General features: G+C 51.4%; 1 protein-coding gene across 1 annotated transcript; it reads right to left on the bottom strand.

The window, feature by feature from the left end:
• Positions 1-32,333: 32,333 nt before the first annotated feature.
• RBM19 (RNA binding motif protein 19) lies at positions 32,334-104,736 on the bottom strand. Its single transcript, XM_074887387.1, has 25 exons — positions 104,602-104,736; positions 103,573-103,755; positions 102,935-103,066; positions 102,662-102,700; positions 101,094-101,310; positions 99,760-100,028; positions 99,190-99,264; positions 98,842-98,920; positions 98,019-98,090; positions 97,095-97,295; positions 96,110-96,240; positions 95,614-95,735; positions 94,735-94,831; positions 94,173-94,283; positions 93,475-93,675; positions 92,852-92,969; positions 90,226-90,371; positions 88,874-88,934; positions 87,040-87,119; positions 85,701-85,756; positions 84,132-84,248; positions 57,169-57,274; positions 49,877-49,997; positions 42,311-42,424; positions 32,334-32,753 (listed from the first exon to the last, which is right to left on the bottom strand). The coding sequence occupies exons 1-24, from the start codon at positions 104,635-104,637 to the stop codon at positions 42,333-42,335; spliced, it is 2,862 nt and encodes a 953-aa protein (XP_074743488.1). The 5' UTR covers positions 104,638-104,736; the 3' UTR covers positions 32,334-32,753; positions 42,311-42,332.
• Between the last annotated feature and the right edge of the window lie 38,075 nt (positions 104,737-142,811).

The raw sequence follows: 142,811 nt of genomic DNA, 5'->3' as shown, positions 1-142,811 counted from the left end.
TGAACTCCACCCTGGGGAAGCCACCTGGGCCCCTGTGGGGGCCACATGTCAGTGCCGGGCCAGCTTTTCCCGGTGAGGGGTGGCATCACTACCACTGCATCCCATGGTGCTGGTGCCCTCTGTGTTCCTTGGCTGCATCCCAGCCCAGGGCAGACCCAGGGGCCTGTGCCCCCCCTCCACGGCCTGGCAGCCCTGAGTCGCTCCACGCCTGTCCCCTCCTGTGTCCCCCTGCGATGTCCCTGCCGTGTCCCCATCCTCCTGACCTGCAGCCCCCTCTGCCGTTTGCCGCTCCCACCTCACCCCAGCAGGATGCATCCCGCCGGGACCACATGCCCCCACCCTGCGCTGCACCTCTCCAGCAGCCCTGGGTGCTCCTGGGCACTGTGTTCCTTCTGTCCCCACTGTGTCCCCTCCATCCCTGCTGTCTTCTCTCTGTTCCCACTTTTTCTCGGGGCATGGAGGTGTGCCACAGAGCACCAGTGCTCCCTCCCTGAGGGATCTCTCACAGAGCCGGCAGCATTGACACAACACAGAGTTGCTCCTTTCTTGGGCCCACCATGTGAGGAGGGGAATCGAAAGAGCCAAACTCTAAAGAAGTCAACCCAAAAAAGCCACCTCCCTCTCTCCATTGTCCTCTTTGCGGAGGTGAGCTCAGGCAGTGGGGACCAGACGGGGCAGCCATAAGCCCCTGCCCGGCTGTGGGGATGCTGGGGACACAAATGGGGCTCTTTGGAGAGGCTGTGCCCCCTCTGCACCCCTGTCCCCAGGGCAGACCCCAGCCTGGCTCAGGACATAAACCCCAGTCCCTGGCATGAAGCCCCTGAGCCCCTCGGCCACAGAGGGGTTGGGGTTCCAACCTCTAAGGACACCAGGAAGGGCATTTGCTGGTTGGGTGAAGAGCTGTGACATTTCTCTGCCACTAAATTTTATATCAGGCACTAAGGTCTCATTAACAGCTGCAGGATAATTGCGTGTGCTCCGGGGGGCAGGTGGAGACCCCTGCTGCAGGTGCCCAGCCATGCCGGGCAGCACGGAGCCATTCCCAGGACCACTCTGCTTCCCTCCCTGGATTTTCAGTTGTTGTCTTAGACACCAAGTTTTGTCCTAAATTAGAGATCAAGCACCTTCCAGGCTGATTGCTGAGCCCGGTTTCAGAAGGGGTGAAGCTGATGGTGGGTGCATCACCCCTTCCAGCTCCATTTACCAAGGTGGTGATGGGCTCAAAGGCAAGATGCTCTTGCAGGGCTGGTGGACACTGGGAGCCAGGCAGAGAGCCGGCAGAAGCATGGCATAACGCCCTACTAGCCACCAGAGAATCCAAATATAGCAGCAGCAGCCTGGTCCCCCAGAAGCTGGGAGCTCCCCACCAGCAGCCTGGCCTGGCTCCATGTACCACAGCCGCCTTCGCAGGGCGAGAAGCCCCCACCAGCACCAGGGCACAGCCGCAGCCGTTGGCGTTGGCGCTAAGAGGAACCGTTCCACCACCAACCCACCCGCCCGAGCCCTCCCACTGCCGCCGGCCGGGCCTGCTCCGCGGCAGATGGACGGAGGAGGTGGCAGGAGCCGGGGGCCACTGCAAGCCTGGACATCGCCTGCCCAGCTGGGCTGCAGCTTATTGCCCTTCTTCTATTTTTTTCTTTCTTGTTTTTTTCTTTTCCCCCTCCTTCTTTTTTTTTTCCCCTTCTTGTTTATTCTTCTTTTCCCTTTTTTCCTTCTTTTACCCCTTCTTATTTTTCTTTTTTCTTATTTTTTCCTTCTTTTTTCCCTTGTCTTTTCCCTTTCCCCCGTCTTTTCCCCTTCTTTTTCTCCTTTTTACTTCTTCTTTTCCTTTTTGTTTTCCTTCTTTTTTTCTTCCTTTCTCCTTCTTTTTCCCTTCTTTTTTCTTTTTCCCTTTTTTCCCTTCTTTTTTCCTTCTTCTTTTCTTCCTTTTTCTTTCTTTTCTTCCTCTTTTTTCCTTCTTCTTTTTTTTTTTCCTCCTCCTCCTCCTTTTTTTTTTTTTTTTTTTTCCTTTCCCATCCCTTTCCCCATTCCCCCTTCCACGCTGCTCTCCCCTGGTGTCAATGCGGCACGGGTGATAGGACACGGTGATAGATCTGCCTCGGCCACACTCTACAATAGCTCTCAGACAGTCTATTAGTCAGCAATTGTCTGCCAGGCAGCCTGGCCCGGCCCGTGTGCCGCAGCTGATAATGGCAAAGAACAAAGATGGCAGCTGCTTTGTAGAGGAACAGATTTGTGGCAAATCGAGATAAATAAAGAGGAAGGAGAAAGGAGTGCAAGGGGAAAAAAAAATACATATAAAAAGGGGGAAAGAAGGGAAGAGGAGAAAGCGCCAGGGGCCGGGGAGGGAGGAGGAAGGATGCTGTGTGCGAGCTGTCAGGCTGCAGGAGCATCACTGTGCTCTGATCTGGTGCGGTTACAGGGAGGGGGGACGGAAAAACACCACGGGAGAAATAGAAAGGCTGGTGTACATGAAAAAAAAAAATCATTTTCAGACTTCTGGTGTCAGAAGTGCAGATAAGCACAGACACAGAGGCTATCAGGCGGCAGGGCTGAGGGATAATGTCTCCAGCTGTGTATCTCTGTCTGTATCTTGGTGTGTGTGTGTGTGCGTGTCTTCACGAGGAGCGGGGTGATGCCTGGGCAGCAAAGGCCATGGCATGGGGCATGCCAGTGCTGCCTTTGCTTTCCAAGCTGTGCACCCCCAGGGCAGTGGGGCAGCTCCAGCAGTACCTGGCTCCTTTTGGGTATGGAGAGCAGGGACTTTGCCCAGCTGGGGGGTCACCATCCCACCAAGCATCCTCTTGTGGGATGGGATGCAGGAGGGTCACCCAGCACTGACATGGGGGCAAAGGGAGAGGGGGATTCCTAGGGGCTGCTTTATACCACTCCACCCGGGGGAAAAGAGAGATGGGGCTCAGAAGGATTCGTGTGGCTCCTTTCCTGGCTCCTCAGGGTTTTCACACAGGGGTGTGCATGCAAGGGTTTGCGTGCAGGAGTTCGCATGCAGGAATTGCATGCAAAGGGCTGTGTGCAGGAGTTTGCATGCCCGCAAGGATTTGCATGCATGAGTTTGCATGCAGGAGTTTGCACGCAGCGATTTGCATGTAAAGGTTTACGTGCAGGAGTTTGCATGCAGGCAGAGTTTGCACGCAGGCATCTGCCAATCCAACTGTGCTGAGACACTTGAACTCCTTAAGCCATCGCAATGGCCCTCAGCAACTCCAGGAGCTGGCAACTGCTGCTCTCCCCCTTAAATCTGGCCCATGGGTGTGGGACTAAGGGAAAGGCAGCGCTGGTGGAGGTGATGGACCATGGCTTGAGGCTGACCTGGCTCTGCCACCAGCTGACCCCAGTGACCACAGCCACACCTGCGATGCTCAAGGACTGTTACTTATCATTCTGAGCAAAGGGTGGATCAAAATCAATTATAAAAAAGAAATTAAAAGGTGGGTGTTATAATTAAAATCTGATTTTTCGCTGAAGCTGGATTTTTTAATTTAAATGAATCACATTTTTCCTTAAAAACCTAATCGAATTAGAATTAAAGTTAACATTATGGTAAACCTATGTTAGAGCTTAAATTTAGTATAATCTATTCACATTTAAATTAAATATATATATACAATTTTAAACACATAACAAAAAGATAGATGTACATATTTGCTGTTGAAGTTTTAAAGAAAGTTACATTACTGAACTACCAAAAGTCAGCTGCCAAGTACTTAAACCCTGAATTGCTGGAGTGGTTCTTGCTAATAACATCCTATATGCAAAGATACTTTTTATTTCCTTTTGATTTTCTCAAGTGTTACGGCTCAAATACTAGTTTCTCCAAGTTGGGAGATTATTTAGAAGGTTGAAGGCAGGAAAATGTGGTTTTGTCTTCCCACTTCTGCAGGATGAACCCACATGAGAGGTGAAGTTAGCTGGGGGGCAATTGGTTCAGGTGGCTCAGTGCAGACAGCACCTCCAGTCTTCCAAGTGTCTATTTAAAAGGGAAAACTAATGTTTAGGAAAATGCAAACCCGTTTTTCTTACATATTCAGCTTGTTTAAGTTTTTATTAACATATTAAAAAAACCTGTAAAGTCCTGTTTTCATACATGTTTAATTGAATTCCAGTTCCCATCTAACTAGTGCTCAATATGATGGAAAAATTAATAACCACCCATGTCATCCCTTCTGCTGTCCATGTTTGGGGAGGAAATCCTGGCGCTCCCCCAGTCACCTGGCACCGAGCGTGTGGGGTGGCCAGAGCCGGGCGCAGCCATCGTGGTGCTGGTGGGACCCCAGGGGAGCAATGCCGTGGGTGGGGTGAACCCAGCGGGGCAATGCAGGGGTGTGCATGGACAGGAAACCGTAGTGACCCATCCCATTGCCAACCGATGCTGGATTTCCTCACCTCCCTGGCTTTCCCAGCATCCCAGCCTAGTGATGAAGGCTCCCTCCATGCCTTAGACATCATCCCCGGAGCATCCTGAGCTGCCATTTCGGATGGAGCCTGGTCATTCCCACGTTAGCTGGAGGGAATAGCCAGGCCACTGCTGCTGGGGATGCCCACGCTGGGCATGGACTGGGTGATGTGAAAGTCCCTGCTAATGGCAGCATCGCTCTCGCCAGTCTCCCTCCCTCCCGCCTTGTCCCCGCTTTGTCCCGGGAGCCTCCCCCAGGGCCCGGCTCTGGGTTAGTTCAAGTCTAGCCTATTTAGATAACCTTCTGGTGGGTCTATAGAGAGCCGAATATCCCTGCTGGAGGATCTCACTACAAATGAGCCAATCCGCCTAATCTCCTTATCGTTGTAGGCCTCAGCCTCGGGGCCTGGTTATCTATATGGATAAAAGAAAAGGGACACTGCACAGCACCTATCCCAGCAGAGACCCCTCCCCTTTAATCCTGCCAGGGTTGTTTCTCCCTTTATCCCCCTATTGCAAATCCCCAGCGAGAACCCCCCGGCCCCCCCACACCCCTCTCCCCTCCCTTCACGCCTGAGCAGGGAGGCAGAAAGGATGCGAGAGGGCTGAGCAGCGCCGGGATGCTCTTATCACCAACACCTGGAGTGGGAAAGCGGGGCTGGGGGGCACAAATCCCCCCCGGCCCTGGCCGGGAGGGAGGCTTAGAGGGGCTGGGGGCTGCTCCCGTGCCCCTCCGGAGCTCCCCGCCTGATAAGTACCTTAATCATTCAGGGCCAGGAGTCCCCCGGGGCGCAGGCTAAGCCCTGCACATTCCTGCCGCACACAATTAGGGCTCTTTCTCCTTCCCTCTTTACATTTTTCCCTCGCTTTCATTCCTGCCCTCCACCCTTTCACCTTTGCATTAGCCCCCTCTCCCCTGCTTGGCTTCCAGTGCATCGCCCCCATCCCAATCCCCATCCCCATTTCTTTCCAAGCCCCCTTTCTCCCCTTCTCAGATTTCTATCTTTCTGCATTTTTTTGTTCCCTTCCACCCTTTCGTCTCTCCTTCACCCATCCCGTCTTCTCTCCTACCCTGTTTACAGCCCTTCTCCCTCCAGCCCTTGCTCCACTTTCCCCCTTTTCCCTCTCTGTTTGCTCTTTGTCAGTCTGTTCTCCATCCCTCAGTCTGCCTCTAATTTCTGATTAATATGTTCTTAGCCAAGGAAAAGGGAGAGCGAGAGAGAGAAAGAGAGCGGGAGAGAAAAGAAGGAATCTTCTAAATAAATCATTTAGTCATGTGAGGAGCTAATCTCCAAGTGACGGCCTGTGTTTATCTAGTTTTTAGCAGTGCATGTTAAATAGTGATATGGGACTAATTTTTTTTTCCGCTGGAGCTGCTGTGAAGGGATTTTTAACTTCATTTCCCAGAAAGAAAAATGGTGAAAGCAGAGATAAGGCCCCCGAGCAGCTCTTCCCCTGAACCGTTAGCCAGTGCAATTAAACAAGATGCCGCAGAAAGGGCAGCCGAGCCCAGGTTGCCAATTATTGACGCCTTCCCCCCACAGCAGGCACTGGTGTGCTGGGCTCAGCATCCCTGGGACCCCCCCTGGACACCCTCTCCCCACTCCAGCATTCCCCCCTTGCAGAGGTCCTGCTGCCCTCTGCCACCCGCCTGCTGCCTGGCCTTGGTCCTGTCACTCAGCACATGGTTCTGCTTCCCCAGGGCTTCTGCAGGACCTGGTGGCATCTCCAACAGGGTTTGGGGCCAGCTGGGGTTGGGTTGGGGTAAGGTAAGAGGCCAGTCTGGTAAAGGAAACCTCTTGTTCTGCAATGAAGTGGTCAAGTATTTCCCTTGGAAAATGGCCAATCCCAAACATTTTCACTTTTCTAGGGAAAAATATTTTTTTCCCTCTGCACTGGACCCTTTGACAAAGCTGACCTGAATTTTGAGCTCTTTCTGGATCCTCCCTCTCAAGAGATGAGCATACATAGCTTTTTTTTAACATATGTATTATTCCCTGAATATTTTTTCACCTTTTCTCATTACTTTACCTCCAGGTTTGCTGAACACTTGCACCCTCCCAGGGCCACAACATCTTGCTGCAATCACTTGCAAACCCCTCATCCTCTGGCTCATTTTCCAGAGGCAAAATTGTTCCAGTTTGGCCCCATCTCCCTCACTCCAGCAAGTGGTCCCACTCCCACTCCCACCCTGGTGCTTCCCAAACTCTTCCCATTTTCCTACCTCTTTTTGAGGGAAAAAGATGGGAATGCTTGGGTGACTATTTCTCTCTCTTGTAGATAATGGAGGGAGGTGACAGTGAACACCCACAGGGCAGAGAGTGGGGGATGACTAGGAAGGTAAATGGTGGGGAACAGAGGGTGGAAGCCATCGCTGTAGCTCAACTTCTGGAAGAAGACCTCTCCTCGCAACATCTTCTCCAGATGTTCTCCAGCCCCTGAAACCCAGCCGCTCCCCGGGCAGCTGGAGGAATGTATTAAAAAAAAAATCATTATTTTTAATGCTTCAGGCAGCTCCCATCATAAGGGGCTTTTCCCTGAAGGCCGGGAAAACCCCCAGGAGCCACCCAGACCTTCTCCCCGGACCACACTGGAGCCTCCCAGGTTGGGTGGATAATGAGTGGGCAGGAGAGGCAGCTAATTTCCACTGAGAGCTTGGAGGGGAAGCCCGCAAGCAATTGCAATTAAGCCCTGAGCATTAAAAACACAGTAATAAGGGGCTACGTTGAGGGGAGGCAGAGCGGTAATTTAAATGATAGCCAGCTCAAATATGGAACATCTAAATGTTCTCTCAGAGAGATTTATATGTGCGCGGGCCTACCTCACTCATTTATTTCGTTAACTAGCTCCTTATTGGTGTATCTGCCTGCTCTGCCTGTGGGAAGATGGGCATAAGGAGGGATGCTCGTGCAGGATGTGTGGTGGGCTGGGAGCTTCCTTTTGGGTGGGATGCATCCCTGTGGGTGCATCCTGCTGAGCCCTGAAAACTGAGGAAGGGGGCTGCTGAGTCTCCTGGTGACCCTGCAGCTCATTGATGCAACCAGAGCCTGAAATATTTGATTGGTGATAGGGGGGTTTGAGTCTGGGCGGGTCCTGGCACAGAGAGGGTCTGTAGGCAGCTGCCCTTAGATGTGGCCTCGCTGGTGAGATGGGCTGCACTCCTTTGTCCACAGGCAACAGCTTCCCACCCTTGGGGGGGGAATCAATGGAAAAAACAGTCAGATTTGTCCAAGAGGTAGGAAAATGGGAAAGGTTTGTAATGCATCAGGGTGGGAGTGGGACCACTTGCTGGAAGGAGGGAGATAGGACCAAACCGGAACAATTCTGCCTCTCTGGAAAATGAGCCAAAGGATGAGGGGTTTGCAAGTGATTGCAGCAAGATATTGCGACCCTGTTCAGCCAGCCAGGAGGTAAAGTAATGAGAAAAGGTGAAAATCCTTGGGACAGCAAAACCTCTTCATCCTTCTGTGGCAGGGATTGAGGGCTAGCAGGAAAGATGGATCCTCAAAACACTGGAATGGGAATATTTTGCAGGAAAAGAAAAGTGCCAGTACCAAAATTCTCCCTGCCCTCACTGGCTCATCCACCCTTCAGGAGGGTGGTGGCATGGGGACCCCTTCCCTCCCAGCCCCCTGCTACCTCCCGGCTGCTCCCCCTCCGGAGCATCCCTCGGGCAGGCGGCTGGGAACAGCTGTCGGAGAGCTGAGATCTAATGGCTGCCTGGAGAGCAGTTAGTGGATAATTAATATTTGCAGCACAGAGCTGTGATTGCTCTACATCTTCCTCCTGACAGCAGTGCGGAGAGGGAGCCCGCGCCGGCCGGGCTGGGAGAGATCCCAAGCCTGGGGCTCGGTGCCCAGCAAGCAAGCAGGGAGCTCAACCAATCCCATCACCCAAAATATTTGGAAATCCTTAGCTGTGCATGGGAGAGGGATCGTAAAAATCCCCTGGATGCAGAAAAAGGGCATCAAGACATGGGTGTGTTGGCAAGGCCACTTGGGCTCCGTCCCTCCATCCCACAGCAGCACCAGCTCCCAGGCAACCCTCAGCCTTGCCCTGGAAAACCCCCTCAGTGAGCTTTGTGGGTGTGAAAACTCTCCTCCTCTTCACTCACATATTTTTTGTCTTTGCAGTAAGGGCAAAAAATATAAGTAGAAAAGTGCCTCCGAGCTTCCTTGCAAAAAAAATCAGCTGGTTCTCTTCCCTACCCTGTGGGTAGGCAGGACAGGGATGCTCTCTGCACCCAAAAACCTTGGGGCAGGGGTGAATAGGAGAAACGGGGACACCTTCCCCCCCCCACCACCCAGGCCTCTGCACAACACTCCTGTTGCAATGCCACACCAGAAGTTGCCTGAGCAGCTGCTAGAGAAGATGAAAATACCCTCAGAGCAGCTCCTGGTTTTTACAAAGTGAGAGGCCAGCTGGTACTGGGCAAGCCCGGTCCCCAGGGAGGGGACAGGACCGCTTGTGCTTGGGGAGCGCACCCCACAAACAGCAAAGCCCCATTACCCAGCCAAACCGTGGTGGGAAGCAGAGGCTGGAAATGCCGGGGGCTCTGCTGGGCTCTCCTGCCTGGCACGGGGAGACCGAGGTCAACAAACTCAGGAGCAATGAGGGAGGGGGTCCCTGAGCAGGGGGGGATGAGCAGATGTTGCCTGAAGCTATCGGGGAGATGATCCGAAGCAACGGGGCACATTTGGGAAGAAATACCCCCCTGAGCCACAGTGAGCTGAGCTCTGTCTGCCTTTGGGCAGACCCAGCCGGGCTTTGACCTTGGGCCCAGCTCATGGCTGAGCCCAGAGTGCTCCTGCTTGCCAGCTGGCTCGCAAATCCCCTGCCAGGCTCTGAGGATCAGGGAGGCACCAGCCCATGGCCTGGTCAAACTGTGGCTCTGGGCAGCCCCATCCCAGCCACCAACCCGCCCTGAGGGAGAAGCATCCTGACCACAGAGCCCTCAAACCTGAAAAAATAAGGAAGAAAGGCAAAAGAAGAAATAAAAGCCTCCATGCAGTGGGCAGGGACTCTGTTATCCTTCTTTATTAGCGTTGTTTTCCTAGGTTTTTTTGGCGAGGAGCAAATCCAGCCGTCTCTGGCTGCGAGCAGGTTTGCTGCAGCTCGCGGCATGCAGTTAATTCCCTGAACTGTTTAATTTAACAGCCTCTGAGCGTGCAGACATAACACTGTCACTTGGCTCTTCCAAGAGCAGCCTCGGGACTCAGCCAATAAAGGAAAAGCTCAAATACTGTACTTGGGAGAGGCTCAAATCCTGCTCATTCCCACTCCCTCTGCCGGCAGCGACTCCCAGGGCTCCAAAACCCCACCGGGGGTGGTGAAGCAAGACAAAGCGTGCCAGGAGCGAACCAGAGCGAGCCCACTGCCCTTGGCGGGTGCTTGGTGAGGAGCATCCCCCTCAGCTGGGCCTTTCACTGGTTGTTTTCAGAAGCTGGGAGGGTAAAGGCAGCCAGTGCAGTATGTTCCATCCCTATCCTCCTCCTGTGCCTGCATCCCTACTGAAATCATAGAATATCTCAAGTTGGAAGGGACCCTTAAAGATCACAGAATGCCAGTGGAGGGTCCATTCCGAGCATCACCTTCAGCAGCTTTGCATGGGTGTCTCTGTGCCTCAGTTTCCCCATTGTCATGGCACAATAGCATTGTTTCTCAGCCATGCTGTGAGATGGATAAAACTATTAATATTCAGCTGCTGCAGGGATGAACACCAAGGAAAAACCCGTCACTGTGATCTCCCCCTGGAATATGAGTTGCCTTTTCTCTAGGGGCAGTGCTGCTGGCAAGGGACTGCCCAAGGAGTGGGCACAGCGGTCATTAGCCGTGGCTAATTACAGACTCACGGGCTCGCTGCATCATTAGTGGAGGGAAGCAAACCCACCAAGCAGAGGGTGTGACGTGCTGAGGAAGAGGAGCCAAAGAGCCCAGAAAGAGGAGCCTTAGTCTCTGCTCTGCCACTGCCTGCCTGCATGGCCTTGGCCATGTCCTTTCATCCAGTCCCTCTGGGTTTCTAGCCCTGAGCCCTCAGTATGGGGATGGGTTGGACTGGAGGTCACAGGCACCGCTCCGCATATCACTGCCCCTTTGGGAGTTATTATGAAAAATCACCACCCCAAAAAAACCCACTTTGTAAGTGGCTCTTGGACCCCCTGTGTCAAGATAACAAAATTAAACCATCCGCATTTAACAGCCCCCCCCCGCCCCTATCACCACATGGGAAAAAAGGGCCTTTCCCAATATTATTATTTCCCAGCAAAATCCCCAAAGTCTAGAAAATTCCTGTCAACATTCCCTATTGATTAAAAAACAAAAGAGCAGGAACTTGGCTGATAAGAAAAATCCCCAGGTTTAGTGTGAGCACTGAAATGCCCCCAAAATGCCACACAGGGGCTGTCCCCAAGGACACGTGGGGCTGTCCCCAAGGACACGTGGCAGCCACCTCAGAGGATGCTCCACATCTGATTTCTTGGCTGGGGGGTTTGTGTGTGTGTGTGTGTGTTGCAGGGGGGGTCAAACAGAGGGATGCTGCTCTCCCTGTACCCTCCCCACTCACCGGCTTTTGACGTTGTGGATGGCAGACCTGTCACAAGTTGGGCGGGTCTCAACATTGCCCAGAAGCTGCTGTACCATTAAGTAGGAGAATGAATCACAAAAAATGGAGGAGGATGAACCTGGAGGGGCCAGAAGGGACAGCACAGCAGCCCCTCAAATGAGCAACCCCCTCTTGCATGAGGATTTGGGGATTTTGTCTCCTTGTTGGCAGCAGGTGATGCAGGGCACAAAGAGCTGCATTGCGCTCCAAGGTTTGGAAAGATGCAGGAAGATGGGGGAAGCCTTTCAAAACCTGATTCCAGCCCTGGGAGAGGGAAAAGGGAGAGAAAATCCTCACACTGGCACTCTGGGGTGGGGGTAGCACCTTGCGTTATGCTAACACAGTACTGGCACATTGGCGCCCGGGGATGCAGCAGGACAACGTGATGCTCCAGGACAACATCTAAGACACTCTTGACTCTGGACTCATCCCCAGCCTTTCCTTTCGGCTCGCCCGGGAGGCAGGATGGAAGTGGAGGGCTGCCGGTGCCCCCCAGCCCAGCACCCAGGGACCCCCAGCCCCATGCCTTCCCATGGCCCGCACTGGGGCCGAAAAAGTGAAAAATCAGGCTGCTTCTGCCATCGCCCCCTGGATTAAAAAATCCTATAAATAGCGGGGCTGTGAGCGGCACTACCCCACCCCACCGCCTGCGAGGGGGCCGTTTCGGCTCCAGCTTGATCCCCCCGCCTCTGGTATTATCCTTCCAATTTCTGCTGCAAACCCCGGAGTGCCTGGGCTTGCACACGCGGGAATTCACACCTAGAGAACAGAGCCTTATCTCGGCGCTGTGTGCAGGACAAGGCTGTTTTACTCCTCCCTCCATAACCCTCTTAGACTTAATCCCGTCTTTAATGCCGCTTGGAAGGGGGCTTTGAACGGCTGTGCAGCCTAACTGGCTCTGACCTCTCCGGCTGCTCTCTCATGCCCATTTGGAGAACTCCGACTTTCAAAGAGATAACAGAAGCCCGGTAAATCCTCGCTGGGAAGCTAAAGCGATTGTCACACTTAGGGGAAGTTTACTCGGAAAGCAAACTTAGAGCAGCTTCCCGGCCCTGGCGGAGCAGTGGCGGGGGGGTCCCTGCGGTGTGAGGGTGCGGGTGGACGTGCTGAGCAGCTTTCGGTGATGACGGTCCCTGTTTTAGTTTTGTTAATAAGGACTTGGGATGAAGCAGTTAAGGGGTGCTATCTGGTGGTCTTCATCCGCCTTAGCGGGGAGCTGTTGGGGGGATGTTTGTGTGGGGTGCAGGATGGGTGCTCCCAGCTCTCTGAACCAGGCTGTGATGCTCTCCCCCCTCCACACAGCACATTGCAGCTTCCCCCCACCCCAGCCCTAAAATCACGCAGCTGCGGGCTCCGCAGCACCCCGCTGTTGTCCACCCCACTAATTGCACCCCATCCTTGGCTGTTCTCCTCTGTACCGTGGTATCCCAGGGTGAACCCCCTCCCCGCAGCCCCATGAGGTCCCCGGCAGCCCCAGGAATCGACACCTTTCTGTTCCGCTTTAAATTAATCAAACCCAGAGTCCCTATATTAATACTGTGGTGGGAATTAAAATCATGCAACGCATTAAAGATGTAATTTAAAATTAATAACTCATAATTATTTATCATGGCGTATCAGCGGGGCTATGAATTTTCTCTTCTCACCCGGCGTTCATTTCCTTCCTTTCCCTCCTTCTTGAGCCTCTAATAGCTGCCGGACCATTATGAATATCTGCGAGTGATTTTTTGGAGATGCTGAGCTTAAGATATAACATGCTTAATTTTTTATATTCCCCCCCCCCCCACAGTGTTTCTTGGGGTGAATGGGAGGAGTAAGGCTTTGCTGTGCTGAAGAGAAGGTGGATGCTGAGCCTGGGGGGTGCTGCTAAATGCCTAAATGAGGGTGCAGGTTTTGCCACGTGCTGACGGCTTCGGAGGAGCCGGCCAGTCCCTCCCTTTGCACACAGCTGTGCTCAGCCACGGCAGCTGCAGAAAGCCTGGGAAAGGCCTCGGGAATGGTGAGGGTTTTCCATCTTCACCCTGCTTTGGACAAGCGTGGGACTACTGGGAACTTCCTGCTGCCCTTCCCCACCAGCGTTTCGAGGGGGAAACATCACCATGCAAGATGGATGCATTCCTGATGGCCATCCTTCACCAGGCTCTGGTTCCCCCAGCAGCCAAGGGGGGCAACTCAGCCATTTTATAGGGAAAACATGGAGAAAGTGGCGGTGAAATCGAGGTGGGAGGAAGAGAGCGAAGGCCAGCATCCCTCCCAACACCACGCAGGTCCTGCACTCCCCTGCCTCTGTCAGTGAGCTGTGCCAATGAGGGAATAAAATCCCAAATAGCGGCTGGTGAAAGCTCGCAGGAGGGAAAAAAAGAGACAAGAGCAGCTCTGTCTCTTTAAAAATAAATAAATAGATAAAGACTAAAAAAAATGCAATAAGTATATGCAAATGTGTTGAGCCGAACATCGCTGTCTGTGAAACAGATGAGGGAGAAAGTGCTTGAAGCTAGAGAGGAATGAGGCAGCCAGTGCTGACCTCAGGGTTAATAATTTTTACTTCTCCATCTCATTCCCTCCATAAAAAAAATACGAGGGGGGAGGGAGGGAAGAGGCGGCGCAGGAGGGAAGGGCTGGGGCTGGGAAGCTGCGCCAGCAAGGGGAGCCGACAGTGCCTGGAGCTGGTCCCACCCATGACAGCACCCATGGGTGGGAGCTGGAGGGGCTGGGGTGTGGGTGGAGGTGGTGCAGTGTGGGGCTGAGCCCCGGTGCTGAGTGAGTGCTTTGCAGGAGGCATTACCGAGGAGGCATGAAAAACATCAATCCAGCTCCCCTCCAGGTGAGGGTGGCCATCGGGACTGAAACATCCCATTAAATACTCCAAATATTGTGACTTTATCAAAGCTGCTGAGCCCCACGTGAGCTAGTTCAGCCTTGCGAAGATGACTGCAGACGGTGGGCGACGATGGAGGGGAAACGCCGCAGCATCACCCAACACAACACTTTAATGAGCTGGCAAAATCTCTGCTGGGAAATGTTTCTTTTCTCTCAAATCAATTCTTGATGGAAAATTCAGCTGGTGCCAAATTTCCATCAGCTTCAGCATCCTGCAGCCCACTGGCACCTGCCAGACTCTCACATGCTGCACCCAAAGGTGAACTCAAAAGTGGATACACCAAAGAGGATAAAGCCTCGACGTCTTTACATGTGTAAATATTTCTTAGCTCCCCTGGTATTGTCAAAACAGCAGGTTTTGGTGTTTTCTAGATGAAGTCTTACATTTTGCTGCAATACCTGGAACGATAAGGCTGTAGTGCAGTGCTACCATCGTAGCTGCCACGTTTGTTGAGCTGCAACCTGCTGAACACGTTAACCAAACCAACATTTCTGGTTTCTTTCCAACCCAGGCGTGTTTTTAGCTACAAAACCCCTAAAATTCCTCCCTGGGTGTGGGTGGATTCCCCATATTATTATTTCTAAGCTTGGCGGGTGTGCCAAGGTGTCCAGTAATCATCACGTCTCCAGGTGTTTGGGAGCACGCACTACTTCTTTTGTTTTTCCCCTATTACATACTACCCTGCTCCTCATATAATGAATTAAAGAAAAGTCCCTTTCATAGCCCAGATAACCCCAAAACCTCACCTGCTGCTGCAGATGGGAGTGGGAGACCTGGCACCAGAGCAAACCCTGCTGCCCTCCACCTGCAGCCCCCCCCAGTAAATCTCTCCCCCTTGGCACCGCAGGTCAGACCCCATGGGAAGGCTGAGCCCCATGGGGCTGTGGGGTGCCCAGGATCTCACTGTTTTTTGTGGGTCTTCCCAAAGCTTGAGCCATTGCGATGGTGAAACCCAGACTTTCTTCTCTGCAGTGCTCCTAACACCCTGTGTCCTTGTTAATCCCCCCAGGACAGGATAATGGGAGTGAGGGGAGGTCCCACGGTGTGCTGGTGGCCAGGGCAGCCTTCATCCACCTCCTTCCCTGTGAGAGCTGGCACTGCCCATGGAGGATTGCAAGGCCTCAGTGGATGTTAAGGAGCTGTGGAGAGGAAACACAGCTCTGCTCAGCCCTTCCTCCAGATGGCCTCGTGGGCAAGCCCCAGGAGCTGCCATTTGTCAAGGGGGCATTTCAGTGGAAGGGTAGACCCCAAACCCTCCCGAGCTGGGCTGTCTGCACAGCCAAAATCAGCAGCAGGGATGGAGCCTTGGCAGGAAAAATGATGCTTGGCTCTCCCCTGGCTGTCCCTCACCTCTGCAGCCCCCTTACCAGCCTTGTCACTCCCAGCCCTCCTCACCTGCCTACCAAGGGCAGCATCTTCTCTGCAACCCAGCTGCTTGTGCAAGCCTGCATCCCACCCTACATCCCACCCTGCATCCTTCACCACATCACTCCTCGTGCAAACCTGCATCCCACCCTGCATCCTTCCCCACATCCCTCCCTGCATCCCTCCCCATGTAAGCTAAACATCCTCTCCCCAGGCACCCACACACCCCACCATTTCACATTCTCCCAAATCTCACCCTGCTCCAGACCAGCACCCTCACGGCCCACTCCCTGCCACCCCACCCCACCATCCCCATCCCGCTTGGCTGAGCCCGTGACCCTGTGACTGTCACCGACTTGTCGCACCAGCCAAGCTTGGGGCTGCGCTGAGGAAGCGCCTCCTCCACCCCCGCGCTCGGGTGCTAAATGGAAGCGGCAGATCGATCCCGAGTGTGCCAAACTGACACGGAGGCTCATTAGGGGTTAGTTTTCATCCTCCTGCTCTCTGGCAGCCTTCGCATTATCCCATAAAATTTATTTACTATTTCATGAATACATAAGCAGCAGGCAAACGCTGGCTTTTTATATATTTACACTGTATATATTTCACGGGAGAGTTATGTATGTCTCTGAGGCAGAGTGGAGGGAGCGAGAGGGGAGCAGGAGCAGAAGGAGAAAGCAGCTGTGAGGGAAGGAGGAAAGCAAGCTGTGGGGGAGGACGGGGATGGAGCATGCTCAGCCACCGCCAGCACGGGCGGGAGAGGTGGCACGAGGTGGGGAGCAGCTCATAGCAACCTTTGCCCCAGCCCCTGTACCTGTCTGGAAGCCTCTCTGCAGCCAGGGAGACCCACGATTTGGAGATGGCTGCAGGAGTTGAGGTGCAGGGTCTGGGCTGGGGAGGAGAGGACAGGGACTGTGGGGATTTGGGGAGCACGAGCTGAGAGAATGGCGAGGACTGTGCGCTGTGGTTGTGTGATGTCAGGGCACCTTTGGGGATGCCCCCAGCCTCAAAAGCCCATTAAGCCCAGCCATTGTTGGGACGTGGGGAGTGGGACTTGTGCCTGTTGAGCAACAGGGCTGGGGCACCACCCTACAGCGATTCCCAAACCAACACTGTCGCCGTGGTGAGGGGCTGACACTTGCTCTGGGATCCATCACACAAAGGCCCTGGAGCTGCCCGAGTGCCCAGTGGGCAGCTGCCACCCCAGGCACAGTCCCCGAGCCTGCAGGCGCTGGGGATGGGCACAGCTTCTGCCCCACACCCTGAGCTGCAGCAAGGCATCGCTCGATTGATGGGCTGGAGTTTACTTCAGCAGCTGGCTCCTGCCTACTGCTCTCTCCTTTGTCAAACATGACCTAAACACACTCCAAATTCGGGAATCACTTGATTTTGAGTGTATTAAAGTCTCGTGGCTGTGAAGTCTATCATGGTTTTTGTTTTAGGGCAAGGGGGAGAAGGAAGAAACAGCACACAGAGGACTTAATTCATAAAGCTTTGGCTTGGCAATGCTATATATTTCTATAAAATCCAGCTGTGATGTTTCTATTAAGCCCACAAATTACAAGAGGATTGATTGTTATCTCATTTGTTTTGCCCTCATTTGCTCTATGTTCAGCCTGGCCAGAGGAGGAATCTCCGTCACCCTCCCGGTGTCGTTCAGGGTGGGCTGGCTCCTCCTGTTGGGATGCTCAGGTTACCATCACCACAGAAAAATAGTTCAGAGAGGGGAAATAACCTTTTTTTTTTTTTTTCCCTGAAGTTGGTCAATTTAACTTCTGAGGAATAAACTTGGAGGAGCCAGGCTGTGCTAATCGCTATTCCTAAACCAGCTGTAATGCACGAGTATGGATTTATATGGTGCAGGGAAAGCTCAGGGCCACAGCAGTGTGTGTGTCAGCACCCATCACACCCCGAGGATGGTTTCAAGGTGCAAACCCTGTCCTGTCTCCCCTGAAGCACATATGGTCACCCCTACAGCCCAGCCAGGAGCTGCATTTCAGGGCCCCTCTGAGCTCCCAGGACTGGTACAGATCTTGTCCCAGTTCCCACCACAGACATGACCAGGAGACCACAGCCTCCTGCAGAAGGCAAGAGCACAACTCAGCCACCTCCATCCCAGCAGGCTGGGATGCAGGGGATTTAAAGCCAAAGCAAGGAAAGCACTAGGAGCACAATGCAATAGGTGGGATTCATACAAACCCTGTCCTGGTGGCACAGAATTCAGTTTGGTTCCTCCTTCTGCATGAGCAGAAGAGCCAGGTCCTCCATCCGCAGGAGTGATGGCCACCCACCCCCAGCACGGCTCCCCCAGCGGCAGGGATCACTTAGCTTAGCCTACAGCTTTATTTGGTGAAGACATCAAGGGATCTATTCTCTCCACACACCTGCTTGCCACCTCCAAAGGTATGGGAGCACCACATTAAGATCTCTCTGTGTTCACCAAATTTGATTCAAGTTGGTCAATGGACTCAGAGGGGACAGAGGGAAGGGGACAGGCCCCGTCTGTTTGGAACCCAGCTAGAGAAGAGCAAAGATTCCCCATTTCCAGAATGAATGTAAGGAGGAAAAAAAAGAAAAAAAGCTTGATGGTGTTCATTTTAACTGTTCAGCCACTTGTAGCCTGATGCCATTAGAGAAAATAAATAGACAAGAGCCACTCGAATGGTACGTGCAAAGAGGAGACGGGAACAGAGACAAAACAAGTGCTGGAAGACAGAAGGAGGCACTATGGCTTTGAAGGAAAGCAAAGAGCTGGAGCGATGCTGCTGCTGCCTCAGCTGCCTGCCAGCCCCGAGCCCCCCACTCCCACGGGGCTCTGCAAAGTTGGTGGCAGCTGCCGTAAAACTCCCTTTAAAAGGCTGCGTGCGATGAAGCTCCTCGCCATGCTGCCTCTGCCCAACCTCCATCCACCCGTGCCCCGCGTGGACGTGTCACCCTTGTCACCTTCTGGCTGCTGTGCCAGGGAGGGAGCGAGGGAAGGAAAGCTTGGGGCCAGATCCTGCTGCTACCAAAGCACCCCTGAGCTCTTCCCACTTGCTGCCGCTGCCCTCCCCGGCTGCGTGATGGACGAGGGGAGGCTGACACAGCCGGCACCATCTCTGCAAACGCCGCTCGATACCTCCTAGAGCGCAGCCATTTATACACCGTGATAGATGTGGCTATCAAGGGGGAGCGGCCGCCGCTCCAGCAAGGCTCCTGCCACCCCCTCCCTTCACTGGGAAGGGGTGTAAATTTGGCAAAACAGCTTCACTAACCCTCAGTTGTTTATTATACCTCCCTGGAGCCTCTGCAAACCACACCAGCGGCTGCAGCCCTGCACTGGGCACGCTGGCCACTGCATGACCTCAAGCCCCCCTGTGCATGGGGAAAACTGGGGGGGAGATGCTAAGGGGTCTTCCCCACCTGAAGGAGTGCTGAGAAGCCTAGAGCAGTAGCAAAGTGTGGCTCTCCAAACACACCTTGCCACAGATGGGGTTTTTTTGGAGGTCTCCTGTTTCCTTGGCATAACCGAGCAGCCAGAACCCCCTGTGCCACCCTTCCAGGTCCCCATCACCTACAGCAGAGGATCAGAGCCTGGCAGATAGCTGGGCTCCACGTTATCTTCCTGCAGACCCTGCTTACGAAATCAGTGTTTGGTCCCACCTCCTTATGCTACTACCAGGTGCAGGGCCTCATGCACCCCAAGTCCCCAAAGTACCCCAATCTTACACCTCCTCATGCACACAACTGTCTCAGCAGGAGCCAACAGCAACACAAAGCCATCTCCTGGCTTCCCACAGAGAAATGAAGGTATTTCTTCTCTTGAGCTGCAACACAATTGCATAAAGAGGTTTTCTTTGCAAGACACCCACTTTCTTCCTCCTGTCCACCCTGTATCACCTCTCGCCCCAGCCCACTGCATCCCCACGTCAGTCACCATTACACTCTGATATTGCATGATGCTCTTCAAGCACCAACTAGCCCAAACCTGGGCTCCCACAGTAAATATTCATGAGCAAGGGGGAGATGAAGCAAAAGGCACACAGCTGGGCCAGCAAACAGCCCAGCCAGGGCTGCAGCTGTGCGAGAAGGGAAGATGTTACAGGAGAAAAGGGGAAAATGGAGAGGAATTGCAGAGAGGACACAGTGCCGGAGGGTCAGAGCAAGCAGCACAAGGCGAGGGTGGGGGAAAGGCCTGTCTGAACTGGGAGGCACCAACCAGCCGAGGTTGCTGCTGGCAAGGGGTGATGGAAGAGGACTGGCCCCATCTGCTCCCCGTGTCACGCTGTCCCTCCTCCCGGTGCTCTCTGGCAGGCATGTGCTCCTGACAGGCTGCAGAGCTATTGATGCCATTTGCCTCTGCCCTGGAGGGTTTTTGGTGATGGAAGATGCCTCCATTAATACAGGGGAAAGCAGCAAATGTCTGGAGATAAAAAAAAAAATAAAAGAAATCAGAAGGCTTCAGGAGATTGATTCAACAGCCACTGTACCTTTGCTGCTGGGGGTGCAGAAAGGGTTAACCACAGGTTTGCTTTGGGAAATGGGCATCCGATGAAAGCAAGACACCTGGAACAGAAGAGCTTCAGTCAAGCAGCCGGTGAGAGAAGCAATGCTGCAAAGCCCCTCCACTCGGTCCCCGACCATCCCGGGCACCCTGGTGTCCAGCATCACCTCTCTCCCTGCCATCAGTCATTTCCGCACCGCCGCTCGCCGGAGCCATGGCTGCGAGGAGCCAAACAAAGGGGGAAGATGGCTGTTCCTCCTCCCGGAGACATCACGGGTGAGAAGGAGCAAAGTCTTGGCAGGAGGTCACCAGCTTTGGCATTTTGGAAGCCCAAGTGGAGATGGTCCAGGGAGATGCAGATGCTGCCAGCCACTGGCTCCAGCGGCAGCATCGGCTCCGGGCTCTCTGCGCTTTGATCAAAGCAGAGCTGGGACCTCTCATCTCTGCAAAGGTGGTTTGCAGATTTGGGGAGCACAGAGCTTCTTCCCCCAGCTGTGGTAGGACCATGTGTTATAACTGAACAAACCCTTCCCAGCAACATCCCCCTCAGTCTCCAACACTGCTCCCTCCACCAAAGCCAGCTCCCTGCTGCAAGCCAAGCCAGGGGCTGCCCCTTTGCTAACCCCCAGGGTCCTCTCCCCAGTACTCGTGCTGGATTTTCCCCCCCACTGTGTCTAAGCAGAGGGGGTTCCCCAAGATACAAACTTCAAAAAAGCAGTGATGGCAGGAAAGCCATAGTGTAACAGCATCATCTCTCAGCCATCTGTGACAGTTGCCAAGGATCAGGTTTTCCCAAGGCCAGACCACCACACCCTGCAACTCCCCCTCCCAAAGACAAGACGTTTGTGTTAAAATCCAAGCTGCTGACCTCTCCAGTTCCCTGCACGCTTATTTTCCCCTTGGGAAAACCTTCTCCACAGCCAGCCCAGCCTTAGTGGACGCTTCAAACATTAGCTGAGCTGCAAACACAGGTTTTCCCCCTCCCCATGCCCATGTTACAGGTGAGGAAAGAGTGGAATGGCTGGTGCCACAGGGCAGAGGGAGGTGACAAGGGCTGCCTCCGTCCCCCAGCCCCAGGTGACCTTTCCCATGGAGGGGTGCACCAGACTGGGTGAGTGTTTTAAATATCAAACTGAAGGCCTAAAAGGAAATTTAAAAATATTCCCAGGAGTGCTAAAGTGAGTGCTCCTGTGATGCTCCTGCTGGAACAGTAACGTTTGCCAAAAATAATTTGTCTTTAATCAGACACAGCAATATATTTAGTTTTATGTCCGTTCTGTATCTATCTTTATTACCTTGGGCCACTTCAGCTCAGGAACCTGCTCCTCGATGCTCTGCCAGGGACCAGCACCCCAGGAGGGTGCAGGGGCTGGTGCAGGTGGTACCCCAGGGAAGCGTCCCCAGGGACCCCATGCTGCAGGGACAGGGTGAGCCCTGAAAGCAAGGTGCTGCAAGAGAACAACAAAAAATAACAAGTTTTGCATTTTTGTCAAGTGACTCAAAGCTTGGCGGTGGATCCATCGGAGATGTTTAATTCACTTTTGGTCTGAACCAAAACCAGCTACTTTTTCCTCCCATCCTCATCTAAAAGGAACCATTTCTGCAAGGGGAGCTCCCAGGGAGAGCTGGTGGCTTGCCAGGCCAGTGGTGGGGACCAGAAAGCATGTTTCCCTGGAGGAGGCAGATTGCTGCATTTTGGGCAATATCTCACTTGGGGAAAACACAACAGAGCTTTATCTAGCTACCAAAGCCACTTCTGACACACTTGTCATGCCATCCCTCAGGGACTCAGGTTGAAGTCCTCCTCATCAGCACATGGACCTGCTCCACTCCAGGATGCCCTACAGCAGCGGGGCTGCAAACTCTGGAGGAGGGTCCTGGGCTCCACCAGCATATGGGAGAACTGGTGAAGAGAAAAACACCTTCCCCCACTGAGGGTTCTCACGTCCTGTGAGGAGAATGAGAAGGGTTTCTCCAGGGAGGCCCAGGCCCACCAACCTGCACAAGCTCCCACCCATCATGCCCACACTATCAGGCAGGCTGAGGGATGGGGGAAGCCCTGGACATGCCATTTGTAATGTGCTACCACAGCCTGAGATGAGGCCTTCAAAGGAAATGGGGCAGGACTTAGGCTAGAAGTTTTTCATTTCAAGTATTTTGATGAAGGAGGCTGAATGCTGCAGGAGGAACTGTCTAAAGCATCCTGGAGATGCTCTACCAGGGCAGAGCATGACACAAGACCGTGTGCATGTCGGTGACTCTCTTCTGTCTCTCCCACCCACCAGGTTTCACAGCCCTCTGCATAGGATGGAGAGCAGGAGATGTGCATGAAATCAGGGAGACACCATGGTTTGTGTCCCTTGACTGGGGTCACAGGCCTGTCCAGCAAGCCTGTCCAATTCAGTCATACAAGGCAGGAGGACTTGCAGGAGATGGAGGGTGCAGAAGAGCATCCCTGACCCATGCTGGCCACCACATCCACTGCAGGATCTCTGGCACCATGGCAGGAGCTTGCCTGTCCCCCAGCACCGGGCTGGGACTTGTCCTCCCCACCCAGCCTGGCTCCAGGCAAAAGGCAGAAAGCAAAATGTCCCCTGTGTTATTTGGGGAGAGCTAGCAGGGGTCAAAGAAACCTGCACCAGCACTAACAAAAGGGTCAGGAAAAATTACTATAATGAGGAGCTCCTGTGGCATGATTGAAATACCACGATTAACTGAGTCCCATCCAGCTGCAGGGCAAGCTGCCCGTGATTAACCCTCATTCAGTGCCCAGCCAAGTGGTTTGATTTGGAGGGAGGGGAGAGGGGGGTGCTTTCCAAACACCATTAAGGGGAATTTCAAGATTTACGTGTCAGGCTGTTTCCCTGAAAGGACTGATGAGCAACTCTTGCCCCCCCATAGAGGAGGGAACAGCTCTATACAGCACATCAGCAGCCAGCTCAGCACAAGAGGGGCAGACCTGCCCAGGACACGGTGCCAGAGGACTTTAGGGTACAGAGCGTTTAGGGCTGCCATGCCACCATGCCAGCTGAGCACTAACAGCTCAGGACACAGATGAGAGGCAACAGGGTAAGCGATATCAGCAGCCATAGGAGAGCACTGAGAGGGGAAACCTGCTGTGGTTTGAGTTATCTCTGCACCCTTCACCAAGCTGCAAGTCTGCTAAGATGGGTCATCATCTCTCCTAGGTCCCTTATGCCTGGTCCTGCTCCTGATGAGGGAGCACCCAGATTGCTGAACTAGCACTGGGCTGCACAGCTGGCTGTGGCAGGGAACAGGGGTGCCCGAGGCATTTCTGAGCCTACAGAGCACCCTGAGAGTCCCCAGGAGGAGAGGCAGGTCCTGAGCATCCTTCCCCTACACCATTGTGGCCCAAACCCTTGGACTGAGCACTCAGACAAGAGGCAGGTTACCTGCCTGTCCCAGCGCTCCTGCTCTGGATGGAGGCACGGACTGTAAAGGGAGCCGCAGATCCCATTTTGCAGCCAGTTGCTATTAAAACACCCTCTCTGTGCATCCCCAGGCCCTCCAAGCCTCCCAGGGCTGGACATCAGCAAAGTCCATTCCAGAGCCCTGCACGTCTCCTGGGTGATGCAAGAGGACAGCCAGCCTGCTGTTTGCCTACTGCCAGTTAGCACCACCCTATCACAAACCCAATCAATCCAGTGTTAAGGTAAAAAGCAACACATTTGTGCAACCTCCATCCTCAGCCTGAACAAGCCAGTAAAGCCCCAGCAAGTGAAGGGCAGGTTCTGGGCTCCTGCACACAACATTGACTTTTCTGCTGACCACCTCCACTGTAGGGTTTGGAGACCTGCAGCAGCTCTAACCCAGCGTGAAGAGGGTGACAGAGACGTGCAGAGTTGCAGGACACCTTCCCCGTGCGGCACGGCAGGCGTGGACCTGCCGGCGACAAGCCCGTTCCTGTAACGGGTTTGCACTTTCAGCATGTGCCAATTAAAGGGGTCTCACTGCCAGCGCTGCAGCTGGGGCCCAGAGCTGGCCCTGCACAGCATCTCCTGCCCACATGCCTCCCAACACCACGCGTCACCAGCTCAAAGCCAAACCAGTCCCTTTCCCCGAGCAGGGGGTGCACAGATTCCAGAGGAGGGGCTGGAGGAAGAAAGTCCAGCCCTATGAGCTCCTCAGTGCCAGCCCTCTGGACCCCTGCCCGAGCCTTGGCAGGCCCCTGGGCAGCTCTGCTGCCATCCACCCAGGCTTTCTCCCAGAAGATACACTCCAAAGCTGAGCAAAGCACCTATTAATTAAAATAATGCTCCAACGCAGTGAGGAACAGCACCGCTCTGCCCCTTGGGTGCTCAAGGAAGCAAGCAGGGATCTTGCCCAGGAAGTCTCTAACTTCCAAACCCCATTTCATTTGCAGAGGCAGAGCTATGAAAGGGGGAGGACTCCAGCTGACCACGTTTCTGTACTCCTGGTCCGACCCACTCAAGCCCACCTAGCCACGCTGGCTCCGCAGCTGTACACAAGCACAGGACCCGTGATTTGGCTGCTGGCAAAGCTCCCAGCTTGCTCATGTAGTTTGGGGAGCAGCCCGGATGAGAGCTGTGCTGCTCGTTTAAGGAATACCTCAACACCACTCTGACTGTAATATAAGGCAGCGAACCCCAACAACTCAGTGCAACGCCACAGACTTTGCTGGAGACACCACAGATGCTCATCAGTGATTTTATAATCATGGTGAGGCCCACCAAAGCCACCCATCAAGGAGCATCTTCCAGCCACTAGGCCAAGCCCTGCACATCCCTCATCCCAGCAAACACCACCAAGAAACCTGCAGATCCAAAATCTGATTAATTCTGCAACATTCTCCATCCTACCTCATTCATCCTGCAGAAATTCAGGGAGTCCATCTGAGATGAAAGACCATCAGAAGACAGAAAGCCTACCTCAAAGCTCAGAACTTGCATGCGAGACCCACGCTGCCCTCGGTTGAATCGTTTGCCCAAACAGATGGGCAACTGTAGTTAAATTTGTAGGGTGATCACAACTGAGAAACAAACCTTGGAGTTAGAATATTCATGACCAAGCCAAACGCTTAAAGCAGTTAGGAAAGGTTTGTTGAATACATTCAAATAATTAATACGTATGAGAACATTGAAATTCCCTCTTTGCTGGTCCACAAACAGAAAGAAGCTAAATTCATTAGATTAATATTTGTTGAGACTTATTAGTTTAGCTCTAATTTCATGATCAGATGGCATTTTCAGGAAGTTGAAAAGCAAGCTCTAAAGATTCATTGAACCTAAACCATGGCATTAAAGAGCAAGCAATTTAAAAATTTTCCGAGAAGAAAGTGTGTGCCCAGTTGGTGGTTTGCTTTTAACACCATTCTCCCACTAGCTGAGAAATCAGCCACTTTTCTTCACCAATCTCAGGCCAGGGCTCAGGCTTGTTAATATTAAAGCAAATAAACAGCTTCTCCAGCTGACTTGATGGCAGGATGCTCGGTGGAAGGAGTCAATACTGGATCCCTCCCTGAGGAAGGCTGGTGAAGCACCTTGGCCAGGCTCAGGGTGATGGAGGTCCCACGCTCAGCTGATGGAGCATTTCCCAGCCTCTGTCAGTCTACAACACCTGAACTTGCAGCGGTCATTCAAGAAGTCCCTGCCCACCCAATGCAACCAAGCCATCTCCTGTGGGTAGATAACGAGAGCAAGGCAGTGCAGGAGCCTTCTCCAAAGGAGTCAGCCTTCCTGAAATGAGGTTGCCTCCTGGCTGTCTCTGCACACCACTCATGAGACCTCAGAAGAAGGTCCAGATGCCTTTAATTCACCTTCTAACTGAACTGGATGAACAAGACTGGGCTAATCCAAGCGGTGTGCTCAGTGGCTGAGAACAAGAGTGAACCACAACCCCTTTGCACCCAGAGGCTGCAGCAAAGCAAAGACCTTGCACCTGAGTTGACACTTCCCTGCATTTCATTACCACCATCTGAAGACCTCATTCAATAAACCCAGTAACTGCAGTTTTGGCACGACAGGAACATAAACCATGGCTGCCAACACCATCTCAATCTCCGTTGCTCCATGCGTGAAGTCCTCCAAGTCCCCAGTGCCAGAAAAAATATTTCATCACAAGGAAGACTTTGTACAGCAAAGAGGACTTCACTGCATGCATCAAGGAGCTGGAAAGAGCAAGAAATGCCCAGTGTACAGTTGTCCAGCGAGATTCCTGCCCCAAACAGCTCCTCTACACAGGGCTGGATGCTGGAGAGCTTACCTGGGCCATGGTCTGCAGGTGGTAGGGAGAACCCGGACCCATCCCCGAAGGCAACCCGGGCCCATCTCACCTGGGAAGGGCACTCCACTTGGAGGTAGTAACATGCTTCATTCCTTGCTCCTTAAGGAAAATTTTAGGGAGGCAGAATTGATTCTGAAGTGTTATTATCTTAATTAGAGCACTGAAAAAGCCAAGGGCCAGGTTCTCAGCTGGTGGAAGCCATGGAAGGATCTCAGTGGCTTTGCACCAGCTGGGAAAAAACACAAAACTCAAGTGATGCTGTCGAGATGCCAGCTACCTTCTCAGGGCTCGGATGCAGCATCTTCCTCCCCTGTCGTGTTTGCTTTGGCCTCAAGCTCCCTCTTCTCCCGGCTGGAAAGGTCAGTACCCCCCCAGTGGAGGGGAGGGCAGGAGCAATCACCCCCCCGGGCGACCCCTCGCCCCGGTCCCCGCGCTGCCCGGGGCCGACGCGCGCCCAGCCAGCTGCTGGGTGGCTGACCCCTGCGGGTCCCCGCGCTGACAAAAGGCCTATCTTCTCTCCGCCTAAATGATTTAAATTCTAATCAAACATCATTTATAGCACATCTCAGAGCCGTCTCCCGGGAGCTGGTCCCACGTGAGCCGTTGCCAGGGCAACCGGGGGGTCTCATTTCAGAAATGTCAGATTGCATTATTGTCTTCACACTTCTCTGATAACCCGGTGTCTCTCCCTCTCCTGCCACCCCCCCCCTCCCAACCAGCCACCCCCCCCTCCCTGGAGGAAATCGCCGTCTCCGTTTCATTCCTTGCCCTGCCAGCACTACCCTCCCAGCGCAGGGTCCCCTTTGGGCTCTGCTGCCTGGTCGGTGTTGTGTTATTTTTGATGGAGAGGAGGAAAAGGAGGGTTTTGGTTTGTGTTGACCATGCTAAGGTGGAGGGGGAGATGGTCCCATCATCCCACTCCCACTGCTTCCCTGCCTTGGCATGGTGGTACCTGGCATGACAGGGTGACATGGGGCTGCACAGGGCTACTTGCTGTCTTCCAAAAATAAGGGCACAAGGGTGGACAGAGTTCAGAACAAGCTTTTGTGTCTGTCTGGGTGAGCTCCACTCTCCTGTAGCTTTCACAGGAGACCTTCCCTCCCCAGGGCATCTCCCAGCACATCTAAACCGGGTTGTCCTGCAGGATCCTGCATTGCAAGAGGACACTGCAGCTTGTACTGCCAGGGCCTGCCCCAGGGCAGGGGTGAGCACTGGGGCCTGCCCAGGGAAGGGGCCATAGACACCTTCTGGAGCATGGCTGACCCCCGCTCCGTGGTGTTCCCCTTGGAGAGGCTCACCTTGATGGTGGCAGCTCAAAGCCATCGCTCTGTGCTGCAAATGCTGCCTGTGGGTCTACTGGAGGAAAACAAGCAGCACATGGAGGAAGACCACCTTTGTGCAGAGAAGCTTCTAGCCTACGATACCTTCCAACTCACCGCCTCTCCATTTAGGCTGGTCTGTGAGTGGTGCTCCTGAGCCAGCTCCAGACCCACAGCTACATGGCCAAGTTCTCTCAATCAGCCCTGCTTCCAGCAAAATTATGAAGCCCAGGTCAACTCTCTTGCTTCACTGCTGCCTTGTGAAACTACATACAAGAGCCACTTGATAATGATCTGCAAACTACCCAACCAAGCAGGGCAACTACTTACACAGAAACAAGGAGAAGTAGGTTGAAGCAGTTAGACATCATCAAATCATCAGGCAGTTTTCACTAAGGTCCCAGCCATGTTGAGCCAAGCACCCGTCTGACACAGCGGGGTAAAATAACCACAAGGAGAACACTCACCAGCAAAGAGCACAGGTACCTCACACAGCATGAGCTGAATCATGGCCACCACCTACACACAAAGTCTTCAGCCCCATCTCTCCCCAGCTCAGCACCTTCTCCTTGACATGGTGGTCACTCCACTCACTCTTGTTGCTGCCCTCGTGGCCAGGAGATGCTGCTTCTCCTTGTAGCACCAACAACTCAACCCCAGGAGCCACATCTCATCCCCTCCCCTCGAGAGGAGCATATATAAGCTTAAGGTTCCCCTCATTCCCGCACCTTCTGAAGGTGTTGCCAACTCATTGCAGTCAGCTGTGCTGCTTTGGCCCTCCTCCAAGCTGTGTCTACCGGTAAGGTCCATCTCCACCCCCACGGAAATCCTTGCCTCCAGCTTCCAAATGCCAGGTTGGTGCATCAACACCATGGCTGGCTGATGAACCTTCAGTGAGGTCCTGCACAGCTGGGAGCTGACAAAACCCAGCCAAGCTGGGTCCAGCACAGCCGTGGTTGTCACACACCAGCAAGGATTTCCCGCTGAGATGCTGGCAATAATGTCCCTGGGGAGAACAGTCCTGTTTCCACAGCCCTGGGAAGGGTTTGACCAGGAGCCAGTGATAGTCCCATGATCCCACAGCAAAATTGGGGTGTTTTTATGATTATTCTTCCGCAATTTAGGCGTGCTGGGGGGATAAGCTGTGCCTGGCAGTTGGATTTCAGGCTGCTTCCTACAGGAGCTGATATGACATCACACGCTGTGCTTGCCAATCTCTCACACCATCCCAACAGTCCCAATTCCCCTATTTTTAACCCCATTTCCCTGCACCCTGCCAGAAGGTGATGGGGGATGGCCCCAAAGAGCCGGGCTGGTGGCAGTGTCATCCCTGCAGTCCCTGGGCACCGGCACAAGCCCACGTGTGCTGTCCCACATCCCTCCATCCACCCATCTGCTGGGCGCCTCGGCTGCCTGATAAACCCCTAATGAACCTCCCAACACTGCCTCTTCCCAAAGAATAAACCAGCCCTGGCCCAGGCGGTTAATATTTAACTGAATAAAGGCCATAAATATGGAAAATGGGACTTTTAATTAAATAAGCAGCTTTTAAAAGGGCCCTTGGGCCGAAGAGGCTTTTGTTTAAATATGATTGATTTGACATGTCCTTTCCCTCCCGCTTTCCCTCGCTCTCTCCCTCTCTTGCTTGGTGCAGGGACGGGAAGCAGGCTGGTGCATCGTGGTCCTGCTGCGGGACCCACTGCCCTGCCTGCACCCAGCCAAGCTGCCTGCTCCCCTGCCTGCTCCCCAAAAACCTGGATGTGACATCAAGATGCAGGTTTTGGGAGCACTCATGGGGGTACCCAGGCAGGGACAGCCCTTCAGCTCATTACAGCTCACGTGATTTTTAAGATCTAAACTGGAGCAGAAGGTTCCCCCCAGCTGCTGAGCTGTCCTTACCCACCCTGCCTTGTGCCCCCCGGGGCGGGATCTGGGCTCTCCCATCTACACAACTACGTGGTTTTCCCCATGTGGGGCCTGGCAGGTCCCTTACAGAGGGGACGGAGGGGAAACTGAGGCAAGGAGCAGGGAATGACCTGTGAGGTCAGCAGCACAGCCAGGGAAAGGGACTTTGCCCAGTGCTTCGGGGCCAGATCCATCCCCCCAGATTTCAGCACACACACACACACACAGAGTTTGGCTGCAAGCGTGCAGTAAAAACAGGTCTTAATAGCTTTGCTGTTCTTTGACATTTGGGTTTTACTCGCTGTAGCAAGCGGCACTAATTACTTCTTAGTTATCCAGGCATTACAGTGCGACCGGAGCAGGCGGTTTATGGAGTGCCATGGGCTGCCTGTGGGCACCAGGACGTTTCCAGCCCTGTGAAGACCCTGCAGAGGCACTGGGGTGTGGGTGGCTCTGCCCGGACCGGCAGCATCACCCCACACAGCAGGCAGCTGCCCTGGGCTGAACCACTGGCAGTGACCCGCCGTGTGCCCCATGACCGCTGGGAGCAGCTCCAGGCCATCAGACTTGGCTCTGTAAGAAACAGGAGTGGGGTGAAACAACAGGAGGCTGAAGGCCAGAAGTTATCGGGAAAAAATGGGTAAGACTGGGAAAAGGACCAAGCAGAATCATCGCTACGTCACGGTATAAACCAGAGCTATGCCCGCATCTGCAGGAGAGGATGCAGTGTCCGTCCCCGGTTCAACCGGGGCACAGAGAAGCTGGAAAAGGCACTGAGAGCAAAAAGGATGTCCCCACAACTGAAAGGCCTTGGGGTGAGGGACAATTACAGACCAGGAGAAGAGGCAGCCCAGGCTGGTGGCTGACCCCAACCTGCGCTAACGCCGCAGCAAAGGTTGGTCTCAGCTTGTTCCTTCTGTGTATTTTCCACTCGTGGCTCTCCCCCATCCATTCCCATCGATGCTGTGGGCCTCAGGCTCCCTTTGCTCAGAGCAGCCACGGTGGGTTTCAGCCAAGAGAGCACACAGCTAATTATCTCCACAGACCACTCAGGGGAAGCGAAGTATTCCCTGGTCCTGGACCTGTTGCTTTGTTGGGATTTCACAGGTGAAGAGGTGGAGATGGGGAAAAATAAGAGAGAGCACTAACTTGGAGAAGAGCAGGTCAGGCTCCACATGACTTCTGGGTGATCTCGGGCATGAAAATGCCCATCCACAAGGTGCCCAGGACGGTGTCCTCAGTCTGGAGTCAGACTGTACTGCTGGTGGGTCCTTCTCCCCCAGAAACCACAGTGAAAGCTCCTGACTTGAGGCAACAGCTTCTCTCTGGATCTAAGCAGCCCTGGAGGTGACACAACTCGTGGATGGTGCCCAGGTTCAGTATGCTGAGTGCTGGGGTCACCAGAACTCTTTGGGAGCAGGCAGTTCCTCAGCGGTGGTGCAGGGAGATCTGCTCGCCCCCCCGGATCCCTGCCAGGCACCCTGCTGTGACTACGGGTCCTCTGCGACACAAAACTCAGTGCAAAAGGACGGGTTTCTGGTTTCAGTTTGCTTGGAGACAAATTGAACTCTGCATCTTAACCTCACGCTTTCAGCAGGTCACGCTTCTCCATGGCATCTCGTATGGGTTCCCCGTCTCAGATGTCATCCCCCAGCTAATATCCCTTGTGGAGGACAGCTTTCTCCTGAGCTGCCTTCCATCGAGAGTGACGTACCCTAATTCTTCATTCACATCGCTAAACATCTTGTATTTTCCCTTTAAAGCATGCAAGACACCGCCTAGATCAGTTAGTGCTGAGCACACGCGCTGCACAGAACAGCTCCTCTCCTCCAAGGCATCCTCAGGCACCTCCAGCTCTGGGTGCCCTCTCTAAGATATGGCAGAGAGTCCTTATTTTTCTCCCTCTGAAATCTGGGCACGTCTCGGCCCTAGTGTGCAGCTTTTGAACAGTGAAACATCAGTGAACCCTGGTGTTCCCTTGTTCCTTGGTGCCTAAAATCACCTTCTCCGAGCCCTTCCCCTCTGGGAAAGGCTTCCTTGCTGGGAAGACAAGGGACATTTCTGGAAGGGGCAGCTCAGGAGATGGATCCAGGGGCCGGACCCCCTTCCTGGGCAGGCGTTTTGTCTGCTCCTCTCCTGCTAGACTCAGCCAAGGATTTTAAGGTTTTTAATGCCTGAACAACCTCTTTGAAAAGCAGATCCCACACCTTTCCCAGCTGGCTCCCAGTTAAGAGAAGATGGGAGAAATCTATGGCCCACATTTGGGTTGGAAAGGGGTGTCCTGCATGTCCCTGAGTCACCAAGTCTATCACACGTGGTTCCCTGCTGCAGCTGCCAGCGTGAAACTCAGCAGTTGGTCCTCAGCAGTACGAGGGCATCGTTCCTCCAAGTCCCACTGACCTCCGTGGATGCTGCAGATGCTGATGCCAAGGGGTCGCTAGAAATCCCGCCCCAAACCACAGCCGAGATCCCAGGCCAGACCAACTGAAATGCTCAGCCCTGACAGAATCAGCAGCATTTTTGAGAATTCAGGCTCAAATTAAGCTCACGTGAGAAAACCAATCTGGACACACAACCCAGAGAGATGCATCACCCCGGGAGGTCTGATGCCACAAGGAAATCTGAACATGGGGCTGCTCCTGGGGACACGAGGCAAAAGGCAGAGTTCGCCATGGCAGTGCAGAGATAGAGATTTTTTTTTTAAAGGTATGCGGTTCTCAAAAAGAAAAAAAAAATGAAAAAAAAAGGCCCTGTGTTTGCAGCCAACACGTGTAATCTGTTGCAGCCCTTGTCAGACAAAACAGTTTTGCCGTAAGACAGCGATTCCCAGAGGGGAAAGGGGCGAAGTGAAAATACTTTATCAGCTGCGTACATATGTAAAGCGGTACCCTGGTTGAAAAGCAAAGCCTCTTTCCCTTTGAAAGCCGGGAAGGGAGAGACGGGAGGCGATTGCCTGAGAGCGGGGACAGAAATGACACAGGCACAAAGCCGAACGCAACAAACCCCAGGCCTTCCTCCTAAAATATGCTTATCTCCCTATCAGACCAAAATAACTACCTAGCTGTGGTGAATATGTATTAAACAAACAAATCCAAACAAACCTGAGATGTGACTCAGTTTGGAAAACTCTTAAAATACACGCGTGGTTTTTAATGTACAGAAATTATCATTTAATTCGGACATTAAGAGCAGGTTCTGCCGGAGTCCCTGGGGTCAGCAGGGGAAGTGCCCATCTTCCCAAGTTTCTGTGCCACCAGGCTGGGCGGTGGCTGAGATGAGGGGAATCACATCCCTGCCCGGATTTAAGAAGCGATTCTCAGGCAGAAGCCACCGTCAGACAAGGGCTCTTCTTCCCACTCCGAATGCAAGGTCTGTTTAAGAGGCTGGGAATACTGAGACCTGGATGCACGGCATAAATCAGCCCTCAGGTGCACAGGACGAGTGGACTCCTCTGGCAACAAGTGTGCTGGCTGCAGAGTCCCCGGCGGAGGCTTCTCCCTCTCCATCCATTAGCGAGAGACCTGAGAAGATGGAAAAAAAAAATTAATGCCACGTAGCAGCTCCCTGCCACTGCTGGCGAGACAGTGAGGGGGACTCGAGCACTCTGCTGCCAGGCAGGGGGGACACAAAGTGCCCAGCTCCATCCCGGGCATGGCCGGCTACTCCAGCGGGATGAGAGCCCGGGGAGAGGATGAGATGCTGGGGCACTTCCCATGAATACGGATGCACACAGGCAGGAGGGAGGTAAGAAATGGGATGGGGGGAGGAACCGGAGAAAAGAAAGGAGAGAAGGAGAAGAAAGGGAAGGAGAAGAGGCGGCGGGGGGAGAGGGAAGGAGCACGCGCGCGTGCCCATCTGGGCGATGCATCACATTGAAATTGTCCCGCATTAAAAATTCACCAGCCAGTGAATTTTCAAGGGATTTGTAGTAATTAGATGACAAAATGCTGGCAAATCTCAGGCTTGCCAAAGATGTTACTCAGGGGTCAAAGACTCGACACTTTTGGCTGGGTAATTTGTAAGTGTCAATCACACTCAGCCATCAGAGAGAAAGGAGAGATCTAACGGCTGAATCCTAACGAAGTCCAAGGCTCCTGCCTGCCATCGCCCTGCCTGCCGCTGCCCCCGCCACCCCCCTCCCGCCTCACGCAGCCGCACTCGCTGCCGGGCCCGGGGCTCCAGGCGCAGCAGCTGAAACACAGAGTGGGGTGGGATTTTTTTAAATTTAAACCCCCCCAACTTCCAGTTTTAATTTTTCAGCCCCAGTTTCAGGTGGGAGGAGTGCCTGCTCTAGTTCGCAGCTGCCCGTGGGCGATGAGCCTGTCCCGTTTACCCTGCCAGGGGTAGGGGGTAGGATGGCGAGCTGTGACCCCCTGGGGCGAGCCCTCCACAGCCCTGCAGCGGGCGACAGGTGGGTGGTTTTCATCGCTTCTCCTGACATGTGCTTAAAATTGCTCCTGGGACAGTCCATCCTCCTGTTTCCCGGGGCTCGCTTAGCCCAGGCTGACACACTGGGCTGAGTTCAACTGAAAATGAAATTAAAACAGCTCCTGCCTGCAATCTGCCTGTTTCTGCCTCCCCATCAGGTGTTACGGAGCCTTTGGAGCCACCAGCACCACTGCACAGTTGTCTCTGCCTGCCTTGGCTCTGTCGAAATAACTTGGGTTAGTTCAGACGCCGGTGGGACACTCCCAGCCCCGGTGGCAGCCGAGGGGGTGGCCGTGCCAGCGGAGCAGCTGGAGGGGGGTCCCGCTTTGGGCACACCTGCCTGGAGGAGAAAACAAATTAAAATACTCTAAGTCTCCAACGTGGGGCTCAGGCAGGGCTCAGCTTTGCCTAGGCTCAGCAGGAGGGATGAGGCTGGGGTTAAGCCTGGGCTTTGCTGCTGGGTTTCTCGGGGCAGGGTGGACCCCACAAAGGCAGGGCCCCATGAGGATGGCTGCCTGGAGACTTAGTGTATGGCCGGGACAGAGATCTCTCGTGGTGCTTTGGGTACAGCTTTATTTTGCATTTTGTGGTCTGATTTCTAAGTCAATGAAGTAGAAAACCTTTGGACTGATCAGAGGGCAGCACCCAAGCACTTCTCCAGCCCCATCAGCATCAGTGGGACGGCTGCTAACACGGGCTACACTTAACTCTGAAAAGATTTTAGGTCACCAAATGCGAGAAGAGGCAGGAGCATGATTTCCTCTCCATCTCTCGTGGCTTATAAAGCTGTCCTCATTACACCTGCTAAATCCCACCTCTGGTTTTGGGCCGTGAGGGATGGTTTAAGCTATAGGAAAGGGACGGAGGGATGTGGGGGGGCTCTGGCCACCAGCTCTGCAGTGCTGCAGCTGCTGGGGCATTGAGTGCATCCGTCACACCCCAAGGAAAAACACTCTACACACCCCAAAACCACCTTCCAACACACTTAAATAAGCCAAGACACATGGGGAAAAAAAAAAAAAAAGGTTTGTTTGCTATGTGCCGCTCAGAGTGCTAAATTTTGCGAGCGTCCTCAATCCAGCGGCATGGGGAGGGGAGGGGTGGGGAGGGGGAGTGGAAGGGCAGGAGGAAAATCGCCTTTGGCCAGAGTTGCTGCGGTTTATTTCGAATCCATTGCGATTCCTTGCTGTAGGACAACGGGACTGTAATATCTGGTAACTCAGCCAAGCGGCAGCATGGTGCTCTCCAGCCATTGCACTGCCCTATATAAGGGAGCTAAGGGGACTGTAAAAGTGGCTGTAGGTTTCTCCTCAATTTAAAAAGTCATTTAGCAGCTGCAAAACACCGCCTGGCAACAGCCAGCCCTCGGAGGGGCATCCTTTCTCCAGCTACTCATCAGCTGCATTTTGAGCTTCTATTCTGCGTATTTAAATAGCCCGAATCACAGACCGAGATCCACAGAGGTGTTTTTCCATTTTTTTCTTTATCTTAACTTTATCTAACATCATCTTAAGATGCTGCTAGAGGACCATTTGTTGGGAAGCAGCAGCTGATCTGCTCTAGGGAAGGACTGTGACCTCCCGAGCGCCCGTCGCTGCTGCTCCATCCCGCATCCAGCACTTGGGAGCCGTTTCCCATGAGCAGGGGGTGCCCGTGGGGCAGCAACTCCTCCCTGTCAGAGCCTGCTGCCAGCAGATGAAGACCAACAGCCACCTCACAGCACCTGAACACAGCTCCTGCCACTGCCTCGCTCGCTCTCGCAGGAGAAAATTAACCAGCAGACAAAGCAAAATCTGAATTTTAGCTGAGTGAACACAAAGAAAACCTTTTTTCCCCCCAGCTCACCTCCCCTGACACATGCTGCCAACCTCCCTCTTACTTTCCTACTTTCACTCCCCTTGACAGGTAGCACCGCGTGCGATCGCTGTCCCAGCAGCTTTGCTAAGCCCCGAGCTGGGGATGTCACGCGTGGGGACGTGATGACACCGGCTCTGTTCCCTCTGCTCCACGTGGGCTGCAGGGCAGAAGCGCTGGCAGGACGCACAGGCCTGGCACGCTCCTGCCCCTCAGCCCAGCATGGTCCTGGGGCTGGAGGAGAGAGCTGAGCCTAATGACGTGGCACTAATTACGGACTGTGGAACGTAGGGTTCCATGCCCCTGTGGGTCCGAGCGTGGCCGCCGGTGCCCCACAGCAGGGGATGTTGGCCACCGTCCCTTCTCCGGGGTCCTCCCCCATCGCTGCTCTCCGCTCTCCCCACTCTCGCTCTGGCATCACTTTCCGTTTTTCACTGATTCAGGTCACACTGTGCACACACCCGCCTCAGCCAACGTCTGTTCATATTCTCTCTGCCTCTCTTCCTAGCTCCAGTTTGGGGTGAAAGCCTTCCTTATTAGCCAATTTGGATACCTATTTACTGTGAATTACTGAGCCTGATTATTATTCATGAATGGCTAAGTCTGAAATCTCAAGCTCCTGCCATGCGATTTCTCTCCCTCTCCAATGCATATATTTAGGGAAAACAGGAGGCAGCGTGTCTCAGTCACACGCAGCCGCTCACCAGAGAAAGGAAAGCTGCACGCTGCCTCCTCGCTCTCCTGTTTTATTTCCCGGTGAGAAAGGTGGTGGTGGAAGCTGGAAGTGGTGGTGCCGAACGCTGGTCATGGGGCAACCCCGTGTAAGGTCCAGACATGCCGTAATATTAAGGAGAAGCTTGTGCTCCCCAAATCTCCAGACACCATCCCATCCAACCGTTCCCGTGGGTGGCCACAGCTCGGGTGATGCCAGGTTGCTGCTGTCCCCTTCCACGACAGGGTCCACCTGCTGGGAGTCACCTCGGCTGTGGCTGAGCCCGGCTGTTCCGTGGCAATCGGTTACTCAGGGGTGACTCGTGCGATCCCTTAGACACAGTCAGAATATTTTAACGCAGGCTGCAGGGAAGGTAAAGGAGGTCTCCATGTGAGGTGGGGAAAGGATGGGGCAGCAGCATCCCTTGGCTAATCCTCCAGCAGGGGAGAAGCAAACAGGGTTTGCAATTGCAAAGGGCTGGTGGAAGGAGGAAGGGAGACAATTAGGAGCTGAAGAAAAGCAAGCCCCGACTGCCAGCTAAAACAGGAGTTAGCAGCACACCTGCACGCCCGGCAGGGAGCCGGGCTGCTCCCGGCAGGGATGCGGGAACGGGCACGGCGCACAGCTGCTCCCACCTGTAGGTCTGCGCCGTGCTTTGCAAATGGGGAAACCGAGGCAGGGAGGGAAGGTCTCCGTGGGGGAGCATTGCTCCACCAGCAGCATGCCCGCCTTCGTGCTGCTTCTTCCATCTCAAGGGAGCAGCAACCAAAGTACTGTTTTTTTTCAAGCCCAAACCCCTCCTGTGTGTTTCCTGCCACATCTAGCTCAGGAAGACAACTTCAAACATGCACAGACACCACACTTACTGCCTCTGCAAGCAGACAAGCAAAGCTGGTAGAGATGCTGGGGAGAAGGGGATGGCTGCCAACACGAACAGGCAGACAGAAAGGCTTGAGATCCCAGAGCTCCTGCCTGGAGCCGGCAGCTGGGCTGGAAAGCAGCAAGCACGACGCAGGGGGGATGCGAGTTCTTCCTGCAGCCCTGGCAAAGGGCTGGTGAACGGCATCTACGGTGCTTGCTGCAAAGAGACAGGCTTGCCTGGCCCTTCAGCGCTTCCCAGAGCCCCCCTCCGTGGGGCACACCTGGGAGGAAGGCTTTGCAAAGGCAAGACAGGACTAAAGAAATTAGAAGACCTGAAATTCATGATCTAATGCTGTAGGCAGGATCAGTGCAATGGTGATGAAAAGAAACCACCCACGGCTGGGCAGAGGGATGGGGGCACGTTGTAAGCAGCAGCAGTTCAAGCCTCCAGCTCAGGAAAACAACAGCTCCTGGAGTGGGATGCTACCTGCCTGCCCATGCCTGCACTGAGTCCCCTGCCTCCTCCTGTGGGACAGTGAGAAAAATAACACAGATTGTGGTCAAGAGTTTTCCAAAGGCGATGATCAGTCACTTTGAGCAATCAAAGAGGGCAGCGGCACACAGCCTGGCTCTGAGAGCAGCAGGAAGCATCACTTGGCAGAGACACCCAGTCCTGGACACAGAGGGACTTGCAGCACCCAGCAAAACCAGGGCCCGTTGGATATCCTCTCCGTCTTGACTTGCTTGCTGTCCCCTTAAGTAGATAACAGCCCACACAGGCCTCTGGCAACAGGCAGCAATAAAGTAAAGCTAGTTTTACATTAAAACCCGTTAACCCTCTAATTCAGTAAAAAGGCTGCATTTGAATAATATCCTAATCCAATTCCCGAGCCGGCCCCGGGGAGGGGGATATGGCTGGTGCCTGGGGAACAGCTGCAGCCGTCACAGCTCCCGCTGCCGTCCAGCTCACCGGGGTCTCGCCCCGGATGAAGCCATCACAACCTGGCAAAAGCCCCCCCCTGGCCAGAGCAGCAAGCTCCAACCTGGGGTCTACAGACCCCATGGGGCCCCTGCACTGTACCCCAGGGCTTACAGGAGACAGGACTGAGCAAAACCCACCAGTTTCAGTTCTCTCATGGTGTGAACATGTGTCTTGCACAAGCCCAGAGAGACCCCCCCCACAGAGCTCATCTGCTGGAGCTCGAAATAACCCGTGCAGCCCCTGGGATGGCCGCATCTCCAGCTCTTGCCTGCAGAGATGTGTCCTCGGTCCAGGGCAGAGGCTTGGAGATGGCTGTTCATCCCCTCTGCCACCAGCACAGCCTGGATACAGCAGGCCCACCCCAAAAAAAGACACCCAGAGCAGATGAGCCTCGCACCCTACAAGTGCCCAGATCTCCCCAGGGAGCACAGGGCAGCCGAGGGGTGACCAGCACACACGGTGACACCGGCCCTGCAGTGTCAAGAGCCAGCAAAATGAGGGGACCAGGGCGACAGCTCGTCACAGCCCAATTACAACAATTAGTGTGCAATCGTTTGTTATAGATACAACCTTTCTGAATAATAGTTACCACTAAAAGAAACTATTATCACTCCCAAATAAAATAAGCGTATTGTGATGGTGTTCAGCTGGAGAAGCACTGCCAAAGTTAAGGACCGGTGGGAGGCTATATCCCAGGTTTAACTACATGGACAGTTAAGAGAGTTTGCATTATTTTATCATTAGGATTGTTTCAGATTGGGGGAAAGAAAAGGCAGTGGGGAGTGATGAATTTCCTGCAGACCTACTTAGGTATTCATTTTAATTCAGGGTAATTAGCAGGTATATGCTCATTTTCAGAAAATTCCCGTTAAAACCCGCTGTAATTTTAGGGGTGCAACGTGTGGGATTCTCAATACGTACAAAGAAGTCAAGTCTTTGCTTGCGGAGTAGGAATTAACTCAAACTGTTCTCCAGAGCTGCGATCAGCACTTTCATAATTAATGTACGGGCACATATATCTGTATACACATACACAGCCCCCCCCGTACACATCAAACAGATTTCCTTGATACCAAATTGCCTGAAAAATTAACCAATGTCAAACTGCTCAACAAGATAAGTATCATTAAGGGAAAAAGAAAATCTTCATTATGTTTGAAGGTACGGGAAAAAAAAAACCCTCATGAATGTTTTTCAGCCTGTTTCCAGACCGGGAAATAATATGTTTTAAAACATATCAAAGGGTTAAATTAATTTTCATTAAAATTTAAATTTGAGAAGGCTCCCTCTCTTCTTTCCTCCCTCCTCCCCCTTTGAACGTTTGACTGGCAACCATTTCATATTTCAATCTCGGCAGAACAAATTGAATTAGATGTTGAAACCAAACTCTGCTCTGTTCTCTAAAGCCTACATGCTCTGCTTGCGCTAATCCTTTTCGTCGCTGCTGCAGACCTCAGAGACGCTCAGCAAGAAACCTGCCCCGCCACAAAAGACAATGAGGGGAGAGGGGGAAAAAAAAACAACTCAGGAAAAGAAAAAAAACGGGAAAATCCAACCCCAACCTGCAACCCCGCAAAGCTTCGCTTAAATCGTGTGCTGGGTGCTACGTGTGCCTGGAAGGGATCCTGCCGGGCTCCTCCGTCCTCTGTGCCAGCTGTCAGCCGTGCTGAGTGCTGCCAGTTGGTCCTTCACCCCTGGGATGCTAAAGCCCCGTTTCCCCATGGTGACCCCCCCAGCACAGAGCTGCCCCGGGACCAGCGATGGGTCCCGCCGCTGCCTCCCCCCCGTGCTGGTGCAGATGGTGAAGGCAACAGCGAGCAGTGGAGGGAGTGGGAATGGGAACGCCACAGATCAATGTTGGGCAAAAAAAGAAAAAAAAAAGAGATTTCCCTCCTCCCTGGTGAGCTTGTCACCGTTTCATCTGACCCCCTTTGACAGCGCTGCTCCGACAGCCGTGCCTCAGTTTACCCACCCATCCACCGAGCACAAACACCCGCCTGCTGTGGGGCAGGGCAGATGTGCTGGAGCTGCGCTAAGGGGTGAGCGTTTTACACCACAGCACTACAGACGTCCCAAGGGGGCACCCCTGAATTCTGGGGGTCTATTCCCTGAGCCCCACAGCAGGAAAGCCCAGTGTTGGGGGCTGGGGAGCCGCTCAGAGGCAGCAGAAGGGCTCCTGAGCTGTGGCACGGTTTGGGGGACCGGCACAGGGGTGCAGCGCTCAGCCTCTTCCTGGGGGTCCACACAAAGAGCTGGGGAGCCTTGAGCCCGCTGGTGCCAAGCCCAGGGCCCCACGGGGGGTCTGGTTTTGGAGAGGTTTGCAGAGGAGCTGGGCCAGGATGCATCTGAAAGCTCTGGGCTTGCCTGGGCTCCGAGCAGTGCTGTCTGTCCTGTCCCTCCTGCACTGCTCCATCCCTCCCCAGCTCCATCCCTCCCTGCCTTCATCCCTCCCCGGCTCCATCCTCGGGCTAGCTGTTGGAGAAGGTGTTAACAGCACGTACTCCTGGAGGCATCCTTAAATCAGAGCTGCTCCAAGGGAACAAATGTTATCTCGAGGCCCCGGCACTTACTGCAGACACACTGCATGAAGCAGGCAGTTATTTAACCCAACTCGGATTATTCCTGCAGTCACGTAAGCACCTTCCCTTTCATCAGGAGGGCCCCGGCACTGTGCTCGTGCCTGGCGCTTGCGGCAGCCCAGGAAGGCAGATGTATTAGCGGGGTTATTGGTCGGCTCCAGGCCCAGATGCGCTCGCTATTCAGGCGGCCAGCGGTGTTGTGGGTTGAACAAAAGTCTGGTAATAAGTAAGGTTATGAGCATCCCACTGCTAGGTGTATTGGGTACCGCCTCGCAGCAATAGGCAGATATTGCCAAGAGGAAAACAGCCTCTCCGGCAGTAATGTGCATTGCACACACAAACACACGCCAGCGAGCGCGGGGAGGCTGGCCGGCGCTGATACACAGAGGGCAGCCCCGGCCTCCCCCCAGCATGGCGGGCTCAGCACCACTTCGGATACAGGCAGCACAGCAGCCCTAGCAGCACCCCAAAAACCAGGGGGCCCCTGGCTCACTTGGATGGGATCTAGGAACCGGTGTCATTTCTGTGGCTGTAAAAACAGGAGCCAGAATGTGTCAAAATCATCCCCTTGGCGGTGTTGAGCAAACACAGCGTTGCTGGAGAAAGCACTGCAGGGACTTTCTCCCCGGCATGAAGGATTTGTCAACCCAGCACCTGGAGCCACCTCCCCACAGGGACTTGTCTCTCTTGGCCCTGCAGGAGTTTCTCGGCACAGGACAGGGTTTCATCACCACAGAGGTGGGCAGCAAGTACCTCCGTGGATGGAAAAAGCGAGGCAAAGTGCAGCTCAGAGGGACCTAGGAGCCTCCCTGGTGTTTTTACTGCACCTCTCCGGATGCTGTGGCTGGTGAACAGGTTTCCTACCAGCAAGCCACCATTTCCACCATGGCCACAAACACATGGGAAGGAGCCTGTCTCACCTCTCTTGAACCCACGCAGGGTTTGCTAGGCAGTCTCAAAAGGAGGTGGGGGGGCTGGCTGAACTGCACGGTGTTTGACCACAGGGAGCTATTTATTCCTGGCTCCCTCCTGCCAACCTCTGCCATCCCGTGCTCTCCAGCCTCAAGAAATGCTACTCCAAGAAGACACACACCAAGGAGGAGCGATGCCAGCCAGCACTCGAGATGGCACAAACCAGACCTTGGGGTGCATGGTGGCCTGGGAGGCAGCAAAGCTGTGGAGGCCACGGGTGCTGGCAGGGAAAAGGCATTTCCAAACTATCTGTTTCATGGCAGCAGCTGCAGTTTGGTCTCCAAACAGGCATTTTTTTTTTTGGCAGCCCATCTGTTCTCCCCCAACCACAGCGAGGGCCAATTCGCGACTCGACAAGCGGTTTCTGCTGCAACAGCAATTCTGCTGTCTTCCCTTATAGGAAAGCAAACACACTGGGGAGCACACGGAAACATGAGCAGTGCATGCACTCACTTCAATGCAGAGCCTAAATCAAGCCCCAACCTGGGCTGTACCCCCTGAGACCATGGCTACGAGCTTGCAGGGTGACAGGGAGGAGAGGCAGCGGGTGGGACCCTGGCTCGGAGGCTGCTGAGCCTTTGCAATACCACCTTCTCCTCCTCCTGGCACTGCCAACCCTGCGGCAGCCCGAGGCTTTTTGACCTTTAGGGCCAGCTGTGCCTGCCACGGCCCCACTGCCCCGGTACCCACCTCACCAGATGCCAGGCAGCTGCTAGATGGCCTCGTCTCTGTTGCTCTCTTCCTCTTCCAGATGCTCCAGGATTTCATTCAAAACCTCCGAGCGTTTTCTCTTCTTTGGGGAGTCTGTCCAGGCCCGGGTGGTAGCAAAGGGGATGTGGGAGAAGAAGAACAATCAAAAAGTAAAACCTGGGCTCATGCACAACCACCTCCAGCTCATCTCCTGCTACCTCCAGCCCCCCTCATCCCCCTCCCAGGTAAAGCCCCTCAACTATCATTTACGTCTCCTCACCAGCCAGGCCCTGGCAGGACACCATGGCTGGAGGTGTGACTCTACCCCTACCACCCACACTTTGGTTCACAGACCCCAGTGTCCAAACAGGCCCATTGGTGATGCCGACCCTTCCCGTTGACCCCAATTCACCCATCCCCTATCGAAGAGTGGTCACAAGACCAACCCAGACACCAGCCTTGGTTCAAGAAGGGTCTTGGCAGGACACAGACCCACCAACATCCTTGCTGAGACATAAGATCGCTGCCTGGCCCTGCAGCCCAGCCTGCACCTCCCACCTCAGCTGCAATGGGTGAAGGAGAGAGGCTGGCTCTCCCCTGACAGCTGGGCAGGGATGTCCCTGTTTTGCTTCTCCTGCCCCACTCCGACAGCACTGTCCTGTGACTCCCTTTGGTATCGTCACTCTCCTGAAACTGTCCTGGGGCACAGCACCATGCACACATCCCTTCCCATGGATGCTACAGCCTGTGGGAGGGTGAGAAACTCCCAGGGGCTGCCAGGACCGGAGCGAGCATCCCAACCTTGCATCAGCACCGGGTACCAGGGGTGACAAAGCCATTTGGTCCCTGTGCTAAGGCTGACATGGGCGCTGCCTCCTCTCTGCTGGGCAAGAACTGCCCTCCCGGCAGGAGCCGCGGCGCAGCCCCCTCTCCCCCCGCTCACTCCCCAGCCAGTGGCTCTCGCTAGCGAGCAGCACATGGAGAACAGCTGTTTAAATCCTGCTTTCAGACATCAAAAGCCTCGCTGGGTTTCTCAAACAAACAAACATACCATAGGACTAAAGAAAAGGTGTAAAATAAATAAATGGAACAAGCTGTGCATTTTCTTTTAGTATTACAGCTGCTGCGGGAGATAAACAACAAGTAAATGTCACAAAACATCAATACAGAAGAAATTAACCTGACAAAAGCACACATCCCCCCCTCCGCCTCCCCCCCAACTCCCAACAATTTTGCATTTCTGGAGTTCCCATCTAATGATTTTATTTTTCAATTAATTCCTTGACAGAGCGCCAGAACCCGCCTCCCTCCCCATCGGGGGCTGCGGGGACAGGCAGGGGGATGGGGGTGCCAGCAGTCCCCACTCCCCTCCCAGCACCCACCCTGCTGAGCTCAGGGGAGCCAAGGGGGGCCGCAAGGTGCCACCCTGAGACCCTTCAGCAGCTCTTCGCAGTTCAATCATCCAAAGGCAGAAGGGACAACCCACCGTGGAGGAAGGTGCCAGCTCAGCGGTTCTCCCTCCCCTTTACTCTGCCCTCCTGGCTCTCACTCCCCCGGCCAGCCTCGCACTCAGGGCTTGGAAACGGCATCAAACATGGTCTCAGCTCCCAAATCCATCTCAGGGAAGAGTTTGTCCCCCACCTGTCATCCCTTCCCCACCAGACCCCGACGTGCCCCATGCAGAGAGCCCGCACAGGGGCAATGGTGGGGGTTGCATGGTGGAGGGGATGCTGGTGGGATGCTGGACATGGGGTACTAGGTGCTAAGGGAGCATCCCTAAGCAGCACAGTGCACCCAGGGGACCTGCTGTGGTGGGGGCAGGGGGCTGGCAGGGCAAATGGCCCCCACTGAGTGCTCCACATTCACCAGCTTGGCCATAGCACTGCTGGGGAGCATGGGGAGCATCCCCCCACCCCTCTAACAAGAAGGAAAAGGGGGAAAAAAAAAAAAAAGCAGGAGGGTGGGGAAGTGAATTGGTTCGACTTCCGTTCTGCTGCTCCAAGCTGGTTAAGGTTTGCCCGCTAACGATCCCATTTGCTTCCTTTAAACAATAGCCAAAGCCGGCGGGGGTGGGCCGAGAGGGGGATTACCACGGGATTAGAACGTGGCAGGGTTGCGGATGCCACGCTAATCCTGCAGGGTTTTACTCTCCGGCTACGGCATGTGTTTGCATTAGTTACAGATGCTCTCTAAAAAAAAAATTAAAAAAAAAAAAGAAGAAAGGAGAAAAAAGGAAGCCCAAAAGGCTGGGAGGTGAGGATGAGCGCAGTGGGTCTGTAACACAACTGAGAGGTAAAAGGAGCAGCTTGGGGGCTCTGTGGCCAAAGGACGAGCAACCTGGGAAAGGTGATGGGGATGGGGATGACTCTTCCCACCCTGCCAGGGAGGGCACGAGGATTGGGTGCAGAGTGGAGCCTGCCTTCCCCTGCAAACCTTCTGCTTCCAGCAAACAACTGTAAATACCCAGGGGCGAGCCACAGTGGGGCTCCGCTGCTTTACACCCACCCACAGCCCTCTGCTGAGACTGGGGCCCTCACTGGAAACGCTCTCACAACTGAAATACAAGCCAGACCTGCTCCTCACACACCTCTCTCATTCACCCGCCCTGCAGCCTCTGCAGCCCTGCTTTCCACCCCATCCTTCCTATAAAAACCACCCCCCCCCTCCCGAAGTCATTCCTTCCCCTTCCCGCGTCTCGTGCAAAATTCCCCATCTGTCAATTTAATTCTTTGATCGATGGGAAAGAGCAGGAAAAAACGGCCCAGCACAGCTGGCTTCCCAAGTTAGCCCTGGCAGGATACCGCCAGCCCCGCTGGTGACGGCTGAGCGCAATGTTTGTGAAGCGCAGAGAACACAAGTCAATAGTAATTTAGCTGGATTGGGAGCAAGTACCTTCCCTGCACGGACTGCGAGCTCCCGGGAGAGGGGGAGCGCGCGCACGCCGAGGGTATCGCCGCCTCGCTCGCAAATCTTCCCCCAGCAAGGCTTGCTGGGATGGAGACACACAGCAACAGTCGCCCTGTGTCGAGCAAACGAGGGAAGAAAAGGGGGATCGAGCTGTTCACAGACCTTTTGGGGGCTGCAGCTACGTGATCGCAGGGATGCGGGAGATGTGCAGGTCTGCACCACGACCCCAGACCGCTCCCCGCTGCGCAGGGCACGGACCCAGGTCTGCCCCTGCCCCAGGGCTGGCAAATTCCACTGCAGGGCACTGGGATCCCTGTGTCACTGTTTTGGTGGAGCCAAAATATTCTCCCTGCTGGTTTCAAAGATGTCAGTGATCCTTGTTTCCCACAGGGAGGATTCCCCTCCCCAAATGAGGGCCAAGACGCTGCTGGTGCCAGGGTTCATGCATTCCTTGCTGCCCTGATGTAGCATTTGCCACGACCCTGCTCCATGTTATGGGCTGAATTAGAGGCCCCAAGGCCAACTGTTGGCCAACCTTTCCGTGGCTTCTCTTCACCACGTTACAGTAGATAAGTGTCTTTATCCACAGCAGCATCAAATCCTCCCCTGTAGCTGGCCAAGCTCTCAGGCTCTCCAGCCACCTTGCAGCAGTGGGTCCCATGAATTAACAATGCATGGTGGGGTGCAATTAAAACTCAAAGGAAGTGGGTTGTTTTTTCCTGTCTCAGGATGAAGGTACACTCAGAAATGAGCAAATAGACTTAAAACTCTTCCAGTCTGCACTGGGAGGCATGAGAGCAAGCGCGGGGTGCAGTGCTGCAGTCCCAGCCGTCAGGGCTGGGCTGTGGCTTCACTCCCGACAGAATTACTGAAGCCATCTCTGGCAGCCGGTGACTACTTCTGGGGTCCTACTTTCTCGTGGAACATTACAAAGACTTAGAACAAGCCATAAAGAATGACCTGAAAACTACACAAAATGGGAAGGAAGCCTATTCCATTTTATTGCATCTATTAGACCGATTGAAAAGATGGCTCAGAAGTGGCTTGATTGCCATGACAAACACCTGCACAGAGAAAAGATTTAGGAGACCAGACCTCTCTTTAACCTAACAACAGCAGTGAGACCTGGGAACTGGAAGCCAAATCTCTATAAATGGTGTCTAGAAATAAGGTGCATAATTGTAGCAGAGAGAAGTCAGTGGTAGGACGTGTCTTTCGCAGCCCAGGTCTAGACTTTACAAAGTACTTCCTTGCTAAGACAAAAATGATGGGGGTGACACTGAGCTGCTGGGTGAGGGCTTTTGGCCGCTGCTACTCAAGACATCAGCCCGAAAGATCAAGGTAGCTCTTTCAAAGCTGGAGATGCAGAAATCTGCTGTGATGGCAGTGAGACGGAGCAGGATGAGCTCGTTGCTCAAATCAAACTTGCTGTTAAACTCAGGGGAGTGCAGGTCACCATGTTGTCCCACTGGACCTGGGTAATAACAAACCCCCAGGCTTTACAGCAACCTTCCCACCCTCTGCTACCACTCTGCAGCCTTTCCTACACACAGATCCACCACGTGCTAACTGTGGAGACATCTGTGCATCACTGTTGTGCCCACAGCAAACCAAAAACTGCATAGAAAAAGAGGAAATGGAAGAAGAAAAAGCTTTTCAAAATACTTAAATTCCAATTGCATAAAACTTAAAAGAAACGTGTCTGAAAGCCCCCTGAGATGGGCAGTCTCAGTCCTTTGATCTGCTTTAACACTTTCACCTCTTCTGGTATGTGTAAAGTCCTCAGCACACTCCCTGGTTGCTTTTATTTCTGCGGAATAACCAGGAAAAGGGCCAGCAGCTGCAGAGGCCACATGTCACCCTAGACCGATGGCACAGCACTGCCAGCATGGCTTGATGCAAACACGTGACGCCGCTACAGCAAGACCAGCCTCTCCAAACAGCACGAGTGGCTTGCAGTGTTGGAGGTCTCCAGGTCCAAAAGGATCACAGAATACTTTCAGAGAAAGAAAAAAAAGAAAAAGACTCTCCCGTGGGATAGCAATGCTCAACCCTGCAAAGAAATTTAGGGCAGGAGACAAGGAATAAGCCAAGTTGGATGGGATAAGACTCACCCCATCCACCGCACTCTGCCTTTTGAAGCCATATGCCTCCACATCCTGCTTCTCCAACACTGCTCGCTGGGCTTGGCTTGGGGAGCAACACCACGACAGCAGCAGCAGCAGCTTTTGGTGGCAAAGAGCAGCTGAAGACACCAGGGACCTCAGTCTTGACTCTTGTTTTCCAAGCCTTGAAGACTCAAAATTACTTTTTTCTCTTCCATTCCCAGCTCAGTCCCTTCCTACCTGGAGATAAGTGACCAGAGGGGCCTGACCACAGCAGCCTGCAAAGCTGTGGGAAGACTCTCACAAGTCACACAGTGATGTGGGAGAGGAAAACTCACAGGGACATCCATGAACAGTGCAGGGATGTCTGAGCTGCTCCTGTGCTTCGCGGAGAGAGGAGAAAAGTGGCAGGAAATGGGTATCGGTAGGAAAAAGAGAGCTTGGTTTCTGGTTGAGAGAATCCAGTCTCCATCACCAGTGATGAGAGATGCATGGTCTCAGCCCAGCTGTTCAGTAGGCTGAAGGGGTGGGGTGGATTCAAGGCAGGGTGGCAATGCTGTGTGTGCTCTGTATCCTCTCCACCCCGGCTCCATGTGGGAAATCAGCCTCCAGCTGCGCAGGGGAGGAAACATGAAGGAGCATCCCCACGGGGGCTGAAGGCAGAGTGGTCGCTGCAGTTTTTCCCTCCTTTATCGCTACAGTTATCGCCTTCTGCACACCCACAGCAAAAGGGTCAGGGCACAGCTCCTTCCCCTCCTCAGGGCTGCTGGGCATCACTGCCAGAAACCCCACGGCAAGCCCGCCTCAGAATCAGGAGAGGGCACTTCCCAAAGAAATAAAATCCCACCCATGAAACTCCAGCCTGGCAGTGTGGGGTGGAGAGGCTGAGAGCTGGTCCCAGACACCAGCCAGCTCCCGGTGCCCACCAGTGTGCCCCAGACAGGCTTTGTTATGGAGCTCTGCTTCTGGCAGATCCCCCCCTGCCGCAGGATTAGCTGCCAGCAGTTTTGCAGCGGAGGACGTGCGTGTGCACCAGACAGGGCTGAAGTCATTGGATGTTATTTCTCTCCCCTCGAGATGGGCTGGAGCACAGCGATGACTGCTGCCTTCAATCACATTTTCAGTCCCTAAAGATGGGGAGTGATAACCTTGCTCCTGTTTTTCAGCCAAGCCCCTGGAGCCACCGCAGCTCTAAGGCTGCATCCCTCCTGGGACATGAAAACACTCTTGTGCCACTTGCCCAGAGTCCCCACCTCAGTGAGGAAGGCCCTGGACAAGAGGGCTGGAGCAAATGCAGAAATTGGGAAGCAAGCTGAGCCAGAGGGAAACAGGGAAGCGACAGAGCTCGCAGGCAGCAGCCAGCATCTGTTGCAAGTCTGCAGCTACTGTAAAGCCAGGACTATTTTTTCCCCCTAGACTGAGCAGAATAGAAAGGGAGAAGAGATCCCAAATATATAATGGCGTGCATGAAACATCACACCTGCTGTCTTCTCCACCCGGGTGGAGACTCATATTACTGTGATCAAACTTGATGTTTCCCCCCTCCAGTGCTGGGTTCTGGGTGGGCACGTCCATCCCCAGCAGAGCCTGTCCTCCCTGCTGCCTCACACATGCCCCCAGCAGCACAGCTCTACACCCAGGCTATCACACACCCCTAGACACTGCTGCGCTCCTTTCGGGTTCCTTTTTGGCACCATGTTGGGGATCAGCCTGTGGCTGCCAGCACAGGTGCCTTCGCTCCACACCTCTCCGGTCATATCCACCCTCAGCCCTTCCACCACCAAACTGCAGCTTCTCCAGCCTGTAATAATCAGTGCTATGCACACTATTTCACAAACACAAGGCTGGGTCCCACTGGAGCCAGGCTTGCTAAATAAGTGAGGCTTGCTGCTCTTCCTTCGCCGGGGATTGCGATGTGCAGCCCCAGAACTGCTTATGCCAACCCCCTGGGCGATGGGCATTTTGCGTGATGGAGAGAGGAGGCTGGGAGGGGATGCAGGAGGAAGAGCATTGATCTCCAGCTTAGTCCTCCAGCCCAGGGGAGCCCTTCCTACATAAATATTTGCCAAGCAATGCATTTGTGCCTGTCGATGGCTGTCAATAGGAGCCTGCAGTGCTCTTATCTGTGGAGCTGTCATTCTTGGGAACCTGATCCGAACAGCCCTCTCTGCATCTCAACTGATGGCCAAATTATTTGTCCTTTTTAATCTGTGTGCTGCGTGCACAGAGCCTGTCCCCAACTACGGAGCACCCTGGGGTGCAGGTGGACGGAGCAAAAGCACCGCAGCTGGTAGGTGGCATCGAGGGGCCTCGGCGGTGCCAGCACGTGGAGAGTTAACTGGCTCACACACACACAGAGCTGTCAGACAAAGCCGTGGCCTGGATGCCTCCTGCTTCCCCCTGTGCTTGCATCGTCAGGCTCCAGCATGTACCTGCCAGCTCCAGCAAGCCAGCAGCGGCGGGGAAAGGGCTGGTGTGGACCGGCAGCGTGTGCCAGATGGGATGGTGCCAGCCGGGGCTGTATCGACAGGCCAGAAGGATGCTGCTACGTTACCGTGGAAATGGTCTGCTGTTTTCCGTCTCAGGGCCTCCACTGTCTCTTCTGTGTCTGCCCACTCCAAGACCAGCCTCCGGCCGTACAAATGCGTGCTGTGGCACAGGGCGTTGAATGCTTTCTGCAGAATTAAGAGGGAAAAAAAAAAAGAAAAAAAGGGAGAAAATAAAACCAGGCTCACATGAGTAAAAGCAAAGATGTCCCTCCCTCTGCCCTGCACCTAAAAGGCCACCAGAGAACATCCTACTTGGAGCACTTTGCTCTGATGGGGCAGGATTCATCTCCATCAGTGGCTCTGACTCGATCATTTATCTTCTACATACTTGCAGCAGAGCAAATACCCATCGCCATTCCTGCAGGCTGCTGCTGCTCACTAGGGAGCAGGCTGAAATCCAGCACAGCGAGCAGCTCAAGGCTGGCTGCAACCTCGTATCACCCTGGGAGCACACCTGAGCCGGGAAAGCTGCAGCCTGGAAAGGCTGTCGAGACTTGGGGCAGCACCAGGGGGGTCAACTGCAAACCAGGGCCCTCGTGGGCAGCACAGCAGTGCTGGGTTAGCATGGGCAGAGCAACCTCGTGACTCTCCACCCACCCTGCTCTCTGCTGGCACCAGTAAAGCACAGCTCAAATGTGAGTAGAGAGGTTGTTTTCTGCTCAGGGGCAACAAGTTTGAAGAAGCACAAGCTTGCCAGGGAAAGCTGCCTTCCTCTCGCCAACCATTTGGTGATGTTGGCCATGGTGGCAGCAAACGTGGCAGAGCCAGAAGCCAATGCAGAAGTCCTCTTCTCTTTTGGCCCATGGTGCTTGACTGTGTTATAGAAATCCAGAGGTTTCCTCGTTGTTAGATCCTGCTTAGTAACATCCATACAGCTATAATCTCTGGCTGATGTTGCATACAAGCATGCCTGCCAGCACAGTAGCTCAGACGGCTTTCTATGCCTGTAGGCAACCAACAGAGGCTCGATGCAGGGAAGATTGACTTTGTCTTTATTTCCCACAGACTTTCGAGAAAATTCAGGACTGAGCAGGACTGGGCCCATAATCCAAATATACAAACACACTGGTGAAGTATTTTCATCCCCGGGGCCCACAAAATGTTCCACGGCAATGTGGCACAGGGCTGGGCACAGGCATAGAGAAAAGGAGCCCAAAATGCTCTTCAAAAACTCCAGCTAAGGCTGAAATTAAGTCAGGTTATAACCTCTGCAAACTTGCATCCCTGGAACAAATATGGCAGCTACAGGACCACAGAAACATATCCCGCTGTTCAACAGGGACGTGTCCTCCCATCTGGAGGCTCCCAAAACAGCACTGAAGTTGTCCTGGAGAAGCCCAGACCTCTCCTCCGAGACATTTGCTAAACAGCTATTTTGAACCACTGTGCTTGTCCCCAAATATCGTATCTCTGGGCAGAGGGGCTCTTCCTTCAAGAGGCTTTGGCTGCCCATGATCGCTCCTCAGCAGCCAGGACCCTGCCTGAGCTGCGAGGTTACAAAAGTCAAAAAAAACCCAATTTCCAGTGACCAGCACTCAGTAACCTGCATTTTCCCCTCCTTCTGACTCTCTTTCACTCATATAATTCTCATTCATTATAAAAAAGAGAAACAAGGAGCACTAGCTCCACCTGTTCTGTAGCATCGCTGAGATTCCCCACCTTCTCAGCTTCGCCAGCTCCTGGGGCTGACCCCAGCAGGGTGGTGTGCCTCCTTTTTGGGGGGCACACTCCCCTCCGAAGGGCTGCAAGCCTGGCTGGTGTTTTTGCAGCTACAGCTGTTTTTATTTGCTGCTGCTGTTGTTTTAAAGGCCTATTTTCACTTGGAATGGTATCCAATTAGCAGAGCAATGTGTTGGCTTAAATAAACACTCGGGGGGAGGTGGCAGTAGGGAGTTGTGATGGCTGTTTACGTTGGCACAAAGAGCCATTTCCAAAGCCTGGCAAACAACTGCAGCTCTAATCGCCGGGTCTCATTTGTTAATTTATACTTTTTAATTTCTCACTTCCCACAGCACAAGGAAGAGGAAGGTTGGAAGACAGTATACAGCCCCAGCAACCTCGCTGCACTCCATGGCAGGTCATGGAGGAGGGCAGACCATGCCGAAGGTGTCCATGATCATGGTGCGATGTGTGGTGCTTGGTGGGCTCGCATCCTCCGAGCCACTTGCTCTGCCACGTCCTCATTGGAGGATCACTTCCAGCCCAGTCTGGGATGAGGCATCCTCTAGTTTTGCGGGCAGCACTGGGAAAGGTCATGGAGCAAGAGGGAAGGCAGATGCTGCCATCAAGTTGTGTCTCACCACACTGGGAGAGATGCATCTGCCAGCAGCCTGCTGCCATTGGACCTTTCCAGCCAAACACACTCCTAAAATGAGCTGGTTTTCACCCAGGATAAAGCAAAGCTCAGGATCCCTGGGTGAGATCACAGGGATCCCTTCAGCCCACCACTGCTCCAGCCCATGCAGGAAAGGGTGTGCTGGGATCTCTGCTTGTCACGGCCCCGTCTTCCAGATGGGCTCCTGGAGCTGGGGCTGCAGAAGAGAAGCCGTGCATTTCAGGTGAACAACATGTGAATGCCATTTCCTTTGGATATGAGCTAAAAAATAAAACTTAGCTCTTCATTGCTCTGAGAGGAATTAAGACTTTTCCAGGGGAAAAAAAGAGAGACCACCGATGATTTAAAAGACAAAGGGATGAAGGGGAGAAATGCCATCCCCATATATACGCATTGCTGGAAATCTTCCACGAGAGGAGGAAATCTGCCACTGCTGCTATTCCAAATGAAAAGATAGGTAAGAAAAAAATGTATTTTCATTACATGAGAAATATGAAATGAAGACAAACAGACTGGCTTTCAAAGAACATGGGGCTGCAGGCAGGAGCTGTTCTCAGGGTGCAGCTCCTCCACCCGAGTGTCTGCTTTCCTAGGACAGCTCCTTTGAAGACCAAAGCATCGAATGACCAGAGGTTTGTTAAGTTATCCAAACTAGGGATAAAGAGAGGTGTGGTGTCTGCTCACCCAAGAGTAACTCACTGGAAAAGACCTCTAATTACCATGGCTTCACATCATCCTGCACCTTTAAGAAGAGGGGAGCCTCCACCACACAAGGCTCGGTATCCTTAAATGGCAAAAAAGGATTTCATTAAAGCTGCTGCATTTGGTAATACACCCACTGTCAGGCAACACCGAAAGCTGAAAAGCCCTGGCAAACCTCCTCGCAGGTCTCTTTTGCTTTCCAAATGCTTTAGGGGTTGCATGAAAACCCTATGGCCTTCTCCCCCTAGAAAATAGGATGCAAGTATGCTTAAAAAATGTCATTTCTGAACCCTCCTGAGTATGATTTTGCAGAGTTTGGTTCGAGCTTAACGTCACGGCTCAGTGCGGCAGGATTTCGTTGCTAGCTCTGAGTACAGCTTGGGCAGGGCTAGAGCCCGGGCGGCGGATGGAGAGGCGAACAGAGCAGGGAAAAGCAGAGAAAGGAAGGGGAGAAGCTGGAACAGCAGCTTAAAAATGTTTGTGGGATTCAGAAAGCGAATTTAAAAATTAAGGGGTGGCTGATAAACTCACATGAAACCCAGGCTGCCAGGAGAAGACAGACACTGCTTTGGAGCAGAGCCTGCTGCGCTGGGGCATTGGAAAGGCAGAGATCAAGAGACCGGACCATTGCGTCTGTCACCCCCGAGTGCTACGGCTCCATCCCTAAATGCCGTATTAATTTGGAGGACAGTGCTGCTCTGCCTATAGATTCCCCCTTGCCCTATTAAATACTCAAGCTGAAGAGCCTCCGGGCTGGAGTCATTAGAGGGACAAAGGGTCAACAACATTAGGAGATTGATAAATTTCCCTTCCTTGCAAGAACCAGTCCCAACTGAGGATGCTCTCTGTGATGCCAGCTGCACACAAGGATTTTTCCTTCTGTGTGTGTGCATTTTTAAAGGGTTGACTGTCTTTCCCGAATGGGCAATTTCTATTTGGAGACCAGATGTATTTTTATATCAACAGGGGAGAAAAGTGGAAACTTGGCTTCCAGTTAATAGTTCAAAAATAAAAACAATCCCACAACAATTCTGCACAGGGGATGTCAGGAAACATGTCAAATGGTTAATGCTTCCTTAACCGGAGTTAATTTGTTATTGCCAGCGGATCAAAGTTCCCCTTCTCATCCCCTAACTTCCATGCACTCCCAGCTAGTAGTCAGCTGGCGCTGGAAATCTAAAACCAAAGGCTTGATCAGCAGGCATACAAACCCTCTTTGAGAATATTACTTTGTCTCTCCCGTTGCTGTCTTTGACATGGGTTCCTCCCCATTTCCTGGCTTCGCACGTGTGCGTGCTGTGATCTGTTAAATGCTCACAACATAGAAGAGAGAGGGCTGCTAATTTCATCTGATGGTGGTGTAACACTCCCAGTCGAGGTCCATCCATCACCCTGGGAGCCGTCAAACGACCCAAGAGACAGCCCCAGCTGCAGACGTCACCGTGGGAAAGCCAGGCATGAGACCGGGGCTCTGAAGGACGAGCAGATGATGGAGAGAAGATGCTACCACCAGCAGCATCCCGTGCCCTGCCTGAACGTCACCTCCCCTGCAGGCAAGGCGACCTGCTGCCTCATGAGTGTGGCTCGGGTGCTCATCCCTCCCATGACAGCACCTTTTGTCAGGGCTGGCTCTCCTTGAGCGGGTGACAGACCATCAGGGGAAGCCAAGGGGACGCAGCCCAGCCCGGCGGGATGGGTCTGCAGGCACAGCATCGGGGAGTTTGGAGGGGGAGCCCCACATCTCTGCCCTGGCTTTGGAAAATCTCTGCATGCGCTCCCACAGTGGCTGTGATTGCTCAGAGAAAAAGACAAACACGGGAGGTCACAGGCTTTAAATGCCCAACAAAGCCACCCTAACCATTCTATTACAAAAACATCATGTTTTATAAGACGCTTATAAGCAATTTCCAGATTACCACTTTGAGCAAAAAACGTCATTGATAGTCACAGCTATTCAGCTCAGAGGTCTCCAGGCCCACTCCCCTCCTCTCTCATTTCACTTAGCAATAAACTCTAAGCCAATTATGTCCGTGTTTACAATATTCAGGATCCTATTCATCAATACACAGCGCATCCTTTTCCAGACGGCCAATAGAGTGTACTTGATGTGGCACTTGTGAGACAATTAAATCCCTCAAAGAGATGAGGGCAGGGAAAAAAAAAAAAAAAAGAAGGAAGAAGAGCTGGTTTGCTGGAAAAGAAGAAACCCCCTCTGAGCAATCTTCCACAGAGCATCTTGCTCCCCACACGCTCACCTCCTGCAGCCTCTGTGAGCTTTGGGAGCAGTGCCCCAAGCTAGAGCCCTGCCCAGCTCCCTCCCCTCCAGCTGGCTGCCCACCAGCGATAGATGGGTTTCCTCCTGATGCAATCTCTATTTGTTCAGTGCAGCTGGAATCAGCCACCAGGTCCCCAAGGGGCTGAAGAGGGACAGGAGGCAGACCCTGAGCCTGTGCCCTGTTTTCTCCAGAAACCAAGCAGGTGCTGTCTCATTCACCCCTGAACTGGTGGCTGAGCAGCAGTAAAGAACCAGCCAGGTCCCTGTATGCACCTTTCCATCAAGTGCTTAAAGTTTCCTTTGGAAAACATTAATTCAAAAACCAGGAACAAAGCCTGAATGACTCTGGTGTGAAGCAGAGGTTAAAGCAAAGCTGCCCAGAGCCGGGGTTTGAGCAGAGCCAGAGGCACAGCTCGCCGTGCAGGGAGAGGAACCACGCTCCTGGGGGGCTCGCTGCACCCCACGCTGCCCAGCAAGCTGGCCCCCAAGGGGAGGATGAATGCTGAGCAGAAAGAGTTTGAATTAGGATCAATACAGGACTAACAAAGAAACTCTATGTACTGTGTTATACTGGAGGTCAGACTGGAACAGATGATCTAATAGTCCCTTGTGATCCTGGATCAATGAATCCTGTCTAAAAACATAAACACAGGCTACACTTGCTCCCCCCTCCTCTCTCCTTCACCTCTGCTCATGGTCTTGAAAATTCGGAGTCTCAGGGAGTCTGTGGAGCCATGTGGTCCCTTCCCTTCAGCAGTAACATCCCTTGGCCACAACCATTCCTCTTCCAGATACTGTGCAAATCGCCAGGAGCCAGCAGCAGGGACGAAACCCGCACTGCTCTGGTGCTGGGAGTGCCTGTGCAGGACCTTACAGCGGGGCCGAGGACCCGCTTCTGCCCAGTGCATAAGAGACCATGCCTGGTCCACCCTGCTCCTGAACCTCTGGCAAAGGGTAAGAGCATAATACTATCAGACAGGCTACAACACTCTTGTTTCTTCTGCAAATATGGGACGTAAACATATAGGAAAACTTAAAAAAAAAAAATAGACTAGAGCATTTTGAACAGCAATCTATCCTGGCTTAAAATGCTACAGAATATTTTGCAGCATAAAGTGCATACAGACAGCAAAACTGTCAAGATATTGGAATGACGGGGCTTGCATTTTTTGATTAAAGCAAAATGTGCTTTCAACCTGCAGCCTTCAGGAGCCCAGTTCTTGGTGCTGAGAAAGGTGTTTCCCAGGCACAGCTGCCTGCTGCCAGCATTTTCCGTACTGCTGTCAGATAGCCAGCACAGACCACTCTGAGAAAGCACCCTTGGCCAGCCCAGCCCAGCTAGGTCCTCCCTTTGGACCAAGACAACAACTGTATTACAGAACTTGATCTTTGTTCTTGTGTTCAGCAAGGCAAAGCACACACAGACCTTTCTCTCTGCTTGCCCATCCTTTTGACCAATTCACAACTACTGCTCTTCTGTTACACTCACTACCTGAAAAACACCAGGGTAAGGCTGCTCACAGGGGGTCTCAAAACACATGGAGGAACAGATGAACACGGGCAGTAAAGAGTCACAATATCCAAAACTCCCCTAAAACCAAGGCAGTGGTGGAGGTGGGGTATGTACTCAAGTTTCCTGATGTGTTAATGTTGGATCAAAACTATCCCTTCTCACAAGGGATGTTGTGCTTCTCACAAACCTGAAAAATAAGCCCCATCCTTCTACCTTAAAAGAATTATTAGCCATTTTCTCAGTTGCACTAAACTTATGCCCATTACTGCTTAGCTTGTGGTTTCAGTCACTTAACCTCCAGTGGTTGCCCACATGGGGGTTTTAGCCTCAGTGCAGCTTTGCTGGTGAATGGTAACAGCCTGTCCCAAATCTGGGCTAAGCCTCAGTGGGACAGAACCTCCAGGCTCCCTTCCTCACCTTCCGCTCCGAGAGCAGGCTGGGAGGGTGCCAGAGGGGGAGAACTACCTCTCACCTTGGCATCCTGCTTGGTGATGAAATCCACAAACCCAAAGCCCCGGTGGGATCCTGTTCCTGCCATCTTCTTGGGCAGCCGGACGGTCTTCAGCTCTCCAAAGGTGCTGTGAATTAGAGAGGGAAAAGCAAAGACACCGTGAGATCGAGGGAAGAACCATCATTTTATCACAAAGCCCGGCACTATCAGTTGCAGACCCGCAGTGCAGGCTTGCCAGTGCTGAGGACTAAGGCGAGCGGTGTCCAGCAGCCACTCTGCTTCCCTGTAAGCCCCATGTCTAAAGCACCTAGTAACAGCTGAAAACTCAGCTTGGATTTCAAACCTCATCCTTTCCGGTCACAAACCTTAACAAAGCAAAAAACTTCTTTAATATAAGTGCTATGCTTCTCCTCCGTTTAGGAGATCTGCAGAAGACAAAGAGCCGGCCTGTGTGCCATGCCCTGCTCAGGGTGGGCAAAGAGCATCTCCAGGTTAGCAGGAGGCAGGGCTGCTCCAAACCGCCATCAAAACAGATTTATTTGCACCTCTGAAGAGGGGCTAGAGTGCACAGGAACACCTCCTCCATCCCCAGAGCCTGTTGTAGGCACGGGCCTTCACAAAGGCATCATCCCTCTGCTCCACGGATGCTGGGCATCACTTTAAAGACTGGATTTCCTCGCTCTAACACTTCACTAGGGTGCCTGCACTTCCCATTCTGCAGCCAACCACTCCACCTCTTTCATGAGCTAGAATAAACTGGTTTTATTTAAGCTTGCTGAAGGTATAAGGGGAAACGGGTGAATTCAGTAGACCCAAGTCCTGCACAACAACCCCTAGATCCAGCAGCTTTTCAGACAAGTTTTTGTGTGCCAATGGGATGGAAAGTCAGGGATGGGGAAATAAGGGGGTTCTTGTTTAGCCTAAGGGCATGGGGTAGGGCTGGTACCATCCGCGCTCAGCCACGGCCCAGCGGAAACCTTGCCATGGCATCCCTGTCCCCGGAGAAGGAACCTGTTGGTTGAGCACCAAAGCACACAGCCATCCCACCAGCCTGGACCTTGTCCAAAAAGCCTGAAAACAGACCCAAAGGCAGTGCTTGCCGGACACCCCTCTCCACTGCCATCCCCTGGAGAAATTCCAGGACAAAGCCAACGCTTTCTCTGCATCGGAGCTCCTGCTTCCCCTTCTCCTCCCCTCCCCTCACGTCCATTTATCAAACACATATGCACAAACTGCAGGCAATAAATATTTAATGTGGACCAGGTCTGAATAGATGTGTTATTTTATTTGAAAATCTACACACACGCGTGCATACACAAAAGGAACCTGGGATGCAGCAGTGCCAAAGAGCACCTGGGAATAAACACAGTAAAGGCCATAAACGCTCTCGTGAAATGATATAAGCTAAATCCTGGGAGTTAACCTGGTGCACTGGCAGCATGACCAGGCATTCATCTACCCAATTTCCTTAGGCAACGTGGTGTGTAAATGTACCATTATGAAGCCTCAAAATGAATCCGCACGTCTCCTCCTCGGCACTTTCCCTCCCTCTCTCCCTCCTGCCCCCTTCAAGCTGGCGCTATGCAAACAAACAAACAAACCTGAGCGGAGGCGAGGGAGCCGCCTCGGCCGGCGGGGATGCTCAGCTCCGGGAGCAGCAGGAGCACCGTGTGGTTTCCAGTGGCAGGAGGGTTCTCCTGCAAGGGGGTGGGGGTGATGGGGGACCCAGGAGGCTCCTCTCGCTTGCAGCATCCCTGTAGGATCTCAGATGCTACAGCTAGGGTTAAGGGAGAGGTAACGACAGAGCTCCTGGCCCAAGGAGATGACCATCCAGCTAGGAAAGACAGCCGGTGGCTGGAATGGGCAGGGGAGCGCTTGCTTCAATTATTGCTCCATGGAAAAAACATCATGGGCATTGCCTGGGGGGAGCAGAATATTTGCTAAAGGAGTATGAGCGGAATATTTGCTAAAAGGGAGGAGGTCTCAGACAACTCTGTGCGCTAAAACACCACGTGTCTCCCTTTGACACCGACACCCAACTCGCAGGAGGTGCCCAGCAGGAGCAGGAGGTGCCCAGCAGGAGCAGGAGGGCTACGGACCTCGGGAAAGCCGTGGTGACCCACTGCAGCCTGGGCAGAGATGGGAGAAACTGGCTCTTCCTTCCTCCCCAGCTCAGAGCTCTGCTGGGAGATGTGGGGAGGCAGTGGGGACCTGATCCAGAGCAGCGCTGGCCACAAGATTCTCCCCCGGCAGACGGGTGCAGGGAGGAAGGACAGTGGTACCCACCAGCGGCTCCCAGAGAGATGGGTCTGTTGGAGGATGCTGCAGCGCGGCTCCCAGCGGGGAGCAGGCAAAGCAGGAGGGTGAGGAAAGCCGAGGGGCACAGCAGAGACAGGACTGACCCCACTGGGGCTGCGAGTAAAACACCCTCCCCCCCACTGTGGCGCTAATTAGAAACCACAACACAGCAATTACCATCCCGGGAGCTGCGAATGAAGTGGAGAGCTCGGGCCTTTAATGTTCTCCTCTCCAGCGCCAGGCAGAGACTCACACCTCTCTTTTCCAATTATTTCCTCCGGATTTGGGGAGAGAGAGGCAGAGGCAACCCAATTACCCCCCGCAGTGCCAGGCTCCCAGTACCCAGGGAAGCCAGGGGCCACTGTGTTTGCTCCCACAACCGCTGCATCGATGCTGCAGCCTTCCAGCTGCAGGACGGCCGTGCAAGGATCATACCACGGCTGCCACGGGAAAGCCACAGGAGCAGGAATGATGGAAGGAGAAGGGATGCAGCTCATCGCCCAGGCAAAACCCAAGCAAAGTGACAGGGGAGGGAAGAAAACAGCTTTTATACAGGCTGCTAAACTGCAGCTCGTCCGTAAGATCCCACCGAGCTGCTTTAAAACACGTGATTCCCCAGGGGAGGGGGTGGCTGCAGAGGCAGGGGGGCTCACAGCAACTCAGACCTGGTGACGCCACCACCTCCTTCCCCTTCCAGCACAGAGCTCCGATGGGTGCAAACGGTGTGAAAATGCAGCATGTGTCCCAGGGTGGGGGTTCCTCCTGGAGCTGAGGTCTCTGTCCTCTCTCAGTGGCAAACTGGACAGAGATCAGAAAGCGCTGGCACCAAACCCCGCTGCCGGCACAGGGCACAGCACCATGCCAGGCTCCTCGCCCCAAGCACGATGGTTTACAGGGAAGTCCCTGGAGTTACCGTGAGGTGAAACCCGAGCAGTTTCTGGATTTGTACCCACCAGCATCCATGTCTTCTCCCAGTGCTCCCAAGGCCCTGCACCAGTGCCAGGGCTCAGCCACGGCACAAGCACTGAAGGACCTGGCAGTTGCGGGAGCAAAGCCCTTTCCTTCTTGAGATATTGACTTGTTTGCAGGCAGCCCAGCTTAACGTTGCAGAAGACTGTAACCTCCTTTCTGGCAAGTCCTGTCTCTACCAGACCCACGTGCTTGGCCTGGGACTGGATTTCTGGCAGGACACCCCCACAGTTCTTGGTGGCACCGCACCAGGCTGAGACTTCATCTATAACGAGTGCAGCCAAGATGCGCAGCAAAACCAAACATCTTGTATAAACAACCTCCCTCTGGAGCTGCTCACAATTAACATAGGCAGTTCTGGGGAGGGCAAAAGCAAAGAGCAAGAACTTTGCCATGGAGGTGGCAGGTTTGCAAAGCCCCCAGCAACCTGCCACGCACACGGCTGCTCTGTCGCTTCCCAGCTCCCTTCCCCACATATTCACGAAAAATGGTGTCCCAACTGTCGTCCTCTGAAAACCCGAGTGGGGATCAGGGCTCGGAGGGGAGGGTAGAGCACACGCAGAGGTGCAAGATGGGTCTGGAGGACGTGGCTCTCCCAGCTTCCCTCTGCCCGTGCTCCCCGCGAGCCGCAGGCAGCCTGCCTGCCAGGGTGGCAAAACCCATCCTCACACCTGTGCTCGCTCGCCCAGGCTTGGCATGTTTTCCCATCATGGGCTGGAAGGGGTGACAGCCCTGAACAAATGCTGCAACCAAGGTATTTCCTAAACGAGAAACTTTGTTTCATGCTGATCCAGATTTACTGGGAAACCAGTAAAAGCCTGCACTGGCCCTGGCTGAGCAACAATCCACACAGCTGCAGAATAAAGACAGCCACAACCTTTCCCTTGACAAGTCACCCAGCCCAAGCTCAGCAGAAACACACAACGTTCCCAGAGATGTCAGAAGGGACATCCCCTCCCTCCCACCCCCAAGGGATCCAGCACTTCTACATGGCATTGCCGGGTATCAGCCGCTCTCCCAATGCTTTGGCTGCTCTTTCAGTGGTGCCGCAGCCATCCCTTCGCCTCCCTGGCTGAACAGAGAGAAGAGAAGTAGATTTCTCCTCCATGCTGTAAGACGTAGGCTGCAAGCTGGCTGCAGGTCAGAGGAACATCACTCCTTGGGATTGTAATTATATCCTTCTGGCACAGGCCAGCTGGGAGGCAAGTCCTTTGCCTGCTAATTATAGGACATTATATTGCTATTAAACAGAGCACACTCTAGCTCGGTAGACAACATACTGCTCACTTGGCTTTGCCTGTTTACTAGAAGGTGCTTGCGCTTCCTTCATTAACACAGCCGAGCAGCCAGAGGACAGAGGAGAACGGGGATACAGGTGGTCTCCAGAAACCCTCTTCCCTGCTCCGTCAGCACGACACACAAGTTCCCACTCTGCAGCTCCCTCCCATCACCACTCTCCTGCTACGGGCACAGCCCCAAATCCTCTGCGCTTCTACCCCTGTATCACCAGGCACGTGAGTGCCAGCACCATCTTCTGCCACTGACTCCACCACTTCTTTTCACAGCTCCTCTTTTCCCATTGGGTTTTGTTTGAATTTCTGCCCACTGCTTCCAAGTCTCTCCCCACCATTGCTTGGACCCCGACGTCTAAGTTTGGCCCCACTGCTGCCCCAGGCAGCCGTGATGGTCGTACGCACATGCTCGTTCATGGGACAGGTACCCCCAGATGAGGTTGAACAGTGCTCCAGCTGGGAAATGTCCCCTCCATCTCAAACAGCATTTAACTGCAAGCAACTTGGAAAAGGCCAAGACCTGTCCAGCCTCGATTGTTATTTTCAAGCGCCAAACACGAAGATGTGTTTATCATGCTTGATCTTGGTGCGCCCTCAGCTACGAGCTGATCAAAGACTCTTTGGTTGCCAAGTTCTGTAGGGGAAAGCAGAACCGATATCATGAATCCATGCACATGGTTGGAAAGACCAACTGCTGTCCATTGCCAGAAGAGCAGATCTTCTTGGAAAACAAAAAAAATTACCCTTAGGTCTCTACAGACATGTACAGGTGTCCCACTGCATGGGGCAGTCCTAAACTCCTCTCTCTGGTTTATATCCCTTCAAGAAAAATAAACTAGCAATACCCACGTTGGAAAGTTGGTCATGAAAACCTCTAGCAAGGTTGCCAACCTTCTCGTGGGTTGCCACCTGCCACCACCTCCTCCTCTGTCCCCTGCTCTCCTCTCGCTGCCTTCTCATCCCCAAGCCCTGACATTGCCTAAATCCTGCCTTGCGACTGCCGGCAGCCCTAGGACAGAGCTCAAGCGAACGAGCCAGGCAGCGTAACCGCTCATCAGAAATGGCTCTGGGCAGGGGACACCAAGTCCAAAAGAGACAGAACTCCTTCCCTTCCTCATTGCACAACCCCTTCCCTGGCAGCAGGCTGCAGCCACACGTCAGCCCAGCAGAATTCACTCAATCGCTTTGCAATGGTCGTCTTCATTTTATTATTTTTTCCCCCCTCGCCCCCAAATAGGACCTTCCCTCCCCCAACAAATTACCTCCCTGCCAGTCTCTGCTTCTGTGCCGATTTGCTGATTATAGGGGGGGAAAAAAAAAAAATAATGGTCCTTTTTCTTTCTTCCTCCTTTAGGAACGCAGGACCCTGGCAAATGGTTTTGCCCCTGGGCTGAGCCGTGGCCAGTTCCACCCCCTGCATGAGAGAGTTAATGAAATACGCAGCGGAAGGTCCCTCCCGCCTCCCACTCCAGGACTTCAGCCGACTCCAGTACAGCTAATCCCATTACAAGAAAATAACGTGGATAATTCAAGCTAATGAAATCGTTACAAGAATGTGGACAGCCAGGGGTGGACATTCAGAGCCAATTTAACACTCCTTGGTGTTGTTATCCCCAGCACAGGAAATATCTGAAAGGAGGAAGGGAAAGGAGAGAGGGAGGAAAAAAGCCCTCCTCTCTTGTTACCTTAAATCCTGTTAGAGAGTTCAGGAATTAATCTGCCACCTATCTCCCCTATTACCATTATCATCATCATCATCATCAATAACGTCTCCTCGGTAACCTCTGAAAATTAGCAAATGAATGCGCAGGAGGGCAAGGCAGGAGCAAAGCCTCCTGACATGCTGAATCAAGTACAAGCTGCCGCCGCCTCCATCTCCGGCAGAGACAGAGACTTTGGAGCAGCCCAGGTGTCCCAGCGCACCCCCAGCCCACGGCTGCACGGATGAAGCGATGCGGAAAAGCGGGTCCTTGCCTGCCCTGGCCCCACTGAAAAGCTCCTTCCTTCCCACAGCAGCTCCTCACCTGCACCGGAGAGTCCTGCTGGATAACCAAATCACCTTCAAAACCCCTGTGAAAAGTACACAGGAGGTGGACAGCCACAGCCGCCTCTTGTTCTTTACTACATGGATCATCAGTTTTTCCAGCTTCCTCTCCTCTTTGCCCAGGAGCATCATCTTCGTTTGGAGGCCTCTTGAATCTCTTGCCGCAGCAGAACTGGGTTTCACTTTATGCAGTTCCTGTTCTTCAGTGCCAGCCTCGTGCTGCTGGGAGAAGCAGCACTGCTGTCTTCTCCGAGCTCAGCTGCTTCCAAGCGACGGGCCCCTTCCTGAGGCCAGTTTTCTGGGGAAGACCCATCCGTGCTGCACAGAGCCTCCCGCAGCAGGTCTAAAGCCAGGCTCCCCTCTTGGCCACTTGTACCGAGGGAAGCCGAGCACCGACAGCACGTGTCCGAGCTCAGCCACAGCATTTCACCACAAATCGTTCTTTTTGGCACTGCATTTCCAGGCAGAAGGTGCTGGCCATGCTGCCCTCGTGGATGCGGTGGGGTACCTCCTCCACACCACCTGAACAAAGCACAGCTCTGACTGCTTGGGGCTGGGGTTGTGGGAAGTCTCACCACAACAAGGTTTCTGAGCTATTTAAGAATATTTAAGAATCCTCAGCTCCTGTGGGATCATGAGTGTTCAAACGCCACTTTCAGCTGGATACAGGTGGCTCCCACTTGTCCCTCTCCTGCACTGCTGGGTAATGGCAGGACAGGGTCACACAGCCCCCCTGAGACAGCTGCCTTTCCAGGGTGCTGCAATCTCATCCCCGACAGTACACGGCTTTGTACTCCCCCCAAAACATCTGCAACTCATTCCCTGGAAGCTTTAACAAACTGCTTGATGGGGCAGCGAAACAACACAGTGAGGCAGAGAGACTCCCAGGTCTTAAAGAAACCCCAAGTTTCCTCAGGAAACAGGGGTCTCCCTGAAACAAGGCTTCCCATCGGGAGAATCCTCCATCCACAAAAATTGGGAGCAACATTTTCAACCCAGGAGGCTCTCTGGGATCAGTGATGACCATCAGGTCCTGATGAGGCAGGAGCGAGCACCAAGAGATGCTGCAGCCCTCAAGCTACTGCTAAGGTGCTCAGCAGCTAGCAGCGATGCTGGGGAGCAAAGCAGGGACCTCGGGCTCCTTTTCAGCCTCAGTTTCCCCATACGGGTGACCCTGCGAAGCTGCATCTCTCCCATTTTTTCAGCTCACAGCCTGCAAAGCCACAACTGCTATCTACCAACCTCATGCAGACATACAAGGCTTTGATCATGAATCCATGAAGGCAACAGAGGGACTTGTGATTTAAAAAAACCCCTGTGCAACATGAACATGAGCATCTTTGGTACAAGAGAGAAAGCAAGAGCCCCATGGCAAAAGCAGCAGAAAAGCTGGAAATCCTGCAAAAGTGTGACCTGGCCTTGCATGAAAGAGAAGTCACCTAGGGACTTCTCTTTGACGGGGAAATCAGAGCCAGAGAAAGGCGCACAAGCAGCACTGTGGGCCGTGGTGATGGGACACGGGGTATCCAGCCTGGCTGACTGTCCCCTCCCTGTCCCAGGTGGAGACTCTGATGTGTCATAGAAAGAAATTTTCCATCTTTCTGCCACTGCAGCACAAATAACACCTTTCCCTTTTTGTCAGGCTTGATTTCCACTAGACTTGTAGGAAATCAACACCAGCCAGATTCCCACCTCACACCCCCCCCAAATTTGGCTGGAAGCAACCAACGATTTCCAAAAGCAGCCCAGCCCGTGGCAGGGGAGGGGGGAACAGGACGAGCCCCCCGGGATGCACCCGGCATGAACAGCACCATTTGATGTCTCCGGGATGCTCTCTTGCGAACACGTCTAATTACATCCAGACGGTGCTTTCGGCACACCTGCCACAGCAACTGTTTATCTTGCCGACGACTTAAAGAGCATCATTTGCAAAGTTTGCTAGGAAGGAAAGCCAATTAGCATGTCGCCAGCTAGGCACAAAGATCCTCTCGCTTTATCTCCGCTGTGGCTGCTTGGCAGAGGACCCTTTGGTGCTAATTCCTTCTTGCTGCTCCCCCCACATCTCTTTGGCTCCTCCAGTTGAAAATACATGGCCATGCTTTCCCCCAGAAAAGACCCAAAAGCAAAGCAGAGGGGTTGTGAAGGGAGGGGGCAGTGGTGGTGAGCCTGCCCAAGCTGCCAAACCTGCCTGTACCAGGAGATGTCGAGAGGCAGCGGGGCAGAGCACCGGGCAGTCCTCACTGACCTCTCCTCCATCATCCCACTGGTTCAGGGTTCCTCTGTCGCAGCTAAAGGCTTTGCTGGGACTCTCCTACCTGCAAGTCTTCGCATCTTCTACCCCTCCTTGTCAGCTCAGTGCCCACCTCTCACCGGGGACCACCAGTTCACTCATTTATCCATGCTGTTGATTTAAGTTTCACTGTGGTGTCTCGCTGATGCGCCCCCAACGCTCCCCAGATTAAAGACAGCACTGGTCCCAGCTCCAGCACACGGACGAAGCCCACAAGATTCACCTAGAATCCAGTCCTGGAGAAGCCAGTCCAGCTTTCCGATTGCCCTCACTCCCCATTTTGTGTGGAAAACTAAGCAAAGTTTATCTTTTTTTAGATTTACTGAGTTTTGGATGAGATCTTCAAAAGATATTCAGACGCTCAGTATCACAAATACTGTGTCAGAGACCATATAGACATAGATGCGCTTCTTCCAAGGACCTGTGAATTTACCCACAAGGCTCCTGCTAATATTAAGTCCCACTTTTTGTGGATGGCTCAGTCAGCAGCAGCCTCCCTTGGAGCTCCTGGTGAAGCAGTATCAGAAACACAACAGCTTTGGCCCCAGACCAACAGGCAGCCACAGGACCTTCCTTCTCCTCAAGATGCAAGACCAGAAGGCAGTGGCTGTTTCCTGTCGCTTAAATGGCTTGTTTAAAAATGTAGCAAAACATTTTACCCCTTCTCGATTTATTTTCCTTAACAGTTGCTTATGAGGGACCTTATCAAAAGCTTTCTGAAATTCCAAGTAAATTAGTCATTAGGCAGGTTTTCAGAACAGTAATTAGGCCACTCCATGCCCCTGATGTATTATTTACCTGAGAAGATATACATAATTAGGGCTCTTCTTTATAACTGGTATTACATGCACTAAATTCTACTCCAGTCTATCGTGTAATTACGCAATTAGGCTGCATGCTAAACAGAAAGAAACCAATTCTGAAAACCAAGCAAAAAGAAAAAAAACCAACAGTAATTATTATTTTTTAAATCCTCCATCACCAGCACAGCGGCAGGTCTTAAAATTTTAATATCCCTCCACTTAAGTCATTTTTAAACAGGTGCTGCAACCAGGTTTGGTTTCTTAATTTTGCCGCATTTAATCCTACTTTGCGAGGTTTAACGTCGTGCGAGAGATTCAGTTCCTTAAAGAGATTTGCTTTAAAGGCTAATGTTAAAAGGGGCCTTTCCCTTCCCTGGTCGGCAGAGATTTGCCGTGCCGGTGGAAGCGGCAACGCATTGTCTTGCAGCCTCCCTTCACAGCTTCTTGGCCCCCTGCTCCTCCCAAACGATGATTATTTTTCAACAGCTTCCCAGCTTGCAGCTGGCAGAGGCAGACAGGTACAGTTGCTATGGTACGACTGTCACAGTAATTTAGCCCTACAGAGCTGGCTCCCACGCCTGAATTTAACAGGGCAGCATGGCAAAAGGAAAGGTGGGGAGCGCCAGGGCAATGAGCACCAGCCATTGGCAGGAGATGCTAACGTGCAGAAAACCACCCAGCAGCCTCCGCACACCTTTCGGCCGGAGGGACAGACTCGGTCATCTCCTGATTTGTTCCCATCTTTCTCCTGGTCTGACTGTAAAGCGAGATCTCAGCTCCTCAGCAGGGCCCTTCCAACCTGTGCCTGCCCACAGGGCGCTGCACAAGCAGAATCATGTCTGTCCGTGTCTGTCCTGCCTTTGTTTCCTGGCCCTTGCTGATGGAGGAGTGTGTGCCATCGGGTCTAACATAGGGTGTGGAGTTTTTTTCAACCTACCTATTGTTATACCTCTATTTTAGAGTTGAGGAGATCAAGGAAAAGTACCCAGGACTTGCTGAGCCTGCTGACAGCTCCCGGAGGAGATACCTGCACATTATCCACATTTATTTTCATTCTTTAAAGACAACGATGATTCACTATTTGGTTAAAGCATGAACAGATTTCCTTCTGAAACTTTACATCTCAATGCTCAAAATTTCCAAGCCAGTTCCCAAGGCACAGGGGAAGGTGCAGAGCTGGCACGGGGAACACCATAAGCTTTAGGAAGCCCTAGGTTTAAGCAGTGCTGTTGGACTTGCACCAAACTCTGAAAGAGAGCTGGGGTTTCAAAGTCGTCTGCTGGTCCCAAAGAGTGTGAGGTGGTGATGCAGAAGACTTAAAGATAACTGCTGCTGGACACGTGTGACTGAAGCGGTCATTCAAAACCTAGGCTGCAAATCCCACTCTAATATAATTTAGGTTTTGCTGCTGCTCTCTCCTCTTTTGCCATCTTACAGAGAGGTGAGCTCTGCTCCCAGCCCTGGTCGCTACAGGGCTCTTCTCCCCTCTGCTACCATGTGTCAGCCCTGCCACGGTTCTGCCCACTCTCAAATTCTGTGATTTCACCTAACCAACAGCTTTCTTCTTGATGCTACTGGAATTAATTTTTTTTTTTTTAATGGGGGAGACAAAAGACATTCAAGTATAGTGGAGAAAGGACCAGCTCTATCAGGACAACTGAAAGAGGACTTCTCTTGCGCACTCCCCAGCCTCCCATCACACCCATCTCCAAGGACCATGCCAGGACCAAACTACACCTTCTGATACCCCTTCCCACAGCGGCTCTCACTGAGATGTGCAAACGACCGCAGTCGTGACCCTTATATCCCAAACCTCATGAAATCTCAATCCCTGCACGGACTTCAACGAGAGCCTCCAACACTTGCAAAGCCTTTTGCAGAGCTTGCGCTCGTAAGCCACAATTCTCCCCACATGCAGCACCTTGCAGGACCAGGGCTTAGGAGCCACCAAGTCACTGCAGTAATCGGGATTTCAAAGGAACCCGCAGCTCCAACAGCACTGAGATTTGGGGATTTATCTCTCCTGGGCTCTTTTGAAAATCCTGATCAGAGTGCAGCTCTGGTCAAAAATAAGTTATGCTAAAAATAGTGCTCACAGGAGGGCCTGGTACAAATCTCTGCTCCTCTAGGATTCTTATGAGTCAGCTCGTTTCAAAGACAAGAGGAAATTTGTACAACTAGCAAAGCAGTAAACACAGAAGGGAGATTTAGCCATGCCTCATGGGCTCCCAAAGGTGTACCTAGGGTATCCTTTGGAGAAAGCAGCCTTACTGTTAAGATACCAGCTACATCAACAGTCCAAAAAAAAAGTCTATCTCAGATTTAACTGTAGAACCTCCTGCACTGAGCTGGAAGAGAATAAATATAGAAGCAATGAGATATTTATAGGCAGACAGCTATTTTAACACAGCTCTGCTTTAAAGAGAATCCTTATTTAAGTCTTGTCCCTGTAAAGCTGCAGGATGACTTAGAAAAATAACCAGATTAATTATTTTCATCAGAAGAACATAGAAACACATAGGGAAGATCAAATGCATGCAAATGCATTAAGAATGTGGGAGCTTGAGTGAAGTGCTGCCGTTCTGGTGACTCTAATACAATAAGGATGACGAGATCTCCTGAGTGCAGGCTAGTCCCTGAAGAGTCCAGCCTGACCACATCTGAAGTCTGCCAGGGATCAGAACAAGACAAAGCATTAAAAACAGGCATACAACCAGCTTGCTGGCGAGGCAGGCTGGGACCTACCACGCTACTGTGCTCCCTTGACCAGCACCGTCCTCTCCAGAGACACAATCAACAGCAAAACATTAGATTCTCTCATTATACTGTAAAAACAGTATTTCTAGACCTACTGTATTTACTCCAATAATAGTCTGATTTGTCCGTCCTGTCCCCAAAATTGGTGGTGCAGCTGCTACCCAAGCTACGATGGCTGCTCTCTTCTTGCTCCCGGTGTGCCCTGTCCTTTGGTCACCCTTTCCCAATCTGCAACAACTAAAACGCCTTCTAAAGCTCCGAGGCTACTTTATGCAGTGAGACACATCTTTACAGGTCACCTGGAAAACTCTTGGAAGACGAGAAGACAGGGAGCGATTGCATGGTCTAAGCATTATCTGAGCCATCATGGGATTCAACGATGATGTTTCTACTCTGTTTCTGCAGAAAGCTTGTCATTCTCCACCCTTGCAAGGCCCGGATGAAGAGGAGAGAGATTTGCAGCACCACAAAAAACAGCAGAGCCAAGGGTGGAAGTCGCCAACCCCAGCCAATCCACAACTGTGGGACTTCCTGGGCAAAGAAAACCACAGTGGAAGTAACTGCTGGTTGGGCTTGGGGTGTTATTTGTTTCCTTATTTATGTCTTAGCATGGAAGGGCACTATATGTGCAGCAGGGCTGTACTGCAGTAACAGTGCGAGTGAGTTGAACAAGCAGGAGCGTGCGTGTCCACGCGTAGGGAAGCTGAAGTCCACGCTCGTCAGCTCTGCCCCGGGGCCCCACCACTGCGGCAGAGGGAGATGCTCCCCATGGGGACGGACCTTTGCAAGGCACAGAGTGAGCCACCACCAGGCACTCACCACCTCCTCACAGGAGGGAGATGTCCCAGAGGTGGGGACATGCCTCCCTGCACTATCCTCATCCAGAGTCTCACTGTATCAGTATGCAAACACCAGCAGCCGTGAACCTGCCAATGCAACCGTGCTAATTTAATAAATGGACTTTGATGAGGCTGAAGAAGGCAGAGCTGGGCAGGGCAGTTCAGAGGCAGCACCGAATGCTGAGTGGGGCATCTGTGCAGTGGGGTGCAAGCTCTCCCCCTCCTGCTGTCCCCCCCAAACCTTCAGGAAGGCTCATCACAATGCCCTGGGTGTTCACAATCAATTGCAGGCAAGAGCAGACACTTGTACCTTGTTGACAGATGCTGTCAATGCAGCGTGGCAGCCACAGGCTTGCTGAGAAGGTGAATGCAAGGTAGAAACGAGGGGCTACAGAAGAGGAAGAGAAACCATGTTCTTCATCCACCAGCAATGCCTGCACCAGCTGACCCGAACAAGCTGTAATGCATGCATGGATGCTGAGGGGGGGGAAAAAAAAAAAAAAAAAAAAAAAAAAGAGAGGCAATGACACCCCTGAAAATAACCTGCCAGGGCTGACTGGAGGCCAAAAGGGCTGGAGTTTGCCCTCTGCAGAGGGGGTATTTCCAACAGGTTTAGACTGCTGGCTGCCTGGGCAGGGACACCTGGCTTGCAAGGAGCTGGAGGCAGAGCAGGGACCTCCTTTCTCCATGCTGTGAGGCTTCCAGCCAGGGGCTTTCAACAGAAGATCCTAATCTATAGAGGCAAAAGAGATAGGTACAGCTCTCCGAGCTGGTACACAAGCTGCCATGCCCATATTGGAGTTGAAGGATTAAATGAGATGGGAACAGGTAACGACTCCCTAAGAAGAGATGCTTTGCTTGAATAGAGGCACTTGCCAAGTTACAAGCTTTCCTCTGATTCTTGCACTGATATCAAGCAACAGGGCTCAGGAAACCACCTCCCACGAGCACCTGTCTGCCTCTGAACGGCCACAACTTCCCACGTACCTCCCAGAAGCAACATCTCTGCTTCAAGTGGAAGATTCCCTACACGGGAAAGAGTAAAAGCTGATGCTAAGAAGCATCACCGCGGGCTGGCCACATGCAATGTGCCAGATGACAGCCAGCAGCTAGTTGCGGTGCAAAAGGAGGTTCAAAGAGCTTTCCTGCCAGCACTTGCTGCTCGTAAGGTCAATACAAAGGTGGGGGAACTGCAGCGTGGAGATGCCAATGTTCCCAAGGGATGTGTCTACGTAGGATGAGCCTGCTTTTGGTTCACGCATCAGAGGATGGTCTTTTTGAGGAAAAAGGGACCTCAGAAAGGAATCAGAGTCAAAAAAGCACAAGCAGAGTTGATTTAAGAAATGGAGTAATGCCTGGATTCATAGATTCTCTAATGTTTCATAAGCATTAGAAAGTACTGATAACACCCAGCACTCAGCTGGGAGTACCAGAGGCTGGTGCTGCTCCTGGCACAGGATTTGCCGCTCTCATTCTCCACTCCCAAGGGTCCAGGGCTCTGTAGGCATGAGAGCCACAGGTCCCTTGGGAGCCACGGGTCCCTGCTTTCCACACAGACAGGTAACTCCCCTCCCAAGGTTACTGCAAAGCTTTTTAGTCTCAAATAGCACATGCCATCAGCTCTCTGCTGTGGGGAGAGCACTCTGTGTGCCTTGTAACGTGCCGTTTTCTTCTCGGCTCTGCAAACACAGGGAGACCAGAGGTGCTGCTGCTGCATTTTGCCAAGAAGTAGAGCCATAGGGTATGCAATGAGAGAAAAGGGGAAAAGATGATTCTTTCAGCCCCAACCCACAAAAAAAACCCCAAACAAAAGCACATGTGGTAAAAGGCTGAGACACCTTCTAGGGATAAGAATAACAAAAATTGCTGGGGACAGAGCAGAAACCCTGCTGCCAGAGAGCCTTACGGGGGGAGCGAGCTGCTGGGTGGGACAGGCTCGGGAGTGCTGAGCCTGCGTGGGAGCTGTCAGAGTCCCAGCCCTACCTCGTGTGACAGTGAGAAGTCCCTGCAGAGGTGACAGCTCTGGCAGACGCAGTGAGCAAACAGCCAAAAAGGGGGAGAAACGAGAGGGGAGGCAATGGCAGCTGGGGAAGCAATCTCTGCAGTCAGAGCCAGGCTGCACTCACTTGCATTTAAAAAAGGAAAGGGAGGCAACTGGTTAAAGACCAACTTTTAAGCAGCATCCTCGCTGCCCACAGGTAGGGCAGGGCAGGGTGGCAGCTCCCCTCCCTCCCTCCTTCCCTCCTGGAGACTTCCCCGCTGCAGCAGACCTAATTTCATGGGGTTTTTGCACAAGCAGCGGGGTGGAAAATGATCATCGGGAGCCAGCGCATGGCAAAGCACCCCCCGTTCCCCAGATCCCCCTGCAAGGTGAGCAGCCCCAGCCCAGTCCCGCCGGGTCGGTACCGCAGCAAGGCAAGAGGCCACCAATGAGCTTTCCAAATCGAAGCCGTGGTGCGGAGGAGGGACCCGCGCTCCCCCCATCCCCGTCACCCTCCTGGATGCTGACGAGAGAGACAGCGCAGTCCTGCGTGACAGCGTGAAATTAATATGATTTTGGGGGAAGTTGGCAGTGAGTAATGAGCATCTGAAATACCTCGTCTCCACCCCCTCGCGCCCCGAACTCTTTTAACCCTTCGGCTGCTAGTACAGCAGCGGGATCAAAGGGTGGGAAGACGTGGCTTAAAGAGAACCAAAGAGGGGTCACGCTGCCCACCTGGCAACTGGATTTGCAGGGCAGGTTCTGTCACAAATCCCAACAGTGCTGCTGGCAGTCAGGTCCAGCCCACTGAGGTGCTGAGATCAGCACTCCTGGGCTTGGAAAAGTATCATTGCTCCCTTTCCAAGCAAGACTCCACAAGGAGATGTCAAAAAAAAAAAAAGGGGGGGGCTGAAGGGGGACCAAGCCTGTCCTTGAAACGCCCTCAGACGAGTCCCACAAGGCCACCCATGAGGGGGACAGTCTGATGTGCACAGACCACCAATGGGAAGCCCCCCCACTAACAAGTGGGTCTGTGAGAAGCAGAACAAAGGAAATGGCTTTCCCAGGGTCAGTTTCCCTGGTATCTAATGAGAACTTGGTCAGAAAAAATGTCCTGTCTTCAAGGGCAGCTTATGTGAACTCACAGACCTCTAATAAGAGTCAATCCCATAACACCACCTTCCTGGGAAAAGAAGCCTTGGGAGCTTCCTCCAAAAATTTGAGAACTTGGTGCAATTAAGTAAAGATCTCCTCTCCTCTGCCAGATGCCTGGAAGTGGTCAGGATACTGCTGGGGGACGAGGAAAGGGAGGTGAGAAGACAGATGGTCAGCCCAATCCGCCTTAGTTTTGTTTCTTCAGGAAAAGCAACGCACGGGCAGCAGCACAGACAGAAACGCTCACGGTGCCACCAGCTGCAGAAGCCAACACGGTTCAAATGCCTTTGGCAGGGGTTCTGCCCCGGAGGCTGTGAAACGAAAGGTCCTTAATTGTAACCATATCCCAAGGCTTAAAATGGATTGGATGAGGTAGAAATGCTGTAGCAGGCTTGAGGTTAAAAAAATAATAATGCAAACAGAGATGGAAATAAAGGACACAATGTCATCCTGAGGAGAAAACTGTGATTCATTAGAGGCTTGTTCAGGACCTTCTCATGAAGCGAGACTGAAAAATACCCACATGTATACGCTAGCGAAAGAGGAAGGTGGATGGGTCAATGTCACCGTGCAAGAACTCTAGTTAAGGACTGCCACAGAGAGAAGAATTTTTAAGATCAAGAAAATAATCATCTTGATTGCTCCTTGACTTAAAGACTAAGACACAAGCTCAAAAGTTAGTCCAGTGTCATTTCAACATTGTGGATTCTGTAACCCCCCAGCTGCCAGCCCCCAAAGTAGCCTCAGTGGCCAAGGGACAATTTTGAAAATGAGCAAGAACTGGCTACAACATAAGGCAAAAAAATAATACCTTTTTCCTTCTTTTATATGTAGACACACCCATACTCTTAACAATTCAGACAAAAGGAGACCATATAAGACTAATAGCACTGAGTGGGTTATGTACAGGAGACAGCAGCTCCTACTGGTTTTTGCTTCCTATTGAGGAGAAAAAGCCCACATGTACGCGCGCACGTGTGCAGGTCCCACTCAGCACAGAAAAATGGCAAAAGCCCCAAAGCAAAATCCCGGAGTTACATTTGAATAAGACATTTCAAAAGCAGCCCCTTCCCCATCTCTCTCCATCTCCTCGAGCCCCTCTGCGTTGATGAGCAACAGAGTCTGTGCATAAAACTAATTAAGTTCCATTGGGAGGTTCGGCTTGGTGCCCTGGTGAGAGATGCTTCAGCAGGAGTCAGAAGGAAGCAGCCTAGAAACTCCCTTCATTTGCATTGGACAACTGGACTGCGCAAAAGCAGGCAGCCAAGAACTCCTCAGCAGAGCTTCTGGGCGAGCAGAAAAGGGGACCTGTGGGTATGGAGTACGTGGAGTGCAGAAGAGGGGAAAAAAATATAAAAATCAAGTATTGCAATGAATATTCAAGACAGGGAAAGAGATGTGCTGAAAAAATCTTCCTTCTGCTCTTGGGAAGAGCCACCTTTTAAAGCAACCTTGCCAAGATAACACAGAGTTAAACATTTCCTTATCTATGTTAAACACCTTTATGATTCAAACTGAAAAACAGCGCTGAAAACCTATTTCACTCTTCCCCCACCCCATGGCTCATTTTGGACAGTCAAATTAAAATGGCCAGTTACATTTCTGGTCTCTGAATATCAACCCAATGTTGCTGTGTTTGGGTTTCCAGCACATAAGGAAAATGCTTGAAGAAGGACCCAAAAAAAAAAAAGTTTAACTTATGCTTTTTGAGATAGTAAGAGAAATAAACCAGCCCAGCAGATCCCCGTGTTCTCAACCAAAGCTCTCAGCTCATGAGGCTGGTGCACAGACCAGCAAGTTTCTGCCCAGAAAAGCACCCACACCCTGCATTTCCCTGTGCGCCGCTCCCGGCCACCCACAGTTTGGACACAGGAGCACACAAGGATTAGTAAATCCCCTGTGCTAAACCAGGCTGTAAGGATGCACCTGGGCTAGGCTGTGCAGGAGAACAAGGCCCCACACAATTCAAAGAGGTCAGAAGAATGGATGGCATGGGGTGGTCCAGCCTAAGGGGCAAGACTTAAATCTGCCAACAGCCCCCAGCAAAGGGGGAAAATGGGGTGATAACAGGGACCAGGGATGGGAGGAGAGCCAGTTATGCGGTGGGATCACAGGAGCCCAACACAACAGCTCTGCAGCCAGGACCTGTTGCAAACACCAGCCCCGAGTCTGCTGCAGGGAAGAGATACTGCCAGGCATACTGGAGGGCAGGGAAGAATGTAACAGTGAAGAAACACCATCTTCCCCTTGCAAATGAAAAAAAACACTAAAAGCTACCAGTGGGGCAGAGCTCCTCAGCCAGGAAGAAGGGAGTAATCAACCAAGCAGCTTCCTAACCACATCAAAGAAAAAACACATCCAAAAGATGCATTTTTTGCAAGTGCCTTCAAATTATGTGGGCAGACAGGGCCTGTGCAGCTGGTGGGTGAGAGGGGCAGAGCTGCATCAGGGTGGAAAGCTTCAATCCAGAGCAGCATCCTGCAGCCCCCCATGCCAGACACGCTCCTCCTCAGACGCTCAGCAGCCCAACACACAGACTTTGCATTCTAATTAGAGAGCTGAAATCCAGCATTAACGCAAAGCGCCACATCATCTGCTGGCATCACTGGAAGCCGCTTGCATTTACATCTCCTGAGGACGTGGCCTTGAACCAGCTCACCTGCATGCAGCCCTGCAGTGCTACAGGCATGGGTGTGCACCATGGTTTTGGGAAACCACTTTTAAAAATGGGAACCAGGCATTATTATCCCTAGGGATAGTCCAAAACAGGGTAAAAGTACCATTGGCATGGGAAGCCACCCATACGCTGAAGACACCAGAGCACATTCACACCATCGAGTGCCTGAAACCTCAGGGCACTCAATGGCCTGGAGCGGGAGCCTGGGGGTGGCTTTGGAGATCTCCAAGAAGGATGGGTCACTTTTTAAACCACTCATTTGTTTCCTAGAGAACACAGAATCACAGAATCATCTAGGTTGGAAAAGACCTTGAAGATCATCCAGTCCAACCATGAACCTCACACTGACCGTTCTCAACTCCACCACATCCCTCAGCGCTGGGTCAACCCGACTCTTCAACCCCTCCAGGGATGGGGACTCCCCCCCTGCCCTGGGCAGCCCATTCCAACGCCCAACAACCCCTTCTGCAAAGAAATACTTCCTAAGAGCCAGTCTAAACCTTCCCTGGCACAACTTGAGGCCATTCCCTCTTGTCCTATCACTTGTTATGATACGGTGATCCCACTCAACACCAAACCAAACTCAGAGGCATCATTACTACTGTCAGTGCTCAAATGTGCAGTGAGACATGTTCCAGTTCTTGCTCCTAAAACTGTTTTTGACAGGTTTCCACCTGAACACGTGCCTCTCAGCAAGATACACATTCCACAGTCCTTCCACGTGCTGGCACCAACATCCCAATTCATGGGGAAGCCAGAAAGCTGGGATCCAACACTGACCCGACAGCTGGGATCCAACACTGACCCGACAGCTGGGATCCAACACTGACCCGACAGCTGGGATCCAACACTGACCCGACAGCTGGGTGTACCCACCGATGCTAGCTGTTTCTCTGGGGTCTTTCTGCTTGTACAAAACTCATTTTTGGGCATCTCTTTGTGCACAGGCTTGCAAGCACGGTACCCTGAGACAAGCAAAGGTGTGAGTGTTGCAGAGGAGCTGGCAGCTCAGTTCTGCAAATACACTTTCTGGCAAGGCATAGCCCTGCTACCAAAGCATCTGAGCATTTGTTTTAATACACTTATCCTACCAGTCCTTCTCAGGAGTTGTCTGTTCTCCGAAGCACCTAAGCCCCAATCCACAAAGGTCGTTAAGTGAGCTATCAATACCAGCCTGAGTAACACAAGCAAAGAATTGAGCAAAGTATGCAGACTGGGCCAGCCTTTCTCCTCTTATCTGCAGATTGCTCCAGTACAGGATTTTGTTCATCTGACTCCACACCAAGCAACAAGGGAGTCTGCTGGGCCACAGACACCAGACTGTGGAAGATCAAGAGGCTCTTCCCTCAGCACAAGTAGCCTCCTGGGGACAAGGGGTGATACGCTGCTCTGGGGAACATCTCTGTATTCACCAAGAAGGGAGCTGAAACTATTAGCTTTAAACCACTAACTACCCACAGGTAGGACAAGGGGTGCTTAGCTGAAAGGCTCTGCTCATCACCTAAACAGCTACCCCCTTCTCTGCGTCCTTCAGACTGGATCTAGCTGTAGACTGACAGTTGGACCATCATGATAAAATGACTCAAAAATGCAGCTTCATTTGTTTGTGGATATAACCCAGATGAACAGGGCATGAACCCAGCAGTGCTTTCTACCCCAAGGAAGGGGTGATGATCTGCTCCACATCCTTCCATCAGCACGATAGCCCAGCGTGCTCAATGCCTGTGCATCCAGCAACTCTGCCCTGTCTCCTCCTGCCCCTCAAATAATATTCTCAATATTTTATCTATGTCAATTTAATTTTGTTTTGGTTGTAAAGGGCTAAGAGCATAATAAATAGGAAGTTTTATAGTCCTGTGAATCACAGTCGTGTTTGCAACACACACACCCTTACCTAGACTCTGTAGAGTGCTGGGGGATGTCTCCAGCTGTTGACCAGTGGAGAAAGATCTGCACTTTGGCTTTTCAAGGGAGGGTGCAGGACACACTGGAAGCCATCGCTCCCAGCTAAGCAAGTGATTCAGCCAGAAGGAGACATCTGACCTAGGACAGATGTGCTGATGTGGTAGGATGGCAGACCAGGAAATCACTGAGCCCATCCCACCGTCTCCAGACCAGACCAGACCAGACGTCCAGTACCGTCTCAGCAGCTCCTGGGGCTTCTCCCCAACATCCCACCCACCAGCTTCATCTCCCCCTGCTGCTGCTGTGCAGCTCCTGCCCTATCCCCAGCAGACCCTTACAGCACAAAGAGGTGCTCACTGTGACTTCTGCAGCTCCCCCCACATTCATGGGACACCTAACTGCAGGGAGACAGTACAGACCAAAAAGCTTTAAGCAGCTAAGAGGAAGCAGCTATGGATTTTGAAACATTTCTAGCACAACATCTAGGGTTTTAAAAGCAAAAGCATCACTTGGAGAGTAATCTGACATTAGACTGTTCAACAAGCGATGCCTGCAGCACTGTGCATCCTAGGGCTGTTTGTACTGAATATTCTAATTAATACTGCCTAGCACTTGCTTAACAAACTCACATGTTTGTGAAGGGACTAATTTTTTTCCTCCTCTGCCTTTCAGTAGCAAAGATTTCCACAGCTTCAACAGGGCAACGTTACTCCGGGAAGGAGAAATTGTCTTCAGTCATGTAGGCTCCATTACTGGGAGAAAGGTGTGAACAGCAAGCATGTCTGGCAGACGGATTCATTATACCACCGTGTCCTTTATAATGGGAAATGAAAAGCCCATTCTGGTAACTACACTTTATTATAATAGGTCAGAAGAAGTGAAAGGCATCATCTTATAAAATTAACTTCATAAAGACTGCCTTTAAAAAAAAAATATCTCTGCCAGTTTATCCACCCTACCTTTCTTCAGAGATTTTTCTTTTTCTAGAAGAGACATGACTCCAAAGTCTTGTCCCACTGGCTTTCTTCACTTTTACCCTCTATCACAGGGAATAGATCTGTTTTCTCCTAATCAGTCCCAGGCACTTGTTTTGCCAGATGCAATAAATGCCATGTCTTTGTCAAGACAGAGAAAATAGTCAGCAAAGGAGTTAAAATTGAAAGAGACACCCACCCCCAAAGGTCTTCACAAGAAGCAGCGTTACTTTCTTTATAGGAAAGTCAGAATACGGAGATAAATGCACTCGATAACCTGTTCTGTGCTCTTGCATACCTTTCAATTGCTTTTTCTGCTAGCTGCTTCTTTAGTAAAACTAAAGTCCAGTCTCTCAACTGATAATAATTTTGTGATTTAACAGCTTTACGCAATGTGTTTGACTGCAGTTCCTACAGGTGAAAGGCAAGAGATAGCCAGACAATAAAACACCTTCCACACTCACAGCGCTGGCACCTGGTCTCACTCTGAATTTTGAGGGTTGGCATCTACCCCAACTAATTGGTGGGGGAGGGCTGGAAGTGACAGTCATTGCAATTTTAGGCGAATTTATAGATACGGACCCAAGGATAAGTTCTCAGATATATTTTGCAAAGCAGAGGAAACAACGCAAGCCCCAAAACATGCTACTTGAGATGCAACGCTGATAACTGCATCCTTCAGTGGTACAAGCATCAGTTATGTCAAACTCTAGGCAGACTCTCAACAGTATCTATTCCTCAGGTTGCATTTGATTAAGTAGAAATCTTTTAAGAAGTATTTTTCTAATCATTCCTCCTTTGGGGAAAATAAAACACCTCCTTAAAACATTATATGCCAACTGCAGAAGAGCCTTATTTTTAATATTCATGAAAGTTGTGGAAGGAGGATGGAAGAGAATGCTATGAAACAAATAGTTAATTGGCACTTCCAAGGAAGGCTGCATGGATCTAATGTGATAGATTTTAAAGGAGCCTAATTTTCAGAAATTGCCAGAGCTCCAATCTGTGAAAATGTGGCCTTTCACAGATCTCCAATTCAGCTTACCACATCTAGAGTTCCTTTTGAAAAAAAGTCTTGCCATAAAAGCCCCCCAATTTGGTAGCAAAAATTAGCAGCCTTCATGGGATATCAATCCCTTTGTCTCTCCTCCCCTAACTATGGCTCTTTGGAAAGAACTAAGGACCATTTGTCTTTTGTTATTTTTCCAGGTAGGAAAGATAAGAGTAGAATCTAATAAAGAACAAAAATGGGGGAAAAAAACCCCACACCTACAAAAGCTAAATCTTCACACCTAGCCCAAAAGCAGCCCCTATAATTGAAAAGCATTTCTCCCTCTGAAGAAAATAACACCTATTGGGTCTCAAAAAAAAAAAAAAAATCCCTTGACAGTGCGAGGGAGGCCAACACCTCCAGCAGAAGACGGCAGGACACGCTCTGAACCAGTGCTGCACACCCCAGCGAAGACATCGGGTCTGCTGTGGAAGGCGGGCAACACCTAAGGCTCATGGAGCCCTGCAACACGACATTTATTTTGCAGGTGGAAGACTTCAGCTGTTAACCAGAGCATTCATGACTCCTGTACAGAGAAAATTAAGCACCACCTTTCCCCAGCCTGAGAATTAGAACTCAACATCCCTCAACTCCAAAATTAAAGTAAACACATTTGCTTTGAATCTCCTGCAAACTATGAGCTTGGGGAAGAAATCTATTTGAATTTTACACTCACTCACAGACCTTTCCCAAGGGACTGCCTGGCCTCCTTCCTCCCAGGGATCCACCTCGCCACTGGGGACGGGCAGGAAGAAACTCCTGGGGAAGGTGGCTCCCCAAACCTGCTGGTGCTTGTGCTGCAGAGGACACGCGCGGTCACGCGAGGGGAAGCACGCATGTCACCAACCACTTCCAAACCACAACGAGGTCCAGCCCGGAGGACGGCGCAGAGCCCTTCCCCGTGGTTTGCACGGATCGCTTGAAGCGGCTGGGGAAGGGCAAAAGCAAGGGAGGGCAGCCACGGTCTGCCTTCGGCTGCTGGGAGAACAGGAACGATGGTGCAGGGCAAGCCTAAGCACTTAAGAGATGGATCCATAAAGAATGACATTAAAAAGCATAAAGACAACCAGGGCAGGATTTCCTGAACTGCCAGTGCTGAGCAGCACGGCCACAACAGCTTTCAAAATTCGCTATTCAAAACACCCAACTCCCTTGTTTTGCTGTTCCAGTGTCATTAACACCTACTGCATAATCCATTTTAAAAAGGAAGAGACAGCTCCTCAACAAAGCTCAAAACATGGAAATATTTGTTTGGGGTAATATATAAATATTTGGAAATATGTATTTGGATAATGTATGTATTTGGATAACGTATGTATTTGTCTGGGGTAATATATACACATACTTTTTTATATATATATATATATATATACACACAGTGTGTGTATGTATATTTATTTATTAATTTTTCTCCTGCCCAGGCAATTGAGAAAAGAAAAAAAACAAGCACAGAAGGAAGCAGGTTGGGAGACATCATCAGCTGCAGGGCTGGAAAGTGGCTTTTGAGCATGTGAAACAATAGAGGAGCCGCTCGCCCTGCAAAGCCTCCCACCTCCGTGGGCCCGGGGCGGCTGCTCTGCACAGCACTGCCCGGCGGCTTGGCCCTTTGGTCCCCAGGCTGGCGGTCCCTCGCTGTCCCCAGGCTGGCGGTCCCCGGCGCGGTGGTCCCCAGCCAGCCTTTCCTGGGCAGGCTAAGAGTGCCCCCTGCAGCCCTGCCGTCCGTGCCGCCTCCACTGCCCAGCGATTGTTCCCGATTTCAAATAAATAAATAACAAAATACAAATAAGACAGGTTCCTAAATGCAGAAAGAGCTAAAAGCTCCAGAGCAAAGGCATCTGATTTAAAACCACAAAAAGAGCAATCTAGAAGGATGAAGTGTTTAGTAGCGCTCCGTCATGCCTGGTTTTAGCCACTCTGAAGGGAAGGAGGGATGGCAGGGGTGGAGGGAGGATTGTGGGTCCCCCACCAAGCCATTGGCTTTTGTTTTGATGATAAAAAAAAAAAAAAAAAAAAAAAATCACATCACTGAATATCATAGGTAAATGAAACGGATGTTCACGCATCGCTCCAAGAGCGCTGTCAACAGCGCACGCAGCTAGAAGCTGCATGTTCCTTGCAATATTAATCAGACCGCTGCTCTAGCCTTCCTCTCCGCAGCACTAAGGTGCTAGACAAGACAGGAGGAAAAAAACATACCAAACCCCCCCCCAGTCTCTGCTGCGCTTGTCTATCCTTGTGATATACATAAGCCTCCCAGCTCCCTGAGCTTAACCCAGGACCCTAGAAGGCAAATAGATCTCCCTGGGTTTGTTTGCTCCAGCTTTACAAAGGTCACGTCTGTAGCCACACAGCGTTGGGTTTTGAAGGAGCAGTGCCCCACATGCTAAGAACACTCAGCACAGTGACTTGGAAGTCCAAGATTTTTTTTGCCCTGTTTCAGTAGGGCCTCTCAGGGCAGCACTGAGGTGAAAGCATCCAAGCTGCACAGCACAGGGAAGAAAAACCTTTTGCTCTTCTAGAGGGATCCTTATGTTGTACCTACCTTCACCCTTCCAGCAACATGTGTCCAAAAGCCAAGTCACAGCCTACCTTCAGTTAAAACCCCACAGCCCACCCCAAAACAGTGTTGCAACATACAGCTTTCCTCGCCACCTTACAGCTTGCAAGGGAACAGCCTACCAGCCACACAGGAACCACTGTCCTTACCTGTGGTCAAGTCAGGAGAACATCACACACTAATAAAGTAGGAAGAATTCACTGTACAGAGGGAAACGTGTAGTTTCCTCCACAAAGAACAAATCACTGCCCTGCAGCTCCTCGCAAGGCAGTTTTCACTGTAAGGTCTGGGGAGGTTTCAAAGGGTTAAGCGATTCCTCAACTCAGTCCCTTTGGAAAGAAATGCCACAGCCCTGACCAGATGAAAGTACCTGCCTTCTGCTTCGACAGACCCACACAGAAAAGCCACCTCCTAACACAGTACTTCACCGTGCCCTGCAGATTGGAGTTATCACCCTTATTTTGCAGATGGGCAGAGCTGGACACCTATTGCCCCAAATACCTTCTGCAAGCCAGCAGCAGAGCAGGGACCATGGTCTGGGTCAATGAGCAAAAGTTTCTCATCCTGGGAGCAGAAAAGATGCTGTATTTTACAAAGTTTCACCTCTTTTCTGGGATGCATCACAAGGCTTGACAAGTCACCGTACAAAAGGCAGAGGACACAAAGAAAACAGAGATCAGCCAGCACACAGGAGACTGTGGGCTGGCATCCTAAAATCCCTATTCAACGCTCAGCACTATCCCAGGCAGGTCTCACGGCTGACGAGGTATTTCTTGCCAGAGAGGGTATTACAGGCAGCACAGTCCCACATCCTTACAGACATTACAGGGCAACACCCCACCGACTAAGTGAGGTGCACACAGCAAAACACTCGTGGAAGGGAAAGCAAGATGCAAGCTCTCCCTCCATGATGGGAAGGAGCTACACTGTCACGCGGGCAAGACAGATGGAGGAGGGAGCCAGCCCCAGCTAAAACCTTTCACACCAGCTGTCTGCAGCGGCTCTCGGTGCTCCTCCCCAGCCAGGTGTGCTGAGCATCAGGAAAGCTGCTGCACGCCTTTCAGGCAAGAGGAAAAAAATATCCAAGACTATGTCATTTATGCAACAGGCGGAGAGATCTCCAAGCTCCGCAGATGTCTGCTGCAGGGTGATGGGCCACCAGGTCTGACAGCTCACAGCGGCTCCAGACAAAACGCTGGCTTATGTGATCTCTGTCTCACCAGCAGAATTTCTATGGTATAACCTGACAAGCCATTTGTATTTACATTCAGTAAAAGGCTTGTTTACTTCCACAGAGGAAACAAAAATCGTATGATAGCAAGATCCCGTATGAAAACCCTATCAGCTCCAGCCTGGAGCGCTCCACAGACCTGACAGAAAGCGCTTTCCTACCTGAAGAGTTCCCTGATTTCCCTGATTGTGGCCTGGAACGGGATGTTTCGGACCAAGATCTTGGAAGTCTTCTGCTTCTTGACAGTTTGTTTCTTTCGGGATGGTTTCACAGCAGGCCTGTGAAGTCAACAGAGAGGGCAGGTAAGGACCACTGTGCAGCAAAACACCCATCGCACTCCGGCTCCTTCAAAATCAGGAATGCAGAAAACACAGCCAGCTCGCTCACTTCAACATCTTCGCTGGGATGTTACTGGTGACAGTGGAAATGTCATACAGTACACCGAGAAGGAATGAATTTAAGTTATTTAAATCCTAAATCTGAAAATCAAAGTTTCCAGCTTGCTAATTGCAACCTCAGTTGAGGTTAGGCAGCAGACCTGGACTCACATTTGCCACTAACTTTTGTTTTGACATCAAATCTTCTCCATTCAATCGTCAGGAGAACGTACTATTTGGCATATTAGAAAAAAATAGCTTAATGTCAGCTAATTTTGATTCTTTTTCTTGCTGGCTTCGAAAACAGCAAATAAATTTTGTTAATAGATTTTTTTTTTTTTCACTTCAGAATTATATTGCATTTGGGCAAGCTAAGAATTTACCTAATACAAAACACAGCAGCTTATTTCATAAAGCAAAGCATTCCGCATTGTAGGCTGGATACCTACTGAAGGGACTTTAAGATTCAAAATGGATGAAAGTGGTTTATTAAAGAATTGAAATACAAAGTGCAGACAGGGAGTGTCAGATTGCTTCTGGTCCCCAGGGACCAAATTTTCAAGCAACTTTTGACATTTAGGAGATACATCCTCCAAGTAGGGTTTCCAAAGTGTCTAAAGGACAGTTTTTAGGTGCCAACATTCACCTTCAAACATCTGGATTAATTTTCAACTCTGTACCTAGAAGATTCTGTACTGAAAGGGAAACCCTAAAAAGTGAGACTCAGACTCCAAGTAAATTCATCCACAAGTAACCATCCCCTCTGCACCTGACTGCCCAAAAGAAGTTAAATCCCAGGTTTTTTCTTCAAGCAAGAAACCTGTATTTGTCTTGATTTGATCAGAATCGGCAGCAGAAAATTATTCTTAAGCTCCTGTTCTCCCTGATGAACTAGGGTAAAAGATTTCATTACCCAGCAAATATCTGTCTTCAAGAACATGAAATGTGGGCTATCAGTTGATTTTGCAATGCTGACCAAACTGTCACCAAAGCACAGGTTTTAGAGAAGCCTCTTCCTTGAGTTTGGAAGAAAACTCAAGTGCCTGGTTCTCACTTTGGGCTCATTTTTGGGGTCCCACTACTGCATGCTGCTTAGGGATTTTAACTGGAGATATATCATTTAGTGAGTGAACATCTTTGCATGAACTATTCATCATTTCTTTTTTCTTTTCAAGTAAGACTGACTAAAGTGACACTGAGTAAAGCACAACAAAGACTGATGTGTTCAACAGTCAGAGCACGACTGATCACATCCCTTATGATGCAGAGATGCCAGGTAAGAAGTGAAGAACCTACCAAGCATTACTGCAGCTTAAATGTAACCATGTTACAGAGGTGAGACATAAGCTTTACCTGACAGCTCTCTCTGAGATTTTCACTTCCAGCTTATGGCCATCTACAGAGCAGCCCTAGAAGTTAAAACAAAGAAACAACAACAGAAAAAAGAAGTTAAATAACAAAATCAAAGTCGCAACAGCTTCCAAGCTTCCATGATACAAGCACAGCATTTCACATCTTGCTCTTTCCCTTCTCCCTGCCAACGTTTTTCTCTGTCGAACACCATCCATGCGAGGCAAGGTTTCTGATACGAGGTTGGAGACAGCTTGACTGACTGAAGCAGCAGCCAACATCCCTGATCTAGCTGTCCATCAGCCTCAGCTCTGCAACTGAACTGGCAAAGACGAGTCACTTCACTGCTTTGGGCTATGGTTTCCTCTACCTCTAGACTGCAAACTCTTCAAGGCAAGGACTGTCTTATTTGTTCTGGAATGAGCCAAGGATGTCTTACTGGCCATCAGCAAGAAAGCCTTCTGTCTCTTGCTTCCTGTGCCTCAAAGAACTTCCTACAGTTCAGCACTGAAAACAAGCAGCCTCTTGCCTAATCATCCCTGACAGGGCACACAACATGCAAAGGCTCTACACTGGGAACCTGGAGCTCTGCTGCCCACTCCCTCCACAAAATACCCATTTTCCTGCTTTCTCTCTTCCCCAGGATTCTGCCTTTCAAAAGGATGAAGAACACACATCTACCCCAAGACTACCTAGGCTGTGGAATGTGAAACGACCACCTGTTGAAGGTGGGACTCATGGATTGTGGTCACTGAACATGCCCAGATTACACAGAGCAATTCCTTCACATCTGCCTAGAAAGGGATCACTCCAGCAGTCTGGCCCACACCACCCAGGTAGTGTGCACCAAACACTTGTATGTTTTTCTAGCAGCAGAGAGAATGATTTATTTCTTCAGAGTTCAGTCAGACCCTGTGGCACGTGTCATGGAGAAGGCAGGAGGCTTGAAGACCCTGAAGCAATGGCAGAGTCACAGAGGGTAGAGCTGAACTCTCTGCAGCACTAAATACTAAGCAATATTTGTTCTCATTGCGAGTAGGGGCCTGGGTCTCTGTCACCTCTGCAAAGAGCACCCTGCAGAATAAACTCATTAAATTTCCATCATTGCACATTTTCTGCCACCTCCACACCATCAGCACTAGGAAAAACTCTTTTGCATGAGGTCTTGTCCCCTTACATACCCTCTTCTCTCACAAACGTAGCCCATTTTAGAGGTTTCTCCATTTGCACAGTGTAACTCATAGAACTGACATTCTCAACTACATTTTGAACTTCACAGTTCATCCGAGCCTTTGCCCACCACCGCTGGACAGAAATCCAGACTAACAATGCTTAAGCTTACCTGGAGCCGGCGCAGGGCTTTCTGGGCGCTCTCTGGCTTCTTGTACTCCACAAATCCAAAGCCCATTGAAAGCAAAGTGCCTCTCAGAAGAGAAAGGGGTAACTCATTAAATTAGTAGGAAACAGTGATGATATTAAGTAGAAGATGAAAAACAAATTGGGAGCAAGAGTCGATTGCCAAAACTGGGGGGACAGAAACTAATACCCCGGGCAAAGGGCCAGCCTGCCCATGCCCCAGCACTGATGCTTCTCATGAGCACCCCTTCCTGACTTGTTTTGAGCAAGACACTTCTCTAGAACAGCTTGTTTTGGTGCTGATGTCAGACGAGATAACTGATGTTGCATGCAAAACAGATTTTTTGCTTTGCATCATTTCAGTGCAACCTCCTTAAATAAAACACTAAGCCCTACAAAACAACTGCCAGTCATAGTCAGGGTAAGTGATCCCATTACAGATACACAAACATTTGTTTATACACGGGACCTTCTCCTCATGACTGAAATGAGACCTTCATTTGGAAAAATTGTCAGCTACCCAGTGATGGGTGTGACTTTTCTTGGAGGATAACGATATGCAGGTTGAAGTTTGGTCCCCAGAGGAGACACTGCTAACCTGCGACCCCTTCAGAAATTCATTTTGGCCAACACTTGACAAGCAGTCAGTTATGGACCACTGCTGGGAGCCGAGCATTTGAGATCAGTTTCAGTTTGGACTGCTGTGTGCTGTATTTCCCATCATCACAAAGTTCAAGCCCTGTGTTTCATTTAAGAGACAAAATGCCTTTGAGGTCTGCAAGGCACAAAAGGAGCAAGCACTTCTATAAACCTGGGCAGGCAGCTGCTGGTTCCACGCTAAAGGAGGAGACATCTATTCCACTTCCCAGACAGCAAAGGTTTGCAGCACCTATGGTCACACCGTGCTTCTGAGGAACGCACTGACCGGTACAAGAGCCATAATCAAGGCTGGGTGAGGAAAGGAAAAATCCACCAGCAAAAACATAACCCCCAGTTTCCAACTTCATAACCTCAGTGTTAGCAGACTGTAGAGATGACCCCACAGTGACAGGAGGGGATTGCTTTGGTAGGTGGTATGAGATCAGCCCACACTCAAGTGTTGCTGTCTGGTCATGTGCATGACTACAGCCAGACATGCAAGCAGTACTGAGGAGTTTGCTTTACTTTTCTTTCAGTGGATCCAAGTTTTCAAGTATCCCATGCAAGAGGAGCCCTGTTAAGGCAAAATCCTATAAAGCTGTGCAACTCCCTAGCCTAAAATCCAGAACAAAGACACAGCCCATCTAGCCAGTGCTTGCCTTAAGCAAACTCTTCCCTGACCAGCCACCCAGAAAGCGAGCGCAGACAATGCAACAGCCATAACCACTCGTCACCACAGCCTGCTGGGTTCAAAGCTGGCAGGCAGAAGGCAAACGAAGCCCACTCAGCACAGTACTCAGCCAGGCATCCTTGAAGATCCCGGCCGTTATTGCGGATAAAACATGTCGTGCGCAGGTTTAATCATCATGGGGCACCGGTTCCTTTCAACTTGCATCCCACTCTCTTCTGTGATCCTGAAGGAGTTGGCTTCTCTATCTCAAGATCTCAAGAGAAGGCCGCATCTCCACAAATCCCACAATTGAGCTTAACCTTCTAGACTGAACCCCGGGGTATTTTTGGTTGCTGCTTTCAGCCATTTCAAACAGGCACACTTCTAGAAATATTAAGGAATTCGCCAACAAGAACACAAATGCTCAGCCAGATGAATGCTAAAGCAATGCCACACCTGAGCCCTCAGCAACCAGTCGAGGGAAGGAATTGAACAGCAACATCTAGAGTACCTGCTTTGTCTTTCTTCTTGGATATTGTGCAGCTCTTCACAGCTCCCACTTTGGAGAACGTCTGCAAGGAATTTGGACACGTGATTCAGTTCCCTTTGTCCCAGGCTTGCAACTCGAGTGACAATGTGACCCTCTTGCAGAGCCAGGAGCTCACAGGCCCACCTCCCCCTAGCACACACCTGACAAGCAGTCAGAGCATCTGTGTCTTTTCTTACAAAATTATTTCTGTACAAACACACACACACACACACACAAAGACTTTTAAGGTAATCAATACACACATTCCCCCAAATCCTCCACCACTACAGAAACAGTGCAGAGATCTGGGATGGCTCTGGAGGAACACTATGGGTTACAAGATGCCCTCAGCCAGGCAGGACTTAGGGGTGGGTGACTCCTGTGATGCCCCTAGCACACAGCACTTTCCAAAGACATGCAGGCGGGGCTGGAGGGTAACAGGAGCTGCAAACCGTCTGTTCAACTCCCTTGTAAAACTGAGCCAGAAGGCAGGAAAAGAAGATGGGACAAGTCCCAGTCCTCCTCTGAACATTGACATCTGTCCGCAGCCCCAGCTGGAGCAAGGTCTCTACATCATACCACAGTCCCAAGGTAGAGGAGCACAGGTCCAGGATGGACTGACATCACACCAGCATGCTTGGGCCATGAGATGTGGCATTTCACATGGCTACAAAAAGTGGGAGAGACGAGAACTCCCAGTTGCTTTTCCCTATTTTGCTATCAACATCCCACATAGCTTTAGAAATGCTACGATCTCTCCCAAGTGCTTTGCTGAAGTAAAGCAGCACAGACAGCTCGATCTTGGTAGAATCTTAGATGAAAAGCACATTTTGGTGAAACCATCATTTATTTATTTATTGCCTTAACACACAAAACAGCATCACAGCTGCAAAAGTGCTTGTCCCAAGGAGAAGCATTACAGAAAGCATGGGAAATGAAAAGTCTTAAAAGATTTCCTACTGCCTCCACCTGTCCCAAGGTGGAATTAAACCCCAACAAAACAGTTTCAGATACATTTGTCTTAATTGATGCCAGAACCCCCAAAGGAGAGATTCCCAGTCCAATCCAGTGCTCCCTCATCTCCCATTAGGTCATACTGGCTGCAGTGTAACTCCTTTAACCACCTTATCCTCAGCACAACAGGTGGAGAACAGCTTGCCACTTGCCTTCTGCAGCAGAGTAGAGCCCTTTCTTCTAGCCCATGCTGGGAGTGGGGGCTTTACTCCCTCAGGTATCCCAGTCTGGCTCTCAACCACACACTCAACCCTCTCCTGATCCATCTGAGCGGACCATGCTAAGCAAAACCCAGTCCCCTCTCCTTGCTTATGGCTCACCTCCTTCAGTGTGTCTTCCGTGGTAGCAAAGTTCAGGTTTTTGATGAACAAGGTACACCCAGGAATGCTTTCTTCTTCCTCCTCCTCCTCTTCTTCCTCCTCTTCTTCCTGTGTTGCTGTTTCCTCTGAGCCCTTTATAGCTTCACCTGAAACAAAATGAATAAACCCAAGTTTGTAAGATGTAACAAAGTCAAATTTGGGGGGCTTCCCACAACCCCAGTTAATAGTTACTACTCCAGCAGGAACAGGCCACTTCTCTATTGGCTCTTTGTGGGTGGACAGAGACACTGAAGCAAGCTCACCACACAGTATATGAACATGTCCCCATGAAAATTAAAATACTGCCTATTCTTTGAGTATAGAAACTCCAAAAACCTGCTTCCCCAGCACTCAGACACCCTCACAACAAACCCAGCCAGACACCTGCTGAACTAGGCAAGGGGCCCCAAACTTAAGCATCCTTCTACGTTGCTCTGAAACCTCATCTCTTGCCAATACATATCCACAGGATGTGAAATGAAAACTTCCCCATCAGCACGTGGAGGAATATGGTCTCTTAAGCCCAAACACATACTGAAAGGCAACGAAGAACTGCACCCAGCACAGAGGCTGTGGTCTTAAAGGGCTTCACTATAGCATTAACACTTCCAGAGTTTATACTCCATGACCCACAAACCTCACTCACGTCAACAGCAACACATACTATATTGCACAAATCCTGCTTTGGGATTCTATAGATAAACCTGTAAAAAGAAAACCAAATAATCAAGCTGCAATTCAGCAGCTGGTGCACAGCTTCCTCGGGGGCATGCAAGCCCCACGGTGGAGCTGTGAGCGCCTGCCCACAGCTGGGAAGTTAACAGAAGCCTGGGTATAGCTGATCAATGGACAAATCTGCTGGTATTTGCAGTTGGGTCTTACCAAGGAGGGAGGCTTTGGCAACAGCATTTTCACACTCTCCATCCATCCATTTCCCTCTCTTCCCAACTTCTAAAATGGCTTAATAATTTCTACTGTACTTAACGTGACCAAGACACTTCAGAGCTTTGAGCTTTCACACATGCAGGAAGGTGGGGAGAGATCTGTTGGACCTCACACTGAAGTGGGGGCTGCAGTGGGACTAGGCCCTTATTAGACATCAGCGAATACACGCAAGCGTGTATATCTCTCATATCCATGGACTCACCAACTCCTTTCCTCGCTAGACCGCTTGTCTTTTAGAGCGGCTTAATCCCCTACAGCACAGCTGATGCTGCACCCAGAAGGGGTAAAATACTCATCTCCCTTTGCATTAACATCCCCCGCAGTAATTCTTATAGGCTTCTGTCTCTCATTTCACAGGAGGAGCACCTGCATTGGGCCAGGTTCTCCACCCCAAGAGCTGTCTTTCCCCACACAGCTCCACCTGGCTGCCCTCCCTGTCCCCAGCACCACGGAGCCCAAGCCTTTTTGGTCGGGTGGTCTGACCCTCCTCACTCCAGCCAGCAGGGTATTTGCCAACAAGGCACTGAAAAAACCCATCGCCTTTGAAGGAAGTTTTTTTGGGGAAAGAGGAGGGAAAAGATTCAGCGAGACAGGTGCAGGATGAAGAGATGCCTCCATCTGTGGATGGCACAACACAACACAGCCACATGTGCCTTTTGTGAGCGAGGCATTCACCAGGCATCCCCTCCCTTCCCTCTCCCAGATCCAGAGGCTGGCAGCAAGGACCATTATCAGCCCCTAGCAGCCTTCTAGGAGCTCCTGCACTTAAAGCCCTTTATCTCCAGGTAAGGGTCTCAGTTACAGGGAGATAAAGTGGTCCCCCACCTCCCCCTGGCTCCAGCCTTCCCCTGTGACCCAGGCGCAGAATGGCAGCCCAGGAAGAGGCTTTCACCAGTTTTTCTTCCTCCTCCCAAAACCTGAGAGTCCTGAAATAGCTTCTAGCAAAACAAACCTACATAAAGCCATGCTCCTCCAGCCTCTTTTTCTTTTTTAAAAGGGTCTTGAGATGTTTTAAATATACAAGCAAGATTTTATTTTTATAGCCCCTGGGATGGGGAGAAAGAGGGTATACTCAGGGAGGGGAGATCACGTCCTTGCAGTGGGAAAATCACCCAAAGCATAAAGTGGGACTTGGCACAAGAGCAGAGAAATATGTACAGGGACACACAGCCTGTCAGTGGCAAGTCAGCCTCTCCAGCCACTGCTGCCCAGAGCTCCCGTTGTTGCAGCTTGCTTGGCTGCCCGGGGCCAGGGACTGTGTCCGTGCACAGACGCTGAAAGGATCAGGTCCAGCTGAGAGAGAACAGCTCCTGCTCTCCTGACAGCTGCTGCCAAAACCAGACTGGACCAAAAATCTCTTCCCAGAGCTCATGTTAGCCCAGTCCAAACTGGACCTGAGCACTACGAGCAGCACTTCTCGCCTCCTGGATGAGGTGTGGACAGTGAAGGGCAGGGAGGAGCACAGCACTTGCGACATGATCAACTAAAACAGCACAGAGAGGGTGACACTAAGGGCCATGCAGACGACTTCATGAGGCTGGTTCCATTCCCAAAGGGTCAGAAATATCAGCACTGCTCCTTTGCATAGAAAGGAGTGGCGAAACAACCAGAGATACCTCTATCCCAAAGTCAAAGTTCTTACCAGGTACAAGCCTTGCTTTGCCCTCCTTTTCTGGAGCCTCAGGGCTTTTTTTCTGAGGGGCTGGGCCGAAGAAGACACCCATTGGAGCCCATTCTAGATACAACGGCACAGAATGAAACTGTAAAGAGAACACAGGAGACAAACAAAGAGTGGAGGGCAAGGCCTGAAGAAAAAGTTCGGCTCTCAGATTTATTTTCCTCTCACTCTGTAATGGAAAACAGCAGTGGAAAAGCTGAGCAACTTTTTCAGCTGGCTAAACATTCTTTCACTAAAGGAGAGTCCAGCCTCACACAAGACCACAGTCTACCATGTGCCATTCTCCTGTATTGAAAAAGGTAAAAGAAACCCCCTCCAGGCCACCGAGGCTTTTCTAGATGTGTCACAGTCCCCTCCTCCAGTCTCATTCTGCAGCTTGAGAGCCCTACTCAGCCACTGCCACACAAGGATGCACCAGGCATCTCCCTAAATCCAAGGGACAGAGAGTAACAGCAGTGGCTCTGGGATAACTCACTTCCCTCAAGTCCTCCGCCCCTCATATTTGTAGCAAGTACTCCTTTCTGCAGCTTCACAACTAGCCAAGATCCACACTCTCCAGGCAGCTGCCTACCCCTCGCCACGCTCACCTTGGAGTAGGCCAGCTTGGTGAATGCTTGCTTGGCCTCAGTTGGCTCCAGGAACTCCACAATGGCCGTGATGCCTCCTTCTGGCAGCAGCACCCGGCCCAGGCTGCCATGTTTGCCGAAGACATCCTCCAGCTCCACTACACTCGTGCTGGCCGGGAGGTTCTTCACCAGTATCACTGTTTTACTCCGCTCACCAGCGGCCTGCCACATTCAGTGGGGGAAGAAAGGGGAGATGGGACTTAAAAAAAAAAGCAAAACCCAGTATCTTACTAACTGAAGATGTCAGATCCAACACACTATGCTCTCACTCCACATCACCACTTTCCAGGATCCAAGAGGGCCAACAGTCCTTTAGAAAACACTTCCTGTAATATCCACACCCCAGTACAACCTCCCTGTTCCAAAAATGCTCACGTATGGAGGTTTCAGCTCCAGACCCACCCTGGTGGGGACACAGGACTCCTCCTCTGCCTCCACCAAGCTGACCGTCACACTATAAGCCATCATACTGTGATCAACCATCCTGAGAACAGCTGCATTTTCAAACGGAGAGAACATTTCCTAATCCATGTAAGGGTTCAATCCTGCAAGATGCTAAGGATTTAATTATTAATGTCAAAGAGATCTGAGGGCACTAGGACTAAGCCATCATATAGAAGAGGTAGGCCCACACTGCTGCCTCCAGCTGGGCATCTCACCTGACTGAAGGAATCCAGGCTGACTCCATTTTCGATGAGGAACCGGCGAATTTCCTGGACCAGCTCAGTTTCTCCCAGAGCGACCCTCACTGCCACGCTGTCTTTACTCTCCTGCAGGCAAGAGTGTCAGTCACTGGTTGATCCTGCTGCTCTAAGAAGCAGATGCAAAGGGAATCTGGCAGAGCGCTTGAAGGTAAAATGCTCCAGCTCCTGTGAAGCTGCTGGGAGCTTTGCTGTTGGGAGTCAGAATGCTGCCCAAGGCAAAATGAAGTTTCCAGGAAGGATCTGAGCTTTAGGGTGTAAATTCCCATCAACTTCTAGTTATGCAGAAATGCAAAATTCAGCCACAGAAAAGCAGAGTGAGAAGGAGGGCTGGAAGTTTCACTTTGTCGTCCAATGACAAAGGGATTGTTAGGCTCAGATCCCACAGATCTCTCAGCCTGCATGGTGCTTGTTGATGCACAGAGGCTTTTGCTGCACAAAAGGACCAGGAAGACCCTGGGCATGAGACAACAGATAGGAAAGTGATCTCCCACCTCAGCTGATCAATAACCTAACTCACATGATCCAGCACTCGGCTTTTGGAAGCGTTGTACTTCTGAGCAATGGCATCAGCCACAGCGTTTGTCCCCACAAACAACGTGTTCCAGTTGTGAGAGCTGGAAAGAGAAAGAAGAGCCAAGTTCAGAGGCACGCGGTCCCTTCACCCACTGGTGTCTCACTATTCAATGGTTCTGAAAAAAAAACAGCTTTGAATGCCACCATTAGCAGCCAGGGTGAAGAGTTAGAAGGAAAGAAGGGTGGAACATCCCTAGAGAAGGGACAGGATGAGGGAAACATGACTGGAGAGTGAACAGAAAGACAGCAGTGCAGGCAGCTTAGCTCTACTTCCCTAGGTGTCACTGGTCACAGTTCTGTGGTTACAGCTCAAAGTTCAGATGTTGGCTCAGAGGAACACATGTTTTTCAGTTGGTTTCCTAAAAGCACAAAGCCCATGCAAGCAAGGTTGCATTCCTTTCTCTTCAAGTTAGAAAGTATCAGCCACTTCTTGCAAATTAACTTGTCACATGGAAAGATAAAGTTCCTACAAGTTTTAGAAATACATGTAGACAAGTAGAGGAGAAAGACCCAACTCATCTGAAACTACTACCCTAAAGAATTACAGCATCAGACCAACTTTTGTTAGACACCAGCGAAATAAACTCGTACACAAAGCCATTAAAAACCTTGTTTCTCTCAATTTCTGCTGCTCACTGAACTGCTAGAGCTACTTGGACAGAAAAATCAAGTAGGTAAGAGATAAAGGAAACGGAGCTGCACAGCAAATGCTTTATTGACGGTGGTAATCTATACAGTCCCTGCTAAGACCCCACATGCATTCCTGCCACTTGGGAATTTGACAGGCTGTGGTGTCTTGCCCCACTACAAGACACCTCTGTACCTGGCACTGCTGGCTTTGTCCTTGGCCTCTTTCTGCTTTTTGTAGGAGGAAGATTCTTCTGCATCTACATCTTCAATTTTTTCCTTTTTGATTGTGGATGGTAAAAGATGCATCATTCTACCCTAGAAGAAAGGAAGAAGTGGTCCAGCAGCTCTGCAATAACCCAGAAAAGTTCATGAACTAAGCAGAGTGGAGAAAATTTTCTGGCACTTTTCCTAGTCAAGCAGCCTAGGAGACATTACTGCAAGTCAGTGTTGCCACACAATGTGAGAGACTGAGACTCAGATCTCCTTCTCCACCTCTAGCTCAGATTTTGGTACCTGCAAGGCTGTTCAAATCAGGCTACTCTACCAAAAGCAACTGTGTTGCCATGCAGGAAGGGTGGAGGGACTCAACCTTTTCAGCAAATCACAGAAGCAAACACTTGGCCATGTTACTAACAAACATTCCCACCAGCTGCAGTCCAACAGCACAAGAAAACCATCAGCCACTGTACCTGGAACACTTGCCCATCCATTTCTGCGTAGGCCTTCACCGCGTGCTCAGGAATCATATAGGTGACAAAAGCAAATCCTTTGGGTTTCTTGGTCAGTCTGTCTATAGGGAAATGGATGTCCGAGAGGGGTCCTGCAAAAGGCAAGGCTTGACCGTGACAGATGTCCTTGCACAGCCATCACGTACTCTGAACTGGCACCTCCTGGCCAAAGCCGGGAGGAGGGGAGCCAGGGAGGGCAGAGTGGCTCTGGGTATCGCAGAGGGTGTACAGCGAGCCACCAGCCTGGGTGAGGAGCTGCTGGCTGTGGACTGACAAGGCGGGCCCAGCAAAAGCACCCCAAGTCCAGTTGTGCACCGTGTGGCAGCTCACAGGGCTTTGACACGCGACACAAACCAGGCAAGCTCTGAGCAGCTGCATTTGCCTTCAGTCAGGAACAAAGACTTCCACAACCTAACCCTCTCTCCCCACTAAGGACACTCTAATGCCAAGACAACCTTAAATTTGTTTAACTTTGAGCCAGAAAAGGAAAGCTTCAAGCTTCCAGCTGATATGCCAAACATGAATGTGAATTTGGGGCATATCTCAGAGATTCACCTTTTACCTAGAGTAAATAGAAATCTCCTGGGTGACCAGTATTTCATGCAGCAGGTTCTTTTGGTTATATTCTCCTCCTCCCCATCCCACTAGGACTCAGAGGCTAGACTGACTGGCAAGAGCTTTTACCGTTGCATCAGAGATGCGAGAGGGCTGAGGGCAGACGCACACAGCGGTACGTGCTGCGAGCAAAGCAGCACGGAGCCAGCACCAGTTCCAAAGCCTGGCAACCACACACTACCACACCAGGCAATAAAGATGACAGGAGTTGGTCCATATTCAAGAGGTGTGGGACACAGAGCTTTGTCCATCCACACCCAGCAAGAAAACCTCTGTGTGCACAAAGGAAAGATGTAGCCCTGCAAGTCCCAGTCCAAGAGCAAATACTTACCATACTTGGAAAAGATCTTCTCCAAGTCCTCCTCAGTGCTAGTAAAGGGAAGATTCCTGACAAAGAGTCTCCCAGATTCAGACAAGTCCTCTTCTTCCTCATCGTCCCTCTTCCTTCTTTGCCATGTCTGGTTATCAGGTTTTGCTGTAACAGTTTCTTTGGGGGTATTCGTGCATCGGAATACCTCAATGCATCGTCCACCTAGTCCACAAACACACACAGAGACATATTAGCTGCTTCCCAAGGCCATGGGCAATCAATATCAATGTGCAAAGAGCCTGGGCTTACAGCAGAAACACAAGCAATTACAATTCCACAAGCTTTGAGCAGAATCCTGCCCAATTTATTAAAAAAAACAAAAAGGGTGATGGGGGCTGCAAAAGATCAGTCTTCATAGAAACCAGGATAACATTTGCTAGACAACTTCACAGTCTCTCTCCCTTTCAGAGAGCTCCAGCCTTTCTGCCTGTGCCAACCTAGTCCACAGGCTTCCAAGTAGATAATTCCCATTCTGCATAGAAATTCTGCAGATATAGTTTTAGTAGTTCCACTAAGGGCCAGGCTGAGAACAGGTTTCAAACACAGGCTTACAGAATCATTTGTACACATCCCCTGCACTATCCCAATCAGATTTAAACAATATCAATTTTATACCAAAAGCACGACAAACAAAGATACACTTCAAGCACACGACAATAAACGAGGGCCAAAGAGCAACATGCACAGCTCCATCACTTGCCAATTCTATGCTGTTCCTGACACGGCACCTGGCTTATCCCGCGTCAGCTGAGCGGAGGAAACCACCCCCACCATCTGCCTGGGAAAAACTAAAACAACAGGAGATAGTTCCGCAGTGGACACTTCAGCAGCTGAGCACCCTGCCATCAACATCAGCCAGAACAAGAAGGAACAAACAGCCCTTACCTATGTATTCTTTTTTTCGCTTCAAGGCCCTTTGCACTTCTGCTTCGCTCTTCAAGTCAACAAAGATATAACCTTGGAGGAAGGAAAGGTTCAACTGAGCATCATGTGGGGAACACGCAACCACTAATTGGCTAATTAAGGGTGAATTGGGCTTTCTTTAATATAGATTCCTATAGATAAAGCATTCAGCTCCCATTAAAGTTTCAATCCAGCCTGAAAATGGCCATGTCACACTGGAAGGCTGCTTTTTAAAAGCTTATTCTCTACATACAAACCAAAGAAGCCCGACTTAACAGCTGAAGTAGGCTTTCACAGGTGTCTCCAAAAGCAAATAAAAGGTGCATCTGCTGTTAGGCTACGAAAGAAAACCAGCATACAGCAAAGTTCCCTGCCAGCTCTGAGGACCTGCTCCACACTCTTTGATGGGGACCTCCAGTAGCCACAGCCTGTCAGAAGACCCACCTTAGCTAACGACTGCTCTGCGGCTGATACACACAGGTCAGCAAAGTCCCTGGGTGCCGCTGCAGCTATCCCAGAGGAAGAGGCCTTGCCTTGGCATGGTTTGGGATGTTTAGGAAAGTTCTGGAGGCAGATCAAAGAAAAAGCTCCTGCTGCTACTCCTAAAGGAGCCCAGCCAACATTACTCTGCCCACGGCATCCTATGGACAGCAACTAGGGCAGGTGAGCTGCAAAGTCATAGAAAGGTCTGTAAGAATCGGGACACAAGCCAGCAATTTGGGATTGCAGGTGAAAAGAGCAGAGGTGTGATTGAGAGCTCCTCTAACTCACAGATCCAACCCCTCCTTCCACATATAGACATTACCTGTACTTTTCCCCTGGGCATTTCTTCTTATCCGGATTGCCACTGGCTTCAGAGGCAAGAAGAATTCACGAATCTTTTGCTGCAGGAAGAATTATAATTTTTTTAATAAGTTCTCAGATACAGGAAGCAGCAGGTTTCAGACTTAGGTTTTTTATATACACTATAAAAAACACCACATGCAACATACAACATCTGTGCACAAAGCCAGTTCAAAAGTTTCCCTGACTGCCCATACAACCCTCAAAACATCTCTATAAGTGAAGATAGAAGCCTCTGCAAAGATCACACCAAGTTTCACACTGAAAACACCCTTGAGTCTCCATTCCCAGGCTCCGTAACAAAGCTTACCTCAGTGACATTCAAGGGGACACCACGAAGTTCCACTGTGTATGGTGTGCTGGCTTCTGCTGAGCTGCCTTGGTTCTGGACAGAAGGATGGGGGGAAAAAAAAAAGAAAAGAAGCTGAGTGAAAAAGAGTGAAAGTCACAGCACAACAAGCAGGTCTTGTCCAACAAGCCAGGAGGCTGAAGAGTGATTCTTGCAACTGCATCAGCCTGGGCAGGAGGTGCCAGATGAGGGTGAAAGGTTTGGCTGGGATACTCAAACCCAGTTGCTAAAAACTGAGTTCTGCAGAACAGTGTTTTCCTGCAGACAGAGACGGACACAGGAAAAACAGAAAAGCCTCTGAAAAGGGCACTAGCAGCACTTGTTTGGAAGCCCAATCTTCAGGAATTCAATCAGCACTGAGGAGATCCAGCAAACTTTTTTAATGGCTCCTGCCGAGTGAGCCAAGAAAGCTGGTACCCAGGGGGTCCTGCAGATATCAAGCTTTCAGCTCATCCCTGGAGTGACTGACAGACACATACTATCCCATGAAGCTCCTGCTTTAGGTAAGACAAAAGTCTAATGCAGCTATACCTCTAGCGTGGATCCTTTTTTCTTCTTCTCTGCTGGTGTTTCTTGCTGTGTTTGTTGGGCTTTTGGCTTCCCCCCTTTATCTGTGCGGGTGCTGATGGTTTCTGCAATGCCTGAATCTTCCTCATTCTCACTTTCCTCTTCCACCTCCTCACTATCTGTTTCTTCCTCTGAACTGGATGAGGAGGAAGAATCCTTCACCACTTTAGATTTCAGGTAATCCATATCTGAGAGGTCTTTGCTGGTAGCTGCCTTCTTCCCTCCTTTCTTTGCTGTCAGAGAGGAGAGATCAGAGAAGTTTTGCATACAGATGCTGCTGCTCTCTTCCCAGCCAGGTAAAAACTGACAACTGACACAATCATGAGAATCACCTTCCTCTCCTCTACCCCTTCCATGGGAAGGAAAGGCTTGAGAATACCAGAGCAATCTTATCTCAGCACTTCCAGACTGACAGTCTGGACTACTGTTCTTCAAAGCAACAGTTTACATATAAAACAAATAAGAAAAGAGCTTGAGGAACTCCATGGCAAAGTATTTTGTCACAATTTTAACTAAACAAGCAGACCCCAGGAAAGGTTTTCACAATCGTCCAGTTTAGTTTTGCAGGCTAAAGGACAGATGAAGCTGTTTCTCCAAAACACCCCTCCACACCTACATTTTAGTTACCCAAAGAGAGATGGGGGGCAGCAGGAAAAATGCCATTGACTCCAACAAAACAGTATAAGGAAACACCATGAAGGGAGGAGAAAGGCTCCAAAACCACATTAATCACTGGTGCAGGGACACTGGATTCTAAGAAGACGTACAGATTGAAGCCAGATTTCTCAGTCTAAGTTAACCCACTACTCCACTAGATACAGTTTTCCTTTCAGGAGCCAAGACACTGAACTCTGCCCCTTCCCATCAACTCTGACAGGGCCCAAGGACACACCAATGTTTCCACAAGTATGCATCAAAGGCAGACCAGACAAGTTCACAGACATCAGCTGAAACTAAACAGAAACTACATCCAGCTTGGAAATCCTGGAGACAAAAGCAGCTGCAGGCTAGGAGAGAGTTTAAGGGAAAGATGCAAATGTTTCCCCTGTTACTCTTCCCTAGACATTGACTTAAGGACCCAGGGGAAAGTACAAATGCCATCCCCTTCATGTCAGAAACTGCATTTCCCAGATTTCCCCAGCCCTGGGAAAACAACTATACACCCACAGCACACAGAATGAGCCTCATGCGTGAGAAACCACCTTCCCAATCACACTGACTCTGTTTGGAGGCAGGAGTCCGTCAGCAGAGCTGCTCTCACGTTCACTGAAACAAAGACAAGCAAAGGATAATGGTACCTTTAGTTTCCTCCTCATCTCCAGAGGGTTCAATTCTCTCCTCCTCCTCCTCACTCAGCTCCCCAGACTCATCTGAATCAAAGTTGAGATAATCAGCCGCTGTCTTTGATTTTCCCTTCTTCTGCTCCTCTGCCAAAGTGTCATTAGCCCAGGTGGCCACCTGAGACCGCTTCTGGTGAACCATCAAGAACTCCTGGAATGTTTTATCTTCTTCCAGCTGTTGAAAAAGAAACCGAGCAGACAAGCTGTGAAGACAGACACAGGAGACCTAGTAGCAAGTTTGAATTCAAAGATATCATCTCACTTTCACCAATGTAAAAAAAAAAATCCATTAAAAGGGAGTCCACTTTGCACTCACAAGGTGAGCACTTAAATTGACTAAACTCTTTTTAAAACCTCTCAGTCCTACTCTTTCTTTTTTTGTATTTGATATTTAGAAAGCAATTTGCAGAAGAAAAAACATTAAAAAAAGGAAAAAAACCAGAGAAGTTAAATGTGACAAAACTTGCATGTGGTTAAAAACAGAACTGTTGAAACAGGATGCAGTGCGTGGTCACATAGGAATAGCTGACAAGTGTTAGGGTTGTTAAAACAATCACAGAATCATCAAATGGTTTGGGCTGGAAGAGACCTTGAAGATCATCTAGTTCCATTTAGTTCCAACCCTCCTGTCATGGCCAGGGGCACCTTCCACTAGCCCAGGTTGCCCAAAGCCCCGTCCAACCTGGCCTTGAACCCTTCCAGGGAGGGGGCAGCCACAGCTTCTCTGGGCAACCTGTGCCAGTGTCTCACCATCCTCACAGGAATGAACTTCTTCCTTCTATCTAATCTAAATCTCCCCTCTTTCAGTTTAAAACCATCACCCCTCATCCTATCCCTACACCCCCTGATAAAGAGTCCTTCCCCATCTTTCCTGTAGCCCCCTTTAATTACTGGAAGGCCCCTATAAGGTCTCCCTGGAGCCCTCTCTTCTCCAGGTTGAACACCCCCAAGTCTCTCAGCCTGTCCTCACAGGGGAGGTGCTCCAGCCCCCCGAGCATCTTTGTGGCCTCCTCTGGACCTGCTCAAGCAGGCCTGTGTCCTTCTGATGCTGGGGGCCCCAGAGCTGGACACAGCACTGCAAGTGGGGTCTCATGAGAGCAGAGTAGAGGGGGAGAATCCCCTCCCTCGATCTGCTGGTCACGCTTCTCTTGATGCGGCCCAGGACACGGTTGGCTTTCTGGGCTGCGAGCGCACGTTGCTGGCTCATAGCCAGTTTTCCATCCACCAATACCCCAAAGTCCTTCTCCACAGGGCTACTCTCAACCCACTCATGTCCCAGCCTGTATTTGTGCTTGGGATTGCCCCGACCCATGGGCAGGACCTTGCACTTGGCCTTGCTGAACTTCATGAGGTTTGCATGGGCCCAATGGTTTGTTACAGTACAATCATACTTCCATGGAGTTGGTTAAATCATACACCTTGCCTGAATTAACAACATGGGAAGCAGTATAGAAAAGAGCTATTCAGCTCTTGCTCTTAATACAAGCTAGCAAGAATGCAGGGATTGCAATTCAGCCTCAACTCACCTCCTTTAAGTTTTCTGTTGGATCTTTCTTCTTTTTACCCTACAGAAAAAAAAAAACGTTTTCAGAAAAGCTTATTAGAAGCACAGCCAAAATAATTTCTCAGGTAACCTAATGGTACAGGGAAGACAGATCCTAAGGCAGAAAATACCAGAACCAGGACTCCAACATCTGTTGTCACAGCTACTCTGTCCCCTTCTCCACACACCAGGCTACCCTTCTCTCTGCCAAGTCACTGACATACATGAGAGCCTCAAGGAAACAAGCAAGACTCACTTTCTTTGTGTCCGTAGGAGCTGCACTTGCCACAGGTTTCTCAGTCTGTTTTTCTGAGGCAGGGGCCTTCTGGGAGTGTTTACTCCAAGCTTTGGGCTTTGAAGGGTCACCAAAAGACTTGCATAACTCAACCTGAAAAGAATCAATCAGATCTTTAATTAAACATACATTCAACAGTCTGGTTCTGTAACTGCTGGATAGACCACATTCAGAAATGTTTCTTATATCCCTGACAGGATGAAAGGTATGTGTGCAGAAGAACACACAACTCCACACAGATGTTCATTTTAGAAGCAGAGCTACTACATGTTCACTCAACATGGGGAACAGTTTGTTGTGCTTATTTAAGCACAGCCAAATAAGTTGTCCTGTTTATCATGAGTCATTCTTGTCTGGAACAGCAAGATGAATGACTTCAGATGAAACAGCTCAAAACCTGACACTGTTGTTCCAACCAGCACTGAAATCACTGCTAGTGCCTGGAGACAGCCCATCTGTATCATCTTTGCTGTTTTGCTCCAGAAGAATTAATCTTTAGGCTTTCTTGGCCCCTGGCTGTTCACCCCTAAGACCACCAAAACCTCCAATGACAAACTTGCTTGAGACTCAGAAGAAGATATTTTTAAAGTTCAACTCACTGTGACTCTGGAAGTGTCTATGAAACTTCTGTTGAAATGGTTCAGTGCTGTTTGAGCTTCATCTTCAGACTTGTAGCCAATGAAGCCAAATTTCCGGAACTTGCCATCCTTGGTGAACTTCAAGCAACAGTCGGTCAGTGTGCCAAAGGCTGCAAACAGCTTCCGAAAGCGATCTTCCTTCATCTGGGAAATGAGGAAGGGCGACAGGAAGGTAAATCAGCAATGCAGTACAATTAGAGAGACACTTCACAGGCAAGTCCAAACAGAACTTTTTCTATCAAAGGGTTTCCCAAGTGCTGTAGGAACCACACTGTATCTTGGCAACACTATAAAAACCCCACACATCAGCCACCAAACCCCTTAATCTCCCCCACAAATCCAGTACACGTACAGGTCTCTGTCTGCAAGACCCCTGCAGCTAAAGGGCACACCCAGCTCTTGGGGAGCAGGGCCCCGCAGCGCTGACCTGACACAATCAAGCTCCCAGTTCAACCACAGGCACGGTGGGACCCCACAGGGGACCTGGATGGCAGCAGAGCAGCACAGTGTGCACCTGCACCCAGCTCCCCGACAATGAGGGAAGGACAACGGCCACAAGCAGCTCTGCTCCCCCACCCTGAGGGGCTGCCAGCTCCCCTTCCCTGGGGGGCCGCCCCAGCCCATGCCCCACACTCTGCCTCCTCCCACCCAGGGCATCTCCCTGACCTCTCCTGCAGCACTATCTGCCCAAGGCCCTCCACCATCATACCCCCAAGGCTGCCTTCCCGCTCACCCACAAGGACCCCTTCCCCCCTCGGAACGCCTGCTCTCCCACAAGACACCTTCCTCCCCCCACCCCGAACAGAGGACCCTCTCTCCCATGGAATCTCCCCGCTCACCCCCGTCCTCACCGCCCCGAGGGTCCTCACCGCCCCGAGGCCTCTCCCTGCCCAGGAGCCCGCGTCCCCCCGCGGTGTCCCCTCAGACCCATCCCTAGGCCCGGAAGGCCGCCTCCACCCCCTAGACACCGCAACCGCGCGGCGGGCTCACCCCATTGGGGAGGTTCTTCACGATAAGCCGCGACATGGCGGCGACAAAACCGGACAGCGACCGAAACCGGGCGCCACAGCACAAGACCCCGCCACGCTCAGCACCGCACACGCCGGCCCAAGGGCGCCGCCATCTTCCCGCCCAGTCACGTGGGCGAGGGGCTGCAGCGCGCAGGCGCCAGAGGCGGGGCCCTAGCAACGGCCTTAGCAACGGGGCGGAGGACCGGGAGCATCAGTGTGAGCGGGGGGGACGCGGGACCCGGCCGCCTGCGGGGAGAGCCGGCAGCGCCTCCCCGGGGGGTCACCCCGTGGCCCCGCCAGCCCCTTACCGGCCGCTGTCAGAAGCCCCTCGGTGATGCTGTCCCCTCCCCGCGAGAGGGGTCCCTACTGCCCCCCCCCCGGGTTTCTCCGCGGCGTGCGGCTGCAGCCCCCGGCCCGGCCGCGCTGCTCCGCGGGGCCGGAGGAGGGAGCTCCGCGCCCGCCGCTGCCCGCTCCCGGGCTGAGCAGCCCAGAGCCGGGCACGGCGGCGGCCACGGGAACAGAAATCCCGCGGGGAGTGTCGAGGAGTTGGGTTTAACGCGGGGGGAGCCGCAGCGTGCCCCGCCGCCCTGCTCTCCCACCTAAAACCCGCGCAGCAGGAGCAAGGAGGGAAGGGTAACGGGACAGGGTAAAACTGGCTTCTCTCCGAGGTACAGCCAGTGGATGTTGTGTTACAGAAACTCCCACGGATAAGAGAGGCCAAAAATCATGGAAGAAAAACCCCTTGAGGGTCATTAAACACTGAGGGTCCTCTGCTACCTGAGCATCCATTGCTGGAGGGGTGAGCACATTTTGGGTAAGCGGGACTATTCTTCAAGCATCCCCTCTTGCTCACAGCCCTTCAGTCCAGCTGTGCCTGTCTTACACAAGGGACAGTGGTCTGGCCCTGAAATCTGGCTTTACATCTTTATTCCCAGAGGAAGATGCTCAGGACAGCTCTCAGCTTCCGCACAGTCCTCACTAGTTTTTCACCCCAGTTTGGCTCCACACCTGATTTACCCCAGTGGTGGAGGCTGCCTCTGCCCAGCCCAAGCCACCCTGGCACAGACATCTTCCACCCCACAAACAGCGTGGGCAGGAGCACCATCTCCTGATGCCCCTCTGAAGTGGATCCAACTGGCCGTGCCCCTCCCAAAGGCTTAAAGCAGCAGGGAGCACATGGCAGCAGGCTATTTGGGGGAGTCAGTCCTCGATCCAACTGCACTGCTGCTACACCCCTGTGTCCCTGTGGGACTGGGATGCAGACTTATTAACTGGAGAGCCCAGCCTGAGCCCACACTCTCCCCTCCAGGTAAGCAGCAAGGGAAACACTTGCATTTTCCTGGGAAAGAGAACTGAGGTAATGGCCAGACTCAGTGCACAGGAAACAGGAGAAGGGGGGATGCTGCTGGAATTGCCATCTGGTGCCCTGCTCAGAGGGAAAATGCACAGCACAAACCCATCTCACCCCACAGCCCTGACTGGGGGTACCTAGGAGGAGATGTTTCTGCTCCCATTCACCTGGCCCTTCAAAGGGGTCTCTGTGAGGTGTCACAGTACCAGGGACCCAGCTCCCTCCCCCCCTTGCCCTCTGCTCCTGCCTTGTCCTTGACCAGGCTGTCAGGCCTGTCACTTGGGATGAAGGCTGGCACTGACAGGGCTACACTCGCACCATCACTAACACATCCAGACCTTGCCCTTGTCGCTCCTGTCCTCTCCAAGACACTTGCCCCCCTTCTCTCCCTCCCCATCTCCTCCTCACCTGCAGCTCGCAGCCCGCGGCAGTGCCCAGCTCCTGCCCACACTGGCCAGGCAGCACTGTCCCTGCGTGGTTCTGCCTCCTAACCGGGCACTGCTGAGACAGAGGTGTACCCCAGCCATTCTGTTCCTGGTGGGTCCTCACCTCCAGCCACAAATTCACCTGGGACTGCAGTTTCCCTCCTACTAGCCTCTCCTGCAATTGGGGTTGTTTTGACCCAGGTGGGAGCTTGGCCCCAGCACTCAGCTGCTGAGGCTGTGTCCTCTGAGGGTCTCTGGGATCAGAAAGAGCCAGTTCTCTACTGAAGCTTGGGAAAGAGATGCTTAACTGAACCAGGCTCTGGGCCACGTACATAATCTGATTCTTGATTCCAGCAAAGAAGCCTCAGTGTTCATGTGGGGATATGGCTTTTACAAAGTCCACAGAGACGGTCAGCTTTGTTAATCTCACTTCTTTGAAAACAACATATTTTAGCCCTCCCCAGATGCAAAGATTCAATACAGAAGCACAAGCTTTACAAATACTGACTTTAGATTTTATTTCCTTTGTGGTTTCTGCTCCCCAGGGTGGGTCAAGATTTTAAGTTTATAAATATGAGAGCTGGAACAACATCCTTTTCTGAAAAACTGGAGATTTTGGGGGCATCAGCAAGATAAGAGAGTTACTTGTTCTGCTGCACTGCGGAAAGTCCTTCCCCAAGACAGGCTTGTTTCTGATCAGAGATCCCAGCCCTGGACAGACAAGAGGGAAACTGAGGCTCTGTCATGAGAAGGCTCTAAGGAGGTTTTGGAAAGCAGCTCCAGTGCTTGAATATCTGTTCTGAAGATCATCCTTAACCCTTCTGCTGCTGGCACACAGCATGGGTAGGGTATAGACTGGGCATTGTACAACCAGCTTGGCTGGTTCACTGGGTGCAGGTCAAACAGCCTGTGCTCCAAAGCAGAGACTGGGGAAGAAACTGAATAAATTGTTTATTGTTTTTCTTTTCCCTGTGGAAACTATTGTCCTTGATGATGCCAGTGTGAGATACTCCTGTCCATGTGCCACCAACTGTCCCCTCAGCAGTGCTGGACTGCTCCCGGTTAGGTGTCCCCAGCAGTGGATGGAATGAATGCAGACAGCCACGCTGAGAGCTGGCTGGGGAAGTGAAAGAAAAAGCAACTGTGCCCAGGTTTTGTTTCTTAAACTTATAGCAACGAGAGGCAGAGGGTAACTGGGAGGTGACGTGCCTGCAAAGGTGACACAACATCAACCCACAGGAGGGGTGCTGTCCAGAGAGAACACCATTTCAGCCCTCCTGTCCCCCCAGTTAGCTCCATGCTGGGGTGTTGGATGGGCTGGTTGGCAGGGTCTGGGTGATGATCATCCCTTCACCTCACTCCTCCAAATCCCCCCTCTGCCATGCTTGGCAGAGAGGGGGACCCAACGCTCTGTCACCCCCACCACTGAGAGGAGGAGGAAGACGTGGTCCCTGTGCGAGCTCCATCCAGTTGACCTGTCACAACGCGTTAGGTGGCCGGCTCGTCGGCCGGCTGGACAGGGGGTTGCACAGCGCCAAAGAGCAGGGGTCACCTTGCTGTAAAATGGTATTATGGGCTGCCTGCAGTCAAGCAGCTGAACTTTGGAAAGCAGGGTTAGGGCAAGGGACCACAGTGTCGAGGGCATCTCTCAGTGGGAAGAGGCAGGCGTGGGCGGAGGGACAAAGGGTCCCCGATATTGTGCTCCAAGAGGTGAATGCACTGGGGGTAAAGTGCTGTTGAGAAGGAGAGCAAGAAAGAAGCTGCTGCAGATCCTTTCTATTCCTAGGTATGATAAGAGAGAGGTCAGATGCAAAGTCTGCTGCGGTATTTGGAGAGATGCTTCTCTTGGTCTATAGCCCCCGTGGTGTCCAAAGGGGCACCAGAGATTTGTCTCCAATTTCCCCAGGTGCCACAGCACAGCCTGTCACTCCTGCCATCTCAGGCAGGCAGAGCTGTGACCCTGAGCTGGGACAGCTGCTGTGGTGACGAGTCAGCCTGACCCTGACTGCCCCGGGGTGGAGGCAGGAGCTGCCAGCCCTACCCGAGAAGGACGAGCACAGCCCCAAGGAGCCCTTCATGCCTGTCTGATCAGGAGCACCTCGGCCATCGCTGGACGCTGGTGAAGGTGAACAGGAAAGGTAAGATCCATTGGAGCCAGGGTCACCCTTGCTGGGACAGCATCCCCCGTGCAGCCTTGCCAGACACCTGTTCTAGTGCTTGTGGGGTGCTGCTGAGCACGTTTGGGTGTTGTAGGGGTGTTCTTAGCATACCCGCACCCCTCCATGGCAGAAAGCACAAGAGGTGCTTAGCTTCCTTGATACTGAGACCTTGAGACCCTCCCTTTTCTTTTAGATGTGGATAATGAGCACAATTCAACTCTGGGGAGTTACCGCAGAGGGCTGTAACCTGGCTGAGGACCTTGTTCAGTTGATTAATTAACCCACAGATACCAGCGAGGACAGGGATGAATGTGTCCCAGCAACACTCACTGTCTGGTTTTGGAGTGCTGGCACCCCACCACGACAATCTGCTTACGCGGGTAATGTTATGTTAACACCACCATTGAAAACACTGCCTGAATCGCCTTGGTTTTGCTGCTGGAGACATTAGCTTTTGGGAGCAGATATGGTTGGATCCTCCTTGTACGAGCAAATTGTCCTGCCCAGTCCTGGAGAAAGGAAATAAAAGGCTGCCTTTAATGATGTAGCTGGTGCTTGGAAATGCAGTGCCTGATACACCTGTCCCCCCATGTGCCGCACAACAAGATGGGGCCAAGGGAGGAGCAGGACAAACTGCTCTCCTGACAGACTTCTTTCCTGGGCAGCTGGGACTCTGCTGGACCCTCTGCTAGAGGGAGAGGATGCTTTCATCCTTGCCTGGGGGATGTGATTGCTGCAGTGTCACTGCGGGCAGCAGAATTTCTCTTTCAACCAGAAAAACCCTCACCTGAACCTGCTACCTCAGCTAAGGTGTCCCATGGTCCTGCTCTTTTCCCTCTTTGTGTCTGCAGTTTTGGGGTGGAGATTGTGACTTTTCAAAGCCTTAAAGTGAAACTGTAATGCTGAGTAACAAGCAGATGATTGTGAGGATGAGGAAGGGCAGGAGAAATTTTTCCCATCACATCTCCAAGCACAAATGAGCTGCTGATGCCAGCTAGGCTTGTCATGAAGGATTTAGAAAGAACTTGGAAATGTAGATAGTCCAAGTCCTTTGCATTACAGGAGCTGGGAAGCAGAGGGAAATCTTGTGTACAGACAATAAATCATCTGCCAAAACACAATTAATGGGACCACACTTGCCCTGGAGAGAAGCCACCACCAGAGCAGGTCTCAGACATCCTTCCTTTTTCCCTTTGAAGCAGCTGATGCTTGTGGCTGACAGAGCCAGAGGACATGATCCATGAGGTCAAACCCCTCATGGCATTGCTCTGCCTGTGGGCTGGTGAGGAACATCATCCCTAGCCCACACATCTCCAGCAACACCTCTCCCTAGCAGAGCCATTCACAGTCCAGAGGGGACTGTGTGGACCTTGGCACGAGCACACACAAACTGCTGAGATCGGAGTGGGCTTAAAAGAAAGGTTCATCGAGTTTCCTTCCTGACCTCACCAAAAGCCATGGGAGATGTTGGCTGTGCTCTGCCACAGCTGCATCTGGCCCAGGCAATTGTTGTCACCCACCAATGACATCGTTTCCTCCAGGTGACGGATAAGGTCCAACTCATAGAATCATAGAATGGTTTGGGTTGGAAGGGACCTTAAAGATCACCTAGTCCCAACCCCCTGCCACAGGCAGGGACACCTTCCACTAGCCCAGGTTGCCCAAAGCCCCGTCCAACCTGGCCTTGAACCCTTCCAGGGAGGGGGCAGATACAGCTTCTCTGGGCAACCTGTGCCAGTGTCTCACCACCCTCACAGTAAGGATTTTCTTCCTTATATCCAATCTAAATCTCCCCTCTTTCAGTTTAAAATCATAACCCCTTGTCCTATCCCTACACCCCTGATCAAGAGTCCCTCCCCAGCTTTTCTGTAGCCCCCTTTAATTACTGGAAGGCTGCTATAAGGTCTCCCTGGAGCCTGCTCTTCTCCAGGTTGAACACCCCCAAATCTCTCAGCCTGTCCTCACAGGGGAGGTGCTCCGGCCCCGTGATCATTTTCATGGCCTCCTCTAGACCTGCTCAAGCAGGTCCATGTCCTCCTTACATTAGGAGCCCCAGAGCTGGACACGGCACTGCAGGGGGGGGTCTCACAAGAGCGGAGTGGAGAAGGAGAATCCCCTCCCTCGACCTGCTGGCCACATTTCTCTTGATGCAGCCCAGGACATGGTTGGCTTTCTGGTCTGCGAGCACACATTGCTGGCTCATAGTCAGTTTTCCATCCACCAATACCCCAAAGTCCCTCTCCGCAGGGCTGCTCTCTATCCACTCATGTCCCAGCCTGTATTTGTGCTTGGGAATTGCCCCGACCCATGGGCAGGACCTTGCACTTGGCCTTGTTGAATTTGATGAGGTTTGCATGGTCCCACCTCTCAAGCCTGTCCAAGTCCCTCTGGATAGCACATCCTTTCCCTCCAGCGTGTGACCACACCACACAGCTTGGTGTTGTCAGCAAACTTGCTGATCATGCACTTAGTCCCTCTGTCTGTGTCACCAACAAAGATGTTAAACAGCGCCAGTCCCAACACCGACCCCTGAGGACACCACTCATCACTGCTCTCCACTTGGATATCGAGCTGTTGACCACAACTCTTTGAGTGCGACCATCCAGCCAATTCCTGATCCACCGAGTGCTCCATCCGTCAAATCCATGTCTCTCCAATTTAGAGACAAGGATGTCATGCGGGACAGTGACAAATACTTTGCACAAGTCCAGGCAGATGACATCGGTTGCTCTTCCCTTATCCACCAACACTGTAACCCTGTTGTAGAAGGCCACTAAATTTATTAGGCATGATTTGCCCTTAATGAAGACACGCTGCCTGTCACCAGTTACCTCCTTACTTTCCGTGTGCCCCAGCATATTTTCCAGGAGGATCCACTCCATGATCTTGTCGGGCACAGCAACTCCTTCCCAGGGTGCCCCAAGCCAGCCTTCGGCTTCTCTCTTTAGTCTCCCAGACTCCCCACCAGCCTTTCTGATGGCTGTGGATGGGACCCTCTGTGAGGAAACCAGGGAGAGGGATTTTGCCTGCTGCTGCCCCTTGCCTGGTCTCTCCTCCATCCATCACCCCTTCCACCTCCTTCAGTTTTCTTTGTATTTCTGTATTTTTGTGTGTGTGTAAATGGACTCAGGGGAGGGTCCAGGCAACAGCTGCCTTTGATCAGTGCAACATGTGGGAGATGGAGCACTTCAGGAATGCCGACTCCTGATCAAAGGTGGGAACACAGTGACAGCCAGGACTTGGCAAAAACCCATCCCCACTAATCCCTGCCGGGGAGCTGGGGGGTCGGATCAGCGACCCACACAGGCAGGCCGGCCCTCAGTCCATTGAAGGGAGCGATCCACGCCCTGACGCAGGGTGAGGGGCAGGAGGGTCGTTCCGTCTCCCCTGGAGGACTCTGTCCCAAGCAAGGTGTTATCCTCTCTTCAACAAGGCAAGCAATGGGATTTCCACCTCCTCCTTTGCCCTCCGTGGTTCCATCCCTGCTCCCACATGCTGAGTGACTCTGCCAGCTCACTGTGTCCTGCCTGCCTGGCACGTGCCAAATCCCACAGCCCCTGCACCCCCCCGGGAGGGGATGCCAAAGGGAAAGCAGGTCAGTGACACCCTAACACTTTTATCACCTCCATAAAGATGAGGTGAGGGTTGAAAGGTCATTTGCTATAAAACAGGTGGGAGGAAAAGGGAAGAAAAATTACCCCTCTCCCGATAGACACCCAGAGCTTGGGGACAGCAAGGACACAGCTCACAGCATCCCCTCCATCCCAGGCAAGTGGGACAGTTTGATTTGTGGGCTTGGTCCCAAAACCAAGCCTGTCTGATGTCACTTCCCTCCATGGACACTCTTATCTCCTGGCAGTCTTTCTCCTGATAACCCCAGTGGGAAGCTGAGAAGCCCATCTGCATGGAGCAGGTGGACTCAGGCAAGGTGTGGGGTGAGGGCAAGCTCAGTCCCCCCAAGCCGTGGCCAGTCCCGCTCCACCCCAATGCTCACCTCTTCCGATGGGAACCAGGTTGATGTTTTCACCCAAGCAGAGGCTCTTCTCAACCTCAGCGAACACCCTCATATTCTGCCAGCAGAAATAATCCCACCCCACGTTCCTGATGCTTCCTGCAGCCCCTTGTCTTCACCCCCACACACACATCTTCCTCCACCCCATTGCCATTTAGGTATTGCATGACTTGGCCAAGGCTCCTCTGTTATGTTAAAAAGGGAAGCTTTTAAAAAGGGCCGATAAGGGTTATTCCAGCAGGGTCACCCATCTCCCCAGGCAGGGTCACAGGTCGCTTCCTCGCTGCGCGTTGTCTGATAATGAGTCAATCAAGGCCGGGGTTATGGAGACAGGATTTATCAGCAAACCCTGGGAAAATAAAGCCATGAAAATGTCTGCTCGTGCACCAGGCTGGGGCATCCAGCAGGGATGAGCCTTTTTTGTGTGGATAGAGGCCTTTGGGCTTAAGAGCTGATGGAGCTGGCACAGAGGAAGGGGTGGGGGGCAGGGGTTGGGAGGCAAAGAGCGGTGGGAACAGACCAGCAGCTCAAGGGTTAGGCTCCCAGCTTACTCCAGAGTGGTGATGCTCTGTGCTGTGATGCTGCTGACTGTCTCCACAGCCAGCTGAAGGCGTGTGGAGGGGCTGCCACATCAAGTGGGGATGGCTGAGATGTCCCACTCCAGACCAGGATGGGCGGCAGCCAGGGAGAAAGAGCCCGGCCCCAGTCCTGCGCTGAGGGTACAAGGCAGTGCCGTGCCCCGTGCAATTCCCCGTGCCAGACCCACATTATTCTCTCTGCTGGTGCCAGCACAATGTGGGGCTGGGGGATGCTGGGTCTCCCCAGGGAATGAGTGAAGCTGAAGACCCCTGGGTAAGATTTACAAGGTAAGCAAGATCCCAGTAAGGCAAAGTAAGGCAGGAGGGATGGCCTGATCAGCACTGCCACATGCCCAGGGACAGAGTCACGTCATACAAGTCCCAGCCCAAAAGATTTACCTGTCAAAATATCCCACAGACCACAAAGTGGTTTTTTCCCACCTGGTAACAAACCAACGACCCACAGCCTCCATCTACAGTCATGCCTGCACAGCATCCTGTGTCTCAGCACTTGGAATCTGAGCATGAAAACTGAAGAGCAGAAAGGGAAAAGCCTGGTGACACAGCCGGGGATGCAGTCGCAGCCTCCCCTTTCCATACCAGGCCTATTTTTGTTCCAGCACTAGGAGAAACCCAAGGACCATGCCAAGATGCTCATTTTTATGTGGGTTACGGAGGTGGCCAGAGGCTTCCCGAGCTGCAGAAACAGCCCTCAGTGCAGGGATGCAGCTGCCCCATCCCATCCCAAAGAGGCAAACCGGAGCCAGCGCCTGGGCATGGATGGAGGGAGGATTTGGGAGAGTGGAGAGGCAGCAGCAAGGGGCAGGGAGCTGTGGGAAGGGAAGGGAAAGCATTGAGCACCGCTCAAGCTGCTCCAAAGCAGTACAGGGTGACAGGCCACTGCTGACACCTCAGGAGAGCTGCACACAGCAAACACATCAACAGGCAGCACAGGAAGGGCAAGACACGATGAGGGACGGCTGCGGCATGAGGCCGTGGGGCATCCCAGACCAAGGGCTTGCTACCTACCCAGGCTGAACTCCCTCCTCGGCCTCTCCTCCACCATATGCATCTTGCAAACACTTTTCCCTATCAGAGAGGCTTAGCAGGGCGAATATTGAAAGCACCTGCCTCCCTTGGCTGGGAATCAAAGGCCCCGGTGCTGGGATCCTGCCGCTCGCACAGCACAATTATCCCCAACCAAATGCTGCATGCAAGAATGTAGGGCACCCTCTCTCCTCGCCGACCCTCCATCAGAGCACAATGCAATTAAAATAAGCAATGCCAGATGGTTTATTAGTGACTACAGAGCTGTGAGCCGACACTTGTTTTCTTGTTCCAGCATGAAGGCATCAGAAGTGGGCCTATCACAGACGTGTTTCCCCCTCCAGCACATACACCCCCCCGCAATGGGGCAGGAAAGGTTGGATTTATTTGGGAACGCGGCACTCTGATACCACAGTAATGAGTTCAGTAAGTGGAGAGATGGGATTAGATTAGGTTGTGGCATTGAGGTGGCAGATAAGGGAGAAATGGAAATTGTCACCCAGGTTAATAGTCATTTGTTTGTAGTATTAAAGGCCAAACAAGGTGCTGTGCTGCAGGCTGTCCTGGCCCCGCCGCTCACCCTCCTTACCAAGCAGAGCATCAGAGCTTGACGAGAAGACCACAAGTGATGTCATCTCCACGGCATCCCAGGGTCGTTTCTTCCTCCCACCCCATCCGAAGATCATGTCCCTTCCCTAGGCAGTCAGCCTTGCTCTAACCGCCTGGGGAAAGATGCACCAAACCCTCGCATCTCAGGAGGCTTGTGTCAAACATTCTCACAAAACCCAAAGCGCATTCAGTGCCCTCACGCTTTTTTCCAAGCAAATTCTGTAATTTCCACAGTGGGTGTGCTCTGTCTTCTTGGGCCAGACCAGCATGGTCAGGCACCACACTGGTGCTCGCTTAGCATGGGTTTTGTGGGAGCAAATAGGACTTCGACAGCAGGTGTCCCAGTGGAGGAAGAGCCTTTGTTAGTGCAACACAGTCTGGCCTGAAAATATGCAAATCTGAAGCATTAAATGAAAGAGAAACATGGGAATCTTATGAGAGGATTATTGTTAGCTTGTCTCCCCACACCAGCTTCTATGCTGCAGCTTCAGACCTGTTGGTCCTTGCAGAGATGCAAAATCTCATATTTTTTGCCAAGGATTTCACCCAACATATGCCTTTTGTACAGCCCCAACTGCTCACATGATGGGCATCTCAACCGTTCCTTACAAACAGGAAAGTTTGTCCCAAGCCTTTGATGCTGAGAACACCAGAAAACCCAGTTGTCATGTCACCTACAGGCTGATGACGAACTGGTCCGGTTCCTCAGAGGGATTCACCAGGCCCCCAGATCTGGAAGCAGATTTGAATTATCTGCATCTATTTGCCTGTTGTTATCACATCATTGCCCCCAGCACTGGGAGGCGACCTTCAACTTGACCAGGATGCTGCCGCCCATGTGCCAGGGTCGCTCTGAGCAGCCCCACCAAACCGGAGAGCGCAGCAAGGCACAGCCCTGCCCGCAGAGGACTCACAATCTTCAGTTCATCTCCTGCCAACATGCAGCTGAGACCATAACTCTTCTTAGGAGAGCACGCTGCATCTCCCAGGTATGGCAACACACAGAAGGCATTGCAGGAGCCATCCAACACTTCCATCTGCAGAGTCCTTTCCTCTGCTTTACTGAGCACACCTGCAGGGATATTTTGGTTGGAAGGAGCAGTGTCATCCTGCCTGGGAGGTGTTAATACCCTCTGGGCAGAGTGAAACACCCCTTCACTCCCTCCTTTCTCTGCAGTTTGGTCTTCAGCATCACCACAACCATGTCAGGGTGCCCATCCAAGCTGCTGCAGCCCCAGGACTGCTCTCCACAGTGCTTCATCCTCCTGGGTGTTTACCACTGCATGAATCGCTCACTAGACACCTCCCACAGTTTATATACCATGCCTGACTTCCCCACCACTGGGAGGGGGAATTTTAGTGCCCTTTTAAGTCTGGTGAAGCATTACAGCAGAGCAAGCTGGTGAGGGGATGGGAACAAGCTGTTCCAATGGGGGAGAGCGCTGCAGCCCTCCTCCTCCTCCTCTGGCACATAGGCTTGGCAGGTTCCCTGCTCCATCCCCAGATGTGACAAGTGGTACTGAGCGTCACACAGACCACGGCAGCCAGGTGGGCTGAGGAGGACAGTGCAGGCTCCCCAAACCCCACACCACTCTGGGCAGAACAGAGAGATCTATTTGGTGGGGTTATAGTACAAGCTGTTTGATCTGAGCTGGGAAGGATGCTCCACACAGGTGTATCAGCCCATGGGTCCCAGTGTACGGGGAGAGGCAGCAGGCTCCCGGGCTCCCCAACCTCCTCCTAGTGGAGCTTAGGGGTCCCCCAAAGCAAATCCACATCCTGACTGCAGGAAAAGGCAGTGCATTCAGTGCCCTTGCACCCTTTTTCCTACACAAATGCTGTAATTTCAGCAGTGGGTGGGCTCTGCCCGACCACTGTGGTCTGGCACCACGTTGCATCTCACTTAACATCAGTTTGGCAGGAGAAAGCAGGACTTCTTCAACACCAGGTGCCCCAGTGGAGGAGGATCCTTTGTTAGTGCAACAGAGCCTGGCCTGAAAACATGCAGAGATGCTAAATCTCACTTTTTTTGCAAGGTGATGCTGCAACTGCAACTTTACCTCCTGCAAAGACATCTTGTGCAGTTTATTTTTCTGCTGGCAAGGCTGGATGTTAGAAGTTGCCAGGCCAGGGGCTCTCTGAGCGAGGAACTACAAAGAGAGCTGACACCTCTAATGAATTACAGTAATACCAGCTCGGGGTGAACTCTAAAGTGCCTGTTTACACAATCACTGACCTCCCTTCACCCGCTCTCTGGTGTGAGTGCCCCCCCCGCTTTGATTGATCGCAGCTGAATGGAGGCAGACCCCAGTGTTTATCATCTCCCAGCTTTGGGAAGGGAAGAAATAACAGTATTTCCTGGCACGCTGGCCACCACCAGCGATAACATGCCCACCCAACACTTGCTCCAGGAAATACCCTCTGCACCTTCTTCTTTTGTAAATCCCTTTTTTTGGGGAAGGGCCCTGTGCACAGGAGGTGGCTTTCACAGCATCAGGCACTGGGAACCACAGGCAAGCCCTTCACATGGAGCAGGGATGGGTCCTGTGCTAGGCAGTGATGCCACAGTACCCTGTGGGATTGCCGCAGGATGGCCTGCTCTTGGCCAGGAGACACCCTTTGGGGTGTTATTCTGATTTTTTTTCACCTTGGTACAGGATTTCCCCGTGCCCTGGTGCTTGAGGGCTGTGCCAACTTCAGGGTCTCATGGCTCGGGGATTGCTGGCACAGCTGCTCCTTCTGACCAGCACAGCACCAGGCTGGAGGGAATGGCTTCTTCAAGAAGCCCTGAGCTTGGTGTAAGGGTGGGAAATGGTGTTTAGATCAAGTGAGGAAAAACAAACAAAGAAAAAAAGCCAGCAGAACAACAAGTTCATCCTTCCACCACCTGTAACACTTCCAGCCAGAGCTCCCCCATGGCCAGCAGACACGTGGCCCCAGCACCACGCTCTGTTTGAACCAAATCCTGCTCTGTAAAGGGGAGCTGGAGGTCGGTCCCCAGCTAAGGGGATGTCAGATGTCCTCATGCCTCTGCTTGGGTTCATGCACAGTTGATCCCAATCCTTTCTCCCTCTCTGCTCATCTCCCCTCCAGTGCAGGCAGAGCCTGGTAAAACACCACAAACGTTTCCACCCTCTGGGAAATCCCATCCTGTCCCACATTCCTCTCCAAGACAGACAGCCCTGTGCCTGGACACAGACCAGCACATGCATGGGTAAGGGAGCAGAGGAGCCCCTCAGTCCTCCCTCCCGTCCCATGTCACAGTCATGGGCGTCCTGGGATTGGGAAGCAGCAGCACCATCACCCTGCAAAAACCAGGGGCTCAGGCAATGAGAGATCCCACCAGCAGAAACAGCTAGCACCGATGACACTGATGCCCTGTCTGGCCATGCCATGCCCCACTGTGTCCCAGCTCTGACTGCGCAGAGGAAAAAAATTGGTTAGAGATGGGCTTGACTACAAGCAGCCGATGGGGAGGAAGATGCTCTGTGCCACGCTCAGCCAGCTGCTCTCACACGTGCCTGTGCTCACCGTGCCACAGCTTGTTTTAGCCCTGGCAGCGGGGGATGGTCTTTAATACAGCTGAGCTTTCCTTCCTCAGGTACTCAGAGGATGCAAACTTCAGTGCTGGCCCCTGGGGAAGATACTTCTCCATTTCCCTGCTTGCCCTCTGACCTGTTCATTTTGTTCCAGAGTTATTTTTGGAAGTAAAAGCTTTTTTCTTCACCCTTCCCCTGGCCCCCATCTTTCTGCCAGCCAAAGTGGCATTTTAAGCTTCCTGCCCACCCGACCAGAAAAATGGTGGCTGAGGCAGGGTAGAGTTAAACCTTTCCATTCAGGAGGAAGCGGGAGACCTTCTTGACTCATTAATCCTCCGTCAACTCAGCCACCCAAAGAGGTGCTCTCAGAAGTCACTGTGGGAAGTGCCTGCCCCCCACATGGGTCCATGAGGGGAGAGGAGAGCCATGACCCCCAAAATAGGGGCTCACCCCATGTCTCCTTCCCTACAGCACTACAAAATCCACTTGATTAATTACAGCATTGAAGTACCTACAGCTCCCCCATCATATACAAAATCCCAGCTGCACTGAGTCCTGCTTCCACTTGGAGCTGTATGAATCAAGATGGTCCTACCCCATAAAGCCATGGGGACGCAAACCGGGGACTTTGTACCACCAAAAATACACACACAGAGCAGGAAATAGCCCCTGCTTCATGCAGCTAACAGTCAGGGAAGGGATGTCCAAGCCAAAGAGCAGGTGTCCAGTGACCTACAGGTACCAAACCCCCCAGGGTCACTTTATTCCTTGCTTGCTGCTGGAGCTGCTCTGCAGCGCTGGGTGCCTGGAGGCACGGATGCACCAGGGACATGCTGGGCATTGAAGGCTGCAAAGGTCAAGGCTGATCCCACGCCAGGTCCCTGTCACTCGTGGGGACTGGGTTGGTGGCAGGAAGGTGCTGGGAGCCAGGGGACAAAACCACGCTCAAGGGGAATAAGAAAATCTGAGCTGCTCAGCAGTAGCACAATCCCAGACATTGCCCCTGCCAGGGATTAACCTTTTCCTCCACAGAATAAGCACTGAGAACAAAGCCCTAAAGAGCCTGGGTACTTTTAAACCTTCCCCATCTCCCAAGAAATTAGGGTGCTAGTCCCTCCTCTGCATGCCAGAACACAAGGACAGACACTGAGAGCAGTTTGGAGTGTGATGAATTTTTGGAGCTCTGCCCCAATGTTATAGCTCAACGTCTGAGACTGAAACAGTTTCTCAAAGGACACAAAGGCCATAAAAACCAGCAACAAGGGGCCAGTCCAAATACCCAACTGGTTCAGCATCCTCCTCCTCACACCAGTCAGCATTGGGCATTCAGACAAGGAAGCAACATATGCATGGAGTTACTCCTGCCTCAGCTGCTGGTGGTCAGTGGTCTTGGATTTCTGAAGTAATCCCCAAACCATGGTGTTTAACATCCCCTCACAGACAGCCCCCTTCTTCCTGAAGGTTTCCAGCCTATTTTGAGCCCACTGATATTTCTGCCTTCCATGGCACCTCCATCCAGCAGTGAACTCATGTTTGATTACAGAACCTCCACTGAGTTTTAGTCCCTTGGGTGGGACAAGGTCCACCCTGAAGGTCAATGGTATTGTATAGCCAGGTATATCCTGGCTTGTGTCAGAAATAGCGTGGCCAGCAGGGACAGGGAAGGGATCTTACTCCTGTGCTCAGCACTGGTGAGGCCCCACCTCGATGAGTGGGTTCAGTTTTGGGCCCCTCACTCCAAAAAGGCCCTTGAATTACTCGAGCGAGTCCAGAGAAGGGCAACGGAGCTGGTGCAGGGTCTGGAGCACAGGTCTGATGGGGAGCAGCTGAGGGAACTGGGGGGGTTTAGTCTGGAGAAGAGGAGGCTGAGGGGAGACCTCATGGCCCTCTACAACTCCCTGAAAGGAGGGTGCAGAGAGGGGGGATGAGTCTCTTGAACCAAGGAACAAGCGCCAGGACAAGAGGGAATGGCCTCAAGCTGCGCCAGGGCAGGGTCAGACTGGCTCTTAGGAAGGATTTCTTTGCAGAAGGGGTTGTTGGGCGTTGGAATGGGCTGCCCAGGGCAGGGGGGGAGTCCCCATCCCTGGAGGGGTTGAAGAGTTGGGTTGACCCAGTGCTGAGGGATCTGGTGGAGTTGGGAACGGTCAGTGTGAGGTTCGTGGTTGGACTGGAGGATCTTCAAGGTCTTGTCCAATCTAAATTATTCTGTGATGCTCAGCAGTGAGACTAAACCAAGCACCCCATGTCCCCATCGAGGCACAAACCTAGGAAAGCCTGGCCACATAAGTGATTATTAGGATGGCTGAAATTTTCACTCACTGGCACAGATGCTAGCTGGCAAAAGGGAAAAGAGGATTTTAGCTTCCTGAGAGACACCGGGGCTGCCTTGGCATCAGCTTCATCCTCCCGCCCTGGCCAAGCCCGAGCTGTTCCTGTGTGTGCGGGCGCTTTGGGAAGGAGCCAGCGGCGAAGCCTGAGGTCAAGGCTGCAGCCCGAGGGACCGGAGCAGCTCTGCCCCATCCCAGACTCCGGGATTTGAGCCGGAACGGCCGCGCAGCCTCCGCTGTTGTGGCCCCGTCGCTGCACAGCCCCGGCGCGGAGCCGTCGCCACAAGATGTCACCCGCACCCTGCGCCCGGAGCCCCCCGACAGTCCCCCCGCAGGGCTGGCTGCCTTCCCGAGCGGTGCTGGGGGCAGCCTGCCCCGAGGGGTCCCCCCGGCCCCTCTGGGGTGCTCCAGCCTTGCCGCCTCATCCCTGGGACCAAACTGCATCTCAGAATCAGCATCTTCCCGTTTCCATGGATACCCCCTGGCTGCAGCATCCCCCCCCCCCCCCCCCCCCCCCAGTGACGGGCGCTGGACCACGGGATGCTGGGATGCTCAGCACAGTGCAACAGCACCAGCCCTCGCAGTCCCAGTCCTGACCCCCTTAACTGGAATCATGTCCTTAAAGTTTTTGTCCACACAGAGACCTGCAACCCAGACTTTTTAGACCAAAAATGAGTAGAATAAATTGCTTTAAAACTCATAATTGTAGGCTTTCTGGCTACAGAGTGCAACAGTAAGTATCTGCACAAAAAAAATGTTCAGCAGAATTACTACAGAGGGGGTTTGAGTAGTATTATGCCAATTCAGAACAGAACACCTTGGTTTTGCAAGTAAATAAATTGGAAATTTCTTTAAAGCACGGACTCATCAAGGTATTTTGCTCCAAAGTAATTAATTCAATTTGAACAAGAACCTTAAAATCAAAGATAAAAAATTTTAAAGGAAAGATTGCAGAATAGCTTGTCATTTGTCTGGTTTGGAGCAAATACAGAGAGGTGTGCAGTTCTGACTCGAGGTGAAATTCAGTTTGTTAAAACAATATGCCAGAGAGCCTGGTACTGCCACAGCATCCCCAGATTGTCAGGTCTGTATTTTTTCCCAATTGAAAATATTGGTGAAAACTGCAACCAGTGCCAACCTCCGTGTTAGCCCACAGACCTGCAGCAAGCCTTGAACATTTTCTAGTGACCCTTTTCCTCCCCCAACCCTGGTAGGCAGTAGAAGACCTGCCAACAAGTAAAAGCCTCAAGCTCAAAGTGAAATATTAAAAGCACTCAGTGAAGGACAAGCAGACACAGGTCTTTCCTCGCTGCCTACAGCCTCCTCAGCCAGCACAACACTGCTCAGCTCTGCTCAAACCAGAGCAAGTGATAGCAGCTGAGGATCAAGAGCAGCTCTTGCAGAGAAAGGACATCAGTGGGGTTCAGTCAGGTTAAATTTAATGTAAATATTATTGATTTGTTTCTTTTTTCCACTCCCCGCTTCAAGTCCACCATGAGTTTTGCCACAGTTGGGCCATCTCTGAGCCCTGCACGCAGCAGGGGAAGTGCTGGAGCTGAGTGAAGAATTTAAGTGCTCTGGATGGCTTTTTCTTGAGAAAAAAACAACAGATTCAGAAAGGGAATAAGGCAGCGAGCGACTATGCCCTTCACACACAGCCAGGACAGCTGGGGGCTGTGCTTGTGGTGGCTTTGCCCATGAAGAGCTGCTCCTGGCTGCTGTGAAAAGCGAGTGGTTAATCCCTTCTTCTCCCCTTTGTTCATAAAAATGGACGAGCAGGGGAAAGCAGATGGGGCAGGGATGCTGGATGGTTATTTCCCACCTCACAACCACCGAGCCGGGTTTTGCAGCTCAGCATTCAAATGGGGAACCCAACCTCTCCATGGGTCTCCAGGTTTCAGGGTGTCGTATTTTCACCCAGAGATGTTCCTGCTCTTCATCCACCCCCAGCAGCCCCACGTCCAGCGATGGTGTGGGCAGCCAGAGTAGACAGGGCACCCACTCACCCTTTCTCACAGTGCAAGAAAAGGACCTCAAGGTGTTGATCAGGTGGCAGATTTTAAATGGGAAATGTAGTTTTTTCCCTTTAGACCTGTAATCCAGTTGGAGAACACTCTGCCACAAGCCACTGATAGCAAGAGCTCAGAAAGATTTGAGAATTTCAGAGAAGGGCTGGCTGTCCTCTTCTACTTGGGACATCTGTTAGCTGATGTGTCACCAGGGTCTGCAGAGACTGGCCACAGAGGAGCCTCAGGCTGCTGGCTGTGATCCCTGGCCAGACAACAAGCACACCCCCTTTCTGTGACGCCCCCAGGAAGGTCATTCCCCTTTCCCCCCCATGAACCCCTCCAAAACTTCCCTCAGTGCCCCACAGAGCTGCACCTTTCCCATAGAAGCCGCTGCTCTTCTAAAGTGTCAGAGACTTTGCCTTGCAGCCAAAGCCCACCTGGGCAGAACCGGAGCCCAGGTGGAGCCTGTACCAGGACCAACAGGACTGCTTGAGAACGATGGGATTTCAGAGGATTTCGAGCCAGGGAACAGGACCCACACGATCCCTGGCAGGGCTGCACTCAGGACCATCACTGCCCACTGCATCAGGGGCTTGTGAGCAACGAGGGGGAGAGGAGGCTGAGCTCAGCAACATGCTCAGCAGTGGCAATTACAAATGATACATGAAACAGCCTTCCTGTCTCCTTCCCCTTCTGCTCAGGAGCTGCTGACTCCTACAAGACACACTGACACAGCAGCAAGTTTCGGAGTTTCTCAGTCTCCTTGGTCCAAACAAGACCATGGAGACTTTTGATTTGGGTATTTTAGACTGCATTCTCAGAACTGAATTTTTAATCCAACTCATATGGCATAATTGTGCTAGTCCCTGCTCTCACCTATGCTGCTCAAGTGAGCATCCAGAAACCTCCCCTGTGCCAGCAGAGATCTTGACCATTGCTGCCTGAGCCCATGCCACCACACTCTCACAGCACAGAGAAGCACAAGTCCTGCATTTAATAATGAAAGGCAACAGGTTCCTCCTTCTCTTGCAGCCCAGGAGAGAAATAATTTATCATCAAAACTCGTGCTGGCTCTGAGTCACTTTCCAGGAAATTCTTCTGTGCCTGTATGGCAGCTGGAGAAATTCTAATGCAGAGTTACCTGGAGCACCCAGAGCCACCGCAGCCACACCATGCCCACCAAGGGATGGGAACACAAAGTTACAACAAGCAATCCATGGTGCCCTGGTAGGTTGGGGACTGTTGCCCAGCACACAGCCACTTCTCCTGGGCTGCAGACCAATGCAATACCTACAAGATCACACCAGCTCTTGGAAAGGGAAACAGGGATCCCAGAAGCCTTGAAGCACCACCATCAATAAAACCACACAGACCAGCAGCATTTGGGCCAACTGACCCTGTAGTAACAACCAAACACTCTGGAAAAATCCCATCCTGGGTCTTTTCATACTCGACCTTCTCTGCAGCAATACATTAGCCTCTCTGTATAGGCTCTTTGCTGCCTGAGCCACAAGTGGGATGCTGCTGAGTTTATTACAGAAGCAGAGGGGTCGGCACGGCAAGGTCCCTGGAGGCTCCGTCCCTCACCGCTGTTTAGCTCGGGTTGCGTTGTTTAATGGACTGGTTTACAAAAAGCACGTCTGTTGTAAGCCCCCACAGTGTCTTATAAAAGTCAGCACCAACAATAAGCCGCAAGCTTGGCTGTGTAGCTTCGTTGCTTTTCTTCGCAAACAGGTTATTGCTTGTAAAAGCCCCTTGCTGGAAGGAGCCAGTGCTCTATGAGGGCAAATCAATGATGCCTTTTGATATGTTAAATAAAAAGGCCCCCACACTCGATTTCTTTCCCAAGGAATATTTGATATTTGTTGCTCTGGGGTGTCCAGAAAGGAAGAAAATTACTGGCCCATTAACAACTGCCCCTTGGCCTGTTTTTCCGGATTTAAAACAATGTACTCAAAATTGGCAGTCAAGTCAGCCTTAAACATTTGTTTTGCCTCAGATTATTTGCAACACCCTGTAAACTCGGTGGCTTTTCACTCCCTTGCTAAGGGGATTTCTCCTATGCATTTTTCCATGTGTCTCCAACATATGGAGCAATAAAAAAATCTAGCTCGTAGCTGGTGTCACGAAATATTTTGGGGGTGGGGGGGCCTTGGGGAGGAGGTGTGGGACTCAGATCAGTATGACCTGGCGGAGACCCGGGCCTGAAGGAAGCTCATGTTTTTATGAGCCAGGAAATTGCAGGCTCAGCTTGGGCCGTGCCAGTTGTCCATACGTGTCCAAGTTTCACATCATAACTTGGGTCTCGGTGGAGTTGTAGAGGTGGAGGGAGACATATGAGGGGACAGATGGCGGCTGCATGGGAGGGTCACCCCCATTGAGAGGTGGGCATCAAGAGATGTCTCAGAGGGATGGCCAGGAGAAGACAAGTTGGTGATTGGGGAAAACATCTAAGAGCCAGTCAAGGGAGAAAAAGAATTATTCTGATTTCCACCCCCCACCCCACAATTGCCAAAAAGCTGATGAGCTGGGAACAAGTTGCTGAGACCCCCTATTTACTAGGGGCATGAATGAGCCTGGAGCATTTCCCCACACCATTTAAGAGCAGAGACAACCATCCTTCTGCAATGTACCAGCTCTCCACGAAGCTGGTCTACCCAGGCCTTCCCTGTCCGACAGGATTTACGTTAAGGGTAGGGAGAGTGCTGGCAGAGGAGGTAGGACCCAATGATGGAGAACCACAGGATTAAGGAAGAAAGCTAACACACATTAACCTAGAGAGCAGGTACCTGAAGAGCACTTGGAGCATTTTCCAGCAGGAGAAGAGTTCAGCTATGCCCAAGTTGCCCAAATACATTTTCTCTGCCTCTGCCTGAAAATTTTAGCAGGCTCAGGGATTCCTGGATGCCTCACTGGCTGCTCTGAGGTCTCAGATGCCCACCTGGGCACTGCCCATGAGCTGCAGCATTGCTGGCAGCAGTGATCCAAACACACTGATGCATGCAAGACACATTAGTCTGAAGCATACTGGGCGTGGGCAAAGCTGGTATTTCCCAGAGCACAGCATTCAACACGTGTTCACTGTGCTGCCCACATGTGCACGCTGCTCTCTAGGAAATCCTGCTGAGCAAAAGGGAAAACTTCAGCAAGACACTCAAAAGCTTCCCTGAACCACAGAAGAGTGAAGACCCCGATAAGCACAGCTGGCGCCCAGCCTTCCCAGGTGCTCCCTCTGCTCTACCCACAGATTATTCCCATTGAATTACAGGGCTGTGATTTAAGTTTTCCAGCCCACTGCCATTTCAGCAGCGGGTGGGCATCCGAAAGCACAGGCAGGCTGCCAGCATATCTCAGCTGCTCCCCCCACCCCCTCGCATAGGTGCTGCAGGTAGCCCATGCACAGTAAATGCAACACAAACATCACTCAGGCACCACCGGGTATTTGTCAGAGAAATCCTCAGCAGGGCACCTCAATCCAAGGAAATGGTGCATTTAGCCTCCTATTTAAATAAAGGGCAGAAAATGAATCAAGCAACCCAAATTCTGGTGTTTCCCAGTTTTCTTCATTTGTCACTTCAATAATGTTTCAGTGCAGGTTTTAGGGGTGACTTGTACAGCCCAGTAATGCCCCAGCAACAACCCAAGGGCTCTTGCTCCGCCTTAGCAGAGCAGGGATTGAATTCTTTTCTACTTCCTCTGCTCAGCTGCATGGTCACCAGGAGCCCCAGCCCCATCTCCTCTTGCCCAGGTTGTCTCAGCTCTTTAGCACACTGCCTAGAGCAACCCCATCAAGTCAGACAAGTCCCTTTTTAGCAAGGTCTCTCCAGGGCAAAAAACACATCTAGGGACAGCTTTTGAGCCGGGCACTGGCCCAGTCAAAGAATCCAGGAGCCTTAGCCAGAAGTTTTCAGCCAAAACCTTCCTGCATAGTGAGGAGACAACTAGTTTCTTGGCGTCACTTTGCTCCTTGCACTGGGCAGACATTAGAGGGTGACAAAACCCCACTGTCCTTTTGGGAAAATTCCCATCTACCTGCTCATTGCCTTCAGCTGCCCTGTTTGGTGACGCTCCATGCACGGTGCTGCTGGTGGGGTCTGGGCACGTGTCCCAGGGGGAACAGCCCACGTCCAAGGTCCAAACAGACCTTGGCCCACAGCTGTGGGCTCTGAGAGGGCACTACATACAAATATCTAGACAAGGCAAAGGGGAACATAGCTCTCCTCCCCTGCCTCTCTTGGGGCGGGTGAACTGCAAGCAGGGCTGGAGTGAGGGCGAGCAGAAGGCTGGAGTTTGTAAAGTGGCGTCCAGCTGTCATCACTGGCATTTGTCAAATGAAGTGACCACTCTTGGGACAGGTACTATTTCAAAAGTGGACATCACTTTAAAAAAGTGCTAATGTACAAGGCTGTCAGGTCCTGGCCTCAGGAGCAAGATTGGTTCTCTGATGTTTGGGGGAGAGATAAGACGACGGCGCGATCGCCGGCCGTGGCCGCTCCCCGGGAGGGATGGCAGCCTGGGCTATTTCTGCGAGTCACTCAGCAAAGTGCACACAAATCTGGTCTTCCAGAAATGTTTGATCAACAGTCTCCTCCTCATATTGCTGCTACAAGCAAGTCACCCTGTGCTGGGAGGTGAGCTCCAGCCTACTCAGCTGGTCCCCAGCATCTCCCAAAGCCTTCGCCCTCCATCTGCACCCCATGTGCAGGGCTGCGCAGCACATGGTGGAGCCTGGGCAGACAAGATTGGAGGTAACAAACCCTCAGCTAAAAGCAGAGTTGAAGCACAGAGCAAAAACTTCACAGAATTAAAGTTTCACATATTTCAGGTCACTCTGCAAGAAATCTGCAATGAAGGACTTATTTTTATAGAGCGGGCAGTAGCTTCCACTCCTGTTCATCATGCCAAGGGCTCTGCTCACCAAGGCCTGCTTCATCTGAAGCATTTGAGAACTTTCCCCTAAACCAATATCCCTCTGGAGGCCAGGAAGGAAGCTACAAACCTGTACCCTGGTGTCCACCACCCCCTGTCCCCAGCCAGGGCACAAGGCACCCAGTGACCAGAGCATGACCCACACCAGACTCATCTGAGCCCTCACCTCTTCTTATTTACTACCACTCCTGCAGAGAAGTTGCCTCACCTCTCACTTCTACAGTAAGGCCACCTGAAAGCTATCTCATTTTAGGAGAAAGAGGAAATAAAAAACCCAAAACCAGAACTCAACACATCCGTTTCTTCTTCCTACTTTTACTTCTGGAGACAGCCAAGCCCCAGGCCAGAGGCTCTTGTGATTTTTAGAGATTCTCCACCTGGCTTATAGTGTTAGCTCCAAAACCATCCCAGCTGCAACAGGAGCTCTTCCCTTTGAAAAGCATAACACAGCCTCTGTCTGATGAAGGCACTCAGTGGAATCATCTTCTCTAGCGGACAGGGAACGACTTAATCCTGTCCCTTGGTCACCCAGGGCTCCACACACCTGCCTCTGCCTGCAGCCTCATCCCAGGACATCGCATCTGCACAGCGGGACATCCCCTCCAAACACTGGTCCCTAAACACCAGCAGCACCCAGAACAGAGTATTTCTGCCCCCAAAATAACACAAACAAGCAAACAATACCTTCCCACCCTACATACCCTTCTCCCCAGATAAAAAAAACTCCACATACCTTGTGGAAAGCACACCTTGCTATCACCCAGACATCACCAGCATTACAGCAACTACTGCAGTACCGGGGCTTATATAGGATTTACTGCCCCAGGATGGGAAAGTCCTGCCCTTTCTCTAATTACCAGCAGGGTTGTTCAGCTAATTAGCTTGCTTTCCTTCACTCCTGGGTCTTTACCATCTGTGCTGATCAGGACATTCCATTCTTTGTTAAAATCAGAGTGGAGGTCTTCTTACTTGTGCCTCTGCTCTCTAGAGCCCTACAGCTGGTCTGTGGTGCATGACTGGAAACAAAAAAAACCATTAAAAAGTATTTTCCTTAAATGATGTAGTATTTATCATATGTAGTATAGCACATTACACTTAAATAGCACAGACAAATAAAACCCAAAGAACCAAAATGATGCTACAGAAACACAGAGGGCACTTTACTTACAGCACAGCCTTTTGACTGTTGATTATTTTTTTCAAATTATTATTTCAGGGAAATTTAGTGGGGAAAAAAATTCATTCTAAGTCAGAACATTTTTTAAAATTCCTATTCATGGGTAAGGAAATATATCTATTTATTTATAATAGAAACACAATTGTTTCTTCCTTATTAATATAAGAAGATCACAATGGGAAGACAGAGATAGGTATTTAGTTATAGAAAAAAAGTGAGTTAATAAAGCACCCCAGATAGCAAGCCCAGAAAAACTGTCCAAGTCCTTCACCAGGGTGCCAAGACGTGCAGCCGGCGCTGCAAACTCGCTGTGCACTGGCCGTGGAAGGCTCTGTGCTTCTGCAAGGAAAAGCAAAAGACAACTCAGAAGCTGAAGCCCTGCAAATTCCAGTGAGAAACAAAGCACGCATATTTAAGTGAGGGTGATTAACCGCTGGCACAGCCCACCACAGGAAGTGATGGATTCGCCATCTCTGGATGTCTTCAAACAGCGGCTGGATGCTCCCTGGAAGTCCTGTCCCAAAACCCAGCCCAAGGGCTGGATGTGACCTTCTCTGGCACTGTGATTGCTACCGTTCACCTTACAGCCCCCCAAAAAACACTTCTGGGATGTCTATGAGCTCCTGATTATTCAATACACAAATGCATAATTATCAGAGGTAAGTTTCTCATCAAGAGCCATTAGTGACACAGGATGTGTGGGCATTTTAATGGGTTAAGAAAAGAAACACAGGCTTTGAGAGACCCAATTTCTTTTCCCAGCTCTGCCTCCAAACCGCTCTGTGACTTTATCAGAGTTATTTCATCTCTCTGTGATTTTGGCTGTCAGTTCTTCATCCTTCCGGTGAGTGTTTAGGGCAGGAATGTCTTGCAACATGGGTTGTATAGCACTCAGCGTGATGGGTGGGTTAGATTTTAGGGCTTTAAGACATTGTTTATATATGAGTTTTCAAGGGTTACATACCTTCTGGTGGGGATAAGAAGTCCAGAGGTATTTAATTGCCAGCAGGCTCCATGAACATATTGACTGTACAAAAACTCGTAAAATTCTTCCATCCGAAAACTTATTTTCATCTGGAACAAAAATAGGAAATTACATAAAGAAAAGGATTAGAGGATAGAGAACTATGAAGAAGGAAGTGGATCGGTGAACAGGCTATGGGAGAAACCAGACCTTTGTATGTATCTTCCTTTGTATGTACCTACCTTCAAATATGTATCACCAAGGGTTGAGTGTGAATCTTTAAGCTAACCTCTTCTGGGAGAAGGATGAGTTCATTCAGGGCCAAGAAACCCAAAGGGTGAGGTTGCCATTACTGAGACATCTCCAGGGGATGGAAAATCAGGAATGATCAACCAGAACAGCACTGTGGGCAGAAAGATATAGAGGGGAAAAATCTGACTAAGGAGCTGGGCTGGATCTGTAGGCTTGAACCAGACAGAAAAGTCACGTATATCACAGTGATTTTTATGAAATTGTTAACATGAAACATCATATAGAAGCAAAACCTTTAACCAGCTGGACTGGGAGAGAGGAGATGTCAAAGCAGAATTGCAAGACTTTTTTTTAATGGACATTTTAACAATCCAGTGGTCAAGGTACTGTATGAGTTTTGTCTTCAAGCCATGGGAAATGGTTGATGCATCAACCCAAGGGTCTGTCCCACCGCCAACAGAAGAATGGGACGGTGAGGGACAGCTGGAGTAGGCAGGGATGAGTCCGGGAGGGATGTTACACAACATCTTGCTGGTGTCTTTTTCCATCTTGAGCTTCAAAATTTTGTAGACTTTGTAGCTGCAGAGACAAAGCAGTGGTCTACAGAAGGCCCATGGTATGGTTTCGATGGATTTTCACGATGTTATCAATCAGGGAGAGTCAAAAAAGCAGGGTTTTTTTAAAGACATCTACATCTGGGCACTGAAACAGAAATGTCCCAAGTTGGACACTTGTGCTGACCTTTGCCATGCCTTGGGCCCTTTCTAAGACCCGAATTTCAGAGCTGACCTGAGCGTAAGCTGCAGGCGAGCAATGTTTTGATGTTATTCCTCTTTCCTCTCCTTGCAAGGCTCAGCCCAGCGTCTCTGTGAGCCCTGAGCAGGAGGAAACCCAGTGCCTCCCATCACATCCCCTGGTCATCCCCCCCGATGGGCTGTTCCCCTTCCTGTGCCACCGTCCACTCTGCTCTGCTCTGTTTTCAAAAACCCATCTCTTTTTTTCTTGGCAATGCTGCAGGGAAATATCAGAGGCACCCATGTGGCCTCCACTGGCTCAGAAAGTAGGTACTGGCTGTGGAAGAAACACCCAATTATTTAGCAGCTGTCAAGGTTAAGCTAAATAACCCCGGAATGGAGAAGGCTGGGCTTTGTGTGTGTGTGTGTATGAGCAGGAGAGGCAGAAAGCATCTTCCCTGAGGCAGCTGAGGAAAGCACAACCAGCAAACCAAATATATTGCACAAGGCTGCCCGGCGGGACGCCGGGTTTCGAAGAATGAAAAGAAGCCAGGGATGTCCTGGCAGACGCCGGGGCAGGGCCACAGGCAGACAAGCTCTGCCCATTCATCAGGGCCCGTCAGGCTCCCCGAGCCGGCCATGGGATAAATCAAACCGCAAGAGGGGAAGGGGGAAAAAAGTGTCCGAGGGGGAGGTGGGGGTGCTGCAAGCGGGGAGGAGAAGAGGGAATGAAAAGGCAGCGCGAGGGAGAGGAAAAACTAGATCAAAGGCAGAAATTCATCAGAGATAACGGAATTATTTATTTTTCCTGCTGCTAGTGGGGATTTTTTTTTTTTCCCCCCTTTGAGGCCCCCCAGGCCTTCTGGGCTCCTACGTCTCCAGCCAGTCTGTTATTCTCAGGCGTCCCATCACCCCACCCCAGCCACAAAGCAACATGTTCACTTCATCACACAGCTCTGCTCAGCACAGCGAGACCTTTTGATCTCCGTCTCTCCAGTGTTTATGTGTGACAGTGCAAGAAATGTATTTACAGTACACGGGGCTCTGTTAGACACTGCCTGCCTTCATTTGAACATTAATATTGGAAGCAGGGGAGGGGGGGAGCAGCTCTCCTTTAATTCACCCATCATTTATTAAAATGTTTATTTGGAAATCCGCAGGCCCATTTATCTGGTTATTACTCAGAGCAGGATCAAATAATAACTCAGGTTCTCTGTGTCACACAAGACAAACCAAATATACGCTAGATGAGGTCTTTCAATGGCCCGCATATCCATCCTCACGCCTGGCACTTGGCTGGCTGTAGGGCCCTGGGTGGGCTCCCTGGACCTGTAATGCAGCTTTTCATCTCTCAGTTCACAGACTCAGATCCAGCCTGAGCCAGCTGCTACCGCTGGCGATGCCCCCAAAAGCCCCCCGATAGTGGTGGATGCCTGACTGGGCAAGGGGGACTCTGCTTAGGGCTCTTCCCCAGCTCTGAGTGACTCACACTCTGCTTTTAAAACTGTCTCCTTCCATCTTCATCACCTCTCCCAGGAGCAGATGTGTGTCTGCAAGAGGACCAAGCCATGGAGGACCACGTCAACACAGCCAGTTCACTATCGTGTGTTGCGTGTTGATAGCAGTTGGAGAACTTAGAGTCACCACAATGCTCCTGTTCTCAGATCCTGAGGCCAGGACAATAACCCTAACACTGTATTTCTGGAGATGAAGATAGTCAATGGCCACTCAGCACCTGCGACCTCCTTCCTCTCTGCTTCATCTCCTTCCAACATTCACTTCTCTGTCTCATACTTCCTACTTTGTTTTGGGTTGCCCAACACAACCACGTGATGAATGATGAGGTTTTGAAAAGTGCTCATTTCAAGCTCTCAACTGCTCTAGGCTGACCTGTAAGGCCACATTTGGATGGTGTAAGAGCTCCCGGCCACCACACGTCTCCTTGTGGCCAGCTGTTGGTCTTCAGAGGCTAAGAAAACACTGAAGCCACTTTCAAGTGGAACTTGGTGCCAAACAAGTTTTGACCAAACTTCAGCGATGAAACAGCAAAGGAAAGATGAATGTGGCCCATTTCATATGGTAATGGTGGGCTGAAGACCCAGCAGAGTTGGTCAGGTAGCACTTCCCACACAGGTCCAGAAGTGAGGCTGGAGGTGCCAATATGCAAAATGCTTTGGAAAACATTGGCACTTCAGGAAATGAATAATTACAGACACTGGCTGGTGCAAGGAAAAGTAGATGAGATTGGACACACGTGGGCTTCATGCATGTAGCTCCATGCACTTCATACCCCTCCTATGCTGCTGTGTTACTCTTGACTATAAAGGATAAACCATCAAATCCCAGTTCTTCTTAGGTGCTTGACATCATGAAGTGCTTTCCATCAGCAACTGTTTGCAAATTTTGTTTTAAAACTGTGTTGTGTTCCAGAAGATGTTGTAACAGCCATCACCTCAAACTCAGATTGCTTGGGATCATCAATTAAGTGCTGTGATTAGCATTATGAATGAGGAATAAAAGAATGAAGCACCAAGTCTAGAGCTAGAGAGACAGACATGTATTTGGCTGGCATGTCGGGCAATAACTTGAGCCTTTCCCAGGCTTCACTACAGCACAAGCAAAAGCGTTGTAAATATGCAAAAGTAGTAACCCGTGCTCTGAGAGCCTCTGTGATTCACCCACCTCCTGACAACACAGATCCAGCATGGTGTCACTGCCACACGCAGCCTCTCTGCAGTCCCCTGTGGTCTTATACAGTAGTATTTAACCACGAGATCACTCTGCCTTGATGGGTCCCAGGTGTTCCCAGTGCAGGGTGGTCCCGATGGGAGCCTCAGAGCACGCTGGGCGCACAGACACCTGTGAGACTCACGTCACACACTCACCAGCACATCCCCCATCTCTAAAGCTAACGGGGAAAAAGCCAGCAGAGAGTTGGGCTCGCCCCATCCTGGAGTGTGATGTTTTAAAATAAGTGGGACTGGAAGCTGGCACCATCACACACAGCACGTCCTGCCCTACCTCTGAGCAGGGACTGCCCTTAGGAAACCTCCCGTCCGCTGGTAGCATCCTGCCACTGACCCAGGGAGCACACCAGAGCTCATCAGTCGGTTACAAATGTTCATTTTTAATGCCTGCTTTCTCTACATGTGGATTTAAGATGCATATGATAAGGTGTCATAAAAATATCTGACAACAGAGGAAACATTAAGCTGCTACACGCATATTCTTTTGACACTATTTGTAGAGTTGTCTTGGTTAAAGCCCGGGATTCTGTAACAGAAGCCAGTGGCGGCAGGAGCACAGTGCCTTGTCACCTCCTGGGGGGCATGGTGCTTCATAACCTTGGTCCACCCTGGTCCAGGGGATCAGTCCCAGAAAATACAGACCAGTCTCCAGTTGGGTTGTATGTCAGGCTGCAACCACAGCAATAAAAGAATTTGGAAGAAAAGATTGTTTTGGTAAAATTATATAATTTGGGAGAAAAATTTACTTAAAAGAAAAAGGCATATTCATATTTTCAGAGGAAAGGGAATTTCTGTTTTTCAGTTCAACAGATCTTTTCTGTCTGAAAATGGATTTTAGCTATTAATACAGAAGCGCATGGAGGCAAAAAGCAGTTTCAGTTTCAAGCATTTGCTACATAAGCATATACACATTATACGTAAGTGCAATGTTTTGACTATACATAAAATCATTCAAGTGCCTTCCCCCTTTCCTACCTTCTGCTTTGTAAAAAAAAAAAAAAAGTTGCATTTTGGCCTCCCAACTTAATGTACAGTCATTTTATTTCTTCCAACCTACTCTTTTTCCAAGGAGCAACCATTCATTTTGTTGTCTTCGCTACAGAGATCCTGTAGCGCTTTTAATCCTTCCTGTGCACACACATACAAAACTCCCCGACAGCCCCGATACAGAGACCTCACAAAATAAAACTTAGTAATTAAGTGCTTGAAAAATGTTTATTTTATTTTTAATTTTTTATTTTACTTTCTCTTTCAGTCCTAACTCTGCGAGAGAGGGTGAGTCACAGCTTTGAAATCTGCGCTGGATGCCAGCTGAAAACAGAGGCTTTACACGATCAAATTGACAGATGATTCAAAGGCAGCCCTGCTACGCACAGACCCATCCATATTCCAAGTTAAAAGAAATATTGCATTTTTAAGGGTAAAGAAACATATTTAAGAGATAAAGGAAAAGAAAAGTTTGGTCATCAATTATCATAATAAAACAGAGGAGGGGGGGGAGAAATTCACTTTAAAGACATGTTAAAGCCCCCTAATCTTCAAAGAGATAAAGGAGGGCCGCTGCCCTCGAGTGCGCCACTCCGCCAGGAGGCAGCCACGGTCCTGAGGAGGCTCATCCAGCCACAAAATATGCCCAGGATACACTTGAACTGAGTGTGCTCGGGTTCAGTGAATAATAGGAAAGAAGGAAAAAGGGGACAGAAGGACATAGTGGATCCAGGGGTGGGTGATGGCTTGCAGGGCTGTTGGGAGAGCTCCATGCTTTGAGGTGGCACCAGGAGACACAAAGGGAAGCCTCACTGCGTTATCCCTCCAAACCCTGGTCCTGCTGCCAGGCAAACATATGCACAGTTTGAGCTGAAAGCAGCTCAGAAAATGACAAAAAGTTGTGACTGCCAGCAACTGGCTGTGGTTGGACCTGAAGGAACAGACCTCATCCACAGCCCTCTGAAGTCAATGGTCTCCAGCCGAGTTCAGATTGAGTCCTTGGGGTATTTCATTGTCTAGGGACAACAGTCAAGGGATGTACCACAGTCATGTCATAGGTCAGGAGAGAACTACCACAGCCTTAGATCTTGTGATCGCTGTTGTGAGCATCCAAGCCTGGACTCTGCACAGGATTACTTATAGAAGATGCAGCACGGTGGAAAACTGTAGCCAGGTTTCCTTCCTTTACAAATTTTGTAGCTTGAATTCAGACAGAGGATGCTTCAAAATCCATGCTCTAAGCAGCCCTCCACAAAGCCTTCAGCTTGCCTGCCTGAGTAACATGTACAAGTGGGGAGGCTCCATCTGCAAACTGCCCAGATCCTGCAAGGGGAAGTTATGCCAGCTATTTGGAGAGCCCTGCTGAGGTGTGGGGTGGAGGGAGCTCAGCATGTCAAGGTGCTCACTACTCCTCCCAGTACCCTCAGAGGGGCTGCCTGGACACAGAGTGCTCAGGAAAATGGGAATTTGCTGCAGCATGCCTGGATTATGGATAATGCATTGTAACTGCATTATTGGATTATTACTACTAATACAGAAATGCTCTCCATCCATTCATCCATCCATCCATCCATCCATCCAGCTGGGCAGATGTGCCCCATTAACCACTCATCAGGTTTTCTGGAGTATCTTTCCTCAGTCAGAGGAAAACTGGACCAGCTTCACCACGAGCCATCCACGCCCATGTTAAAGCTTGGAAAAAGCCACGGCAAAGTTCACGTCAGTTCCTGCAGCTATGGCAGATTCGGAACATAAAGCCCATTTTGTATAGATGAGCTCAACTAAGGATATTAGAACAAAGCTAGAAAGAAACGCACCAAGGACACATGATGGATGACCCACTGCAGGGCGTGGAGGAAATCCCAAAGCATCCAAGATGGGTATAAATAAGCTAGTCAGAGCGTGGAAATAGCTGGACACTTGCAGGTCTGACTAATTTACTTTGCTCATCAAGCACATGATACGGAGATCAACCCCAAGCAGCAGAAGACTGCAGGTGTCCAAGCTTTGGAGAGCCCCTCCAGCAGCGAGGTCTCATCCTGCCCCACATCCCCAAACATATCCATGCCTCTTATCTAAGCTCTAGTGATCATTCAGCTTGATATGTGCCAGTCTCTCACCCCCATGGGCCCTCAAGGCTTTTAAAAGTTGTTTCCAACCTCAGAGCCCACTGGTGTGAAAAGTTTATCATGAAGTTCAACACCAGAATTTTTCTTCAGCTTGCAAGCCAAAACTAACATAAACAGACTGCTCCTCATTCGTTATTCTAATTCCACCATAAAACATGCCAAAGCCAGTTCTGACTGAGGTTTTAGCTGATTTACTGCCTTTTCAACAGGCAGTGTCTAATGAATTGGGTAAGCTCATGGGTCAGATTTATACTGGAGGAGCAGCTGTAAGGAGCTCACCATCAGCACAGCCTCTCCCGGCTGGCGTTGCTGTGCAGCAGAAATTCTGCTCGTGTGCCGAAAAGGGACATTTCCAAGAATTTCCTATTTCCCACCACATGGAAGGGGCTGCCTCCAAAGTTTTTCTGTTAGCACTGAAAAGAGAAATGTGAAGGAAGAGCTTAGGGGGTTCAGACTGTCCCCTGACTGGGGCTGAAGACTTTGCTTCAAGGTGGGGATTTGAAGGAGTATCACCTGCTGGCAGCTCATCCAAGACACCAGGTGCAGAACAAGAGGCTCTGGCATGCATCACTCTGCTGAGAAGGACATGCTGTCAAGCAGCACACGGTGGGTGCTGGCACCGTGTCAGGAGGCTTGCAGGGGTGGACGGGCAAGGAGGGCCAACAGCTCTGGTGTCAGTGGCAGCCATGGCTTGTGTTTCTGACCACTTCAGAGAGCTGAAGCCAACACTTTCAGCCTGGACACACATGCACAAAGCCATTGCTTCTCCTGGATCCATGTTTCTCCCCTACTGATGGAGGAAACCATTCCCAGCATCAACTCTGGCAGGCACCACATGTAGCTGTGAGAAGTTTCATCTGAGCAAGAAACTCCAACAGATGTTTTATCAAAAAAATTCCCAGCCATGTCTGCTCCCAGTTGCTCCAAAATCCCTTGCAAGGCCTGGTCCAGCGAGTAGGATAGCAATGCCATCTGTAGTACATATCACAGAGCCTGGTTTGCCTCTAACCCTCCCCACCAGGACCCCTCTGAGAAATGGTGCTGGCTTTGGATGTTCCCAGCTAGGTTAATCCCACTCAAATATAAAATGCGTGCCATTTTTAAAATTTTTCTATAGCAGGTTAAAAAACTGTTTCCCAGGGAGGCTGATGCATGAAAAGAGGAGGAGTTCAGCTAAAACATTAACCCTTTGACATCTCATGGCAGGTCTTTTGGAGTTCCTTGAGGAATCCTTTTTTTACTTGAGATGCTTCTATTTTACCACAGCCGAGCTCACACATAAAGACCCCTGAGCAGCATTTTCCAAGTAACATATCATCATTAATGAATACAGCAACTTTGCAAGAGTACCAATCAGCTATTCTGCTTCCTAGGCTGCAAGAGAAAAGGATGGAACAAGCCAAAAAAACCCACTTCCAGTTACAAACATGATTTTCTCCCTAGGCAGGGCAGAGCAAATGAGAGCAGCCATTATCTTCACCAGGGAGAGCTTCCAAGTTAGCAGCAACATGCATCGTGCAGACACCCAAATGGCTCCAGGTGGTGCGAGATCTTCCACTCAGGCTCCGGGGCATGCTCTCCAATGCCAGGGCTTCACTAATGCCAAAGTGAAGTCTCCAGAGATGGACAGACAGACATCCACCTGTGTAACCCTCCTCTGGGAGCCCTGGGAGAGGTGGAATGTTGTTCCTTGTCATTAGGCTGATGCACACTTATGGTCCTGGGTTGCAGGGAGCTCTTGGTCCGATGCCTTATTCTGTAGCTCACTCCTGTCTCTGCATGGATGCAGTGAAGGGCTGCCAGCTGGGTATCTTCAAAACCCCCTGGGTAAAGATGCAAAGGGGAAGAAGCCAGGCCAGGACAAGGGAGGGCCATGGCTTCCTATCACTCCCATCACCAGAGCCTGCAGGACTTCCTTTGATCCCTCTCCTTGCCTGGCAGCAGTGGCTGAGGGATGTCTTGGGAGCACAGTCCAAGAGCAGACAGACTGTCAATGAATTCAGGAGGTCCCAGATCCAGCAGAACATGGTTCAAAACACAGTACATTGATTTCTCATTGCTCTATCAGCCACAAACAGCCCTGGCACCAACCAGAAGCTTTTCCTTCCTTGAGGTGAGACAGCTGAGTGAGCCATGACCCTGGGGAGCCTAGGAGTTGGGTAAGTCCCTACTCAAGCTGCCAGTGATGAGCTATTCAAGCAATGCTGTTAGCAGGACAACAAGGTGACTCTCATCCAGAGCATCCCTCAAAGGTTTTCAAGCCATGCTGTGCACCACAGCCTGCTTTCCTCACCTGCAAAGCACCTGAGGCCTTTGCACCACACTGTGCTGGAAACCATCTAGCATAGCTTGTTCCTGCCTCGTTTTCTCCCGAAGGCACCAGAAGAAACAGTGCTGCAGATATGTGCAGGGGACGCAACCTGGATTCCACATCAGGGTTGCAAAGCGAGGGATTTGCAGTCCTTCAGCTTGCTTTGGTCCAAGTGAAAACATATTTCCCCTCGCTCCATGAGCTGGACCCTTTAACAGCAGAGACACTTTCACGTTTCTTATTCCTGCTGCCCAGAGCAAGTCCACTCTGATTTATGGTTGACTACATAACATTAAGACCAGAAATTTGGGTCCTTCTCGCCTCACTGGAGTACTGACAGATGCAGCTTTCTCCAAGTGTCTCCAGGCTGCTTGACAGGAGATGCAAAGAGAAGGAAAACAAAGCCTTATCTAGATGCCAATGTTCTTCTGGCTTGACCAAAATCACAAAAACTAGTTCAAGTCTTGGAGCGAAGAGCCCCTGTGGCTTTGTGTCAGTCAAAGAGGCAGCCACCCTCTTTCCCCTTCTTGCAGGGACCACATGTCTGCACAATGGCTTTCAAGGGCTCTCCAGTTGCTCAAGCCTTTTGCACATCAGCCAACAAGAGCAGGAGGAAAGCCCGTGCAGTCCCTTCCTTCCTCCTGCAGTGCCAAGCACCACTGCTTTCCTGCAGCCAGCCAGAGAGCATCACTGCTCACTTGGTTGCCACGTACCCCCAAATCACACCCAGCTCTTTCCCTACCTCCAAACAGCTTTAAGGTACCATGCCTTGATGATCTGCCCAGATATCCATCCTTTTCACTAATAAAAGTATTTGGGGATGATTCTTTGTGTGTCTGTGGCAGCAATGAGGCATATTAGACCAGCATTTGCATTTTTCTATAGCTTGGGTGGTAGGGCACGTCTCTCTGCCAGGAAGGGACTGTTCTCCTGCATTGCTTGCACAATGCAGAAAGCTGCTCGCTTGCCCTCAGCCCCTCCAGACCAGGAACGTGCCCTGGGTTTTCTCTGCCTTCTTGCTTATCTGAGATGAGAGTTGCCAGCAGCTCAGCACCATGCCCCCCCAGGAGCTTGGGGAAAGCTGCAAGCCCTGTCTGTTAACGTCATCCTGACTCCGCCGCCACACCGGGTCTGCATTATACCAGCCACAGCAGCTTTGCCAGAGGAATCAACTTCTTCAGCCAGCAGCACTGATCAAAACCCCTCCATCCCCTGACTTTTGCTGTAGATACAGAGGGGAAAGGTATCACAGCGCATTCATTAACCAGGTGACATTCGAATCCAGCAACCTCCCCCACCTTCCTCTAGGCACAACTACTGCGATTTAAATTACATGGAGGGGTAGGATTTAGTGGGCTGCTGGGAGTGGACTTGGCGCACAGATTCCCATATCTGGAAGAGGTCTGTCCTTTGTGTATTGTGTTATGAGACAAAGGCGGAAGAAAACACCTGGAACATTGAGGCCAGGGTGGGGGAAGAGATGTTGCCATGGCTGCTTGCAAGATTTGGGCCAGATTTGTAAAGGTCCTTGGAGGTTGGCCACCTCTGGGAGTGGGACCTGCACACCGTGACTTGGAGCAGTAGTCTGATGCCCATAGACCTGTGTCAGGACTTGCTCTGGACAGTCAGAAATCCTGGATCAACCTCTGATGAACACATGCGGAGCAGCTCTGTGTTACATTTGCATCAAGGCTGCTGCGTCCCGGAGGCACCGACCTGCTCCATATGTCAAGCAGAGTCAATCTCTGCCTGCGACGTGTTGGATCTGCTGCATGCACGCAGACAGGACCACCTCCTTTCCCATGTGTTGACAGGACTGTACTCAAGCACCTAAAGATATATAAAAATGTGCCTGGTGGGACGGAGCGCAGGGCTGAGCCGAGTGGCTGACTCCCACTGAACTCGCAGGCTTGCACCTTGCAGACCTGCTTCCTCCACATCTCAGCCAGCACTTCATCCTCCAAAAACCATGGCACCCTTTTTGGCCAGGATAGGAAACTCTAGCAATGAGCTCTAATGAGCTTTCAGCTCTGCTCTACCCATGGGACACTGCGCAAATATCTTTTGCAGCCAAGAAGATGGATGTAACAGCCAAGGGAGGAGAGGAAGGAGAGGAAATGCAGATAAACCCTCTCTCCTAACTCTTCATGGGAAATCGCCAATCTCAGGCTTAAAGAGAAGGGCGAGAGGTTTGTAGGACACCAATAACCATCTCCCCACCCTCCCGAGTCTGCTGCGATGCAAATGTGAAAGCAGAAAGTTGGAAAGTGGGTTGGAGTCACAAGGCAAAGACACCAAGCACCAGGTCAGGGTCCTCCCTAGTCCTTCCCCCAGATGCTGCATGAGGGAGGGGGGCAACATCACTGCTGGGTACCCCAGGGCCAACGGCAATTTGGGGGCTCCGAACAACAAGGTGTGGAGCAGACGCAGCACCTCCCTTCCTACCGGGAGGAAGGGAAAGTCCCATAAATAAATGGCGATAGGAAAGATATTACAGGTCCTCCCAGAAAGTGCCTGGAAGCCGCCTTGGAGGCAAGGCGGGGGGAGGAAGGGAGGCTGACTGACAGCCTGATTTAAGACCTGCCTGAAAAGCAAACAAAAGCAATTGAAAACTGCATCATCTAGGAAAACTTAGTAGGTTGTATTTTCACAAGTGAGGACTGATGGTAAGACCAGCTTAATCCCCCAGTGGACTTTCCACACCTCCGCACGCCGGCTGACGGGGCCAGCTGTTTTGTCTTGCAGCTGATTGCTGAAATAACATTGTCGGGCTGGCGCGATTGAAACAGGATGGGCTGGGAGGGAGTGACCCACGACGGAGGCCGTCAGCGTTAGAAGAAATGTGCTTGGTTTCCAAGCCCCCCTTTCCCCAGGCAGCTCTCAGTCCCCAGTAAGAGCCAGGGACACCTCTTGGACTTTGCAGTGGTGAGCAACGATGCTCCAAGCATTGAAGCCTGGACAGAGTCTATTCACATGCAACTAGAGAAAAATCCCTGAAGAAGTCTTCCCCAGTGTTTTCAGCTAATTTAGGGTGAACAGGAAACACAGCCGAGAGGTAGAAATATAACTCATGGCTTTACCTTTCCTTCTCGGGGACTGACCTAGGGACCCGCCGAGCTGAACATGAGCTACAACACAGTGCTTTGGCCACAACGGGCTGCCCGACTGCAGATACAGCGCTTTACACAAGTTTTAGAAGATTACATCAGATACATGCAGACCAAAAAGCCCAACCCAAGACATTCTGAAGCTTTCTAATGACAATATTCCTGTTTGCTTTTGGTTTGAACAAAACCGCAGCATTCCTTCCTGATAATTGCAGAATCCCAGTAAATTCCAGAAAAGGAGAGTGAAAAATATCGCCTTGCCCAAAACAGGTGATGTTCAGTGTCCCGGACTCCCTCTTATCCCCTTCCCAAAGCCTTCACTGACGTTATAAACAAGAACGATATTTCCTTTACCAACGTCAAACTTGTTAACAGAGAAAAAAAACACACGTTTTAACCAGCTCAACGCATCTCCTGCACGGATCAAACATGCAAGCAGCAAATGTATGAGCCCCTGTTACTGAATCCTAAAACTTTTTGTCTGCATGTGGTTTAAAATCTATGTCTGATGGTTAAGGAACAAAAGGCAAAGTAAACATACTCTTACATCCATTCCTTTCAAAGTCATCTATTTTAATCTACAAGCTGCAAGATTATATATATATATGTATGAGTATAGATATATAATTAAATGAATATGGGGGGTGGTTCACCTGGGATATTTGAACACTTAGGGCTGACAGCCTAACAAGTTCCTGCAAGGTAATAAGCCTAAATCTGGCATCTGGGAGCTCAGGGATGTCCATAAAATTAAAAGCAGCTGAAGCATCTCTTGGTAGCTGAGCCTTAATGACCAG

The sequence above is a fragment of the Strix uralensis genome, chromosome 17 (assembly GCF_047716275.1).
Source record: "Strix uralensis isolate ZFMK-TIS-50842 chromosome 17, bStrUra1, whole genome shotgun sequence".
In the NCBI taxonomy this organism is placed as follows: domain Eukaryota; kingdom Metazoa; phylum Chordata; class Aves; order Strigiformes; family Strigidae; genus Strix; species Strix uralensis.
The sequence above is the reverse complement of the archived record's forward strand: the minus strand, read 5'-3'. Positions and strand labels throughout refer to the sequence as shown.

Bases quoted from the DNA above. Each gene is read 5' to 3' on its own strand.
- RBM19 (XM_074887387.1), bottom strand. From the start codon at position 104,637: ATGTCGCGGCTTATCGTGAAGAACCTCCCCAATGGG. The intron at 88,935-90,225 runs GTGAGCCATAAG...AATTCCTTGCAG, and splicing joins CGGAAGACACACTGAAGGAG to ACGTTCTCCAAAGTGGGAGC. The intron at 84,249-85,700 runs GTAAAGCTTATG...TTGACTTCACAG, and splicing joins ATCTCAGAGAGAGCTGTCAG to GCCTGCTGTGAAACCATCCC.